Source organism: Megalobrama amblycephala, linkage group LG7 (assembly GCF_018812025.1).
Source record: "Megalobrama amblycephala isolate DHTTF-2021 linkage group LG7, ASM1881202v1, whole genome shotgun sequence".
In the NCBI taxonomy this organism is placed as follows: Eukaryota; Metazoa; Chordata; class Actinopteri; order Cypriniformes; family Xenocyprididae; genus Megalobrama; species Megalobrama amblycephala.
The window spans coordinates 3,861,873-3,999,973 of NC_063050.1; the positions used below are offsets into that span (position 1 = coordinate 3,861,873).

The 138,101-nt window shown below is 36.7% G+C and overlaps 7 protein-coding genes and 1 long non-coding RNA gene across 13 annotated transcripts; 4 read left to right on the plus strand and 4 right to left on the minus strand.

Annotated features, from left to right (window-relative positions):
* The first annotated feature begins 1,051 nt into the window (after positions 1–1,051).
* Positions 1,052–7,755, plus strand: LOC125271144 (GTPase IMAP family member 9-like). Its single transcript, XM_048195132.1, has 2 exons — positions 1,052–1,143; positions 5,202–7,755. Exons 1-2 carry the CDS (start codon positions 1,125–1,127, stop codon positions 5,996–5,998), a joined length of 816 nt encoding a protein of 271 aa, XP_048051089.1. The 5' UTR covers positions 1,052–1,124; the 3' UTR covers positions 5,999–7,755.
* A 25,379-nt stretch (positions 7,756–33,134) lies between these two features.
* Positions 33,135–36,635, minus strand: LOC125271173 (GTPase IMAP family member 9-like). 3 transcript variants are annotated; one of them, XM_048195173.1, is made up of 3 exons: positions 36,501–36,635; positions 35,400–35,449; positions 33,135–34,926 (listed from the first exon to the last, which is right to left on the minus strand). In XM_048195173.1, exons 2-3 carry the CDS (start codon positions 35,416–35,418, stop codon positions 34,340–34,342), a joined length of 606 nt encoding a protein of 201 aa, XP_048051130.1. In that variant the 5' UTR covers positions 35,419–35,449; positions 36,501–36,635; the 3' UTR covers positions 33,135–34,339. The 3 variants fall into 3 exon arrangements, with proteins under 3 accessions (XP_048051130.1, XP_048051133.1, XP_048051132.1); XM_048195176.1 differs by having other exon boundaries at positions 36,469–36,622; XM_048195175.1 differs by lacking the exon at positions 36,501–36,635 and adding an exon at positions 35,624–35,709.
* A 6,499-nt stretch (positions 36,636–43,134) lies between these two features.
* LOC125271126 (GTPase IMAP family member 9-like) lies at positions 43,135–50,192 on the minus strand. Its single transcript, XM_048195108.1, has 2 exons — positions 50,080–50,192; positions 43,135–45,633 (listed from the first exon to the last, which is right to left on the minus strand). The coding sequence occupies exons 1-2, from the start codon at positions 50,102–50,104 to the stop codon at positions 44,090–44,092; spliced, it is 1,569 nt and encodes a 522-aa protein (XP_048051065.1). The 5' UTR covers positions 50,105–50,192; the 3' UTR covers positions 43,135–44,089.
* Positions 50,193–53,151: 2,959 nt separating this feature from the next.
* On the plus strand, positions 53,152–54,003 carry LOC125271528 (NACHT, LRR and PYD domains-containing protein 1 homolog). Its single transcript, XM_048195564.1, has one exon. It carries the CDS (start codon positions 53,152–53,154, stop codon positions 53,683–53,685), a length of 534 nt encoding a protein of 177 aa, XP_048051521.1. The 3' UTR covers positions 53,686–54,003.
* Positions 54,004–56,027: 2,024 nt separating this feature from the next.
* Positions 56,028–60,431, plus strand: LOC125271139 (stonustoxin subunit beta-like). Its single transcript, XM_048195128.1, has 6 exons — positions 56,028–56,114; positions 56,429–56,707; positions 56,796–56,939; positions 57,029–57,110; positions 58,415–58,455; positions 59,236–60,431. Exons 2-6 carry the CDS (start codon positions 56,452–56,454, stop codon positions 59,769–59,771), a joined length of 1,059 nt encoding a protein of 352 aa, XP_048051085.1. The 5' UTR covers positions 56,028–56,114; positions 56,429–56,451; the 3' UTR covers positions 59,772–60,431.
* Positions 60,432–63,391: 2,960 nt separating this feature from the next.
* Positions 63,392–85,938, plus strand: LOC125271089 (NLR family CARD domain-containing protein 3-like). Its single transcript, XM_048195033.1, has 7 exons — positions 63,392–63,671; positions 67,663–67,785; positions 73,835–75,709; positions 75,890–76,060; positions 80,981–81,154; positions 84,786–84,832; positions 85,086–85,938. Exons 1-7 carry the CDS (start codon positions 63,655–63,657, stop codon positions 85,607–85,609), a joined length of 2,931 nt encoding a protein of 976 aa, XP_048050990.1. The 5' UTR covers positions 63,392–63,654; the 3' UTR covers positions 85,610–85,938.
* Positions 85,939–89,589: 3,651 nt separating this feature from the next.
* On the minus strand, positions 89,590–118,017 carry LOC125271083 (NACHT, LRR and PYD domains-containing protein 12-like). Of its 4 annotated transcripts, none has more exons than XM_048195024.1 (9): positions 117,934–118,017; positions 113,027–113,143; positions 112,489–112,611; positions 110,823–110,945; positions 99,712–101,598; positions 99,407–99,580; positions 96,926–97,099; positions 91,977–92,023; positions 89,590–90,813 (listed from the first exon to the last, which is right to left on the minus strand). In XM_048195024.1, the coding sequence occupies exons 2-9, from the start codon at positions 113,095–113,097 to the stop codon at positions 90,254–90,256; spliced, it is 3,159 nt and encodes a 1,052-aa protein (XP_048050981.1). In that variant the 5' UTR covers positions 113,098–113,143; positions 117,934–118,017; the 3' UTR covers positions 89,590–90,253. The 4 variants fall into 4 exon arrangements, with proteins under 4 accessions (XP_048050981.1, XP_048050979.1, XP_048050982.1 ...); XM_048195022.1 differs by having other exon boundaries at positions 99,712–101,601; XM_048195025.1 differs by lacking the exon at positions 113,027–113,143 and having other exon boundaries at positions 99,712–101,601; positions 117,934–118,011.
* Positions 118,018–122,579: 4,562 nt separating this feature from the next.
* LOC125271193 lies at positions 122,580–123,468 on the minus strand. The gene is made up of 4 exons (XR_007185534.1): positions 123,422–123,468; positions 123,108–123,150; positions 122,810–122,890; positions 122,580–122,627 (listed from the first exon to the last, which is right to left on the minus strand). It is a non-coding gene; the product is annotated as an uncharacterized LOC125271193 (long non-coding RNA).
* Between the last annotated feature and the right edge of the window lie 14,633 nt (positions 123,469–138,101).

A 138,101-nucleotide genomic window follows, 5' to 3' on the forward strand; every position in this document is an offset into this window, starting at 1 on the left:
ACAAATGTCTACAACTTCATAAATAATAGAGTCTTTAAATGACATGCAAAAGTTTTGCTTGAGGCTATGAAAAGAAAAAAGATATTTTAACTTATCCCAATGAGATATAGGAAGCCAACCGGCTTCTTATGTTTTTGTGCTGAATTAGGGGCATATACAAATATAAAAGTGCATTGTTGTGTCTTGCTGTCTATGTCTCTATTTTTTTTTTCTTCTTCTTCTTCTCAAGTATGCTGGCCTGTCAAATTCATCATTTAGAGCCATGTAACTGTGCTTTTGGTTTTGATTAAAAAATGTTCTTGTAATCAGGTAAATAAGTCTGTAGGTGGAGCAATTGGACAACTCTCAGGGTTGCAATACAAATACAAAGATCCTATATCCTGAAAATATCACACACACACACACACACACGGACACACACACACACACACGTTCATTTTTGTGAATTGTGGGGTCATTCCATAGGCGTAATGGTTTTTATATTGTACAAACTGTATCTTCTCTCCCCCTACACTACCCCTACCCCTAAACCTAAACCTAACCATCACAGGAAACTGTGCACACTTTTACTTTCTCACAAAAACTCATTCTGTATGATTTATAAGCCTTTTGAGAAGTGGGGACATGGGGAATGTCCTCATAAGACACCTCTTTTTGTAATACCTGTGTCATAGCTATGTCATTATACATGTCATTATACACATTTGTGTCCTCATATGTCACAAAAACGCGCGCTCACACACACACACACACACACACACACACACACACACACACACAAACACTCAATGACTGCACGTTTAAAAACCAAAACCTAAACACTTACGATTAATCGCAAACTGCTACAATTGATGATGAACATAGTCTAGTTAATATTACCATTATCTGCTGCTGAAGTTTTGTCCCTTCCTTAATATTATTTTAGAACATAATATTAATCATCAGAATATCTCTGAAAAGCAAAAGCGAAACATATTTGCAACTGCAGTCATGTGATCATATATTTAAATAGGTAACCTGAGCACTCTGTCTGTCCTTTCCATTCATTTGTCATTCATACAGATCAAGAAAGAGAACAGAGACAAATGCGAGCATCTGAAACAGAATAGGGGATTTCTTGAGAAATGGCACCGCCAATTAAAGGTCAGTATAAAAACAAAACACCTCATTAATTAGAAAATTAATCTTATCCTGGACATTCTAACAAATTATAGTATAGGCTGTAGCCTATTTATTTCTAAACAAAGCTACTGGATTGTTAAAAATAAGGAAAACATGGTGAAATGGATTTCAAAATCATGAGAATAAAATAATTTGAGAAACAACACAATAATTTGTTAAAAACAAAAAAAATAAAAACACTTTTATTTTTTCCTGTTTTTATATGACTTTTTAATTATATTGAATTATATTGATAAAGCTGATCTTCTGCTGTAGAGTCACAGTTCTGCTGTAATCAATAATGTAAATCTAACTCAGAGATTGGGCTCTAAATGAGTTCAGTGATTCAGATCAAATAATGATTATGTGAAAACATAACCAACACCACCTGATCATCATTTCTCTTTGCTTGTCTGGATGTTATAACTCAGTTACAGCACCTTACATAAAGTCAAGAGTAAAGAGCTCAACTAAAGCAAACACTGATCAGATCACCTTCCTGACACATTTAATGTGTTAAAATCATTAACTCAATGAATGTGTCAGAATTAACACAAGTCATCCACTGATGAAGAAAGAGGCACAAACTTGTTTAACGGCTTGCGGAGTGACGTGGCAGCAATGTGATTGTCATGTTGTGTTGGACACAGTGTTGTTTCTCTTACACATGATCAACTTAAAATGACAGAAAATGTGTTAAAATAACCATAACACGAAAAAAGTTTTATTAATTAATACATCCTTTTTGAGAGTGTACAACCTCAGCTACACTGTTAAACTCTGCTGTAAAAAACAACCAAATTCTGACAGTAACAAACCATTTTCCATTAAAACAGTAATATACTGTAGAAAACAATGCATTCTGGGTAATATTTGTAATTTTCACAAAAATAGTCTACAGGAATATACTGTGAGTTAACATCGCTCAAAGTCGACACTCAGAGGCAAATCACACCCTATACCCTCATTCACTATTCCCTACATTAGTTCACTAATATAGTCCACTTGACAGAGTGAATGAAAAGAAGAGAGTGAATTCAGACACTGATGAACACCTGATAAGCAGAATCACTGAAGAACAGAGAAACAAGACCAGAAAAAAGAGAAGAGACGAGCAGAAACACAAGAACTACAACTGACTTCAGCCACACTGAGTGTCAAACCAGTTCACAAACCAGTTTGACATTATTTCTTTCACACATGTACTGAAGTTCAGTGAATCAAGAGACTATGTGATAGTTATATCTTCATCAAAACATAACTATCAGCACTCAATGATCAGTATATTCCTGTAGGATATTTTCTAGAATAGAGATGAAATAATAAATTGAAATAGAATGAAATAATATATTGTGTTAATATACTGTGTGAAATGATTTTCAATATATGAAAAGTGGCAATTGCTTATGCATTAATCAATATATTATAATATTTTAACACAATATATTATTTCATATATTTTTGCTAGATATTTAAACCATTTAACATATTGATCATAAATATAGATTAATATATTTTCTTTCTGTAAAGGAAACTTAGTATTTGAGGAAACTTGCTGTCACAGTACTAGGTTATTCTAGGTCGTTGTTTGCTGGTTTGAGTCAAAAGATTCTCTATATATGACTCAGGTCTGCACTGTAAATAATTTGGGTTAATCAGTTACACTTTTTTTTTAGTTATGATGTTCCCAATTTTAAGTAAGCAGAACTACCAAGTTTTGAGTTAGTACTCATGTGTGTTAATTGCTCCTAACTTAAAGTACTGAGTTAGCTAACTCATGCATTTTAATTGCAATTAACCTAAAAGATTTAGATAATTAACTTTTTTTTATTTTGAGTTATCGCAAAAGAAATTAGCTATTTACTTCACTGCAAACCCTAATAAGAAAATTAAGAAAATGCCAACTTACTACTTGTCTAACATGTTAACAAGAGCATGGTATAACACTTACTGAATGAGTACAGCAACTTAAAACACAAACTTACTTGCTCTCAAACCAAGCCGCATGCACCACTTGTCACCAAGATGGTAACCCTCCAAAACCACACATAAACACAAACTCTTCTAAATTAGCATAAAACATTAGCCTGGGTGCCAGCCCGAACCCCGCCCACAACATTTTTTGGACGGGAAGTTCGGTCTGGACTCGATCCATTGTGGAGTAATTATGCTCGGCTCCCAGAAGGCCGAGCCAATCAAATTGCCAGGGTGGGCTTTAATCGATGATGGACAGGCTATCTGTGGTTACGTAACCACCCGCGTCATCAAAGAGCGCTTGGGGAGTTTGATTGACAAGCGATCTAACCAATCAGAACGCCGCATCCGCCTTGTTGTCCGACAAAGCAGTCAGGACTGGAGTTAGAAGATTAACATCGGTGGAGTTAAACTTGGAAAAATTGTGCATATTGACGTCTTTCCGCGTTTGAAACAACATTCATTCTCATGTTCATTCATGTTTATTTGATGCTATAAATGGACAAGTAGGAAGAGATGATCGGTTAACGAGCCTCTTGAGCTGAGGCGCTACAGCAATCTGTCACAATCATGGTCACAACACATTAAAGAGCCACAAAACGGTTTTTATTGTTTGAATTTTTTTAATAACTACACAGTTTGAAAGCTCGGACTTTGTTTAATATCATAAGTAACCTGCTCTGTCTCGTCTGTCGATGTGTTGTCAGTTTCCTCTTTGCTCCGCAATGTATTTTCCACTCTGCACGCCACGGCTTGTCGGACAAAGCAACAGTAACTAAGGGGGGCGGGTCTTTGCGAAAGGTCAATTAGTTTACAACAACGATGGCTGTTGAAGAACTGAGGTGTGTAGATTCCGCCATCGCGTCCGTTATAGAAGATATCGACAGCGCATTAATTTTAAAAGAGGAACAGAGGACCGCGATCAAGGCATTTGTCGATGGGAAAGATGTCTTTGCCGTCCTTCCTACGGGATTCGGCAAAAGTTTGATTTATCAGCTGGCCCCGATGGTCGCTAAGAAGAGTTCTGTTGACAACTATGCGTCGCTCAACATACGTCACTTACTCTGTAGCTCTGATTGGTTGTAGGTCTATCCAATTGAGGTCTTTCCTGGATCGGTTGAAATACGCCCCCATAATCAAAGCCCAATGGAGCAGTATCAGACTCATATTCTGACTAGAATTGAGTATGACCACGTCAGGCTAATAAAACATTGATCACTAAAAAAAATCTCCCTTGCCATTAATCTCACAGACACACACACACACACACAAACAGCATTTACTTTCCCTTTCAAGTGCCATGGGCAAAGCATGCTGGGAAATAGAAATCCCAGCCCAGTTTCAGTTAAACTTAATTTAGTCTAAATTGAAAGAAATGGGTTCATACAACTCAAAACATTGAAACAGTTCAGTTTACTTGAAATATGTCAGTACTGTGAATTCAAAAGAAAAAGAAAGTTCTAAATACTCATAACAGTTAATTTAACTGATCTAATTGGTTCAATTTATGTTTGTCCTACTCAAACCAATTAAGTATTTTGAGCGTTAGGGTTTACAGTGTGCCCTTTATTTTATGGTAAAGTTTTTCCTTTGCGTTTTTCACATACAAGTGACAGCATTAGCAAAACGATTCCCGTTCACATGAATCTGTGACTAAAATCACTGTAATATGCTGCCACACAACAAACAGTTTACACAACAAATAGCGGAACTGTTTTCAGAAACTTTCAATTTTTCAGAAAGTTTCTGTTTTCAAAAGTTTGCATTTTCAGGCCCCCAAAATGCTGTCAAGTAATGGTCAAAGTGCATTAAAAAGTTTTATGTTTTTAGTTGAAAATTGTGTCAAGTAAACAGCCCCTAAGTCTATTGGACTTTTCACCAGATTTATCATCTTGCCAGGTGAAAATCACACAACTGAAAAAAGAAAAAAAAAGAAAAAGATGTATTGCTACATCGAATTCAACTTTTCATCTTGAAACTTCAAATGCCATAAAATTTCTAAGCTTATAACAAATTTGTATGATTAACCAATTGAAATCTAAAGCAATTTGTCTATCTAACTTTAGGAGATCTGAGAATTGTTTTGTTGGGAATGACTGGAGCTGGGAAAAGTGCATCAGGAAACACAATCCTTGGCAGAGATGAGTTTGAAGTGGATTTTAATCCAAGCTCGGTTACTGAACGATCTGAAAAAAAGACGACAAGAAAAGGTAACAGAAACATATCAATAATCGACACTCCAGGCCTCCAGGATTCAAAAGAAAGGGAAAATAAAGTGAAGGCAGAAATAAAGACTTGTATGGACATGTCTGCTCCTGGTCCTCACATGTTTCTGCTGGTCATCAGACTGGACGAAAAATACACAGAGGAAAAGAGGAACACAGTGAAATGGATTCAGGAGAACTTTGGAGAAGAAATTGCACGTCACACAATTATTCTGTTGACTCATGCTGATTCTCTGCGGAACAGGACACTGCAGGATCAAATAGAAGACAGTCCAGATCTACGGCAGTTAATCATCAGCTGCGGTGGCAGATATCATGCATTCAACAATGAAGACAAAAACAATCAAGCTCAAGTCAATGAGCTGCTGTTGAAGATTGATAAAATGGTGCTTAAAAATGAAGGGAAGCTCTACACTGATGTGATGTACCGTCAAGCCCAGGCAAGGCTTAGCTGGTGGAAAGCAGCAATAGCAGCAGTAGTAGTAGCTGTAGTAGCATTAGCAGTAGCAGGAAATGTAGTAGTTGTAGTACTAGCAGTTGTAGTAGTAGCAGTAGTAGGTTTTGAAAGAATATTGGTAGTACAAGCAGAAGCAGAAGCAACCATAAAGAATCTCTACACTCTCAGTACAAATGTGTAGAAAAATGACACATATTATGTGTAACACTCTAGTAACTCAATTGTTTTACACATATTATGTGTAGTTTTAAAATGAACATAACATGTGTATTTGTTCAGACCTTCCAAGACCAAAATAAGACCATTCAATCAACATAATTATTAATCATGTGACTATTGAACATTAATTATGAGTTCCTGCTGATAACTAGGGATGGGCGGATCGATCCTAAAGTATCGATACTTTCGATACTGGGGTGGTATCAAAAAGATCGATTCTCAAATGGAAGTATCGATCCTATCTGTTTTTTTTTCTTTTTTTTGTGATTTTGGGATATTTTAATAATAGTAGTACACCGTATATTATTTACAATTTACTTAAATAGAAACGGCAATGGGAACTACATCTTCTTCCGCTGTATCTCCGCTTGTCGAGACAGTGTTCGCTCACTCTGTCAAAGACAAGCAAGCACGCACAGCGCAGGATTTTAAAGGGAGTCGAGTGCGTGGCTGCGGTCATGACTGAAAGAAAAAGAAGCATAATCTGGAGTTATTGCACTCCAGTTAACAACGATGAAGCTTCGTGTGACGTTTGTCAAAAAAAAACAATACTCCACACTTTTTTCAAAAGCAAGAGATTTTGATCAGTCAAAGAAAAACAGGCTGAAGAGGAGAATGTCAACATTCACTTTGTTTCATCTCAAAAACCTATAAAGGGAAGAAATGTAGAAACGTGACAATTATTGAGAAAAAGTTTGTGAGACATGTTACATTTTTTTTTGTTATATTTGTTATATTTTGTTTTTAGCCTACAGTGATATCTTTATTCATTTAATTAATAATGTTCAGTATTTTTTAATAAATGTAAAAAAAAGAATCATGTCAATTGCAGTTTATTTAATATTAATAATGATGGCTATCAAAAAACAATATAAAATCACTCACATGAAAATATTTAATTGGAGTATCGGTATTGGTATCGTTGATACTTGTCTTGAAAGTACTTGGTATCGGATCGGAAAGAAAATGATTGGTATCGCACATCCCTACTGATAACAAGCAGAATCACCAAATCACAACATTTAACTCACCATCACAGGGATCAGGGATTCATTTTAATTGGGCTCTTGAAGCTGACTAAAGTTGTAGGCACACCCAGACATCAAGAATCATCCTGTGAATCTCAACAACGGTGACAAGCAACATATTCTGATCAACAGATCAACTCTGAACATTAAAAAACAAGCTACTAAAAAGTCCCATAAAAACCGCAAAAAATAAAATAGTGAGAAATTACTAAGACAATTCAGATCATAATATATTCATGTAGCAATGCATGATTGGAGCCTTGGATGAATTTTGATTGGTGTCTCCCAGAATGCACTACAGCATGCTTGTTGATGGTCACCACTGTTGAGACTCACAGGCTGATTCTTGATGTCTGTGTATGCCTTTTTTTTTTTTTTTTTTTTTTTTTTTTTTTTTTTTTAAATCAGAACAACTTTTGGGATGTCCTTCAGGTTATATTGATAAAGCTGATCTTCTGCTGTAGAATCACAGTGCTGCTGTAATCAATTATGTAAATCTAACTCAGAGATTGGGCTCTAAATGAGTTCAGTGATTCAGGTCAAATGAAGAGGCGGCACCAACTCCTGTGAGGACTTCAGAAGATGCAACATGCACATTCCCAAAATTCTATATATCCTAATTATTGTTAATATGTAATTCATTTTTCCAGGAGCTCATTGCTTCTACCTTCAAGTAAAATGCTAACAGTGTTTGTAAATTAATTGCCTAAAATATTACATTATTTGCTAACTGCATTCTTCTTTAAAATGTAATTTTGACATGTATCCTCTGTAAAGCTGCTTTGAAATGATATGTATTGTGAAAAGTGCTATACAAATAAATGTGAATTGAATTGAACTGAAATAATGATTATGTGAAAACATAACCAACACCACCTGATCATCTTTTCTCTTTGATTGTCTGGCTGTTACAACTCAGTTACAACAGCCCAAACATTTACATTTACATTTAGTCATTTAGTCATTTAGCAGACGCTTTTATCCAAAGCGACTTACAAATAAGAATAGTAGAATCAATCAAATCAACATGAGAACAACATTACATAAGTGCTGAGTGAAGTCACAGTTATGACAGTAAAGTGCTCGTAGCAAGGATTTTTTTTTTTTTTTAAATACACAAATAGATGCACAGCAAAATCCCCAGTGTTAAATGAACACCCAAAGTGAACATATGAGTCCATCTTGCCGGGTGTTAAAAAGTAACACTGAAGCAGTGTTAAAGTTAATGAGATGATTGATGATTGAGTGATGATTGACAATTAGTGGAGACACCTGATGTTAATAAGCAGAATCACTGAAGAAACAACAAGAGAAAAAGAGAGAGACACAACAACTACAACTGACTTCCAGCCATTAAACATTATTACACTTATTATTAACCAGTTTGATTTGATTTCTGTCATACGTCAACAAAAGTTCTTATTGAGAATTAACAGATGTTTAGATGTTAATGTTTTAATGAAAGTTTAGTTTGAAGTCACCATGATGGTGAAAAGCATTTCCTTTAGTTGGACTCTTGACTCAATTTATTAACATTAATTTATCTCTAACTGCTCCAACTTTGTGTTTATAGAGCACATTTGTTATGGCCAGAGAAACTCTGATCTGAGCTGTGTTTCCCAAAAGTGCTGTGAGCCAAAGTTGATCAATTTAGGTTTACAATGCTTTGGGAAGCACAGTCATAATGGTTGTGTTTTCTCATTGTGAAATGGCCAGATTCATTGGTGACATCCAGTATTAACTGGTGATATAGATGTTATATTATTTCTTTATAGTAAATCTCTGTTACCATTTGAGATCCAGCAGAGCTTTTATGATCTGAAGGTTTTTTTTTGAAACACACACAGACATCAGGAATCAGCATATGACCCTCAACAATGGTGACAATCAAACAAAGTGCTTCACGTTGCAGTGCATGATGGGAGCCACCAATCAAAACTCCTCCATGGCTCCCATCATGCATTGCTGCATGAATAAATTATGCAGCTGAATTGTCCTGTAATTTTCGTAGATTGTTCATGTTTGCTTTTATTTCTCTGTTGTTTTGTTGTGACAGTAGCTTGTTTTGTGATGTTCAGAGTTGATCTGTTTGTCAGTATTTTGTATTTATTTATTGTCACCGTTCTTGAGAATCAGATGCTGAATCTTGATGTCTGTGTGTTTAAACTCTGAAACTTCTGTGCATAATGTATTCTTAAAAAAAGGAAAAAATAAAGTCATACTATTGATGGATCTCAAGCTGTAAAATCACAGGACTACAATCATTAATACTAAAGCTACACATCAAGCACACAGTCAGATATTTAGACTCTAAACGACATCAGGCAATCACATGATCATTTCGTCCTGACTGTATCATATTTTCTCTGACCATAACAAATGTGCTTTACAAACACAAAGTTGAAGCAGCAAGAGAAAAATTAGTAATAAAAGGTAAAGAGTCAAGAGCCCAACTAAAGCAAACGCTGACCTCTTTCATGGTGACTTGAAATGAAACATTCCATAAAACATTAATTAACACCTTTTTTCTCTCTTTCCTTCAGTGATTCTGCTTATTAACATCAGGTGTCTCCACTAATTTTCAATCACCACTCAATCATCAATCAATCATCTAATTAACTTTAACACTGCTTCAGTGTTACTTTTTAACACCCGGCAAGATGGAGTCATATGTACACTTTGGGTGTTCATTTAACACTGGGGATTTTGGTGTGTAGAGACAGAAAATAAGACTGTTAAGTTAGCACTTTTAAACATCCGCTCACTTAAAAATAAATCACTTCTAGTCAATGACTTAATAACCACAAACAACCTAGATTTTATTCTTCTAAATGAAACATGGCTTGAAGACAGCTGCAGTGCAACAATCCTGAATGAAACAGTCCCTCCTAACTTTACATTTATGAGTGTCTGCAGAGCTGTTAGGAGAGGTGGAGGTGTTGCTGCTCTATTTAAAGATGTCTATCAATGCAAGCAAGTGTCATTTGGTGATTACTTGTCTTTCGAATACTTGGGTATTGTGTTAAAAGGTGCTCCTCGCATTCTACTTATAGTTATCTACAGGCCTCCAAAATACTCTCCAGCCTTTGTGGAGGACTTTACAGAACTGTTATCAGCAATTTCCTCTGAGTTTGACTGTTTTGCTATTACTGGGGACTTTAACATCCACATAGAAAATGCAGAATCCAATATGGCAAAAGAAATCATAACTGTTTTGAATACTTTTGATCTGACTCAACATGTACATGGACCTACACACAATCGTGGACACACTCTAGATTTAAGGGTCTAAACATTTCATCCATTGTCATTAAGGACGTAGCGCTATCTGATCATTTCTGTATTTTCTTTGATTTATTGATCTCTCCGACTGTTGAAGCTAGATCTATCTCGGTCAAAAAACGATGCTTAAATGAGAATATTAGTGCACTATTTATGAAGGCTATATCTTTATCACCAAGCATATCTGCAGACTCTGTTGATTTTCTCCTTGATTCTTTTAACTCAAAAGTACAGAATGTTATTGATAACATTGCTCCTGTTAAAGTCAGGAAGAAAAGTGGCAGACAAAAAGCACCATGGAGAAACTCAACAGCAGTGCAAAATATGAAAAGACAATTCAGAAAAGCTGAGCGCATGTGGCGAAAGACAAAACTTGAAATCCATTATAACATCTATAAAGATATTCTTCATGCTTTCAATGTGGAATTAGGCAAAGCTAGACAGACCTTCTCAAATATTATAAACAAAAACTTAAACAACACCCGTACTCTTTTTGCTACTGTAGAGAGACTAACAAACCCCCCAAGTCAGATTCCCAGTGAAATGCTCTCAGACAGCAAATGCTGTGAGTTTGCTTCCTTCTTCTCTGAGAAAATTAATAATATCAGAAAGGCGATCAGCACATCCTTGAGCTGCACTGGGGTAAAACAGATCAGATCACAACATCAGAAAGCAGCTATTATGTCTGTTTTCGAAGCAATTGATGGTAAAAGTTTGGAAGAAACAGTACAGCACCTTAAAACATCAACCTGCGCCCTTGACACACTTCCCACATCTTTTTTCAAAAGTGTGTTTAACTGTTTAGAAGCAGATCTCCTAGAAGTGGTAAATGCCTCACTTCTCTCTGGGACTTTTCCAAAATCCCTGAAAACTGCAGTTGTCAAGCCCCTCCTGAAAAAGAGAAATCTGGATAACACCATATTGAGCAACTACTGGCCAATCTCAAATCTTCCTTTCATAGGCAAGATCATTGAAAAAGTTGTTTTCAATCAGCTGAACAAGTTCTTAAGCTTGAATGGATACTTTGACAACTTTCAATCTGGTTTCCGGCCACATCACAGCACAGAGACAGCACTCATAAAGATAATAAATGGTATTCGCCTTAACACAGATTCAGGTAAATGATCAGTGCTGGTTCTACTCGATCTCAGTGCTGCGTTTGACACTGTTGATCACAACATTCTTCTTGACAGGCTGGAAAACTGGGTCGGGCTTTCTGGGATAGTCCTTAAATGGTTCAGGTCATACTTAGAAGGGAGAGGTTATTATGTGAGTATCGGTGACCATAAGTCTGAGTGGACATCCATGACATGCGGAGTCCCTCAAGGTTCAATTCTTGCACCCCTCCTGTTCAACCTATATATGCTGCCACTGAGCCAAATAATGAGAAAGAACCAAATTGCATATCACAGCTATGCAGATGACACCCAGATTTACCTAGCCCTATCACCTAATGACTACAGCACCATTGACTCCCTGTGTTACGTCCCTATGGACGTAGGGATTCATTTTGTTTTGTGAGTTGTGACTTGTGTATCTTTTTGTTTTTCTCCATATGTTCTGTTTTTTTGTTTTTCTCTATGCTGCTCTTGCTCCTCCTACTGTTTGCTTGACAGGCTCATGAGTGCCACCTGAATCCTGTTGTAGCTCGTTAAGTGGAGTATAAATGAAGCTGAAGACTTCCAGTCTAGGAGAGAGACTTTCCTTTGAGAGATACTACCATCTTCCGGTCCCAGTGTTGTTGGTTTTCTTTTATTTATATTGTTTTGCCTGTGGTGTTCAGGTAAAGAGCTGTATGTGAAGTGTTTCAGCTAATGGGTGTATACTTAAAACTTTACAACAATTAAGTGGGCTTCAGTTGACTGGTTTACCTGAGCTGTCTAGTGTTTCAGCTAATTTTCCCAATCCTGAGACTTGTGTAAGCTGAGCAGCATTGAGCTTTTCGGTTGATTTAAGAGTTATCTGTGAACATCAGTTATCTTATTTTGTTATCTTAATTCTTTTGATATTCTAAGTCTTTTCTTTTAGTTTTGTAGGGAGGTGGATGTCTTTATTTTTATTATTTTCTCCTGTTTATGTAGAAAAGGGAGTTAGGGAATTGTGTTTGTATTCTTATTTTCTTTTCTTTTGGTAGGTAAGTTATCCCTTAACTTTAAGAATCCTTTTGTTTGTTATTTTTGGCCTCTCCCCTCCTGAAGTTTGTTAATTCTCACCATTGGTTTAATAAATTGTTATCTTTGAATCTTGTTACTGAGCATTATTGTACCTGCCCTGGGACCTGGAGACGGCAGTTCTCTCATTCTCTCCACATTTTCTTTTGTTACATGCCTCTTCTTACCCCTAGACTAGAGAGGCTCGTAACACAATGCATTGATGAAATTAAAAATTGGATGTGTCTAAACTTCTTTCAGTTAAACAAAGACAAAACTGAAATCATTGCATTTGGAAACAAAGATGAAGTTCTCAAAGTGAACATGTACCTTCACTCTAGGGGTCAAACAACTAAAAATCAAGTCAGGAATCTTGGTGTGATTTTGGAGTCAGACCTGAGTTTCAGTAGCCATGTAAAGACAATAACTAAATCAGCATATTATCATCTCAAAAATATTGCAAGAATTAGATGCTTTGTCTCCAGTCAAGACTTAGAGAAACTTGTTCATGCTTTCATCACCAGCCGGGTGGATTATTGTAATGGGCTCCTCACTGGTCTTCTCAAAAAGACCATAAGACAGCTGCAGCTCGTACAGAACGCTGCTGCCAGGATTCTGAGCAGAACCCGAAAATATGAACACATCACACCAGTCCTCAGGTCCTTGCACTGGCTTCCAGTTGCATTTAGAATTGATTTACTGTTACTTGTTTATAAATCACTCAATGGCCTAGGACCTCAATACATTGCAGATATGCTCATAGAATATAAACCTAACAGATCACTCAGATCATCAGGATCAAGTCATTTAGAAATACCAAGGGTTCACTCAAAGCAAGGAGAGTCTGCTTTTAGCTGTTATGCCACCCGCAGCTGGAACCAGCTTCCAGAAGAGATCAGGTGTGCTCCAACAGTAGCCACATTCAAATCCAGACTCAAAACACATCTTTTTATCTATGCATTTGCTGATTGAGCACTGTGCTATGTCCGAACTGTTTGCACTTTATTTTATACGTATTATCTTTTTATTCTTTTAATTACTTTTCCTGTTTTTATTTCATTTTTAATGTATTTTATATCTTTTATGTATCATCTTGTTATTCGGACTTTTAATGCATTTTAAATATTGCTGTCTGGTTGAAAGAGCTGGGAGAATTAGGAAGAAAGTGATTAGGTTAAAATTTGGTAAATTTGGACAAGGGGACAAACCATGGGGAAATTTAAGCTGTAGTGCATGGTTAAGATATCTCTGGATTACAGTCGGGACACTTTCCAAAGGGGGAAATTTCCAAAGGGGAAATCTGAACTGCGTTGCATAGATAAGATATCTCCGGAAGGGGGATTAGGGCTGTGTGGTGCAGTTTGAGGTGTCTTGGCAAAAGGGGAGATTGAAACTGTGTTTATCAGTTTGAAGTGCCTTAACAGGTAGCAGTCCTGTCGTGTGAGGAAGATCCATTCTGATCTGCTCTGATGGATAGATCCATTTAGATCCACTCTGATGGACAACAACAACAACAACAACAACAACAACAACAAACTCCCTGAGACTTCCTAGCTCTTCCATCCAGATAGCAAAATTCTCTGTTTTTACTGTTATTTCTATTCCTTATGTTCTATTTTTATTATTCTTTTTTATGTAAAGCACTTTGAATTACCATTGTGTATGAAATGTGCTATACAAATAAAATTGCCTTGCCTTGCCTATAATTCAAATCATGTAAATTGTAAAGCTGCATAAATTAGGTAAGCCGGAACCGGGAACACTTCCCATAACACCTGATGTACTAGCTACATCATAAGAAGAATGGCGTCTACGCTACTATTAGTCTCTCTCGGTTTATCCCGAGGTTTGCCGCAGCCTGCCAGACCCAGGCCGTATCCAGATGAGATGAAGGACCTGCATCTAGACATGATGATAACACAGCCCTGGCATTTCAACTAATCTATCCCCTGTGAAGGCCCATTTCCCTTTCCTGTCTATGTATAGATTAAACTTTATCAAACTTATTCCAGTTCGCATAGATCCACGGACACAACTGATTTTTCTGTATAATGCGGACCAGACAAGTAATTTGGCAAATATCACTTTTTTAAAAAAGACCAAGCTTCTGCGCACATACACACTCAAACATGCAAACCTATACACTAAACATGTAAATGAACGGCATTAAAGGTATTCGGTTTTCAGTAGGAAAGGTGTCATTTAAAGGGATACTCCACCGTTTTTTCATATTAAACTATGTTATTCCCTTAACTAAGACGAGTTGATACATACCTCTCTCGTCTCAGTGCGTGCACTAAATCGCTCTGTCTTGCGGCGAAACTTTGTTAGCACTTAGCTTAGCCCAGTTCATTCAATAGGGGCCAAGCAGAGAAGCTACCAAACACCTCCACGTTTTCCCTATTTAAATACAGTCACTCGAGTAGTGTAACTCGACCTAGGACGGTGACACAAAACAAAACGTTGCACTTTTCTAAGCGTGTAAAATGGATAACTATATTTTATGGCGGAATACCATAGCAAGTGCTCAGGAGCACTTTGACTTGGCGCAGTAATATCTTCACTCGTGAAAAGTCCTCTCACCGGCCGCCGCTCCCTCTCCTCCTCCCTCATTTCCGTCAATAGAACCAACGTGACCTGCACCAGTAGTAATAGTTTGAGCAGAGTTGACGAAGTATCAGGTTGTAGGAAGATAGTTTGTGGACAATCATGGTTATAACGTGCATCGTAAAGGGTTGTGATAACAAGGAGAAGGTATATAGTGCCGTCATGTTTCACAGAATTCCAACTCCCCACATACAGCGGAGAGCTTGGTTAGCTGCTTTGAACAAGAATCCAAAAACACCGTTGCTGTTCGCAACAGTCACACTTGCACCACCAATTGCTGTTTGCCCGTGTTCTTTCGCCGGCTCCGGTCTGTTCTGGTTCGTATCTTTTTTCCCTCTCACGGTCCATAAGAGCTAATTCCTCCTCCGTGTACTCGGGTTCAAACAGATATGGCTCTGGGTCTGCTACAAATAAGTCATAATCATCTACAAAGTCCCCCATTGCAAATGATCTCTTGCAGTTTGCTAATAGCACAGGTGGTAAAAGTCACGTTGATTCTACTGACGGAAATGAGGGAGGAGGAGAGGGAGCGGCGGCCGGTGAGAGGACTTTTCACGAGTGAAGATATTACTGCGCCAAGTCAAAGTGCTCCCGAGCACTTGCTATGGTATTCCGCCATACAATATAGTTATCCATTTTACACGCTTAGAAAAGCGCAACGTTTTGTTTTGTGTCACCGTCCTAGGTCGAGTTACACTACTCGAGTAACTGTATTTAAATAGGGAAAACGTGGAGGTGTTTGGTAGCTTCTCTGCTTGGCCCCTATTGAATGAACTGGGCTAAGCTAAGTGCTAACAAAGTTTCGCCGCAAGACAGAGCGATTTAGTGCACGCACTGAGACGAGAGAGGTATGTATCAACTCATCTTAGTTAAGGGAATAACACAGTTTAATATGAAATAACGGTGGAGTATCCCTTTAAGCGGCCCCTAAAGTAATAATCAACTATTTTTACAACAGAAGTGATTCAATCAGAAACCAACTTTAGCTCAATAAGAATTTTCCTATTGTTCCTGTGAAGCTGCTTTGAAACCATATGTATTGTGAAAAAGCACTATATAAATGAAGATGACTATGGTCATACAAATCATTCAAGACCTCAAAACAAGGCAATACACAGCAATTAGTTGAGTTTAAATATCTGCAGCAAGCCAAGCTACCACTCAGATGATACTCTAACCCAGGGGTGTCAAAACTCGGTCCTGGAGGGCTGCTGTCCTGCAGAATTTAACTCCAACCAGCTCCAAAACACCTGCCTGGAAGTTTATGCCTAGTTTGATCTTGATTAGCTTAGGTTCACCCTAGTGAAAAAAAAGTATACTAAGTATACTTGCATCAAGACTAATTATTAGTATATTTCAAGTGTGTTAATGATTAGTTCATTTAAAGTGTGCTATTTTGAAAAAACTAATTTTGTACTAAGTATATTTAAGTTGAAATTAAGTAGTATTAAAATACAACTTTAAGTATATTTAGTATACTTATGTGTGCTAAATTGGAACAACTTCAAGTATACTTAGTACACTTTAAGTATATGTCTGTGTAGGGACTAATTACATGCTTGATTAGTGATATTAAAGAGTACTTAATTTGTGTTATAAGTATACTTTATTTGTGTTAAAGGCATATTTTTGTTATAATATATGTTGTATTTTAAGTATACTTTATTTCTGTTATAAGTATACTTTATTTCTGTTATGAGTACACTTTGTGTTATAAGTACACTTTATTTGTGATTTAAGTACATTACAAAATAATTACGAGTGTCTCCAGAAAACACAAGCAATATACACTGAATATATTATTTTACAGGTAATAGTATATACTGTATGCTCAGTACCTTTGACTTATTCCAAATATTAAACATTACACACTTTGCAGTCAATAACAATACACTTTGTATATTATATTTGAATTTGTTTTCAAGGCCATTAAAATAAATAAAATGTAGCAACATCACTAATGAAGAGACATATTTCATTGACAAATCCAATAGTTTTTATTTAAACTTAGATTCAGCAAAACTTACCATGTTTTTCATTAAAGAAAAAAAAATATTGGACCATGGTGACCCTCTATACACAAATACAAATTACACATTATATTCCATTTTCTGATGAGCTTCTCATTGTGTCTGATGGCACAATGATGACCGCAGAGACTCGTGAAGAACAGCATCTGTTGACAGAATATACCAAAGATATAAGACAGCATGTTCAACTCTTTATTCACGTTTACAATAGTCTGTCTAAATCCTACATTGAACCAATACTATTTTGAACAGTAAATGAGGATTAGCAGCAGGAAACTGTATCAGAATGGCATGTCGATATTGTTTTCGATACAGTCAAGCATAAAACACTTTATGAATTAATATCGTACAGAATACGGGCCGATTTGACCAATCATATGAATGTTTTGGTGCTGCATACAAACATGTGCCATAAACCACCACACACAAACTCAAAAAGGAGATATCAAGCCGAAATATCGCTCTCCGTTTGTTAAAGAAAATAAAATAAAGTTTGTTAACTGGTAGACTACAACTCACCTCCCAATAGCAGCACTTTTCTCCGGTTCTTTCAGGATCGCGTAGGCCATTAGATTAGCCGGTTGTCGTCGCCATCACGGTCAGTCTGCGATGTCACTTGATTGAACTGGTCAGAATCCCCAAGATTGAGCGATATATTGCGCTTTCAGTGTTTTATTAAATAAATTATACATTGCGACATTATACTTCACCTGAGTGACTGAGCGAGGGGATTCAGACGACCGTGACGTCAGCAGCTCTGATTGGCTGAAGGCAGTGAGCAACAAAATCTGATTGGTCACAGACCAAGTTGAAGAGACATTTGAATTCCGATAAGTTTAACCACTCAACATATTTTTTCGCATTACTTGTGCTGCTGGTGTGTTGTTTAATATAGATTTGTGTGTACGATTGTAAAATGATTCTGCCAGTGTAAACTTAATAAACATTTACACATATTTGGAAATTGTATAGACAACACTGCATATATTAAATGGGCTTGTAATGCATTCATACTGAAATAAATAGCACAAGTAATATAATGAATTCCAAGGATGAAGAAGTAAACTTAAAAAATATACTCAAATTTAACATTAGATACACTACAACTTCAGGATTGTCAAGATGGCTGCCAAGGGCAGGAGTGGTTTGTTGGGCTCCACTCATGGCCTTTGTATTTTACAATTTTTATTACTGTTATTGTTTGCTTGGACTTATAATTTCTTCCCATACAACAAGGATAAATTGGTTAATACATTTGATCGTGAACAAATGAAGCTTTATATGTTTGGACAAGGACACCTCACTCTGCATTCCATCTGGGTATCTAACGGCTTGCGTCAGAGCGATAGAAAGAATGCAAACAGATTACCATCACGGCAAGGCAGAGCGTCTGCTTCGAAAGTTATGTTGGTGCTTATATTATTGGCTGGGGATATTCATCTGAACCCTGGTCCGGCCATGTTTGAACACCATACTAGCCCTGTGGAGGTGATATCTGGCTCAGGGGATACGGCGCAGATGACACTGCAGATGACTTCGCCCCTCGCTATACCGGTGCCTCACGTGGCCAAGTTGGAGGGAATGTTGGCTCTAAATCAGGAGCTATCAGAACTGTGCTACGCCGGGAAGCGGAGTGCATTGGAGCCACGTGTGAGGAATACGGGACGCGGCTACGCTGGTGAGTCATCTTGCCTGGCAGATCCCCATTCAAGGACTGTGCTGGCTAGTAACCGTGAGGCCTCAACGACAGTTGTGGGTAGCGGCGTGGGCTTTCGCTCTCGATCGGGAGACGGAGCGGTGGTTAACGTGGGGCAAGCTAATCCTTATGGGGAAATCGACAATGTGTCACAAATGCGCTGGGTTGGCTCGGACAGTTGTGCCGCACAGAAACAGAAGCAGCATTTATTTTTTCAGACTGTGAATCATGCCCGTGTGCTTTGGGACGTTAAGTGTAAACCAAAGGGAATACTTGGCGGACATTTAAATATACGCAGCCTCATTCCCAAATGGGATCAGGTTTCTGCACTTCTTTTGGACTCGAATTTAGATTATCTTTGTTTGACAGAATCCTGGCTTCACTGTACTATACCAACTACCATGTTAGATATTGCTGGGTATCAGTGTTTTAGAAAGGATAGGAACATTGGCAAGGGAGGAGGAGTATTAATATACATCAAAGAGAAATTTAAGTGTAATGAAATTGTATTGAATACCCCTTTAGAATGTCTAGCCTTGAATGTAGTTTTATCACCTACTATGTATTTTAATATTGTTGTTCTCTACAATCCACCCTCTCATAATAGTATTTTTTATGATGAATTGAGCCATGTATTGAAACAATTAGACTCTTATAGAGAGACAATATGGTATGGTGATTTTAATATTAATTGGTCTGATAAAAGCTGTAAACAAAAATTAAAAGCATCCTTTACAAAACTTAATTATCAACAAATGATTGTAGGACCTACAAGGATAACTCGACAGACTAGGACCCTTATTGATCTTACATTTACTAATAAGCCTGAACGTATAACACGGACTTATAATCTTATTACAGGACTTTCGGACCATAACATGATCCTAACTGTTAGGAAATTAACTAGAAAACGTTTGCAGTATTTTGGTAAACCTGATAGTGAAAAAATAAAAAACATTATCCCAAAATCTAAAATTGTACAATTTGAAAGGGAATTTTATAACATAAACTGGGAACAGATTACAGCTCTAGAGGATGTTGAGGAGTGCTGTAATGCCATGACAACAGCTATTACAAGATTAACACAAAAATTTACAAAGCAAATAAAATCTAGACAAACAAAATTTACTGTACCTTGGATTAATAATGAAATACATAAACTTATGAAAAAGCGAGATTTGGCCTTAAAAATATCATTACGTTCAAAACTTAATATTGATCTTTTGAATTATAAAAGTCTAAGAAATAAAGTTGTACTTGAGCTGCGTAAAGCAAAAGCTACATACTATACACAACTAATTGATAATGCTAAAGGAAACAGTAATTTACTTTGGAAGCATTTAAATAATATGACTAACAAATCTAATAAACATAAAAGGATTACAGAACTTAGCATCAATGGTGATATCATAACTAATAGTGCTGTTATGGCAAATGAGTTTAACTCATACTTTTTACAATCAGTTGAAGAATTGACACATAGTTTTCAACCTGTAGATAGTCAAATCTCTTCTGCGAGAGTTGTTTCAACAGATTGTTTTCATATTAAAGAGATTCAAGAAATAAAAGTTATTGATATAATTAATAAACTTTCGAATTCTAAATCTAATGATATTTATAATATGAATAGTTGTTTTCTTAAAAAATATAGAGATGTTCTTGTCAAACCATTGACACATCTTGTTAATCTATCTATAAGAACCTGTACATTCCCTAGTGCTTGGAAAAAAGCGGTAATCATCCCAGTATTCAAAACAGGAAGTCAGGACTCTATGTGTAATTATCGTCCTATATCAATTTTACCAATTTTATCTAAAGTTATCGAAAAAGTTGTAGCAGCACAATTGATTGACTATCTAGAATCCAGACAGCTCCTCCACCCACAGCAGTTTGGATTCAGACCAGGGTATTCAACTGAAATGGCAAACTGTTGTTTAATTGAAAATGTTAAAAAGTCCTTGGATAAGGGCATGGTGGTGGGTGCTGTCTTTATTGACCTCAAAAAGGCCTTTGATACGGTCAATCATAGCTTACTTTTATCTAAAATGTTAGGTTTTAATTTTTCTGCTGAGGCAGTGACGTGGTTTACTTCTTATCTTCAGTCTAGAGCACAGGGTGTTAAAATAAATCATGATATATCTGCCTTTTCAAATATTAAAATGGGTATTCCACAAGGCTCTATACTAGGACCTTTGCTGTTCAGTCTCTTTATAAATGATTTACCTCTGCACTGCTCAGGGGCCAGTTGTCAGCTTTATGCGGATGATGCAGTTCTTTACATCTCTGCTAAGTTGCCTGAACAGGCTGCAGAGGCATTGTCTGTAAGTATGTCTTATATTCAACAGTGGCTTAGTCAAAATCAGCTAGTCTTAAATTTGTCAAAAACAGTTTCTATGTGTTTTTCTATTAGGAAACATGATTTAAAAGGAAATTTTAATATTAATTTACAAAATGGAAAAATTCACTGTGTTACAGAATTTAAATATCTTGGATTGGTTTTAGATTCTCAACTTAAATTTGATAAACACATAAAGAAAATTTCAAAAACAATACAAAATAACCTTAATTGTTTTAAATTAATTAGAAATGACATTCCAAACCAGGCAGCCCTGTTGTACATGCATGCTATGGTATTTTCTCATATTTCATATTGCGTGACAGCATGGGCACAGGCTGCTCCTACTGTAATTAAAACTATTGGTTCATTGTACAATCGTGCAATAAAAATTATGGACAAAAAACCAATTCGATATCATCATTGTACTATTCTTAAGAAATATAATTTAATGAGTTTTGATGGATTTATTAATTTTAGTTTTTGTAAATTATTGTATAAATGTATCAATTATTTATCGCCTGAGCCGTTAAGTAAATTTGTGGAGAGACAGAACAGCAGTAGAGTTACGAGAAGTAATACAAACCATGATTGTAAAATTCCATACTGCAGGACTAGTTTTGGTCAGACAGCTTTTTCTGTTAGAAGCGTTAAGCTCTGGAATTTATTGCCATCCGACATTAAAACTATTCCTGATTTTAAAATGTTTTCTTCCAGGCTTAAGACTTGGTTAAAGATAAATCAGATTTGTACTCACCTTTAATATTGTGAATATATTGTGTATGTTTGGAAGTTATAGAGTATTTTTATTTGAGTTTTATTAATGTATGAACTGGTTTTTAGATATTATGTTGTATTTATTGTTTCTGATTGTTAAAGGCCCTTCTAGGGACAAGTGTTGCAAATTAGCCTTTGGCTATACACACTGTGATACAGACATCAGATTGTTTTGTTATAATGATCTATGTTGGTGGTATCTGTCCCTATCAAATAAACTATTAAAAAAAAAAAAAAAAGGATATTAAATAATGTATTTTTTAAATATACTTTCAGTGTATTGTTACAATGATCATTTTCAGCACACTGTTAAAATATACCTCAAATATATTTTTATAAAGTGCAAATAAATACACTTTTAAAAAATAAACAACTTACACTTCAAGTATATTTTTCTAAAATATATTTTTTAGAAAATATACTAAAGTACAATTACTTTAAAGTGTGTTAAAAGTTGCATTGTGAAAATATGATACTAATATACTTTTTATATATTTAATGTTAGTACATTTTTTGTAAGTATATTTGCAGTGTACTATAGAAAAAGGGAATATATTTAAAATACAATAAAGTATACCTTTTTTTCACTAGGGCAGGTGTGTTTAATTGGGGTTGGAGCTAAACTCTGCAGGACAGCGGCCCTCCAGGACCGAGTTTGGACACCCCTGCTCTAAACCCTGTGGCCTGCTGCACAAGTAAGTTCAGAGAACAAACTCTACCCAGGTAGTTTGAGTAAACTCAAACTAGTTTTTCATGCTAATGAAGATGGGTTGGTTTTTAGCAGGTTTCATTGCTATGGTAAATTATGCTACACAGATAACCTGCTCTAGAGCAGGTTTGATTCTGGGTTAGAGATCACAAACCCAAACTCGACCAATCAACTGTGAGTAAAGTGACATGTAGCTACACTGTTAAACCCTGCTGTAAAAATATGACCAAATTCTGACAGTAACAAACCATTTTTCATTAAAACAGTAATATACTGTAGAAAACAATGCATTCTGGGTAATATTTGACATCTTTGAGAAAATAGCCTACAGGAATATACTGTGAGTTAACATCGCTCAAAATCGACACTCAGAGACTGTGTTCTAAATCACACCCTATACCCTCATTCAGTATTCCCTACATTAGTTCACTAATATAGTCCACTTGACAGAGTGAATGAAAAGAAGAGAGTGAGTTCAGACACTGATGAACACCTGATAACAGAATCACTGAAGGACAGAGAAACAAGAGAAGAGAAGAGACGAGCAGAAACACAAGAACTACAACTGACTTCAGCCACACTGAGTGCAAAACCAGTTCACAAACCAGTTTGACATTATTTCTTTCATACATGTACAGAGGTTTTTGTTGAGAATTAATAGATTTGGATGACAAAAAACAAAAAACATTTATTGTTCAAAAATTTAAGTTTGCATTCTGTGATTCAACAGCATAAGAGCCAACAATGCATCAATATCTAAATGCATTACTCGTTTGTTCCTGTGTAGTTATTCATTAATGAAGGATCAGTATTCTAAAGTGTTACCATCTAAACTTCTGTTAATTCTCTGTTAATTCTGTTAATATTCTGTAGAAATAAATTTAATCTGGTAGGTAATAAGTGCAATAATGTGTTATGGCTGGAAGACAGTTGTAGTTCTTGTGTTTCTGCTCTTGATTCATTGAACTGTTGTAAGTGATTTACTGTTGATTGTACAGTTATTTTCTGTAAAATACAGTATGTTACTGTAAAGATACCATGAACTAACAGTGTTGCCAGTATTATACTGTAAAAAAGGCCTGGCAAGGTCTAAAAGTGTAGGTTTGTGGTTCTAAACGTTTTGGTCGTCGTTCCCCACAGTTTACTCTGGCTTTATAAATGTTACTGTGGCGAGCACGGCAGACGAGAGCCGTGAGGGAACTGTGCGAGGCCGGTAACGCGGGAGATAATGAGCTTCACATGCAAGTGCACCGGCCTTGAGTCTTTCACGGAGGAGCTCCGGAAGCATAAAAGGAGGAGTGACGACAGTGAAGGATGAGAGAGGACCAGGCCTGGACTTTATTTTATGTTTTATTATGTGTGTGTGGTCAGCAGACGTCCACGAGGGTCTGCCAGCATCACTTTTGTTTGTTCTTTGTTTAGTTTGGTATTAAAGTTATGTTGATTGTCTGCCGGTTCCTGCCTCCTTCTTCCCGTATATACAAACTACATTACATTGGTGCCGAAACCCGGGAGGAAGGAGGGACATGCTGTCAGAGAGCCCTCGCTGCTGAGGGGGATTGCGGTGCTGCGGAGTTCGGGCAGCGCGGGAGTGTAAAGACCACGGGAGGCTGCCTGAGGCAGTGGTGCTGGAGCCTAGTGACAGGAGGGACGGAGAGCTCGTTGCTGTGCTCCTGGGACAAGGTGGGGTGGCTGCCATCCAGGAGGGAGCAGAGGAGTCGCCGCCGTCCGCCGTAGGCCGGAGTCGGCTACCGTCCGCCATGAAGGGGAGGAGCAGGGGACGGTGGACTTGCTGCCGAGAGAGGACCAGGCCTGGACTTTATTTTATGTTTTATTATGTTTGTGTCGCCGGCAGACGTCCGCAAGGGTCTGCCGGCATTACTTTTGTTTTTTCTTTGTGTAGTTTGGTAACTCAGTTTTTAGAACAGGTTATCTGTTTAATTATCTGTGAACTTACCTGGGTATGTCGCACAACCTGCTTTCTGAAAAAAACCCAGATCACCTTTGAGCATTACAAAACAAGCTAAACCATCACAACACTAAACTGTCAACAACTAAAATGATAACAGCAAAGATAAAAGCAGGAAATAGTAAGAAAATCCAGCTGTATAATCTGTGGCTCCCAGCATTCATTGCAGAACTAATAGCCCTTATGGAAAGAAAATATATTCCCATACATTTGTGATCAATATATTAAATATATTAAAAAATTTCAAAACATATGAAATAATAAATTGCTTTAATATATTAAAATATATTGGATAATACATAATGAATAGCCACTTTTCATATATTGAAAAATATTTGACTATATATTTTCTATGTTATACACTGTAAAATATAAATAGTTGAGTATACGTAGAAAACTCAATAAAATAGATTGTCTTAAATTTCTCAAGCATGTTTTACTCAAAGTAGGTTTTTTTTTTTTAATACAAAAAGAGTGATGGCACACCATTAGACCCTGCATTTATTTGTATTTATTAAACTACAAATACTTTGTGTATGTCTTTCTCCTAACTGAATTAATAGAATTAACAGATGTTTACCACCTTTCAGACGTTCGCAACCACAGCCTTCGAAGGGTAAGATGGATCTGAGGGCCGTCCTTATCGCCAAGAAGGCTGCGGGAAAAAAGTCCTGACGCTACCAGTGTCAGGACCCTGAGGGCAGCCCCCTCCGAAAGGGAAGTGGTTTACATCTCACCATACGGTGGCCAGTTCTCTTCCGTGCCCTCAGGGGGCCATTCTGCCAACCCTGCCTCCTCGTGTGCTTCAGGGTGCAGCGATCCCCAGCGAGCAAACACCCAAGTATCCTCCCGGAAACTTAGCGGTACTGGGATGCTCGCCCCCTCTGAGGAGGGTCTCAGAACAATCAGTTCGGTCGTCCCCTGCCGGTGCACTGCTTCAGGGTGTCGGATTGGTTGTTCAAAAAACACCAGAGGCAAGTCTCGAGACACTGGTTCCCTTAGTAGAATAACTGACAGCGTGGAAACTACTGCCAAATATTTCTCAATGGGTCCTGTGTACAATCGAAAAGAGTTATGCCATTCAGTTTGGGTCTCGCCCACCCAGGTTTATGGGGGTCCTGCCCACCGAGGTGAGCCCCGAGCAGGCTCTGGTTATGGAACAAGAGGTAAAGACTCTATTGGAGAAGGTAGCCATAGATTATGTACTTCCGTCCGACAGAGAGAACGGTTTCTACAGGCGGTACTTTATCGTTCCAAAGAAGGATGGGAGGCTGCGTCCCATTTTGGATCTTCATCAGCTGAACCAGTCATTAATGAAGCTCAAGTTCAAAATGTTGACCTTGAGACAAATCGTGTCACAGATCAGGTCTGAGGACTGGTTTGTCACAATCAATCTCAAGGACGCATATTCCCATATCTCCATCCTGCCACATCCCAGGAAGTTCCTGAGGTTTGCTTTCAGGGGCAGAGCTTACCAATATCGAGTTCTTCTGTTTGACCTAGCGTTATCACCCCACACATTCACCAAATGCATGAATGCAGCTTTGGCACCACTTCGTCTCCAAGGCATTCGCATTCTCAACTACATCGACGATTGACTGATTTTAGCCTAATCGCAACATTTAGTGGCTAGGCATCGAGATGATGGCTGTTTTTCTGGTGCTCAGGAATTTTCTCCCAGACCTCAGGGGTCACCATGTTCTTGTCCGGTCAGACAACACATCGGTGGTCACCTACATAAATCACCAGGGGGGTTTGCGTTCGCGTCCACTTTGCAAACTGGCACAAATCTCCTGTGGTCTCAGGGGAAATTGTTGTCCTGTCGAGGCAGGGGCTAAGGCCCGAGGAATGGAGGCTCTACACCGAGGTGGTGGGGCAAATATGGTGCTCCATATTTGGCTGGGCTCAAGTGGATCTGTTTGCGTCTCGAGAGACGTCTCACTGTCCACTCTGGTTCTCCCTCATGCATCCAGCTCCTCTCGGACTGGACGCTATGGTACAGACGTGGCCGAGGCTTCAGCTGTACACATTTCCCCTGATCGCTCTGCTCCTGGCAGTTTTAGAGAGAGTTCGCCAGGACCAGGTCCGGCTCACCTTGATAGCACCGCGTTGGCCGGGCAGAGTGTGGTTTTCGGACCTAGTATCTCACCTAGACGGCTCTCCCTGGGAGATTCCGATCAGGAAGGACCTCCTGTCCCAGGCGGGGGGCACAATCTTTCACCCTCGCCCAGAACTATGGAACCTGTGGGCTTGGCCTCTGAGGGGACCCAGCTCATAGACTCTGGTCTCTCAGCCGAGGTTGTGGGTACCATCCTCAACTCTAGAGCTCCCTCCACAAGGAAGTTATATTCTTTGAAGTGGAAGCTTTTCACTTCTTGATGCAGTGGTCGTCAGTTAGACCCAGTTATTTGTCCTATTTGTGCAGTACTAGAATTTCTGCAGGAACGATTCACTGCAGGGTTATCTCCTTCTACCTTAAAGGTTTATGTGACGGCCATTGCGGCTTACCACACACCTTTGGCTGGTATTTCTCTTGGGAGAGATCCTCTTATAACTCGCTTCCTCCGTGGCACCCTGAGGCTGAGGCCTGCGGTAAGCACGAGGGTTCTGGCTTGGGATTTGGCCGTGGTGCTCCAGGGCCTTTCCCTTGCTCCTTTTGAGCCTATTGAGGAGGTTCCAGTCAAGTTTTTGACACTTATGACGTGGTTCCTCCTCGCTATATCTTCTTTAAAGAGAATAGGAGATTTGCAAGCTCTCTCGGTTGCCCCTTTGTGCTTGGAATTTGCACCTGGCCTAGTGAAAGCCTTCCTTCATCCCAGACCTGGTTATATTCCTAAGGTCCCCACCAATGTAGTCAGGCCTATTGTACTGCAAGCTTTCTGTCCTCTTCCCTTCGGGGATTCAGACCAGGAACGCCTTAATCTGCTTTGCCCGGTTCATGTGTTGGATGCTTACGTCCACAGAGCTGCCTTGTGGTGTAAGTCAGAACAACTGTTCATTTGTTTTGGGTCCCCAAGCAAAGGGGCCCCAGCATCTAAGCAGAGAATGAGTAAGTGGATTGTTAAGGCTCACTGGCTTATGAGTCGGCCGGACTACCTTCCCTTTTGGCAGTTAGAGCCCACTCTACTAGGAGTATGGCGGCCTCTAAAGCTCTTCTCTGGAGTATCTTTGCAAGATCTTTGTGATGCAGCAGGCTGGTCCTCACCGCACACATTTGTGAGGTTCTATGACCTTGATCTAAGCTCCACCCCTGGGGCCCGGGTTCTTTCTAGTGTTGACAAGTCACACTAGGCAGGCATTGGTCATTGGGTATTAATGTTCCCACAGCGTCAATTTCTCAATGCAACGTGAGTTACCTTGAAAGGGAACGTCTCGGTTACGACTGTAACCTTAGTTCCCTGAAGAGTTCACTGAAGCTAAGCAGGGCTGAGCCTGGTTAGTACCTGGATGGGAGACCTCCTGGGAAAAACTAGGTTGCTGCTGGAAGAGGTGTTAGTGAGGCCAGCAGGGGGTGCTCACCCTGTGGTCTGTGTGGGTCCTAATGCCCCAGTATAGTGATGGGGACACTATACTGTCAAAAAGCACCGTCCTTCGGATGAGACGTTAAACCAAGGTCCTGACTCTCTGTGGTCATTAAAAATCCCAGGATGTCCTTCGAAAAGAGTAGGGGTGTAACCCCGACATCCTGGCCAAAACTTGCCCATTGGCCTCTGTCCATCATGGCCTCCTAATCATCCCTATACACTGATTGGCTTCATCACTCTGTCTCCTCTCCACCAATAAGCTGGTGTGTGGTGGGCGTTCTGGCGCAATATGGCTGCCGTCGCATCATCCAGGTGGATGCTGCACATTGGAGGTGGTTGAGGAGATTCCCCCTTCAATATGTAAAGCGCTTTGAGTGCCCAGAAAAGCGCTATATAAATGTAAGGATGATTATTATTATTATTATTATTAAGATGTTGCGTCGCCCTGCCATACTTCCGGCATGCCTGTCAGCGACTACTTCAGACAATTTTGAAGCTAGCGCTGCACTGTTTGAGCATGCTTTATAGTTTCCTGGTCATGAGGTCACCCGCCTCTGACGTCTCGCCACACCATTGGACAGATTTCACATGTGCTTCATGACGACATCACGCGTTGTGTTCCCACACCGTCAATTTCTTGACGCAACGTTTCGTTCCCTCTTCAGGGAACTAAGGTTACAGTTGTAACCTAGACGTTTTTGATCTGTTAATGTATCTCACATATTGTATGCAATCTCACAGCTTTAAGTGCCTAAATGAACGGTTGCTGTCATCAATTAAGCAATGCCTCTTCTTATAGCACAAGGACACACAGTTTTGTGAATAATTATGAGACACCAATGAGTCATCACCATACTATAGTACAAGAAAAATTGACATCCTGTGATGTTGACACAAAAAAGAATGTTTTAACTAGTTTTCTCCAACGTTCAAAACTAACAGATGGTAACATTTGACTACAATGATGTTCAACACACATAACTTCAAATCTAAAAATATTTTTTAGGGTTTCATGACCCTTTAAGTCAAGTCACAGTTTTGTTGTTGTTTTCCTGGCTGTTGTAACTGTATTTGTAAGACACATCTGTTATGGTTAAACTCTGCAGGGCGTTGGCTCTCCAGGAGCAGGATTGATCTGTTCTAAGCAATGTTTGTCACTTTGATAAGTTCTGCCAGATGTCTTTCATGCTTTAATTACCCTGTCCTTCAAAGTAAAGACGTGTTAGCAAACCTGAGAAACCTGAATGTAAAAAAAAAATATATATATATATATATATATATATATCTGTGAACTTACCTGGGTATGTCACACAACCTGCTTTCTGAAAAAACCCCAGACCACCTTTGAGCATTACAAAACAAGCTACTAAACCATCACAACACTAAACTGTCAACAACTAAAATGACAACAGCAAAGATAAAAGCAGGAAATAGTAAGAAAGTCCAGCTGTATAATCTGTGGCTCCCAACATTCATTGCAGAACTAATAGCCCTTATGGAAAGAAAATATATTTCCATACATTTATGATCAATATATTAAATGGTTTAGTTGAGTACATTTAGAAAACTCAAGAAAATAGATTGCCTTAAAATTCTCAAGCATGTTTTACTCAAAGTAGGAAGTTTTTTTTTTAATACAAAAAGAGTGATGGCACACCATTAGACCCTGCATTTATTTGTATTTATTAAACTACAAATACTTTGTGTATGTCTTTCTATGTGTTGGGATTTATCTGACTTCTGTAACTTGAGGCAGCTAGCACACGGTCGGTTTAGCCAGTCTGTCTGCTGCTTTTTCCTGTCCTGGGCCCTAGTTTGTCATGTTTCAGCTCTAAGACTATGTGCCATATTACTATAGAGAAGAGCAGCACCATCCCGGGATGGATGAATACCATCTCTTTTCAACAGGTCCGGTCAGGTCTGCCCCAAAAACTTTTCCAATTGTCTATGAAACCTATATTATTTTGCGGACACCACTTAGACAGCCAGCCATTGAGTGATGATAATCTGCTAACTATCTCATCATTGTATCTACACTCAAAAAATATTTCAGGCTAAACATAAGTTTTATGTAATTGAATTACATACAAAATTTCCATCCATTTGGAATACATAGTTTTTACATAAACAAACTAATAAACCTAATGTGATTCATATTTGTAAGTCATATGTAAATGAAATAGGAAAGATTTATCTAATAGTATGTTTGTATTAGAGACAGATATTGACGAGAAATTGTGCGACGCAGAAACTCTTACAAAGCAAAAACAAACACTTGTTTTTGATCTGTTAATGCATCTCACATATTGCATGCAATCTCACAGCTTGAAGCGCCTAAATGAATGGTTGCTGGTGGATCCAAAATGGTCAATATTCATATTCATGCATTTATTCATATTTTATGTTAATCATTTATACAGTGGCATGAAAAAGTATGTGAAGCCCTTGCAGAATCTGTGAAAATTATAATTTTTTTAATAAAATAAGAGGGATAATAAAAAATGCATATTATTTTGTGTTTAGTACTGTCCTGAGTAAGATATTTTACATAAAAGATGTTTGAATTTAGTTCACAAGACAAAACAATAGCTGAATTTATTAAAATAACCCCATTCATAAGTATGTGAACCACTGATTCTCAATACTGTGTGCGGTTACCTGATGATCCACGTTTATGTTTTGTGATGGTTCTTCGTGAGTCTCTTGTTTGTTCTGAGCAGTTAAACTGAGCTCTGTTCTTCAGAAAAATCCTCCAGCTCCTGCAGATTCTTCAGTTTTCAAGCATTTTTGCATATTTGAACCCTTTCCAGCAGTGACTGTAGGATTTTGAGATCTGTGTTTTCGGGGTGTGAAAACTTTTGAACAGGATGAAGATGTCACAATTTTTCTTATTTTGTTTAAATATCATTGTTTTTCATTTAGTACTGTCCTTCAGAACCAACAGAAGATACTTGCATGTTTCCCGAAAGAAAAATTAAGTACAATTTAACTCCTCACAACACCGTGCCACCCAAAAGCAGAGCGTTACCACCTTTCAGACATTCGCAACCACAGCCTTCGAGGGGTAAGACGGATCTGAGGGCCGTCCTTATCGCCAAGAAGCTGTGGGGAAAAAGTCCTGACGCTACCAGTGTCAGGACCCTGAGGGCAGCCCCCTCCGAAAGGGAAGTGGTTTACATCTCACCATACGGTGCCCAGTTCTCTTCGGTGCCCTCAGGGGGCCATTCTGCCAACTCTGCCTCCTCGTGTGCTTCAGGGCGCAGCGATCCCCAGCGAGCAAACACCCAAGTATCCGCCCGGAAACGTAGCGGTACTGGGATGCCCGCCCCCTCTGAGGAGGGTCTCAGAACAATCAGTTCGGTCGTCCCCTGCCGGTGCACTGCTTCAGGGCGTAGGTTTGGTTGTTCAAAAAACACCAGAGGCAAGACTCGAGACACTGGTTCCCTTAGTAGAATATCTGACAGCGTGGAAACTACTGCCAAATATTTCTCAATGGGTCCTGCGTACAATCGAAAAGAGTTATGCCATTCAGTTTGGGTCTCGCCCACCCAGGTTTATGGGGGTCCTGCCCACCGAGGTGAGCCCCGAGCAGGCTCTGGTTATGGAACAAGAGGTAAAGACTCTATTGGAGAAGGGAGCCATAGATTATGTACTTCCGTCTGACAGAGAGAACGGTTTCTACAGCCGGTACTTTATCGTTCCAAAGAAAGATGGGAGGCTGCGTCCCATTTTGGATCTTCGTCAGCTGAACCAGTCATTAACGAAGCTCAAGTTCAAAATGTTAACCTTGAGACAAATCGTGTCACAGATCAGGTCTGAGGACTGGTTTGTCACAATCGATCTCAAGGATGCATATTCCCATATCTCCATCCTTCCACATCACAGGAAGTTCCTGAGGTTTGCTTTCAGGGGCAGAGCTTACCAATATCGTGTTCTTCTGTTCGACCTAGCGTTATCACCCCGCACATTCACCAAATGCATGAATGCAGCTTTGGCACCACTTCGTCTCCAAGGCATTCGCATTCTCAACTACATCGACGATTGGTTGATTTTAGCCTAATCGCAACATTTAGTGGCTAGGCATCGAGATGATGGCTGTTTTTCTGGTGCTCAAGAATTTTCTCCCAGACCTCAAGGGCCACCTTGTTCTTGTCCGGTCAGACAACACATCGGTGGTCACCTACATAAATCACCAGGCTTTCTAAGGTTACAGTCGTAACCGAGACGTTTTTGATCTGTTAATGTATCTCACATATTGTATGCAATCTCACAGCTTTAAGTGCCTAAATGAATGGTTGCTGTCATCAATTAAGCAATGCCTCTTCTTATAGCACAAGGACACACAGTTTCGTGAATAATTATGAGACACCAATGAGTCATCACCATACTATAGTACAAGAAAAATTGACATCCTGTGATGTTGACACAAAAAAGAATGTTTTAACTAGTTTTCTCCAACGTTCAAAACTAACAGATGGTAACATTTGACTACTATGATGTTCAACACACATAACTTCAAATCTAAAAATATATTTTTTAGGGTTTCATGACCCTTTAAGTCAAGTCACAGTTTTGTTGTTGTTTTCCTGGCTGTTGTAACTGTATTTGTAAGACACATCTGTTATGGTTAAACTCTGCAGGGCGTTGGCTCTCCAGGAGCAGGATTGATCTGTTCTAAGCAATGTTTGTCACTTTGATAAGTTCTGCCAGATGTCTTTCATGCTTTAATTACCCTGTCCTTCAAAGTAAAGACATGTTAGCAAACCTGAGAAACCTGAATGTAAAAAAAAAAAAAAAAAAAATGCTGACAGAAAAACAATGGGCCATGTTTTGTTTTTTTTCTTCCTCTTTTTTGACAGCTTGATATCTGTCAGGCAGTAGCAACAGTTTATGAATGGTATTAAAAAATAAATAAAAATCACTTGATTACCTTTTTCCTATATAGATTGTCCAATTAATTGTTATTTCAGAGGCCATGTGACTGTTTGCATTAATGCATCCAAAGCAACTTTTAATTTCAACATTTAATTCAAATGATACATTTGATTTGTTCATACATTCCCTGGGACTGTTAATGCACTCAAAAAATAAAAGTAAAAAAATGGATGAACTCATTTTGATTAAGGGCAGGATTTCCACTTGATCTTGATTTCAACTGGATCATATGAAACATATTCAGCAATCAAATGGATGCATTAATAAAGTGTAATTGATTTTCTCTTTCAACTCAAAGTAATTCATTCAACTAATGCAAAAAAATTATAAGAAATCTTACTAATCTTGCCCATGAGAAAAGTAACACAGATGAAAACATTTATTGACATGCGGTGTTATTTACAGCTGCACACAGAACTTTTATTTATGCAGTATGAGAAAGGTGATCACACAATGATTTAAGAGTGCAGCATTTAATGACACATTAGACATCTGTTTTTACTTAAACAAAGATGCCAAAATTATACAACCAGTTAAAATGTTCAAACACTATCATAATATATACAATATATCTAAATGAAGTAGTTAGTTTAATAATTATTTGAATTTGGATATTTGAATATATGGACACATGACATGCAGACCAAAATATATATCGTGACCACAAATTAAGAATTCTTTCACTTGTTTTAGTAAATCGTAGCCACAATTTGTTAATTTGTTCCTTTGTACAATATTATAATTTATTCCCTTAATTTAGTAAATTGTGGCCACATTGTACTATTTTGTTCCCTCATTTTGATTTAACTAAAACAATGTGGCCACAATTTAGTGAAACAAGGGAACTAATTATTAGCCTATATCTTGCGCACAATTTACTTAAAACAAGGGAACAAATTGGTAAAAGTATTGATGTATTAGTGATTCATGAGAACAAATTGTTAATTAGTGGCCACTATATACATATTTTTTCATCTCCTGATTGGCTGACAGAAAATAATTCACTTGCAATTTCATTCCTTTACAGTTGTCTATAACAGTGTTTCTCAACTTTGTTCCTAAAGGCGAACCAACACTACACATTTTCAAACTCTTCATTATCAAAAACACCTGATTGAATGGGTCATTTTTGGGAAACGCACAAAATAGTGTTGCGGTGTTTGTGCATCTCTAAAAACACGGTTGGGAAATAATGATTAGATCAGCTGCAAATCTTCTCTGCATCTGTGATCTCTAAGCATCTGATTCCTATTGGGTTTATTTATTCATTTTTCTTTATGTAGTGCTTGCCTCCATTAAAATTGATCATTTTTTCTATAATTTTCAGCAGTTCTGTGACCTGATCTTGATTTTCTCTGTTCTCGTTGTTGAATGCGTGATATCTGCCATAGCACGTTTTAATTAGCTGCTGTAGATCGTTGCTTTTGCTGATGTATTGCTCCACAGGTTTACCCTTCAGTGCGTCAGCATGAGTGAACAGAACGATGGTGTACTTTAGAACATCTTCTCCAAAGTTCTTCTCAATCCATTTTACTGCATTTTTCTCCTCCTGTGTGAAATTCACCCCTAATCTCAAAACCAGCAGGAACGCATGAGGACCAGGAGCAGACAGGCGGATACACTCATGTATTAAAGTATGTATGTTTGTATGACTGGCTGAAGTGTCAAACAGGCCGGGACAGTCAGTCACTGACAGATTTTGTCCACCAACAATAGCTTGTTGTGTCTCACATCTCTGTGTAACTGACACCAGAGAGTTTTCCGCAGTAAATGCTTCTCTGCCCAGGATTGTGTTTCCTGATGTGCTCTTTCCAGCTCCAGTTTTACCCAGAAGAATGATCCTCAGATCTGGTACAATTAGGGAATTTAGTTATAATCAATACAGTTTATTTTGCATGTGTAAATAGTTGACTTTTATGTCCCAAATTATTCATACACAAAACATATACTTTTACATGTATGTATGTCTTTGATACAGTTAAATTAAATTTCAATTAATTTCTGATTCTAGAAGCCATTATTAGTAAAGAAACATTTAATTGTGCAACATTTTCCAAAACAGCTGTACCTACAACACCAGCAGTTTACAGGTTTTTTTTTTTTCTTTCAAATTTATAATTGTCTCCACTAGTCTAAGTCTGGTCAGTTTGTACACCAGTAACTGCTGTTAGTTATACAGTTTAAAAGACACAAAAATAGTCACCTCAAGCATATTTTACACTCTTTTGAATGATATTGTTGATACTTACTATTGTTTATTTTGGTTTGGCTACAGATACAGAAGCACAGTAATATAATAAAGGTTGAAGGTTTTAGCTCACCTTGACGTTTACCTGCCATTTCTCAATTTGTCCTGTGTTTCAGTCTCCACCTGCAAAATATATCAATGAACGGTTGCTGGAAGGTCTGTAGTTTCCACTTTTCATCTTACAGCAAATGTTTGGCATTTACAAAGTCAATATTACATGTTCTTACATGTTATATATATAAATATATATATAATATTTGTTTTTATTATTTTTTTAATTTTTATTTTTTTGGTTACCTTGTATGTTCGTTGAATGTTGTAGTAAGAATTTTTTAACTAAAACAACACAGCAAAGAAATTTCCCTAATGAAGCAAAGTGAAACTATTTTCACAATTTGGACAGCCTCATTCCAACTGTCAGCTGACTATGTGAAAAAGGTTTGTGATTGGACAAGATGTCACAGCAAATAATCTGAGTTTAGAACTAAATAATATAGCCAATATATTTTGTTTGTATTCAAACACAAATTTGCTCATATATATATAATTTATGGTGTGCAATATATATATATATATATATATATATATATATATGAGTCTGTGTTTACGTAATATGTGTTTGTGTATAATTATTATGTATATATAAATAAACATACATTCATGTATATATTTAAGAAAAACATCTTATATTTCTATAGAGATATTTACATTTATATATTATATAAATATATAAAAATTATAAATATATGCATATATTTATACATACATGCATATTTTTCTTAAATATATACATGTATGTGTGTGTATTTATTTATACATAATAATTATACACAGAACAAACACACATATATTTTACGTAAACACAGACTCTTATTTAGTACACGATAATCACAATCATCTTTGAACAGCCCTAAATAAATAAATATATAAATACACACACACACACACACAGTGCACACCATAACTGAGTACATAATAAATACAAAAAAATTATTTTCTTATTGACCATTAATACAATTCATATGGCAAATTTTAAATGTATTATAAACATATACTTAATAAAAACAGATAAAAGTATATCATTAATATTCGTAAATTTCGTTTAAATGAAGGATTGCAGAAATGAGTATTCTCCTATTAACCATGGCAAGGAGTGTACAAGTTCATGACAAACCGTCACATCTGTCCTGTTTAACTCCTGGATGATGAGCTCCTTAAACGCCCTGATCACTTATGTAGCTCAACTCGTCTCTACAGAATCCCCCACAAGTGCTCAAGAGTGTTAAGATTAGGTGAAATACATATCCACAGAAGGTTTTTCAGTTTAGGAGAATGCATATCCTCATTGTCATGTTGAAAAAATGCCGGGAATGAGGAAAGGGTAACAAAAAAAAAAAAAATCAGCTGCATAATTTATTCATGTCGCAATGCATGCTGGGAATCATGAATGTGTTTTGTATACTGCATGAAGCATGTCACCATTGTTGTGTTTCATATGCCGAATGTTGATGTCTGTGAGTGTAGAAATGACATAAGACAATGTTTTAAACAGAAAATTAACAATGACAGTGTCTCAAATTATATATTTTCACATTGATTGAGTTTGATATAGCATTTCAATTTCTTACGTTAACAATAACAAGAAGAAAGCAGTTATTTGTCTGTTATTATAATAGACATGTTGAGCTGATTTATCAATGCAGAAAGGGGCAATTTGAAATTTTCATTTGTTGCACTACTTCATTAAGGAATGATAGTGAGACCGGTTCAAACTGTTCAAACACCACAGAATGTGCTGCAGCGACAGCTAAATCAGGTCCAGAGCTCTTAAGCCTCGTTTACGCTGGACGCGTGTGCGTTGCATTACGGCTTCGGCAAGGTTTTGTTCCGTCTTCTGAGCGGTGTCAACTCACACCAGAAGCATTTCGGAAGCGAAGCGGCTGGATTCCCGAGACCACGAGATTTGCATGTCTGACGTTTTTTTCATTGATTTTTTTCGTGTTTTTAATGGCTAAATTGTTATATTTTGTCCGGTTTTATTGTGTTTATTGCTATGCCATACTTTATTTTGCTGTAGCCATACAGATGAAGTTAATACACTTGAAATTCCAGTTATGGACAACAAAAACAAAGAAATTTCAAGTTTTTCAACTTCGAATCTCTTGTTGTCAGTTTCTGGCATCGTAGTGATGCGAAATATGACCAGGAGTTTACTCAGGGTGATTATTTTGACTTTATTTTGTATTTGAGCTGCGCGACTTTGACGCGGCGTCCGTCAAAAATAGGCGAGGCGCCTATCTTTAGCGAAGTGGTGCGGCGAGCCGCTTCTGGGACGCTTCTGAAATGCACCGCAGCGCGGCTGGTGTAAACACGAGCATTGACTAGAGTGGCCGTGTATCAGCTCCGGTGGCTGCGTCGCAGCCGTAACGAGCCGCACACGCGTGCAGTGTAAACGAGGCTTTAGTCATGAGTTGTCTGACAGACTCCACTTTATTAATAAAAAAGTGAAGGAAATACTCACAAGTGGAGACTAAGGCATCAGTCAGAGGACAGGTATTTGGGTTCACAACAGAATTAATTGTGTTAAAGATCACCCTGGGACAATGCCCACTGTTGGTGATAATATTTGACAAATATTTCGACTTTGCCTCTTTTACAGCTCTCTGATTATCAGAAAGACAGCCCCTAATATTTCCAAAGACACATTTAATTTATCCTTCTTCCATCTCCGCTCTGCCTGTCTACAGCGCTGCCTAGTCAAGTCAAGTCACCTTTATTTATATAGCGCTTTTTACAATGCAGATTGTGTCAAAGCAGCTTTACAATGATAACTGGTACATAATTTTTGCTGCACAGCAGCTCTTCAAGAATAGTGTCAATGCAGTCAGATCAAAGCACTGTTGAATATCAAATGTCAAGTCAAATGTCAAGCGTCCCCAACTAAGCAAGCTAAAGGTGACAGCGGCAAGGAACCCAAACTCCAACAGGTGACATCAGGTGGCAAACAAGTGGCAAATAGGTGTTAAAATGGAGAAAAAAACCAGGAGAAACCAGGCTTAGTCGGGGGGGCCAGTTCTCTTCTGGCGAACAGTGCTTTGTTACGGTTCAGGTTGCTATCATAAGTCTGATAGGATCACAACATTCAAAGTATTTATTTCAGTTCCATCCAATTGAGGATCGTATTCATCACGCCGGTATGGACGGTCTGTTGAGGAACTGTGGCACTGGCTGTCGTGTCGTTGAGGCCTTCACAATGGATGATCCAGTTGACTCGATCTCTGCTGATACTTCAGGGCTGCGTTGTGGTCGTGTCATGGCACCGGTCCTTGGTCTCAGCTGGATACGGCCTGGATCCGGTTGATTACGGTAAACCTCGGGACAGAGGTGGAAAGTCCAGGGGTCAGAAAGTAAAAGTCCTGCCATATTTTTTTTCCCACCCACTGAAGCGGTGTTAAAGTTAATGAGATAATTAAGTGATTAATTGAGTGATGATTGAGCATTATTGAAGACACCTGATGATAACAAGCAGAATCACCAAAGGAGAAAATCACAATTTTTAAGACACCATCGTGGAGATGAGGGTTTGCTTTAGTTGAGCTCTTGACCCTTGACTTTTTAATATTAGAATTTACTTGGGCAGTTTTAACTGCATTAAAACCAACCAGACAAGCAAAGTTAAAACATGATCAGGTGGTGTTGGTTATGTTTTCACATAATCATTATTTGATCTGAATCACTGAACTCATCTAGAGCCCAATCTCTGAGTTAGATTTACATTATTGATTACAGCAGAACTGTGATTCTACAGCACAAGATCTGCTTTATCAATATAATAAGAATTTTTTAAAAAGTTGTTCCGATCAAAAAAAGAAAACTCTGTCTTTTAAGCACACACAGACATCAAGAATCAGCCTGTGAATCTCAATGACGGTGACAAGCAACATATTCTGATCAACAGATCAACTCTGAATATTAGAAAACAAGCTACTAAAAAGTCACAGAAAAACAGCAAAATTTAAATAGAGAGAAAAGAAAATTACTAAGACAATTCAACTCATAATTTATTCATGCAGCAATGCATGATGGGAGCCATGGATGAATTTTGATTGGTGGCACCCAGAATGCACTGCAACATGCTTTATTATTCTCACCACTGTTGAGATTCACAGGCTGATTCTTGATCTCTGTGTGTCTAAATGAGAGCCTTTTTACTAAGAACAACTTTTGATGAAACCTTTGAATTATTTTGAAGAAAACTGGATCTTCTGCTGTAGAATCACAGTTCTGCTGTAATCAATAATGTAAATCTAACTCAGAGATTGGGCTCTAAATGAGTTCAGTGATTCAGATCAAATAATGATTATGTGAAAACATAACCAACGTTACCTGACCATCTTTTTTTCTTTGCTTGTCTGGATGTTATAACTCAGTTAAAACAGCCCAAACAAAATCTAATATTAAAAAGTCAAGGGTCAAGAGCTCCACTAAAGCAAACCCTCATCTCCACGATGGTGTCTTAAAAATTGTGATTTTCTCCTTTGGTGATTCTGCTTGTTATCATCAGGTGTCTTCAATAATGCTCAATCATCACTCAATTAATCACTTATTTATCTCATTAACTTTAACAGCGCTTCAGCGGGTGGGGAAAAAAATATGGCAGGACTTTTACTTTCTGACCCCTGGACTTTCCACCTCTGCCTCGGGATAAACAGAAAGACTAATATTAGCGTAGATGCCATTCTTTTTCTGATGTAACGAGTACATCTGGTGTTATAGGAAGTGTTCCCGGTTCCTGCTGACCTAATTTATGCAGCCTAATAATCCTTTAACGGATTTGAAAATATAAATTGATAATGTGTTATGTGTATGCCAGGTTAAAGAGATGCGTTTTTAGTCTAGATTTAAACTGACAGAGTGTGTCTGCTTTCTGAACAATGCTAGGAAGATTGTTCCAGAGTTTAGGTGCCAAATAGGAGAAGGATCTACGCCTGTGGTTGATTTTGATATTCTAGGTATTATCAGCTGGCCTGAATTCTGAGATCGCAATAAACGTGAAGGACTATAATGCATTAAGAGCTCGCTCAGGTACTGGGGAGCTAAACCATTTAGTGCTTTGTAAGTAATTAGCAAGATTTTAAAATCTATACGATGTTTAACAGGAAGCCAATGCAGTGATGACAGAACTGGGCTAATATGGTCATACTTCCTAGTTCTAGTAAGAACTCTAGCTGCTGCATTTTGTACGAGCTGTAGTTTATTTATCAAGCGGGAGGAACAACCACCCAGTAGAGCGTTACAGTAATTTAACCTCGAGGTCATGAACGCATGAACTAACTGTTCTGCATTTTTCATTGAGAGCATATGTCGTAGTTTAGATATATTTTTAAGATGGAAGAATGCGGTTTTGCAGATGCTACACAGCAAAAACTGCAGTGTTAAATGAACTCTCCTGGGAGTATATGTGAGACCATACTCAAGAGTGTTAAAATGTTAAAATAAGAGTGTTAAATGAACACTGAAGCGGTGTTAAAGTTAATGAGTTAATTAAGTGATTAACAGTGATGATTGACCATTATTGAAGATACCTGATGATAACAAGCAGAATCACCAAAGGAGAAAATCACAATGTTTAAGCCACCATCATGGAGATCAGTGTTTGCTTTAGTTGAGCTCTTGACCCTTGACTTTTTAAAATAAAATTTTGTTTGGGCTGTTTTAACTGAGTTATAACATCCAGACAAACAAATGGAAAAGATAATCAGGTGGTGCTGGTTATGTTTTCACATAATCATTATTTGACTTGAATCACTGAACTCATTTAGCTCAATCTCTGAGTTAGATTTACATTATTGATTACAGCAGCACTGTGATTCTACAGCAGAAGATCAGCTTTATCGATATAATCCGAAGGATTTCTTAAAAGTTCTTCTGATTTAACACCACCTGATCATGTTTTTTCTTTGTTTGATTAGCTGATACAACAGCCCAAACAAAATCTAATATTAAAATGTCAAGGGTCAAGAGCCCAACTAAAGCAAACACTGATCTCCACGATGGTAACTTAAAAATTGTGATTTTCTCCTTTGATTCTGCTTGTTAACATCAGATCACCTTCCTGACACATTTACTGTGTTAAAATCATTGACTCAATGAATGTGTCAGAATTAACACAACAAGTGTTGTCCCTAAACTCACACACTGATGTGTAAGAATTCAACACATTTTGAGTCAGTTTTAATTCATCCTTTCTAAGAGTGTGTATTGCATTCATTTTAACTGGTCAAAAATAGCACATCTATGACACAAACTGTGTGATTTATGACACATTAGTGTGTTAAATATTTTAACACTGCCTGTGTTAAGAAGAATAACACACTGGTTGAGTTAAAAAAAGTAACACAACATGTGTTGTCCTTAACTAGACATACGGATGTGTTAAGATATAACACAGGTTGTGTTGTTTTTAACACAATCTGTGTTATATCTGAACACACCCGTGTTTAGTCATCCACCAATGAAGCAAGAGGCACAAACTTGCTTAACGGCTTGTGGAGTGACGTAGCAGCAATGTGATTGGATGATAGTTAACACATGTTGTGTTGGACACAGTGTTGTTTCTCTCTCTCTCACTCACATTACTGTCTTAAATATTTTATGCCTGTATTAAGAAAAAATAACACACTGGTTCAGTTAAAAGTAACACAAAATGTGTTGTCCTTAACTAGACACACAGGTGTGTTAAAATATAACACAGGTTGTGTTGTTTTTAACACATCTGTTTTAAGAGTGTAGTAACTCTAATGAGAGCAGTCTCAGTACTATGGTATGGTCTAAATCCTGACTGGAAATCCTCACAGATACTATTTCTTTCTAAAAAGAGAACATAGTTGTGATAAAACTGCCTTTTCTAGTATTTTTGACAGAAAAGTGAGATTTGAAATCGGCCTGTAATTGACTAAATCTCTAGGATCAAGTTGTGTTTTTTTAATAAGAGGTTTAATAACAGCCAGCTTAAAAGTTTTTGGTATGTATCCTAGTGATAAAGATGAATTAACAATATTAAGAAGAGGATGTATGACCTCTGGAAGCATCTCTTTCATAATAGATTGCTGCTGATAGGCATCGCTACCTGTTTGAAGAGTATCCTGGGTAAGACACAGAGTAGCTTCTGGTAAGCAACATGTTAAGAAAAGTGACATAAGTAAGGGGATGTTTATGAGAAAACCACCAATACAAAACCCTTTATGATAGTCTATTATTGCTGCATCATGAAATAAATCAGGGATCTGGTTTTGAGTAAAATAAGCATGAATAAAAATATTTATTAAGCATTTATGACACGAGTTAAATATTCCCAGCCAACATAGCATGGTGGGGCCCAGATGGGAGTCACCTGGGCAACCTAACTGGGGCCCAGACATTTTTGTCCACGGATTCCATGGAGGCCCCACATGGGTTAGCCCAGATGAAATGAACACTGCTCAGTGTGCACACTACAGGCTGTTAAATGAAACACAGAAACATACTGGAGTTAATGAGATAATTAGGTGATAATGAGCAGAATCACTGAAGGACAGAGGAACAACAAGAACTACGACTTCAGCCACAGCCTTCGATGAAATCAACTGAAGATAAAAGACATTAGACATTATTACTAAGCAGACTGACTTTATTTCTGACATACATCTACAGAAGGTGTTATTGAGAATTACCAGAGGTTTAGAAGTTGATGATTTGTTGAAAATAAGTTTGGTTTGATGTCATTGTGATCGAGGTCAGCGCTTACTTTAGTTAGGCAGTTTGACTCTTGACTGTTTTAGTAATAATGTTTCTTTGGCTGCTTTTGCTGTTTGTTATGGCAAGAAAAGCAAAAGACAATCTGTTTAACTGTTGTCAGCTGTTCAATGATATGAATCTAATTGTCATCATGTTATGGCTTTGTTCACTGATCTAATGACTGAGCTTTATATGAAAAAAAATTATTAATTTTGAGCTGGATCTCTTCCAGAATAACAAAAACAATTACAAAAATAAGATCAAAATAAAAAATCTGAAAAATACAATGTACATTAAATGCTTTAAAACACCTGCAAAAATCTCGACAATGGTGACATTCTTCATGCCGCAATGCATTCTGGGTGCCTCATACAAAACTCATCCATGGCTCCCAGAATGCATTGCAGCATGAAGCATGTCACCATTGTTGAGATTCATACACTGATTCTTGATGTCTGTGTAAGTGAATCTTGCAGCAGGTTTGAAGTGTTTAGTGAACAATGTGTTTTTCAAACTTTCTGATTAAAACATTATTGTTGTAATTCTAGAAGAGATAGCACAAAGTTAAACACATTTTGCTGATAAAAAGCTCAGTCATTAGATCAATGAATTAAGCCACTAAATGATGATTATATTTTTATCATCTAGTAGCTGACCACATTGTCTCTTGTTTTTCTTGCCAAAGCAAACAGCAAGAGCAGCCATAAAAACACTAAAACAGTCAAGAGTCAAACTGCCTAACTGAAGCAAGCGCTGACCTCGATCACTATTTGGCAGGTATTGCGTTAAAGTTTACATTTTTGGCAGTGACTTCTCCTGCAGCTGCTTTGCACTTTCTAGAGCTCCTGTTGCTTTCATACTAAAACCAAGATTTGCTAGATTTGCTGCAAGTGCAATCATTCTCCTGCAGCTGTGATATCATCTTCTCCAGCTGTGATGTCATCTTCTCCCGCAGCTGTGATGTCATCTTCTCCTGCAGCTGTGTTGTCATCTTCTCCAGCTTGTGATGCCATATTCTCCAGCAGCTGTGATGTCATCTTCTCCTGCAGCTGTGTTGTCATCTTCTCCAGCTTGTGATGCCATATTCTCCTGCAGCTGTGATGTCATCTTCTCCAGCTGTGACGTCATCTTCTCCAGCTGTGATGTCATCTTCTCCTGCTGTAATTTCATTTTCTCCAGCTGTGATGTCATATTCTCCTGCAGCTGTGATGTCATCTTCTCCAGCAGCTGTGATGTCATCTTCTCCAGCAGCTGTGATGTCATCTTCTCCAGCAGCTGTGATGTCATCTTCTCCAGCAGCTGTGATGTCATATTCTCCTGCAGCTGTGATGTCATCTTCTCCAGCAGCTGTGATGTCATATTCTCCTGCTGCTGTGACGTCATCTTCTCCAGCTGTGATGTCATCTTCTCCTGCTGTGAAGTCATTTTCTCCAGCTGTGATGACATCTTCTCCTGCTGTGAAGTCATCTTCTCCTGCTGTGATGTCATCTTCTCCTGCTGTGATGTCATTTTCTCCAGCTGTGATGACATCTTCTCCTGCTGTGAAGTCATCTTCTCCAGCTGTGATGTCATCTTCTCCTGCAGCAGTGACGTCATCTTCTCCAGCTGTGATGTCATCTTCTCCTGCAGCAGTGACGTCATCTTCTCCAGCTGTGATGGCATATTTTCCTGCAGCTGTGATGTCATATTCTCCTGCAGCTGTGATGTCATATTCTCCAGCTGTGATGTCATGTTCTCCTGCAGCTGTGATGTCATGTTCTCCTGCAGCTGTGATGTCATATTCTCCAGCTGTGATGTCATGTTCTCCTGCAGCTGTGATGTCATGTTCTCCTGCAGCTGTGATGGCAGAGTACAATAATACCAAATACCAAACCCAATTAGCACTACACCTACAAGTGCAATTATTGTGCTCATTACCTTTGTCTTCTTCCTTGGCATTTCTGTTTTTTTAAACATCTCAGGAGTGTAATGGCTCTTTTTATTTTTCTGCATTATTGTGTCGATCTTTTTCAGCAGTTCTGTGACCTGATCTCGATTATTTCTGTCCTCATTGTTGAATGAGTGAAATCTGCCACCACAGCTGTTAACTAATTCCTGCAAATGATCACTTTTCCTGATGTACTCATCCAAAGGCTTTCCCTTCAGCTGATCAGCGTGAGTGAACATAATGATGGTACGACACAAAGCTTCATCTCCAAAGTTCTCCTGAATCCATTTCACCGTGTCTCTCTCCTCTTTTGTGAATCTCATACCCAGCTTTAGTACCAGCAGAAACACATGAGGACCAGGAGCAGACATCTCTACACACTTTTCCATTTCAGCCTTCAGTTGTTGTTTTGTCACAGCTGTATTAAACAGTCCTGGAGTGTCAGTTATTGAGATGGTCTTTCCCTCCACCACTCCTTCCTGTTTCCCACACAATTTATTGGCCGATTTTATACAACCAACAACTTCGAATTTATCTCTGCCCAGGATTGTGTTTCCTGTTGCACTTTTTCCTGATCCAGTTTTACCCAGAAGAACAATCCGCACTAAAAAGAAAAAAGTTTTTTTTTAAATGTACATCCAAACATACATTCATATCCAGTCAATGATAATGTAACTTGATCAATGAATTATGTGATTCAGTTAACTTCTAATTCAGTTAGATTGATTAATGAGATTTTGCGATAGTCAGTCATGTCAATTATGCTGATATAAATAGTGTTGGGGAGTAGTTAACTACATGTAGCGGCGCTACTAGTTTAACTACATTTTTCAGTAGCTTGTATGTAGTACAGCTACTTTTAAAACAGTGTAGCTTTTCCAGTAGTTACTATATTTTCCAGCAAGTATCGGTGTAGCGTGACCAAAAGCTACAAGCTACATTCCGTTTTGTGTTCTGCGATGCATTGAAGCAGCACAGCGTCTTCAGATCACGAACTAAAACCGTGCATTACTGCCATCTATTGTTATATAACGCATCTTGCGGCTTTATCAGTTTATCAGCAGTTCATCAAGAAGAGTTCTTCTGATTATGTAAAGGACAGGAGTGGGTTCACACTGCATGAATCGATTAGTAAAGGTTACGCTTAATTTATAAACAAATGATTTAAACTCTGTCAGTGTTGAAGACTTCAAGCACGTACAGGTGAATAATAGCCTTTTAAATTGATTGTCCTGCTTTATTGCAGTCTATATCAAATGTGAACTATTTTACTACAGTGGTGATCCGCCTTAGTCTAATCTGACCCACCAGTTTTATAATGAACATAAGACCACTTACGCAGTGTTTTGCGTCATTGCATAGGCAAAGCATCCGTCAGTTGAACAGAAAACAAAATCGCGATATAGTTTAGTACGCTTGTCACACGGCAAAGGCTGAAGGTTCACGTGAGAAGCGCATGATTCGCGTCTCAAAGCTTCATCACTGCATGTGCTATGAGTTTAACCTGCATTTTTCTGTGTATCCAATTTAAGTTCCGGTTCAGTTTAAACCCAGCTAACAGAAATTTGTTATAAGAACGTTCTCTAAATATTCAGTGTTGGTTCTGGGAACATTAAAATCGTCCAGTTTTCTTGACGTTACAGGAACGTTTTTATAAGATATAATGTTCCTCAAACATTCTTTCAACATAATTTTGATCTAAAATTCAACATTATAGGAACGTTGATTTGTAACATTCCAAGAACATGAAAATGTCCAGTTTCCTTAATGTTAGTAGAATGTTATTTAAAGGTTAGTGTGATGTTCCTGAAACATTCTTTCAATCATTCAAACACCTGCTGTGAACAAACACTGAAAGAAAGAGAAATAAGAACACAAACTACAACTTTCTTCAGCCACAGCCTTAGATGAACTGAAGATAAAATACATTAAATCTCTGAAGATCTGATTCAACAACTCCACAAACAGCATTACCAGCTTCACTTATTACTAACCAGACTGACTTTATTTCTGTCACACGTCTACAGAAGCTCTTATTGAGAATTAACAGAGGTTTAGATGTTTCGTTTGAGGTCACCATCATGGAGGTCAGTGTTTGCTTTAGTTGAGCTCTTGATCCCTGACTGTTATAGAGTTGATTCTTTATCAGTAATCATGTTTTTTTTTTTTTTTTTTTTTTCAGAAAATATGTCTGCAATGATAAAGCAGCTCAACATGTCTGTTTTAATAACAGACAAACAACTGCACTAAAGTGGTTTAATAAACTGTTTTATTGTCATTTTCTTTACTTTTGGTATTGAAGTGTTATGTGAAAAGGAAATAAACTCAAAAATTATAGAAATTGTTTTTAACACTGAACTGATTTATGTTGGATTATCCAAAACTATTTGGAAGTTAAAATCGACGCACTTAGACATCAGCACTCATACAAACCTCAACAATGGTGACAAAAAAAAAAAAATTATTATCTGCATAATTTATTCATGTCGCAATGCATGCTGGGAACCATGAATGTGTTTTGTATGCTGGCATGAATCATGTCACCATTGTTGTGTTTCATATGCCGAATGTTGATGTCTGTGAGTGTATAAGTGACACAAAACAATGTTTTAAACAGAACATTAACAATGACAGTGAAATTTTTCACATTGGTTGAGTTTGATATACAGCATTTCAATTTCTTAAGTTAACAATTACAGAAAATGAGCAGTTGCTTAAACCACTTTAGTGCAGTTGTTAGTTGGTTATTAAAACAGATATGTTGGTCTGCTTTATCATTGCAGAAATATTTTCTAAAAACATCTGCAACTGCTGATAAAGAAGAAACTCAACTAAAGCAAACATCTAAACGTCTAGGTTACTAGTGTAACCCCCGTTCCCAGAAGGAGGGAACGGAGACGTTACGTCGATACTGACGTAATGGGGTCTCGCTAGGGAGCCCAATCACCTCCAAGGATACAAAACAAGCCAATGGGAATTGGCCTGTGAGATTTACATGCCGGGCCCCTCCGAAGCAAAAGTATGAATGAAGGTGAGTATGCCGGCCCTATTTATACCCGGATGCCGGGGGAGGGGCCCGGCATGTAAATCTCACAGGCCAATTCCCATTGGCTTGTTTTGTATCCTTGGAGGTGATTGGGCTCCCTAGTGAGACCCCATTACGTCAGTATCGACGTAACGTCGAACGTGACTGACTGAATGGGAACCTCTGTTAATTCTCAGTAAGAGCTTCTGTAGACGTGTGACAGAAATAAAGTCAGTCTGGTTAGTAATAAGTGAAGCTGGTAATGCTGTTTGTGGAGATGTTGAATCATATCTTCAGAGATTTAATGTCTTTTATCTTCAGTTCATCTAAGGCTGTGGCTGAAGAAAGTTGTAGTTTGTGTTCTTATTTCTCTTTCTTTCAGTGTTTGTTCACAGCAGGTGTTTGAATGACTGAAAGAATGTTTCAGGAACATCACACTAACCTTTAAATAACATTCTACTAACATTAAGGAAACTGGACATTTTCATGTTCTTGGAATGTTACAAATCAGCGTTCCTATAATGTTGAATTTTAGATCAAAATTAAGTTGAAAGAACATTTGAGGAACATTATACCTTATAAAAACGTTCCTGTAAAGTCAAGAAATCTGGACGTTTTTAATGTTCCCAGAACCAACACTGAATATTTAGAGAACGTTCTTATAACAACATTCTGTTAGCTGGGATGCTGGTCCGGTTCCAGAATCAAATCATTGAGGGTGCTTGAGGGTGATATAGTAAAGTGCAGATGTAATGTGTAAATATATGGCTTCACCATAATAAGAATAGCAATGTATAGTGAGACATTTAAGATTTTAAGTCATTTTACAAATAATTGGAATACAATTTCAAAAATATTGATTCAAAAATTGTAATATTTTTCTAGTCTGTTATTCTAGTCTATTATTATTCTTATTATTGCATATTTTTGTCCCGTGTTATGGTTATGGTAACAATTTTGAGCATGAATCCTGCATTTATATGTAGATATCTCTTCTGAAACTGCAGAGTGCAATTGGTGCTCGGTCCTCTCATAGCATGAAAAACAAAACTTATTTTAAAATTCTGAATGTATTATATATAAAGCATGCAAAGAGAGTCAGTGCGAGATATAGGCTACAATTGAGTATTGTATCTTTTGATATAGTTTACAAAATAAAACTTTGAAATCATAATTGTAGTGCATTGCTTTGTTTTAAACCCCAGACATTTTACTTAAACATTCTTCAGTTATAGTTATTTGTAATAAGCCATGTCATTTAAAAAAAAAATAATAATAATTAAAAGTAGTTTAAGAGTAGTTTAACTACTTTAATTTATGAGTAGCTTGTCAAACTATAGTTTTAGAGTAACTTCCCCAACACTGGATATAACCCTTCCTTGAAACTTAACTTCATAATGGATATTTATGGATTGTTTATTTATGGACAGTTGTTTGTTTGTTTGTTTGTTTGTTTGTTTGTTTTTGTTTTTGTACTCACTAGATTTCAAATAATATTCTATTCAAAATCCAATATTATTGGAGAATGAGTGGCTCTTTAAGCCATTTCTTCTTGTAGAGGACTTTGTCATTTATTTTGCATGACTCTCTCTCTCTCTCTCTCTCTCTCTCTCCTTTTTCATATCTGATGTCAGATCAGGTTTAGCAATGCGTATGCAACTTTATCAATGATATATAAGCATTTACTGAAAACATAAAGCATTATATACACTAATTACAATTGATGAAACTGATGTGTAAAAAATACTGCTAAACATTTTTTGTACTCTAGTAATATTCAAAGATTATTGTTGAAGTGGTGAGACAATTAAAATCCAATCATGCTTTAAAATCAAAGGTTCATCCTGAATGCTGACTGAAATACTAAGAGCACTTTAATACATGTTTTTCTATTCTATTTATTATTATATTTTGTTTATCAAGAGAATAATGTTTTCTTTTCTTTTAAACAGTCCTGTCATGTTACAGTTGTGTTGTAATGTAACACTAAACAGAAATTAACAGTATTCATGAGTTTATACAGACCTTGCTTTGTTGAAGTCATTGTCATTGCGCTGTCTTCTCTCTGAACTGTTTTCTGCTCAGAGTGAAAGTGCAGCAGCTCCTCTTATGGCAGTCAAACCCTTGTTCAATGATGTGACTATTTCCTCCTGAGACCTTTTAGTTTCTCTATTGATTATATGCTCACATTTATTATGCTTTAAGTTCTCAAACACACAAAATACACTATGGCCTATAAAAACTACATACTTGTTTCTCTGATGTTGTTACACAAGTGTGGCAGGTTAGTTCGTATTTCCAATTGGGAAAAACTAAGCTTTTTTTCCCCTCACACACTTTGAATACACACAGCTGAAAATGCCACTTGAGGGCGCTATAAATTTAAATTTACTCACCCTCAAGCCGTCCTAGGTGTATATGACTATATTCTTTCTGATGAACACAATCTGAGACATATTTTAAAATATCCTGATGCATCCAAGCTTTATAATGGCAGTGAGCAGCACCAGCAAGTATGTGAACTGGGTTCTAAAGCTAGATATTTTCTTCATAACTTATGGATATTTTTCTTACACAAACGCAGCGCTTCACTTCAGAAGGCCTTTATTAACCCCCCGGAGCCGTGTGGAGTATGTTTATGATGGATGGATGTGAATGAAGACACTTTCTTCAGCTCATACTCATGAACCCTCTTCACTGCCATTATAAAGCTCGGATGCATCAGGATGTTTATTAATAATAATCTCCGATTGTGTTCATCAGAAAGAAAAAAAGTAATATACACCTAGGATGGCTTGAGTAAAGCTTGGGCTAATTTTTATTTGAAAGTGAACTGATCCTTTAATGCAAGCTCATACTACATGACCTTTGGCTGGATTTTGCTGTCGCAGACAGATTTTCCAATGACAAAACAATGCTCGCTGTGGTCGCTGATGCTTGTGAAGTATGAGCAGGTTAGCGCTGTGGTATCATAATGATATGAATTAGCTCCAAATCTTTTTTGAATACCTTGCTGCCTGCATCTTCAAAGCATTTTTTTCCTGGTATATTCATGTCTTCTTTTATGTTTCTGGAAAAAAAATGCACAAAAAAAACAAAACAAAAAAAACACTTGAACAGTGAGCTGATCATTACCCTCCTGAAAGCATTTGGAGATGGTCATTTTCTTAATGATCCTGTTATGGCTATCCAAATAGTAAAGTTTTACAGTTTTTGATAATTATTAACCTAAAAAATCTAGAGAATTGTACTGCAATGGTTTTGAGGTTGAGTGAAATACCTAGGACCTTAAAGCAAAGTTATAGAGAATGAGGAGATTCAACATATGCTATGAATATTGATTATGTGTGATATGTAGGGCCACCCTGTGGCTGATTTCTTTCATACTTCACACAGACAGCGAGAGTCAAGAGTCAAATAGGTTCACCAAGTTTCGTTTTGATCGGCCTCCGTTAGCCTGGTCAAATAGGTTTTCAAACTTCTTAGGCCATTGGCAGCCATGTTTTTTTCCATTTAAACATTCATAGCTCCTTCGACCAAGACACTGCATGCCAACTTATGATTGCGCAGTTATAGCCTTTTTCATGTTTTTTTGGGGGTTTTTTTCCTGTTATAACGCCACCAAGTGGACAATCTCTTTACCATTATAGCAGCTTGGACAAGGACAGTGCATGCCAATTTTCAAGTCAAGCAGACTAACTGTTGTGTAGATGTAGTGGTTTTCATGTTTTTTTTTTTCTATTACAGTGCCATCAAGTGGTCAAACGCTACAATTTTTTACTGTGACCTTGGACTGAGCTTGTACACACATGTACCATGTTTGGTGAAAATATCTCATTGCAATCAAGAGATATAACCATTTTAGTAAAAGGTAACTGCTACTTCAAACATTTTGGCGCTATGTTGCGAACTTGAATCACCAATCCAAAATTCTTTTAATAACTTTTTGCCATGAGTGTTTCTAGATGATGCATGTCAAGTTTTGAACAAATTGCACAAATGGCCTATGAGGAGTTTGAAAAAGTATATTTTTCAAATAATCGCAAATGTTTAACAAACAATTTGATTAACAACAGTGGATCTTCAGGCAAAGTTGTTCAGAATGAGGAGATTCAACATATGATATGAATATTGTACAATAGTATATTATACAATAGTATATTATATTATATTATATTATATTATATTATATTATATTATATTATATTATGTTATATTATGTATTGTACAAATATAGTAAGCATCATGGTGAATTGCCAAAAAATATAATAATAGACATCTTTTTTTCACAATTCATAGACAAAACAGTCTAATTTATCTTTGCTAAGAAAAGTTTTGATTAAATTATTATTTCATGCATTGCAAAATGAAAATTTTCTTGCACTAAATACAGCATGTTTCAAAATGTGTTGCTTTGTATTTTGTAAGTGTGTGATGTTAAAATGTGAATTTTAATGCTTTGAGTTCACATACTGTTGACAGTCGTGACCTTATGACAGCTTAGAGGTTTAATAACATTGTACGATTTGTGGTTTGAAAGGTTTACATGAAGATTCCTTTCTAACAGTGTATTTAATATGAAGTGTGAATGAAAGTATTTTGAGAATTATGTTGTAACTCTTTCACAACACAAAGCAGCTTTATGGAAATAGCATCAGACAACATTCGAGTGTAATTTCTTGACCAGCAATACTATGCATCTGCATGATTTGTTTAGTGTAGTTTCTCAAAATGCAAACACTTGTTGACAGTAAAACAGCACTATATAGGCAAGAATCATAGAAACAGCCAAATCAAAAGTGCTTTGTCCTCTTAAATCCAGTTCTAGGTCCAAACTGATGGCGAACACCTCGCTTTAGATTACAGAACCTTTGGTTTTTATTGAAAAAAAAAAAAAAACACATTAAAACAACAAGAACCACTCTTAGAAATCAACCAATGATGTTTAAAAATATATCAAACAAACAAAACACTCAAAAAAGATGATTTCAAACAAGAAAAATACAACAACAGATATTTAGTGCAGCATATACTTGTCTTTGTGGCTGTTTTAAGTATATTTATTCTTCTCCAGCACAGAAACACCAGCAATAGAAGATGAAGACTGTTGGGGAGCTGCTTCTGAAAGCTCTGGAGGATCTGGATTCAAAAAAACTAAAGAAGTTTAAGTGGTTCTTAAAGAAGAATGGCTCTATTTCACCTTCTGTTCTGGAGAAAGCAGATACCGCCACTGTCACAGTGGATGTAATGGTGGAGCAATTTGAACCAGACGGAGCTGTGAAGATCACACTGGATATCCAGAGGAAGATGAACGAGAACCCCCTGGCTAAACTGCTGGAGAACTGGACTGTGACAACTGAGAAAAATGAACTGATAAATCCAGAGAGAGATGAGCCGCATCTGAATAGTGAGGCTCATAAAGCACAGTTGTTTAATAATCACTGGCCAGATCTCATTCAGAGAGTTAAAAATGTTAAGATCATTGCAGATAAACTGCTTGTGCAGCAAATAATTCACGAGGTACAATATTCAGAAATCATGCATGACCATTTAACCAGTGCAGACAGCTTGAGAAAGATCTGTGACATTATATGTAAGCGCAGTGACACTGTGAAAGCCAAATTCATCTGAATTCTTCAGGAAGTGGACCGATACCTTCTAGAAGATCTGTCTTGATTTGACACCTTGAGCTCAAGGTACATCCAAAATTTCACAAATATACTCTACCAGCAATTACTTAAAAATATGCATTAATTATAACATTACAAAGAAATCTCTTAAGTGTTTTCCTATGTCAAAGTAATGGGGAATTTTTTTTAGAATAATTTAAAGAATAATGATTTGTATTATTATAGTTGATCTCTGTCTACTCAGAACTCAAGTCCAATAAAAGTCTGATTTTGTAAACTTTTTGTTGTTCAAGAATCTCACATTTATTTCATACTCATCTTAAACAATCATAACCCGTCACTAAGCCAAAAAAAAAAGAAAAAAAAAAGATATTGTCTAATCAGATAGGGGTGAAACATGTTTACATACTTCTGTTAGATTTCATATATTTAAAGGAACACTCCACTTTATTGAAAATAGGCTCATTTTCCAGCTCCCCTAGAGTTAAACAGTTGAGTTTTACTGTTTTCAAATCCATTCAGCCGATTTCCAGGTCTGGCGGTACCACTTTTAACATAGCTTAGCAGAGAGTATAGAGAGAGTATAGTTCCTAGCCATATCGGCCTAGAAAATCGCAACTTTTCATTTTCCATCGGTCTTAGTACACGATGTAACTAAGAGTCAAGTTTTAAATAGTAAAAAATATATCGAAACTCTTTGGTCTTCGGTCTTCAGAGATTTAATGTCTTTTATCTTCAGTTCATCTAAGGCTGTGGCTGAAGAAAGTTGTAGTTTGTGTTCTTATTTCTCTTTCTTTCAGTGTTTGTTCACAGCAGGTGTTTGAATGATTGAAAGAATGTTTCAGGAACATCACACTAACCTTTAAATAACATTCTACTAACATTAAGGAAACTGAACGTTTTCATGTTCTTGGAATGTTACAAATCAACGTTCCTACAATGTTGAATTTTAGATCAAAATTAAGTTGAAAGAATGTTTGAGGAACATTATACCTTATAAAAACGTTCCTGTAACGTCAAGAAAACTGGATGTTTTTAATGTTCCCAGAACCAACACTGAATATTTAAAGAATGTTTGTGGCGAGGGGGGCGTGGTTCAGCGAAGTCTGCAGCGGGAGAGAGAGTCGGGAGATGCATGGTGAGTGAGTGAGTTAAATGTAAATCACGAACACCTGTTTCTCATTCCAGTAATTGGCGCAGAGACAGGATAAAACACCAGAAGAAGCAGGAGTGTGAGAGAGAGAGGGACTGCTGACTGAGAACGCTGGACTGCCGAGACACCTGTTACTGGAGTGAAGCCATTACTGTGGAGATTATTTTATTGTTGTGCATTTGCACAGACTTTTTGTTGGAGATTTAATATCTGAAATAAAGCTCAGTCAGCAGTCAAAGCCGACCCTGTCCTCTATCTTCCCTAAGAACTTTGAACTTTGCTACAACGTTCTTATAACAAAATTCTGTTAGCTTGGACTGTCTTCATATCTATGCTGCATTTGCAATCCTGCAGCTGTTTTCATATCAGTCATTCATATTAGTAATATGTATTAGTATTAGTATTAGTAGTCATTACTACTAGGAGGTTCAGGTTGAATAATTATTTCTTCCAATGTTTCATCATAGGATGCTCAGATTGATATGGTAAAATCGACACCATCATTACTGTTTTTACAGTGTGTACAATCGCTGAGCTCCGGAAGCCTCTGGAGCTGAATCGGTTATGGTAATGGGCGTTAGTTTCTGCACGCGATGTAAGCGGCAGACCAATCAGAACAGACTGGGCTGTCTGGCCAATCAAAGCAGAGTAGGCTCGCAGAAAAGAGGGATCTAGAAGCATCAGATCAGTCGTTTGAGAGTCATTGAAATATGTGGTGATGTGCAATGTATATGAGAAAGTGAAAGTGTTTTTTGACCTTTGATGCATGTAAACCTGTTATAAGAGACATCCTAAACAAAATTAAGAACCTTTAAAATAGCGTAATAGGTGCACTTTAAATGAAATATTTTCTTTGTAATCGTGATAAAATATGTCTGTAGAAGTAGATATTTGTGGAGCTATTTGACATCCAAACTATGACCCCTGTGTATATATATACCTATATATATTTCCACTATTTGTGTGGATGACACATATGAATTTTAATCCTTTTATTCATTTAAAAAATAGATAATTCTGAAACAGCATCAAAACCTCAAAATAAAAATACAAACACAATGCACTAATAATAATCCACTGATACAAAATGTTAAGATGAGCTGTTTTCTTACAACAAAAGCAGTATAACAAGACAAACAGGTTTTCAACACAAATCAGCCCAGACTGCATTTTTACTGCCACTGAAAACAAGACTGAGTCACGTCTACTGTAAGTCCAAAAGTAGTTTCCAGTAAATCTTCATCTAGTTTCTGAGGATTGTCACTGCAATAAGCGAGGTATGAATTTAATTTAATGACACATAAACAACTTAATTTCTATTGGATGATAATTTCTATTTAGAACCTGAATTTACTAATTGAGCAATATTTTTTACAAATGTATCAGTGGCAAAGTTGCAGCAAAGTTTTGGTACAAACCTACAGGCTAAAATACATTTGTTAAGATCTTTTTTTGTGTGTGTGAATAAAAGTTACTTGGTTTAAGTATTTTTTCGCATTAAGACAAGCTTGTCGCACAACATCAGATTTTTATTGAATATTTAATGAATTCAGGTATATCAGCTGTTTTAATTATATTTATTCTTCTCCAGCAGAGAAAGAGCAGTGATAGAAGATGTCATCTGTTCTAGAGCTTCTTCTGAAGACTCTGGATGATCTGAGCACACAAAAACTACAGAGGTTGAAATGGTACTTAAAGAATTATGAATCCATTTCCACGGCTGATATTGAAAAAGCAAAAGCCACTGATATAGTGGACATAATGGTGGCACGATTCACTCCAGAGGGAGCTGTTAAGATCACGCTGGACATCCTGAGGAAGATGAATGAGAATCATCTGGCTGAACAGTTAGAGAACAAACACAAGGATGGTAAAGAAGGAGTATTAGAAATTCTACAGCTGTAATGTCGGAAATGCCCTGTAAGATATGTGAATCCTTCTCTCTGTCTCTGTTCCAGTACAAAATGCAGTGCAGATCAGCAGAGACGCTCACAATGTTGATCCTAATCCTAAATCAGGTGTAACTGTGCATGCTCCTGTATTCACTAGAAACATCTCAAACCCAGTGACCTTCAACCCCAGCTCGAGCTCCAGTGCTGTTGGTATGATTAACACTGTCAAAATCAAACCACTGTCAATATTCTACAGTATTAGGGTTAAATATATAAGACTCTGTTTATTTTTAAACAAGGTCTAGTGCAATATTACAACAAAACTATGAAGAAAGTGGATCCAGTTGTGAAGTTTCCCTCTGCTGGATTGATAAGTCTGAGGTAGGATCATACATTCAGATTTCTTGCTTTACTTGTTTTGTGTACCTGAGCTAATACAGCAAAATCCCCGGTGTTAAATCAACGAGTACATATGGTCCCTCTCTACAGAGTGTTAAAGTAACACTGACACAGAGTTAAAGTTAATGAGATAATTAAGTGATGATTGAGCATTAATGATGAACACCTGCTGTTAACAAGCAGAATCACTAAAGGATAAACACAAGAGTAGTATTAGTAATAAAGTTAATGAGATAATTAAATGATGATTGAGCATTAATGATGAACACCTGCTGTTAACAAGCAGAATCACTAAAGGATAAACACAAGAGTAGTATTAGTAATAAAGTTAATGAGATAATTAAATGATGATTGAGCATTAATGATGAACACCTGCTGTTAACAAGCAGAATCACTAAAGGATAAACACAAGAGTAGTATTAGTAATAAAGTTAATGAGATAATTAAATTATGATTGAGCATTAATGATGAACACCTGCTGTTAACAAGCAGAATCACTAAAGGATAAACACAAGAGTAGTATTAGTAATAAAGTTAATGAGATAATTAAATGATGATTGAGCATTAATGATGAACACCTGCTGTTAACAAGCAGAATCACTAAAGGATAAACACAAGAGTAGTATTAGTAATAAAGTTAATGAGATAATTAAATGATGATTGAGCATTAATGATGAACACCTGCTGTTAACAAGCAGAATCACTAAAGGGTAAACACAAGAGTAGTATTGGTAATAGTAAAAAAAAAAAAAAGAAAAAAAAAGCTATTTATTGAGCAATTTGCTTATAGAAATAAATTTAATAAAACAATCAACAACCTTGAGTGGCATATATCTGTCCAAAAACTTTTCACAACCAGAACAGAATTATCACAAGAAAGGGATAATCCATGGCAAGGTGCGCATTAAATGATTGTAATGCACAACATGGAGACAAAGAACCAACAGTAAGAACCAAGCTATTTTAGTAGTAAAAGTCACAGGCATGTGTACACAAGTGCTTCAAGGAAGGCCTAAAGCAATGAAGTGAATGATGTAATAGCTTTATGTAACTGGGCCCTAATCTGCCCGGACCCATATGAGCATGCATTTCTTGCATACTCAATTTTTTTTTCACCAATAAAACATTATTTTATTGCATTATGTTTAAGGATTTTGCTGTCAACTTGAGATAACAGTGAATGTGTTTTTAACATTAATAAAGATTAGTTAATACTGTATCAAGTATATTGCTCATTGTTTATGTTAACGATCTGGTACATTAATGTGTGCTTTGTTCTTCCACAGTGAAAATGCTGGAGATACCGGGATCACCTTAAGACAACAGTGTAAGTCTGAATACCAGTGATGGATGCATTTGAATCACTGCTTCATGAAGCCTCAAAACATTTATGAATCTTCAGTTTCAAATCAGGGGTCCAGAGCTCACCAAGTCACATGTTTTCTGTGAATGAAGCTTTGTTACATCATAATATTTTTGTTTTGAAACATTTCAAAATTCTGAGGGGTCAAACACCGATGAACAACAGTCTAATTTATAAATAATTTTGGGTTAGTATTAAATGGAAGCTTGTTTTCGGCAAGGAATATTAAAAAAAAGTAAAACGGCAATTGCAACTTTTTATCTTGCGACTTTTATCTTGAAAGAAAGAGAAATAAGAACACAAATTACAACTTTCTTCAGCCACAGCCTTAGATGAACTGAAGATAAAAGACATTAAATCTCTGAAGATCTGATTAAACAACTATGATTAAACTAACCAGACTTTATTTCTGACACACGTCTACAGAAGCTCTTATTGAGTATTAATTGAGGTTTAGATGTTGAATTTTTGTTGAAAATGTCTAGTTTGATGTTTAGTCACCATTATGGTGATCAGCTTTAGTTGAGCTCTTGACCCTTGACTTTTGTTAAGTTGCTTTTGTTTTTTCAGAAAACATTTCTGCACTGATAAAGCAGATCAACAAGTGACTGCATTAAATTGTACACACACTTCCTTCAATCAGAGCTTTGAAAATATTCATTTCTCCCATCACTACTACACAAACACATTTACATTATTTAGTCAAAGACGTTTGTTGTAAATTTTCTTTACTCTTGTGTTCAGATGCCTGTGTTCTCACACTGGATCCCAACACAGCACATCCTAACCTCTTTCTGTCTGAGAGGAACCGGAAGGCGACACATGTGAGAGAGAAGCAGCCGTATCCGGATCATGCGCAGAGATTCGATTGGGAGCCGCAGGTTCTGAGTCAGGAGAGTCTGACTGGACGCTGTTACTGGGAGGTTGAATGGAGCGGGCGGATGGGTGTTGGTATAGTGGTGACATATAAAGGAACGAGGAGTAAAGGAGCTGATAATGACTATTCGTTTGGTCGTAATACACGGTCTTGGCAACTGAAGTGTTCTGGCTTTGGCTACATCGCCTGGCACAATGGTTGTCCGACTAATATACCTTTTCCTTCATCTTCTACTAAAGTAGGAGTGTATGTGGACGTGTCGGCCGGCACTCTGTCCTTCTACAGCGTCTCTGACACACACACACTCACACACTTACACACATTCAACACCACATTCACTGAACCCCTCTATGCTGCGTTCTTGATCCCCACAAACTGCTCCGTGTGTCTGTGTGAAATTTAACACCCATTGGATGGACTTCACAAAGAATACATGATCATTTGTTATACTTTAACAATCATTTGGTTATTAATGTTAAATGATAATTACTGCAAGTTAAGACATGGAATCACTGTGTTTGTCTGTTGTTTCTGTACAACTGAGGGTAAAAAACACTCATACTGTATGCTTAACTCATATGCTTAAGTTAAATGTATTAAAATTGTTGAGAAAATGAATTCAAATGAATATAAAAAGCCAAAACATGGCTATATAAAAAGACAGTCTAACTTTCTAATGGTTATTGATTATGCACATGTCACATCAAAGCATGCACTTTATTTTACTGAGAAGTTGCAATCATATTTACCACTTTGCTGCGAAAAATTTGTGGGTAAATTTTATTAGGAGTCTATAAGATTGTAAGTTTTACGCGAGTGAAATTCAAAGATTTTGCTTATATTCCAGTTGGTCGCATGAATTCAACAGAAATCTGCAGAAATCAGTGACTTCTGTGTGAGATCATACATCACTACACTTGACAACAGTTTTGTTTCCAATAATAACTAATGTCTTTGTTCTCATTTCACAATGTCTCTTCAGAATGTTTCACGCAGACTCATATTACAAGTTTTGTTTTCTTTACAGTATCTTAAATTGTTCCACTTAATAAAATTCATAACACCAAAGGCATATTTTTGTAGAATTAATAAGATTTATGAATACTGAAAATTAATAAAACAATAAAAAAAAACTAAGTGAACACAATAACAAATGTCTTTGTTCTCGTTTCACAATCTGTAAATACATTATTTAGATTATTTACATTGTCCCATCTTCTAATGTTCAGGCAACTTACAATACCAAAGTTACAATTCACAGTTTCAATTTCTTTTCCTTAACCATATAAAATGTTTTAAGTCATGAACTACATTACCCAAAATGCACTGCCAATTACTGGTGTGCATTTCACTCTGTACAGCAATGAATTAACCACGATCACAATGGAATGGCATAAAACTCAGTAACTTAACATTACCAAACCTCTTCATTGTTATGAAAATAAACATAGGACATATACTGATACTTCAGATGTTGTACTATAAATATGTTGTACAAAATCGCATGTTCAAAGCGAAACTGTTTATGCAAAATGTTAAACATGTACAACTTTTGATTTTACACACAACAGGGTCAACAACAGTATTACCAAAATGTTTTGTTTTGAGTTCATTGTAACTTCTATTTAGTATGCTCTAGGAACATGTTTGCATGACTTGGAAAATTGGAATCTCTTCAGGATTGGGGCAAAGCCAAAATAACAGGCTAAACAAAAGATACGACTGACTAAATCCACAATGATTTTATATATGTATATATATATATATATATATATATATATATATATATATATATATATATATATATATTGGGAACTATATGTAGATTTTATCTTGATAAAAATGTATTTTTTTAAGAGAAGGCAGACTAGGGAATGTTGCGACGGGAAGGACTCATTTACGGCATTTGCAGCAGCAAATGTGCTGCATTACTGTTTAACAGATAGAACAATAGATGTTGTGTAAAAGCCACTGGAAGGCAAGCCTGCAACCTTTAGCCAAAAAAGCGCTAATGCTAAGGCTGTGGCGGTACGCAGGGAAGGAGTTTTGAATGGCAGGCATGGGGAATGGGGACTTCCTCTAAGTCCGCACTTTCGTGACGTAATGCTGCTTTGACTACCGTTGTTGTGTAATATTCAGTTCCTGTGAAAAACTGTTTCAGTAGGTGGAGTATACGTGAATATTCATGATATTTCCCCTGTTGTGGGCGTGGCCTTGAGACAGTAGTATTAGTAGTAGTTATTTCTCTAAACAGTATTCTACTCTTAACTAAATACAACCTGTTTTTGTTAATGAAATCAGGATGTGCTCATTTGAGGGTCCATGTTAAAGGGATAGTTCATTAAAAATAAAAATTCTGATGCCCTCATCTTATTTCAAAGTTATATGACTAATTTTTTTCATGGGACATATTTTGAAAAACGTATCAGTGTATTTTTCAATTTACAATGGAAGTCAATGGGCACTAACATTAGTTCTACTGGTTCCCAAAATTCTTCAGGATATCTTCTTCTTTATAGAAGAAAAGAAAACATACTGGTTTCGAACGGATGAGTAAATGATGACAAAATTTTCATTTTTGGATGGACTATACCTTTAAACTATTATAATCAATTAGTACTTGGCAGAGCTGGCCCAAGGCATAAGCGAACTAAGTGGCTGCATAGGGCCCCCATGGCCACCAGGGGGCCCCCAAGAGCACATGACAGCTTGATTTTTACAGTGCACATTCTGTCAGTTTCATTTCTGTGCCTCCGTCCAATACTGTACAGAAAAGTTCATTATTTGCATGTGCTTTAAAGCCTTGCCGGTTAAATATTTAATTCTACTGTTCTGACTTGCGCTTTTTCTGAGCGCGTACATCGCACACTAAAAAGCAGTGTCTGATTACTGGACTTTATCTTTCGTGTCTGATTGTGCTAATATTGTCAAATACACAGAAGGTTTACATAAACACAGTTTGTTATGTCTAAAGTGAAAGTAATCAGTTGAGAGAAAATCAGATGTGTGTCTGTATTTTAGATGCATGCAGGTCTTAATGTAACAGAAGCCAAATAGTAAACATGCTGCCCCTTGTCCTTAAAGGGATAGTCCACCCAAAAATGAAATTTCTGCCATTATTTACTCACTTTCATATTGTTCCAAACCTGTATTAATTTCTTTTCATTTTTGGGTGAACTATTCCTTTAATGTTAATAAATGTATTATTGTTATTTTGTTACAGGTCCATCTGATCTGTTCATTTTATGTCATTATTTAAGTATTTAATTTAATATTGTCCGTTTTGTATATTTACATTTATATATATATATATATATATATATATATATATATATATATATATATATATATATATATATAAAGAGACTGTTTATCTTAAGTTATTTTATCTAAGGGGCCCGCAAATAAAATTCTGCTTAGGGCCCCATAAAAGCTTGGGCCGGCCCTGGTACTTGGAGACTAGTGATTCGCAAATAGGTGTGGAAAGATTTTGATGTTGCTTTGTTAAAGCTTAAAAAAAAAAAAAAAAAAAAAGTGACAGACGTAAATATGTGCAATTGTGTTACTTTAATTACAATTTTACATAATATCCAGTATAATATGAGAAAACAGGAAAAATGTGCAGTTTGTTGTTGATAAAGGAAGTTTGAGCCTTACTGACATGGCTGTGGAGGATGGGAAACACTGGCTATAAATAAATTAAGAGTTACACAAATACTCACAGCAGGCTAGCTTATATACATGTTATTAGGACACAGATACATAGAAGTTTATTTCAGACATTGTTGTGAACACTCTGCTGTACTGTTGTCACCGAATGGCAAAAATGTATACAAGCTACCAACCAACAAATGAAATAAAATAAAATAAAAGGATACAAACATCAAATAGTAATAAACTGTACTAGCCTAGACGAGCATGGGTTATTCGCTGATTGTGAATTTGTTAATTTTAGGTCTCAGAAGGGTGCTCGCGAGCGCCCCCTATGCGCCCTAGATGTGCACTTTTGCTGAGCCCACAGTGGTGCGAGCTCCGCGTGTCTCCGATGCTCTGATGTCTAGTTTCTGCGTTGAGTTTAGTTTTTATTCTTACTTTGTTTGTTTAGTCACCTAAAGCAGTTTAAAGCACAACTTCTCTGAGACTCACCTGAGAATGTGATGACGCTTTGTGTCACTAGAGGGAGTACAAAGACTCACTTTAACCAGGTGTCTAGAATCGAAAGTAAAAGAGGCGGTAGTAGGAAGAGACGCCAATTCGAGTCTTTAAAATAAACACTGGTTGTTTAAATGGAGCATAATTTCTGGTAAGTTTTCTTTATGAAACCATGTAGGTATATAAAATAAGCTGCTGTTTCTGCTCTCCTTTTAATTGAATTTCAAAGTCGGATCATTTCATTTCAACAGTTTAATGTGACAATGTCTGACCAAAGCGGCAGAAAACGTCGACGATTTTAGTTCTGAAGCTTGTTCATACGTTGAAAGTGGATGGGGTTTTTAAGTTAAAAAAAATAATAACATATATTCACCATGAAAGCATTATAAAAGTAGTCCATACGAGTCGTGCAAATAGATATGTAAATAAAGTGAAGTTTACGACATTATTCTCGCCTTTAAAATCTATCTTGACAGCCATTGCCTTTATTCATTTCCTAGGTAAGACAGTTTTGACTATTCTGCTACAGAGGAAAATCATTATAAGGCTTTGAAAGAAAGTAAATTATGGGCGACCTATTCCTTTCAGACACAGACTTTGAGTTTGAACAATGTTGTTGTTGTTGTTGTTTTTAATATAATAATAACTTAATTGTAGATGAATGACCATGTGAATTGTGAACAATTATAATCAATCTGTCTTTATTGTCAGTCTAAAACTATATACTATGATTGCTGAGAGAGCTCAACGCGCTGCATATGAAGAAAACACAAGCAAATAGAAAAAAAACACCAGCAAATAAAGAAAACGTTTTCATCAGTTTGACAACACATGTGCTGCAAAAGTTCACAACACACCCAAATACAGAAACATGCTCCAAATAGGCCTGCTCACAATGCACATACGATCAGGATGTTTAAATAAACAAAAAAACTCACTTTTCAGGTGCACACCACTAGGAGTAAACATTGAACAATAAGTGGTCCCGCCTAGGTTCTTCATTTGTAGGTGTTCCCTTAAAACAATTTCGCCAGAACCGGAGCCAGGACAAACATTTTGGGGGGCTTGCGTGAAAAAAAATATTATTAAAATATTAAAATGAAAATATTAATTTAATTCTAAAAGTAGCCAAATAATCATAATCATCATCATCATCATCATTCAGAGGGCTTGAGATCGCCGGGGCTGGTATGTGCTATTTGCAGCACGTTTCTGTATTTGGTTGTGTTGTGAACTTTTGCAGCACGTGTTGTCAAATTGATGAAGACGTTATCTTTATTTGCTGGTGTTTTTTCTATTTGCATGTGTTTTCTTCATTTGCAGCGCGTTGAGCTCTCTCAGCCACCGTAATATTCAAATGTCAAAACAATGTAAATTTATCCACTGCTAATTTTAGCTGAAAAATTCAGGTTAGGTTTCAACATATTGATTTCAGTTTAACATTGGATGTGCCCTATAGTCTTACATAGTCAGAACTTTGAGAAAATACTGATTTGTGAGAGGTTTCTTTACAAAGTTTTTGCCTCAAAGTTGCTAAAATAAATTTTTCATTGTCTCTTTATTTTGATGGTCCCCTTTAGGCATTCTGTTGAATATAAGTAACATTGCACCAACATGTCAACTAACTCTCACTAGAGTATTAGATTATAAGTAGACTGACTGTCTGCTTAATATCTGCTAACTATTTATTTTGATGATCCCCAACTGACATTATGCTGAGTATAAGTAACTTTGTAAGAGCATGCCAACTTGTTCTATTAATCCTTACCCCATATTCTACTAACCCTACCCCGGCTCCTAACAGTCTACCAATACTCAACTAATACTCTATTGAGAGTCTCCTGTTTTGCCCTCTAATGCTGCGTTCGAGACGAGGTTGGACGTTGGAATATCCCAAATTAAATGTCCCACTTCATCCCTCAGTGTGTTCCAGTCACTCACACGTCACGTTCACATGTTGACTATGTGATGTTGCCACAACACAACGAGTGCATATCGTGGTTTTGTGTCAGTTATGGCAAAAACAGAATAAAAGCAACATAATTGCTTCCAAAACAACTGATGAAAAGCTGAAATGTAGATATCATTACATAAACTTCATGTCTAATGTTAAAGGAACACTCCACTCCACTCCCCTAGTTGAGTTTTACCGTTTTCGAATCCATTCAGCCGATCTCCAGGTCTGGCGGTACCACTTTTAGCATAGCTTAGCATAGTTCATTGAATCTGATTAGACCGTTAGCATCTCGCTCAAAAATGACCAAAGAGTTTTGAAATTTTTCCTATTTAAAACTTGACTCTTCTGTAGTTACATCGTGTACTAAGACTGACGGAAAATGAAAAGTTGTGATTTTCTAGGCCGATATGGCTAGGAACTATACTCTCATTCTGGCGTAATAATCAAGGAACTTTGCTGGCGTACCATGAGTGCAGCAGGCGCAATGATATTATGCAGCGCCTGTGACCCCCTGCTTGCACAGGTAGTGTGCCTTGCAACCATGGAGACATTTGTGAGAGACACTGTGTAATATCATTGCTCCTCTGTGCACATTTAGTCCACAAATGACACATAGTGAAGGACAGGCATATCATGTGACATTCCAGGAACTAACAGAGGCTTCCAGAGATCACTAAAACCATGGATATAACATGCAGATCAACACATTTGAAAGTAATAGATAAACCACATATCGTCACAATCGTGTATTTGTGTTCTTCACGCCATGTCGGGTATTCATAAAAATAGATTATATTTATAATGCAATGCTAATCGAGATACATTTTCTCATTGTGCAGAATAGCATAAAATAATATATTTTCTGTCTGATTTTTGATCTGAAGCCAAATCACATCACAGAAGGTTATTTAAAACACTCAACTTGATAACATGCTAACGAGCCCAGAGATGCACCTGTTCTGAGCAAATGTAATGCAAATAAATCATTTTGTAAAGCTCACTGATTTTTTTTTTCTTTTTTTCAAGAAGGACATTGGATATAGAGAAGTTTGGTGAAAGAAATGAAGGATTAAATCTTTTTGAATAGAAAATCATCAGTAATTATAATAGAGACAAAAGAAAAGAATAATTAAAGCCATAAGCAGGCTGGAGAGGTGTGAATGTGTGTTCAGGGGAGACTGAAACTGAATGGGGCAGTTAGCACCATATAACAATCAAGACAATACACTTGAATAGATGCTTAGATGATGACAATAAACATCAGTTAGAATTTCAGAGTCTTTTCAAAATAAAATCACATGACATGGTGTTGAAAAACATTTAATAAAACTCTGCTTTCAAATGAGACCTTACTTATGCTTTTAGTGCAAAGGGTTCATGAACTGTATCTGTTTTAGTTTGAGTATGTAATTTCTTGGGATTTTCCAAAAGCGGGTTTGCTGGCTAACAGGTTAATGTATTTAAGCCCTTTGTTTGATTCACCCCTTGCCAGTTCTTGTTTTGATTCTGTCCATGGTTAGCTTGACATGTTAAACTGTTATGATGTAGTTTAGTACCCTTGATTCTTTGTTTTTCTAGTTAGCTATATTAGGTCTATTTTATTTTATTATTTTTTATTTTATTTTTGGTTTGGTCTTAATTAAACTTCTGCTATTTATTCAAAGTTGAATTAATGTCAGATAATTATAGTTTATTTGCATGGACATGGAAAGCCGTTCATTTTTATTTTTTATCATATTTACATTACACTTTGTAATTGACCTACACTTCATGCATGCGGTTTGGTCAGTAAGTATGCTTTCTCCACAATGTAATTTCTCAGCAAATTGCTGTAAATAACTTAAAATAAATAATTTTGCTCAAGAGCATGATCTACATGCTGCATTCCATTTGTCCTCGGAAGTGGGAAATTCCTAGATCCCAGTTGGAACTATTACCTGGAACATTCCCTCAAGTCAAAGTTGCGACTGGGAAACTCGGGGGAAGTGCAACAAACTTGACCTTCACTTTCTAAATCACAGGACAGGGCAGTTTGTAGGCATAGGCAAAATCACTTTCCAGAACCTATCACTAATATTTGTAAACTGCCTTGGATGAAAGCATCTGTTAAATGAATAATTGTAAATGTAAAACTGTAGTGAATTCAAGCTATACAGTAAATATGTGTAAAATTGTCTTTTGTCAGCATCAGCAAAAGGAAGAGACAGAGACCAGAGTCTCCAGAGCTCAGTGGCGTGTCTGTGAAGAGTGACGGATCTATGATGCAACACCCTGAATTCAGTGATGGACCCACGACCTCTGACCCTGAGTTTGTATAAACATTAACTTGCTAATTTATTGTAGTGCATCTCAGAGGAATAATTTAAGAAAATGCATAAAATAACACTAAATGTACTACAAAATATGAAACATGCTTTGGAAAGGGGTGCAGCTTGAGCTAAAATCATCCCAGCTAACAAATTTTTGTTCTAAGTACATTTTCCAAACATTCTTTTTTGGTTATGGAAACGTTAAAACGTCCAGGTTTCTTAATATTAGAGGAATGTTTTTTTAAAAGGTTAGTATGATGTTCTTGAAACATTCTTTCAATTTCATTTTTATTAAAAACTCAACATTCTAGGAACGTCATTTAATGGTTAGTATGATGTTTCTGAAACATTGTGTCAAACAGTCAAACATATATAAAATATATACAGACTTCCGCGTACGCACGTGAAACTTTCGCATAATTTACAAATCGTGCAGTTTCACAATGTCAACAAAAGGGGGCAGTACTAGATTTTAGGCCAGAGAATCGTGCCAAAAGCAGAACGAAACAGTGCTACTTGTGCGCACTGCTCGACTCACAAGCCCACAAATGTGTTTACTTGCTGAGTGTCTCGATCACATGAACAGTAAAAAGCCAGTGAGAAGTGTTCGAGTTCGGCGTAGAGGTCTCAGGTACAAGCTGCAGATCTCTCTGTGATTTAATTCAATTTAAAGCCAGTTGAAACAGCGCTGACTTAATCAACAACACTAACGAAATCAGGAAAAACATTTAGCCGATCCAGTTAGAAAATTTAAAAAAACCAACAATTCAACAACATTTATCATGGATTTACAGTGGTAACACTAACTTATACCGTGGTATTTTGTCAGAAATGTAAGATAATATCTCATTTTTCATTTTTAATGTAAACGTATTAAACGAGTAATAAAGACCAAATTACAGACTATTTTTTGTCATAAACTTTTTTGTTCATACATATTTATATTAAATGTGTTATAGACTAAGTACCATAACTCCATTATATATATATATATATATATATATATATATATATATATATATATATATATATATATATATATATTTTTTATTTTATTTTTTTTACTTTTTATATATATATAATTGAGAAGGAACTGGCCCCCAGATGTGTCCACGAAATCGAATCTGGCCCCCTTTTTAAAAAAGTTTGGACCCCCCTGGCTTATTTTCTTCATTCAGTTTCAACAGCACTAATTGCAAGCAGAGCCCTAGACATAAAGCACTTTAGATATAAAGGGAGGCACATTAAAAAAAAAAATAGCTGGATTCATCTTAGACAACTGGTCTAAGAAAGCCAAATTTTGAGCAAATACAGCTTTATTAATTCATGCGCATACATACTCTCGCTTTCTTCATAGAACTTACAAATAAAATAGGTTATAGTATAAACAAATCATAAATTGTAATGCGTGTGCACGTGATACATTTCATGTGTGCATGCAAAACTTTGTTGTGTACGCGCGATATGTTTCTCGTGCGCACGCGAAAGTTTCATGTGCTCAGGCGATAAGTTTCTTGTGCGCATGCATAAGTGTATATCTTGCAAAGGTCCCTTTAGAGGCTCCGTAAAAGGGATAGTTCACCCAAAAATGAAAATTATTCCATGATTTACTCACCATCAAGCCATCCTAGGTGTATATGAGATATATATCTTCTTTCAGATTAACACAATCTGAGATATATTTAAAAAATATCCTTAGTCATCCAAGGTTTAAAATGGTTGTGAATGGCTACCCATATTTTGAAGACAAAAAATAAATAAATGAATAAATGATATCCATAAATAAATGAATAAATGAAGACAACTATCCTTATTTAAAACTGTATAAAGTAAAATAACGGGCTTCTGGCATGACAGCCATGCGCATTCGACATACGTCCAATGACATGACATGCGTATGGCTGTCGCACCAGAAGCTTATTATTTTATTTTATAACTTTATAACTCTATCACTGTATAGCTTTTTATTTATACTTTAAAAAAGGATATTTGTCTTTGACAAACGCATTGATTCGCTTCAGAATGCCTTTATTAACCCCCTGGAATTATATGGATGCTTTTTTTTTTTTTTTTTTTTTTTTTGCCTTCAAAATGTGGGCAGCCATTCACAACCATTATAAACCTTGGAGGACTAAGTATATTTTTTAAATATACCCCTGATTGTGTTCATCTGAAAGAAGATATATTCACACACACTTAGGATGGCTTGAGGGTGAGTAAATTATGTGATAATTTTCATTTGTGGGTGAACAATCTCTTTAAATTTCTCAAGATCTGATTAAAGAAATCCATAAACAGCATTACCAGCTTCACTTACTACTAACCAGACTGACCTTATTTTCTCTCACATGTCTCTACAGAAGTTCTTATTAAGAATTAACAGAGGTTTAGATGTTGATGTTTGGTTGAAAATGTTTTGTTTGAGGTCACCATCAGGAAGATCAGTGTTCACTTTAATTGGGGTCTTAGTGTAATTGGGGTTTATTTCTCTTTCAGCAGTTTTAGGTGTTTTTATATTGCATATTTGCATTGATAAAGGGAAAGATTGAAGAAAAGGCAGATCAACATGTTTTTTTAATGGCACTCAAATGACTGCATTAAAGTAGTTTAAACAATGTTTTTTTTTTTGTAGATTCATGTCTGACTTAAATGATTATGGAAATTTAAGCATTAATGAAAAAAGTAATAAACTAATTCAGCGGTTGACACAGCCTGTTTTGTAATAGTTGAGACACACAGACATCAACACTCACCATACAAATCTCAACAATGGTGATAATAGTAAAATAATTCAGCTGCATAATTTTTTCATGCCACAATTCATACTGGGAGCCAAGAAGGAGTTTTGTATGCTGGCATTAAGCATGTCACCATTGTTGTTTCATGCTGATTGTTTGTTTATTTATTTTTTTTATTTCAGGGCTCGAAATTAACTTTTTTACTTGGTAGCCCTGGTGTTCCTAATTTCAAAAAGTTATAAGCACCAGTAAAAATTCAGGAGCACCACAACTATATTTACTATTGTAAATATAATTAATTTTGAAGCAGTATTCTCACTGGTGTTCTATCAGCTTTGACATTTAAATCTGCATTTTTGTGATATTTACCCCCAGGGCACTGATTTTTTTTTTATTTTTTTTTTTATCTTTTATAAAGGGCATTTTTTCTCTAATCTCATTAAATGTGTGGTTCATCTTTCATTTAAAATTATTACATTTGTATTTGTTGTATATATGTTCTAATTTGTTTAATATAATTAATGTTGGAAAAAAAAATGATACTTTTAATGATATTTTTAAACATGAAACTAAACCACCAGTACATGGCGGCAAGCGACTGTCTGACCTCTGACCGTCTTAATGAGTGAGTAATTGAGTCATTCATTCAAACGATTTGTTCAAAAGTATGAATCATTCAAGAATGAGGCAATTGATTATGGATGGGTCATTGAATCTTTGACTTAACTGATTAGTTCAAAATGCTGAATCATTCAGTAATGAAAACATGATTGTCTTCTCATAAAATGCACTATGGTTCTGCTGTGATCTTTGTTTGGAACTATTTTCGCTGCTGATACAGAACAAAAACAGATAATATTGCATCTAAAATGTAAGTGGTGTAATTTTAACTACTTTTTACAGTTTATTGAACTGTTGTATGATTAATTTAAATACACTCTTCCCATAAATTTTGCGTCTGAAAGGGAAACTCCTACAAATGCATATGCAATAAGGTCAGCCACAAAAACAACCCAGTCCACTCCTTTTCAGCACTAATTTTGAACTGTGTGTCTTTAGTAAATCCTGACAGTTCTTTTTTAACACCAAAACAGGGTTTGCGCTTTCGCAAGCTGTTAGTAAATGTGGCCCTTGGTCATGTAATGTTACTTAACTGTATCATACTTTATAAATATAAAAACTCAAGTGTTATTGTCGAGCCCTGTGTAACAGTGTTCTTTCATCTTCTATCTTTTCTTTCTTATTATTCTTTGTAATTCTAAATATTTTGGATGCTTTATTGCAACGTTTATACATGAAAGCAGTTCTTATGTTTAGTAAAACACTATAACTATAACTAGATAACTTGTTTGAATAGTTTTTTTTTTTGGATAAAAGGCCACCATGGTTCCAAATGCCATAACTTTTGATTGTTTTGAGACATCAACACAAAATTTTCGGTTCAGATGCAGTTGACATGGTTGTGCACAAGTTAAAAATTGAAAGTATGACCTTCTATATATGCATTCTTATAGTCATCATGTCAAGCATGAATAATAAACAAATGAATAAATTGCATCACTGTTTCTGGGGTTTTCTCAACAGTGATGTAACATAAGAATATCCAAGATCAATAGCTTGAGCTTCTGTTTACCACAACTGCTGTGTAAGTTTGTGACGGCCCAAGTGGTGGCCACACAAGAAGGGTAATGTGAACATATCGACACGCACACACACACACACGTACACATGTTTACATGGATATTCATTTAAGGTTAATCTTTATTTAAACTTATTTTGTCATTCACATTCATTTTGGTTTCAATATGTTTGCTTTAATAATTACACAAGACGAACAATATTCATTAATTCTTTATTTGGTTTGCATATATTATATTTATTACACATCTTTTATATACGTTGTTAATTATTTGGGGTTGACACAAATTAGTTACATTGTATCTGTTTCTTATATTTGTTTCTATTTTTTGAGTTTAAGTTTACCGTTGACGGGTGGCAATCTCGTCAGGGTCTGCTACAGCCGCATCCTGGTGTCACAAAAATTGGTGTCTGGCCAGAACAGGGCATTTAAACACTATTGGTTCCACCCAGACTTTCCATTTGCTGAAGTTGCCCGGGGGAGAAGGAAATGTTGTTGTCTTTTGTTAGTTGATTTATGTAGTTGTACATTTGTGGTATTTGATTGCATTTTTCTTTATTTTGATTTGATATATTTCTTTGTATGATTCTATTTTGATTTATTTGGTGTTATATGTTAAATGTTAAGTCTCATTTGTTTCCCTCTTAATTTGTAATGGGCCCATCCTTTCCTTTATAAGTTGTTGCTTTGTTCATTAGATGAAGTCAGCTTTAGTTTGTTACGTTCATTGTCTGAATAGTTTGACTTTATTTTCTTTTTGTTTTGTTGTTTTCTTTATTATTATTTTGTTGTATGAGTTGTAAAGTTGATTTTTTTCCCCTTGGGTTCCAATAAAAACCCATGTTTATAGTAAGTAGACGGTGTTCCTTGTCTTTGGCTCCTCGGTGCCTCACAAAGTTAATGAATGTTTATATGTGAATATAACCCTGAATTCAATCTGTTCATCATATAAAGTGATTGTGTCTCTTCAGAAAATTTGGACTTAACTGCTCGATAAATATGGGTTAGTTTTTCAATCTCTTTATAAACTTTTAAGCATCAATGTGTCAGTTGCATAGTTGTCTGTGGAGGGACAGAAAGCTCTCAGATTTTATCAAAAAGGTCTTCATTTGTGTTCCAAAGATGAATGAAAGTATTATGGGTTTGAAAGAACATGAGGGTGAGTAATTAAAAATAAAAAAATGTAAATGTTTAGTTCTAACTCTTGCAAAAAAATTACACAAATTTAAGACAACACTTAGGATCAATACATATGGGAAAAGCTACAAAACTTTCCCACGTTCAAAGGATGTTCCTTTAAGAAAGCAAACTCATCCTTATATCATTTGAAGTTAGCTGTCATTCTGATGTTTGAAGGATGTTCCAAGAATGTTGTTCTACATTTTTTTTCCCCACCATTGAGGAAATTTAAAAAACCTTCTTCAAACTATGTATAAATAAAACATTTTACTAACATTTTTGAGACCAGATAACATTAAAATAAACTTGCTATTAACATTACTGGATGAACATTTATTCAAAACTTTAAAAAAAAACTTGCCAGAACATTAGACAAAGTTATAAGAATGTTTCCTGTTAGCTGGGATATCCTGTAATTAATATGTTTTTGATGGTCTCCAACAGTCATTATCATTTTACTATTTTTAATTTTTATTTATTTTTTTTTGGCAGGGGGAAGAAACATGAGCTGATCAGATCTGTGCCGTTCTCTACATCTCACTATCAGAATCACATAAGGCCGGACCAAACTGAAGCAGTCCTGCAGACACACTCACTAGAGATTGGAAACCTGCAGAGAGTCAAAGACAAGCACAAAAGAAGCATGAAGAAGAAATATGAGGGATTATTTGAGGGAAACAAACTTCAAGAGAATCAAACCCCCCTGAATATGATCTACACACAGCTCTACATCATAGAGGGAGAGAGAGAAGGAGTGAATGAAGAACATGAGGTTTTACAGATGGAGAAAACAGCCAGAACACAACACTCACAAGGCACTATAATCTACTGCAATGACATCTTTAAAGCCTCACCTGAACCAGAATGTGAGGAGAAAGACCAAATCAAGACTGTTCTCACTAAAGGCATCGCTGGCATTGGAAAAACTGTCTCTGTGCAGAAATTCATTCTGGACTGGGCCGAGGGAAAAGCCAATCAGGATGTAGATTTCATGTTTGTGCTTCCATTTCGAGAGCTGAACTTGATCCGAGATTATCTGTACAGTCTTCACAGTCTTCTGCTGGACTTTCATCCTGAACTGCAAGATCTGGACTCAAATATTTATGAGGAATGTAAAATTTTGTTCATCTTTGATGGTCTGGATGAAAGCAGAATGACACTGGTGTTTTCAGACACTCAGAAAGTTTCTGATGTGACTGAGACTTCATCAGTGGGTATGCTGATGTCAAACCTCATTAAAGGAGAGCTGCTTCCCTCTGCTCACATCTGGATCACCTCCAGACCAGCAGCAGCCAATCAGATTCCTTCCAAATACATCAACCATCTGACAGAAATTCAGGGATTCAATGAGCCTCAGAAGGAGGAATATTTCAGGAAGAGAATCAGTGATGAGCATCAAGCCAGCAGAATCATCTCACACATCAGAAGAGCAAGAAGCCTCCACATCATGTGCCAAATACCTGTCTTTTGCTGGATCTCATCCACTGTGCTTCAAAAGCTCCTAAAAGAAGATCTTAGTGGAGAAATCCCTCAAACTCTGACTGAAATTTACATCCACTTCCTTTTGATTCAGATCAACATGAGGAATCAGAAGTATAAAGAGAGAGATTCAGAGAAACTCCTGCAGTCCAACAGAGACATGATTGTGAAACTTGCTGAAGTGGCTTTCAAACAGCTGATGAAGGGCAATGTGATGTTCTATGAGGAGGACCTGAGAGAGAGCGGCATAGACGTCACTGATGACTCACTGTATTTTGGGACGTATACTGAGATCTTGAAGGAGGAATCTGTTATTCATCAGAGGAAAGTTTACAGCTTTGTTCATCTGAGCATTCAGGAGTTTCTCGCTGCCTTCTACCTGTTTTACCTCGATGTAATAAAAAATGTTGACACTCTTAAGTTTTTTGATGTCATTTATAGCGTTCTAAAAAATGCAGTAGACAAAGCTTTAGAGAGTAAGAATGGGCATCTGGATCTGTTCCTGCGATTCCTGCTGGGTGTCTCACTGGAGTCCAATCAGAGACTCTTACGGGATCTACTGACACACACAGAGAACAGCTCAGAGAGCATCAGGAGAACCACACAATACATTAAAGAGAGGATCAAAGATGGACATGGACTCTCCACTGAAAGATCCATCAATCTGTTCCTCTGTCTGCTGGAAATGAAAGACCAGACCCTGTCCAGAGAGATTCAGGAGTTTGTGAAATCAGAGAAGAAACTCTCTCCTGCTCACTGTTCAATAATCGCCTACATGCTTCAGATGTCAGAGGAGGGGGTGGATGAGCTGGACCTCAAGAAATACAACACATCAGATGAGGGAAGAAGAAGACTGATACCAGCTGTTATCGACTACACAAAAGCTTTGTGAGTGTAACAATGAAGAAAATGTTTCAGCAGAGCAGGATTATCCTCTCTCTGAGGTTAATTAAAATTTATGATGTTCACAAGAATTAAAGTCATATTGAATTTTGAAATGTATTTATTTGAAAAAAAAAAAGAAAAGTTCAGTTCATAAGGTTCAGAATTTATTTACTTTTTTTCCAGTCTTTCTGGCTGTAATCTCACTGCTCATTGTTGTGAGAGTTTGTCATCAGCTCTACAATCATCAAACTGTGTCCTGAGAGAGCTGGACCTGAGTAACAATGACCTGCAGGATTCAGGAGTGAAGCTGCTCTCTGATGGACTGAAGGGAAACTGTCAGCTGGAGATACTGAGGTTTGTGATCAGTGGCACATTCTCTCTGTAGTGTGGATTATATAAACACTCAGTAGTGTTCATCAATTCATCTGGTGTAACTCATGTGGAGCCTCGCTGGGCTGAAAACTGGCTGTAACCCAGATGGGCCCCACATGGCTGTGCTGGCTGGGTGGAAAGTGCCTCAAAGTTCATATACAAACTTTTTGGCCATGACCAACGTGTGTTTACAGAGACAAGAGTGATAATTTAGAAAGTCTATTTCCAATTACATTTTTCAGGTAATAGGGACATTATCTGTGTGCCATATCACTTATAATATTTTTATCCAGAGCAAAAATGTGGCTTAGAGTTGACAGTGCATGAGGAAGTAGCATGAAACCTATTTTCTGTTGTCTGTAAACATAAATAGCAGGTTCAATCTGTGTTAAAGATCTCAGAACGGTTTAGTAAAATTATTTCCCTTTCAGTTGGTCACATTTGACATATGTCAGAAGTGAACTGACGAATCGGGTTATCGTATGAGAGCCTTATGACCTTCGAGTGTCTACTAAATGAGCCAATGAACATTGGTATGGGAGATTTGCTTGTCGCACTCTGCCCCTCAGCGCGGGTATAAATACAGAAGCGCATGCAAGAGCACTCTTTTTTTCGCTTTGGAGCCGAGCAGTTTGTTCGTTCTAATGCTACAAGATCTCCTGTTTGTGCCTACTAAAACAGATTCTTTTAGAGAGCAAGAACTCTTCTGTTTTGGTGTGACAGCATGCTGCCGCGGCGAGCTCATGAGCTCTTATCTCCTGTTTTCACAGCAAATCCGTCCAGGATGGTTAAGAGTGCACATGCAGTTGCGCTGCTGCTGTTTCGTGTGTGCTTCAGCACAATAAAAGAGTATTTCCATTCCTCTTAAAGAGCAGCGGACGTGACACTACCTCAATTTCTGGTGTCCCTGACTCCAGCTGATGGTCACAATTGCAGCATCTCATGTTTGAACCTTCAACACGCTAAAGCAGCTCTTGTGGATAGTTCATGTTCTCATTGTGGAATCTTGTCTATCGTGATGTTGAGGTCTAGACTTGCTTACCTTGGTCCTCTCCTCCTTCTCTGGTGGCCATCAGTGAAGTGCTACTTCATCAAATAGACCAGGTTATGGTCAGGGCTTCCCCGCTGAGATAATCTCTGTTGGCCCCTCATTCCTCTAATACAGCGCAGCCAGTGGTGCTTCCAGAGCATAATACTGGTCCCTCACTTGAGCTACCAGCCATTTATTTTGGAGCTCTCGCTGATGATCAGATGTCGATCGTGGCATCGGAAGGTGAGCTCCAGTTGTCTGGAGATGAAGACTCGACTACTTTGCCTTTATCTGGGAGAGTGGCATTGCTCGAGCCTGTTCCCAGAATTGATGGCTATGCTTTCCCGGGCTGCTGAGAGGGTCAGACTCGAGTGGGAGTTAATTTTTAGTCCATCTGTTATGCTGAAATGTCTGTCTTGCAGATATGGAATAAAAATGAACTCCCACACCTTACTGCCAGATTCTGGAAGATAAATTCTTCAGTGGGACAAGAGGATGTGGTGCTGGTCCTTCAAGAGTCACTCTCAATCTCTCTGTCTATAAAGCCTATAAAAACCCTGTCTTCATGTATTTTACAACACTACAGCTTGTGTTTCTTATTAAGAGTGGGTAATTTTATTGGTTTCTTTAGCTAACCTAAGTCTATGATATCCTGACACCTTGCACTTCTGGAGACTCCAGGTAGGTTGCAGTTCTGGGAAATGGTGGTGCTGGAGATAAAGGGTTCCCGATGGAACCCTTAAACCCTCACACCTAATTCTTCACCTTAATTCTTAATTATTTTGCAGTTAACATGTGTCTTTTCTTTTCCACCTGTTTTTGTATGACCCCACTGCCCCAATGAGCGTTTTGCTGTCCATTGGTCATGTTTTAACTTTGCAATTTCTTGTAATGCATTAGTATTACATTTTAGTATTATCTTTCTCATGAGCATTTCATTTTTTTGACTTTTCAGTTTTGGTTCATTTTGCCTGTAAAAGAAAACCTGCCTAATAATTATACACACCTGAATATGAGACGTTTTTCATTTCCAGCCTTCATGAACAATTATATATCAGAGTTCAGGTAGTGAACCTGCAAGCACCCTGTAGAGTTCCTCTGCCACCCCTTGTGGCCTCAGACATTGCTGAGTGTCTGTCACTAGGCCAAGCACTTGTGTACTTGTCACCTGTGCTAGGCTGGGTGCCACATGTTGCAACCACTACAGTGGTCCCACATGTGAATTCCATGGTAAGTCTCCATATGGTGAGCGTGTGTCTTTCCCTTGGCAGAGTCCGTCCTGTCATCCCTGCCAGATGTTGTCTCCCTCCTGTCATGGTTGGAGACATCCCAGGGCTATTCCATGTGTTGCAATGCCCCTTGGCCAGTTAATATGTGTATTTCCCACATGATATCTCCCTTCGGGTAGGATTTGGCCTCCGCAGTGCTCCCCAAGTCTTACTGAATGGGTCATGCGGAACAGCAGTAGACTTTCTCGGTGTAACGCTGTGCGCTGAAAGGGTCAGCAACTGTGGCGTTTTCAGGGATCTCAACTTGTCGGTTCACTTCTGACGTACGTAGAATGTGACCGACTGAAAGGGAACGTCTTGGTTATATACAGTGGGTACGGAAAGTATTTAGACCCCCTTAAATATTTCACTCTTTGTTATATTGCAGCCATTTGCTAAAATCATTTAAGTTCATTTTTTCCTCATTAATGTACACACAGCACCCCATATTGACAGAAAAACACAGAATTGTTGACATTTTTGCAGATTTATTAAAAAAGAAAAACTGAAATATCACATGGTCCTAAGTATTCAGACCCTTTTCTCAATATTTAGTAGAAGCACCCTTTTGATCTAATACAGTCATGAGTCTTTTGGGGAAAGATGCAACAGGTTTTACACACCTGGATTTGGGGATCCTCTGCCATTCCTTCTTGCAGATCCTCTCCAGTTCTGTCAGGTTGGATGGTAAATTTTGGTGGACAGCCATTTTTAAGTCTCTCCAGAGATGCTCAATTGGGTTTAAGTCAGGGCTCTGGCTGGGCCATTCAAGAACAGTCACGGAGTTGTTGTGAAGCCACTCCTTCATTATTTTAGCTGTGTGCTTAGGGTCATTGTCTTGTTGGAAGGTAAACCTTCGGCCCAGTCTGAGGTCCTGAGCACTCTGGAGAAGGTTTTCGTCCAGGATATCCCTGTACTTGGCCGCATTCATCTTTCCCTCGATTGCAACCAGTCGTCCTGTCCCTGCAGCTGAAAAACACCCCCACAGCATGATGCTGCCACCACCATGCTTCACTGTTGGGACTGTAATGGACAGGTGATGAGCAGTGCCTGGTTTTCTCCACACATACCGCTTAGAATTAAGGCCAAAAAGTTCTATCTTGGTCTCATCAGACCAGAGAATCTTATTTCTCACTATCTTGGCAAACTCCATGCGGGCTTTCATGTGTCTTGCACTGAGGAGAGGCTTCCGTCGGACCACTCTGCCATAAAGCCCCGACTGGTGGAGGGCTGCAGTGATGGTTGACTTTCTACAACTTTCTCCATCTCCCGACTGCATCTCTGGAGCTCAGCCACAGTGATCTTTGGGTTCTTCTTTACCTCTCTCACCAAGGCTCTTCTCCCCGATAGCTCATTTTGGCCGAACAGCCAGCTCTAGGAAGGATTCTGGTCGTCCCAAACGTCTTCCATTTAAGGATTATGGAGGCCATTGTGCTCTTAGGAACCTTAAGTGCAGCAGAAATTTTTTTGTAACCATGGCCAGATCTGTGCTTTGCCACAATTCTGTCTCTGAGCTCAGGCAGTTCCTTTGGCCTCATGATTCTCATTTGCTCTGACATGCACTGTGAGCAGTAAGGTCTTATATAGACAGGTGTGTGGCTTTCCTAATCAAGTCCAATCAGTATAATCAAACACAGCTGGACTCAAATGAAGGTGTAGAACCATCTCAAGGATGATCAGAAGAAATTGACAGCACCTGAGTTAAATATATGAGTGTCACAGCAAAGGGTCTGAATATTTAGGACCATGTGATATTTCAGTTTTTCTTTTTTAATAAATCTGAAAAATGTCAACAATTCTGTGTTTTTCTGTCAATATGGGGTGCTGTGTATACATTAATGAGGAAAAAAAATGAACTTTTAGCACATGGCTGCAATATAACAAAGAGTGAAAAATTTAAGGGGGTCTGAATACTTTCCGTACCCACTGTATGTATCCCTTGTTCCCTGAAGGAGGGAATGGAGACATACATCCCATTGCCACAGTTCCTGTGCCGCCGCTGAGCGCATGCCACATGCTCGTGAGTGCATGCACGCACTTGTCTAAGTCTAAAACAGAGTGCACTTGCATGCGCTTCCTTATTTATACCCGCACTGCAGGGTGGAGTGCGACATGCAAATCTCACACACCGATGTTCATTGGCTCATTTAGTATACACTCAAAGGTGATAGGGCTCTCATGCCAATTCGTCGGTTCGGTTCTGACGTATGTCTCCATTCCCTCCTTCAGGGAACAAGGGGTACATATGTAACTGAGACATTTTATTACAGTTTTGAAAATGTCTCTTCAGTTCAGCTATGTAGTTTATTGGTGTTATGTAGTTTAACAGTGTTGTTTTGGTGACCACCCATTGCTGAGCAGAAAAAAACTTCTAGATAGTCTTGAACTATTTGTAAATCAAAACTTGTATAGCGTGCACTTTGTGTTTCATTAATGATGAACGGACTGTACATTTCATATTCCACTACTTCGTAGGTAAAATTCACAAAAAATAATGGTAATTAGACCATTAGAAGTATTTTTGTCTATACATAATACACAAAATAAATCTATTTTCTCTCTACTTTCCTAAAGAAAATGTAATGCTCTCTTACACATCTGTAGGTTGTCAGGTTGTATGGTGACAGAGGAAGGCTGTGATTATGTATCTTCAGCTCTGAGTTCAAACCCCTCACACCTGAGAGAGCTGGATCTGAGCTACAATCACCCAGGAGATTCTGGAGTCCAGCTGCTCAACAACAAACTGAAGGATCCAAACTGCTCACTGCATATACTCAAGTATGTCATACAAAATTTAACACTCTTCAACCCACTTCAAATAGAAGCTCAAATATGAACATGCAACATTTTTTTATATATACATTGAGGAAAAAATCATTAAGACAGATTTCAAAGACCCAAATTACAGTGGAAATTAAACTAGATGTTTTACCATGATCTGGTTCAATTTTGAGGATGATACACCCCAGACTGTTTTTTGTTAGCTTTTGTCAAAGTAAAAATTAAGGTGTCATTCCAAGAACACTTGGACACACCAAAATGATACATGATTACCAAATTATATGATTCCATAATTTAAAACATTTTCATTTTCATAATTGCAATAGCAATGTGTGTAAATAGTGCAACAGCAAAAACTGTGACATAATATTTTTTTGTATACAACATTTTTAAACAAATAATTCAAGGTGTGATACCTAACAGGACCACTCTGAGATGCCAAGAGACAATTTAGGGCTTAGCTGCATCCCCAAGGGGTGGGAGCTCCATAAGGGGGCAGGATTTACAAACAATTTTTCCTGTCTGAAAGTCTGTTTTGAGGGCTATGGGTTTTTTTCTATGGCCTCTGCCTTTCCATGTGGCTACATAGTTCAGGGCAATAAACTAAGCCTTATCAGATGGTGTCCATGGTAACTGAAGCCCTTGCCCAAGCTGGTCCATTGGGGGAGGGTTCCACAGACCACAGTTTTAACACCTGCCGGTGAAAAAAAAAATTATAATCAAATTACTAAGCAACCACTGATAGGAATAACACAAAACTGATATCATTTTAAAGCTTAGAAACTCAGCTTTTTAATCATTTTGTTCAGCTCTTAACGAGTGCTGAGTTATCACTCTAAAACGGAGTGTACCCACCGAGGGGGCCACCTAGCCATTAAAAAATATATATTTTCCAAACTCCTGCTTATATAACAAAATAAGTGTCATTTGAAAGCTTAGAGTCTGAACTTTACAATGAATGTAGTCAATTTGATTAACTCCTAAGTACTGCTGAGTTATTTGCTGGAAAACAATTTAAAAAAATCATAATTTATGAATTTTTTTATACTATGTACTCAAATGTGTCAAAAGCATCATACAGCTCAGATAATCATGTGTTATATGTCATTTGTAAGGTCTCAAGGAGTAGAATACAACAAGTATAATTGTTTAGGGCTTTGACTAAACTTGAACAAGTTTTTTTTTTTTACGTGAAGAACAATTGGACATCATTATTTACAGCAGATTCTCATGATTAAAATGAGTCCAACATGAGCATAATCTAATTAGCCAATTACGAAATATTGCTCACACAATTATGACACATAAATCCCCACAGGTGCACAGATGCTAACTAAAATTAAAATGTAGTTGTTACTTGGCATTTATGCTTATATCTTCATGAAACATGCATAGATAGTACAAAACGGCACAACATTACTTACAGTGGGTTCTTCCAATTGAAATGAGTCCAAGATCAACATATTCCAATAAGCCGATCACGAGTTACTCAATGTGAAAGAACGATTTTAAAAATGCCCATCAGGGGGAGCAGGTGGATAAACAAAAAGGCTACCTTGGTTCAAATGCTGTAACTTTTGATTTCTTTATGGGATCACCACAAAATTCAATCTAGATACAGCTGACCAATTGAGGAACATCACCAAAAAAGAATTGTCATCCTACCTTATTTCCTCTCTGAGTTATTGCATGTCAAATCTGGGGCCGTATTCACAAAACATCTTAAGGCTAAAAGTAGCTCCTAAATTGCCGATTTAAGAGAAACTCTTAAAAATAATAGGTGTGTCAGTCCTAATTTAAGGAGTCCTAAATTTTTGCTCCAAGAGTATTTCACAAAGCATTTTAGTGCTAAAACTAGCTCCTAAATCTGTGAAACGCTAGGAGTAGTCAAGAGGACTCCTAAGTCACTATGACAAAATCACAAACAGTCCTAATCCACCCAAAGACACTGTCCACCATCAACACAATAGCGATAGAGCCTTAGGTGCTGAACCTTTTCCTCATAAATGTAATACATTTTGATTTACAGATTTGAATCTACGATGAGATGCCAAAAATAAATCTTTAACAAATAAATAAATATTGTCTGATTACATGTGGCAGTGGTTTTCACGAGTTCATATTTACAAATGATTGAATAGAGTAAAAAAAAAAAAAAACAGAAAGAATGTGCTAAGCGTATAGGCTATAGTAAGCTAAGCATATTTGGTGTGCTGTCCAAGGGGATCGAGCGCTCCGAGCTTGGAATTTAGCCCAAACCCAAAGTTCTCCCCATATCCCCAGCCAAGAGTGAGGAGCAAGGTGGCGGAGGGATACAGAAAACTGATGAAGTAACTATAGGCGAGTCGGCTCTTTGTCACTTGCATTTTGCATTCTCTTGAAATGCAGACATCCAAGAGGCAGGCAATTTTTATTAAAAAAAAAAAAAAAAAACTTTATTTGAATAGGGCAACATTTGTGTTTTAAAACCTTTATTTTATAACCTTTATATATGATACCTCATTCTACAATGTTTCTATGATTAAATCGCTGACTCTTCCCCTATCAGCCAATCACTGTGTGTATACTCCATAGCAACGAGCTCAACCCCGCCCTTACTCTTAGCTTAAGACTTCTCTCTATTCCTTAGTAAAAGTTTGTCTCAGCAGCTTTGTGAATAGGTTTTAAGAGAAAACTCTTAGCTAAGAACTTTTACTGCTATTTAGGAGAACTCTTAGTGGTAAGATAAAATGTTTTGTGAATACGGCCCCTGAAATGTATATCAAACTTTTATTTTTTTTGTCTTTATCAGCAGTTTCTCAGCATGAGAATGTCCAAATTTAATTTATTTTATTTTTTTATTTATTTAAAAATGTAAAAAGTTTTCTCTTCTAAACGATAACCTTTCCTTGCTAGAGATTTCAAGTTGAGTCATTATTTTTGTGCATGACATTTAGAAAACAAAAACATAAAAAATACCTACCTGTTCCAAATGCTGTATCTTTTGATTTCTTCATGCAATCACCACATAATTTGAGCCAGATACAGCTCACATATAGAGGAACATCACCGAAAAATAAGGATCCCACTACCTTATTGTCTTCATGAGATACTCTGAAAATACTCTCAGGGCTTAAGGGGTTAAAGATTATTTATTAAATATGACAAATAACTGTGTCTTTGTCTCAGTCGTTACATCATTTACATTTTAAAGATCACCAGTCATTTTCCAAATCCTTTAATTTAGAGTGGCGAGCTGCAAAAATAGCTTATATTTCCAAAAACCTGCAGTAGTCCGACAAGGAAAAGTGCACACTCTAAGATGAAATCTGTGTGATGAAAATGTTTACCAGCTTAAACATAAAACATAACATAATATAATGTTTCTTGTGCAAAAACATAGCTTCTTAGTGCTTTTTAAAGTATTGTTTGATAAGTTGTCTTCAGAGGTCGAATCATAAGGTTTTCAGCTTTCAAATGGTTTATAGTTAATGAAGATGAACTGAATAATTGAGATAAAATAAAGCAATGAACTGCTGGATGTAAATTGTCTGTGATGTTTTATACCTAGGCATGAATACAACATCATTTCATTGTGTTATCCCTTCATACTTACCAGTTTGATGTGTGTGTGTTTGGGTTTCTATAGGCTGGGTCATGGAGGAGAGAGCAGAATTAAACCAGGACTGAAAAAATGTAAGTTTTAATAAACCCATCCACACATACAGTCAGTGTATAAAACACCAGATTACTTAACATGATATACATTTATATGTAAATAAAACCACGCAGAAAGAAAGAAAGAAAGAAAGAAAGAAAGAAAGAAAGAAAGAAAGGAGAGTAAATGACATGATCAATAGGATTTATCCGGGGTAGCTGCACTTTAAAAAAAAATATTCTCACTTATTTCACCATGTTATGAATAATCTTTTTTTTTTCTCAACTACAGACAACTGTGATCTCACACTGGATAAAAATACAGCAGACTGTCGTCTCGCTCTGTCCGAGAAGAATCAAAAAGTGACCCGAGTGAAAGAGCGTCAGCCGTATCCCGATCATCCAGAGAGATTTGATTACTATGGTAACGTTTTATGTAAAGAGAGCCTGACTGGGCGCTGTTACTGGGAGGCTGAATGGAGTGGAGTGGCTGACATAGCAGTGGTATATAAAGGAATAAAGCGAAAAGGAAATAGTAATGAGTGTTTTCTTGGTTACAATGAAAAGTCCTGGACTGTTTACTGCACAAGTAGCAATTTCTCTGCACTACACAATAAAAAAAGTACTGACATACCAGCCCCTTCATCATCCAAAAGAGTGGGAGTGTATGTGGACGTGTCGGCCGGCACTCTGTCCTTCTACAGTGTCTCTGACACACACACACTAACACACTTACACACATTCAACACCACATTCACTGAACCCCTCTATGCTGGATTTGGGTTATATCCAGGCTCCTCTGTGTTTTTGCGTTAGATACACAGCTAAATAAAGAATTGAACTGATTTAGAAGTAGTTGCACAGATAAGTTTCAAAGGTAGTTAACAGCATAATACTAAAAGATTACATTGAAACTATGCCTCTGTAACCAACTGGTATACAATTAGAAATAAAGGGTCATAGTAAATTCCTGTATTGTATTGTACTGTTATCCTGGACTGTATCTATATTTTTTAGCCCTTTTGTACTCAAGTATAAAGCTCTGTCCCATACACAGAACTTTAGGTTAAGATTCTTTAAACACCAACATGCTACCATTGCTACTGTACAAATGTACTACAAGACTACCTTCAATAAATTCTTATCCCTACAAGAACTTTGGTCAAGCTTACTTTTTTTAATGTATTAGACTAAATCTAATACATTGGCAAGCCACCCAAACAGCTTCTCAGCCAAAAACAAGAACATCAAGTGCTATGAGATATTGATTTGTTAGCAGGATGATCCTTGGTATACTCAATATGCTATCATGTATAAAACTTTGTGTAGACTTTATCTTGTATGCATTTTATATATCTTTATCATATCTTTTTTATGTTACACTTAAAGGGATAGTTCATCCAAAAATGAAAATGACCCCATGATTTACTCACCCTCAAGCCATCCTAGGTGTATATGACCAGTGTTGGGGAAAGTTACTTTTAAAAGTAACACATTACAATATTGCGTTACTCCCTAAAAAAGTAACTAATTGCGTTACTTCGTTACTTTTTATGAAAAGTAATGCGTTACATTACTTTTGCGTTACTTTTTCTCACTGGGGCTGGGCTTGTTTGTTTTTTAATAACAACAAAAAAGTCATATTTTTGGCAAAAAGGCCCTTTCACACCAAAAGTGAAATGAATAAGCCTCAAGCTGAAGGAAAAGCATATTTACACCTGTACAGTAGAGGGCGCAGCTCAAACAAACCTTTCTAATGTAAAGTATTTTTTGCTTATTAGTATGGTTGAATTAGGTATATTGAAGATCAGCAGCAAAGACATTGGTTAATAATTGAGATTAAATACATAAAGTATATTTGTGTAATTTAATATAGTTAATTATTACAAGTTTGCAAAAATTCTGAGATTGCATTTCACTGTTTTTATTCATTTTGAGGAATACTGAATGTTTTCGTGCAAGTGAGATAAGTAAATGCATGTTCACATTTAGTCTAAAACTACAATAACCCCCATGTTCACACAGCGCACACAACACCCTCTGCACTTTATTTCTCTCAGCATGGGGACAGGAGATCTGTCAGTCAATAAATGTGAAAAAGTAACTTGCGTTACTTATTTGAAAAAGTAATTTAGATATTTTGTTGTAAATTGAAAAAGTAATGCGTTACTTTACTAGTTACTTGAAAAAGTAATCTGATTACGTAACTCAAGTTACTTGTAATGCATTACCCCCAACACTGTATATGACATTCTTCTTTCAGACGAATACATTCAGAGTTATATTAAATAATGTCCAGGGTAATCCATGCTTTATAATGGGAGTGGATGGTGGCCCAAAATTTGAAGTCCAAAAAATTGTACACATCCATTATAAAAGAAGTCCACATGGGTCCAGGGGGTTAATAAAGGCCTTCTGAAGCAAAGCAATGCATTTGTAATCAAACCTATACCAACAGAGGTTGAGAGTGTTTGCTGCCACAAATGGGCATTTGGAATGCCACCTTTAAAAGTTTTTGATGCTGCCGGTAAGAGGACTGAGTGCTGCTGTGTAACACAATATGAAGGCTTTCTGCCTTTGTTGAGCCAAAGTGTACTTGAAGTAGTATTCTCCTTACCTTGTATAAACTGTAGGCATCGACAAAGGCCTGAAGTATGGAAGCTTATGTGTAGCAATATATTTAATTTGAAATGTAATATGCAAAATGGCAATGCATTTCAGTATTCAAATGTACATTTTCCATACCATATATGCAATGTTTGGAGCAAAATTATAATTCAAATTCAATAATATAATTTACATTTGCCATTTCCTACACTAATTTTAACATATAATTTAAACATATATTTTAATGCTTTATAAGTTGCAAAATTAAAATGAAAATGTTTTACAGAAATGATTACATGTTCAAGCAAATATTGTAGCAAAATTATCATTTAAATGTTATTATTCTTAATTGCATTTTAATTAAATGCGGGACATTTAATGAAAATGCAATCGCACTGTGAGTGCAAATGCAATTAAGAAAAATAACATTTAAATGATAATTTTGCTACAATTTTTGCTTGAAAGTGTTAAACATGTATAATCATTTCTGTAATACATTTTCATTTTAATTTTGCAACTGAAAAAGCATTAAAATATATGTTTAAAATATATGTTAAAAGTAGTGTAGGAAATGGCAAATGTAAATTATATTATTGAATTTGAATTATCATTTTGCTCCAAACATTGCATATATGGTATGGAAAATGGAAATTTAAATACAGAAATGCTTTGTTATTTTACATATTGCAATTCCATTTTGCATATTACATTTCAAATTGAATATTGCTACACATAAGCTTCCATAATGGAGAGCACTAGAGCGGCTGTAGCATTGATATCGATAGTGGTTGAACAATCATTTAAAACCAGACATGTTTAGACCTTACAAACCTTACTATGTAAACATGGTGGACAGCTGCTGTGCGGCAGGATGCCAGAACAGAAGGGGGAAGGCAAAAAGTAAATCATTTTATTGTATTCCTAAGGATCCCGTATAGATGACTGAAATGGTTCACTACAATAAAACGTGCTAACCAACACAACAAAACAAAACAACAGATGGCTATATATATATATATATATATATATATATATATATATATATATATACTGTATATATATACTGTATATATATAGTCTTTTATCTCAGTATTTCTATAAGTGTTGTATAAGTTGTTTTTATATATATATATATATATATATATATATATATATATATATATATATATATATATATATATAGTAACCATAAATGACATGAAAGAGATTAAAATGTGTTAAACAACTGGGCTAGTTATATAAGAATTTCAGTAACATTCCACCGGTCACAATTGTGGCAGACCATAAAACACAATTTTTTACACACATTTTCATTTAAAAAAATGCTTGTTTCCAATGCTATAGTGTCATTGCCGCTACTATAAACACATGATGCAGTAAGTTTATTCGGGTACATGCTATCTTAAGCTGCTGTTTTAGACTTTATGCTTTATGTTATCCAAGCATATTGCATACTATTTTATGTATTAGGCAACAGGTGTATGCTTCCCTGACCAGATTGCCACTAGTTTAAACTAGTCTGTGATTTTCAACATGCTTGTTGTATCAGATTTGGTGCCACTAGGCGTGTAAGCTTCTCCATTAGAGAAGAAAAGCCCATCCAAATTAGTTTTGCAACATGCTTGTTGCAATAAAGGCTCATCGGGCTCAGTAACATGCTTGTTACTATTGCTGATTCGTGTTTTGACAGCATGCTTGTTACAAAGGTGCATGATACTCAATTGGCAACACGATTGTTGCTATGCGCTTAGCAACATGCTTGTTGCAAATATCATACCACTTCCAGCTGGATCATTTAGGATGCTATGTGCAATTCAAGGTCGTCTGTAATCATGCTCGCTTAAGGCTGCTCATTTACCTTTATCATTTATTATGGTTGGGGGTGGTTTGTTTTGGGGGAAATGTATCGCTGCACTCCCTGCTCTCTCCAGGCATGGCTGCTTGAAAGCCCACATCAGCTGACATTCATTTAACCCTGGGGATTTTGCTGTGTACGTGAATGGGTAACAATCCTAGCTGTTGAATTCTGAATGATCTGTAATCGATGGAGTTGTTTTTCAGGAAGGGCAAAATAATCAGTCCGTGATGTAACCAAAGTATGAATAATGACTTCAATGCTATGCTGAGAAAGAGATGAACGGAGTCTTGCAATGTTGCATAAATAAAAAAAAGCAGTACATGAAATATTGTATTTGTATTTATTTTATTTATTTTCAGTCTTGTTTTGTGTTATGTTGGTGTTTTACACCTTAAGTATGACGAAAAAGGAATTTCTATCCTCTGTATGTCCAGTACATAGAGTAGAATTGACAATAAAGTTGCCAATTGACAATTGAATTAACATTAAGGCATATTAAGACAAAACAATCAGTGAATAAAACAATGGACAAACTAATCAGTGACTGTGGAAACAAATACTAGTTATACTAGTAACACAGGAAATAGGGAATAAACAAAGAAAACTAGAACTCAAATATAACACGAACAGCAAAAAACTTCTGATGGGCATTAGCACGGTCAAATATGCTGTTTCATGTGATTACAGAACAATACCTTACTGGATCTAAACTAAAATAAAAATAGAAAATATTTATATAAACATAATAAATCATATACTTTAGCAGTTCATCATTTACAAATGAAAATTTTAAATATATGATATTTCATTTTTGTTATTCAAGCATTCTAAATTCTAATTAACGTCATAAAATCTTATAAATATGTTTCAGGGAGTACAGCAGAGAGCAAGAAAATTAGTTCAAAATGAACAAAAACAAAAATGGATGACATCATATTAAACAAGAGTCTCCCTTCAAAACTAGGATCATGTTTTGAGCATACATAGCTGTGTGTTTATAACGACAGGTATGTCTTTGTAGTCTGTCTTCTCTGCTGCAAAAACACAGGGGAGTCTGGATAAACCTTAAATCCAGCATAGAGGGGTTCAGTGAATGTGGTGTTGAATGTGTGTAAGTGTGTGAGTGTGTGTGTGTCAGAGACACTGTAGAAGGACAGCGTGCCGGCCGACACATCCACATACACTCCTACTCTATTAGACATTGAAGGAGCAGGTATATCTGTTTGCTTTAGATTGTAACAAGCAGAATAACTTCTGCTAGAGCAGTACAGATTCCAGGACATTTCACTATATCCAAACCAACAGTCTTCACTCAGCCCTTTCCTCCTGATTCCCTTATAAGCTACTGAAATATCAGCTTTTCCACTCCATTCAACCTCCCAGTAACAGCGTCCAGTCAGACTCTCTCGACACAGAACCTGCTCAAAGCCATCAAATCTCTCTGGATGATCAAGATAAGACTGTGGCTCTTCCACCCGTGTCACCTTCTTGTTCCCCTCAGACAGAATGAGTTTAGCATGTGCTGTGTTTGGATCCAGTGTGAGATCACAGGCATCTGAACACAAGAAGATAGATTTAAAGAAAGAACTTTTACAACACATATATCTTGTCACTGGATATGTTGGCCTTATGTGTCAGGATAACATGGCAGAGATAGGGATACAGTTATACTCATAATCCTGGAATAACTACTGGAATATCTACCCTGTCAGTAAGCAGGTTTGAGAAGCTGGTCATGTGTCGTACACAATGCGTGGTTTAGTTTTAACAGACCAAATCACACACAAAAAAAAAGAATAAATTTGCCATGCTCCTGAATCGTGAGCAAAATGAGCAACTGTTGCAAAGAAAAATTGTTAGGTAGTGGAGGGTAAAATCCTGAGAGGAACCAGACTCATCTGACAATAATAAGTGTGCAAAAAAAAAAAAAAAAGCAAAACAATAAGTAATTCATAATATGTATAATTTGAAAAGAATGTTTGTCCCTTTATTTCATGCCATTGATGTTTTCAATGTTAAACAGTAGTATTTTGAAAAAAGAAAAACAACAGATTGCTCAAACATGCACAATGATTTCCTAAGCAAGTTATTAATTTAGCTTTAAATTTCATTTACATTTCATGTACACATACAATTTGTGTTGCATTATTTAATGTTTGTGTGAAAGGTTTGTATTGAAAGAAATGATATAATGATTTTGGCCTGATTAGTGTTTTGAGACACTATTAGAATGTATATATACATATACATATATACATATACATATACATATATACATATATATATCACAATAATTGGCCTGTACATGCATCATGAGGGAAGCATTGCTTACACAGTGGTTTGCTGGAGCTTAAGTTTTAGATTAAAACATATCAGTAATTTAAAGGCAGGCTGAATTTTTAACAAGCTACCTTACTTTTATAAAGTAAATCCAATAAAACTTTATAAGTTCAAACAACTCAAAAATCTGTCAAGATAAAAAAAAAAAATATTCTACGTAAATACAACTTAACTGTTTCAGTGCAAAAAGTTAACTCAAAAAGTTAAAGGGTTAGTTCACCCAAAATTCTGTCATTGATTTCTCACCCTCATGTTCATATATATATGAACTGATTTCAAAACAGATTTTATTAAGTTAGAAATAATAATAAAAAAATTGTAGAATGACAACATCAATACACAGTTGACATGTGAGGATGTGTTTGTTTTACAACATACATTTTTGTAGTCCTGGTGAAATCCTGGTCTCTCCTCCATGGTCCATACTACAGTAACACAAACATACCAAATTACAGTGACACATCAACTATTTAACCAACCTATATATATATATGTGTGTGTGTGTGTGTGTGTGTGTGTACATGGGAACTTTGCATCATGTTTTCGACATTCCTTCATAAAAAAGATTTAAAATGAAAATACTGAAATGTTTATAAAATGATGAGGAACAATGTGTATTTTTTAATATCAATTATTAACTTATCAAAATCTCAACATGCAGTACTGAGCGAAATATTGGGCATACCTACTGAATTTTAGACAAGAACAATCTTGAAAAGAATTAACTAAAAAATAAATATCACTTTACACTCAATCATTTCCTGTCCTGCAGTGTGATGTACAGTTAATTATTTTCAAGATTGTTCTTTTTTAACTCAATGGGTTAGTTCACCCAAAAATGAAAATTCTGTCATTAATAACTAATTTTAACATCTTTAAGACCTTTCTGGACCTCGAAAGATTGCTGTTGATGGAGGAGTCAGATACCTCTTGGATTTCATCAAAAATATCTTAATTTGTGTTCCGAATGAAACAGTTAAGTTGTATTTACGTAGAATTTTTATTTTTTTTTTATCTTGACAGATTTTATGTTGTTTGAACTTATAAAGTTTTATTGGATTTACTTTATAAAAGTAAGGTAGCTTGTTAAAAATTCAGCCTGCCTTTAAATTACTGATATGTTTTAATCTAAAACTTAAGCTCCAGCAAACCACTGTGTAAGCAATGCTTCCCTCATGATGCATGTACAGGCCAATTATTGTGATTATCTAAATTATCACACAGAAAATGTTAACGGTAGTTCGATTTACTACCTCAGTGTGAAAATGTTAATTTTAGACAGGATCAGTGGTGTAGTCTACGTGATACGCAGGTATACGCCGTATACCCACTAGGAAATGTCAAGGATTTCCGTATACCCACTTAAAAAAGCGAGAGGATACGTAACCATCCAGTTAATCACAATAAGATTTGTGGTTTGTTGCTTTTGATATGAAACATAGTCTCATTTCAAATTCTGGCCATTTTACTACGAAATGAAAAAAAAAAAAACATACCGTTTTGGCGCTCTTTAATGTGTTGTGACCGCTGTAGCGCCTCATCAGTTCAAGAGAAGCGGCTGCGTGACCCGCCCGTGAACTGATCCTCTCCTCCGTTTAATACCAGTTACAGCGCGAAATAAACATGAATGAACTTCCGAAGGTATGTTAAAAGTCAACTCAACTAAATCCGTGTTATGTCTCGTGTATTTGCGTAATCAGTGTTTTAACCGCGGAATAACAGCTTGTAAACAATGTCACGTAACGTCACGTTTACCTCAGAAAAACATATTCAATGACCATAAACTCGTTAGTCAGCTATATTGTGACATACTGATAAGCCTCATCTTTCCATTATTGTTACACTCTAAAATGCTGGGTTAAAAACAACCCAAGTTGGGTTGAACATGGTTTGGGTTGTTTTAACCCAGCAGTTGGGTTTAAATGTTTGCCCAACCTGCTGGCTAGTTTTATTTAACTCAACTATTGTTTAAAAATTACTATATGACTGGCATAAAATGAACCCAAAATAGATTGGAAATTAAAAATCTGATACATAATTACTAGAGGCAACAATAATAATCAAAAGGTGATCATTTATTAATAAACAATTTAAATGTTTATTGTTTTATTATATTTAATATTAATAAATGTTAATTTCCAAACTATTTGGGGTTCATTTTAAGCAAGCAATACAGCAATTTTTACACAATAGTTGGGTTAAAACTACCCAATTGCTGGGTTTGTCCATTTTCAACCCAACTTGGGTTGTTTTTAACCCAGCATTTTGTAATAATAGTTGCAACTTGCACTCTTAAATGTGCATTGAAACTTGCCAGCTGAAACTTAAGATCCAGGGACCATATTCATATAATTTCTAAGGTTATCTTAACTGGCTGAGTTAGATGGCGATTGACACTAAACAGTAGAAAATCATCCAGTCTCTTCAGCTGTAAATGCCATTGGCTGTTAAAGTCTTGTTTTGCCCAGATTTAAGTCTTTCAGAATGCTCTCAATAACATGTAGCCTAGATCAGATGCATACTATATGCATTAGTGAGTTTGGCGGTGCTTATGGGGTGTCGCTCTGGGACGGGTGAGTATGAGGTTGGGAGGGAAAAATCACAGTATACTCACTACAAACAACTAGACTACACCACTGGACAGGATACATTAAAAGCTACAGTGTCATTTAAGTACATGTCAGCCTATCAATTTGAATGTTCATTGAGCTGTCGCAGCAATGAGAGAGAAAATTCCTGTTCCAAATTTCAGAAGCATGCATGTCCTCTCTTTGCGGATTTCTATTGTTTTTGAACTTCGTTTCAGCAATATCATCAAAGGGCCCATCATCAAGAACACGGCTGTAATTTTCACCATTCTCGCGTCATCACTACATCAGCAATTTCATCTCAGTGATAAGTATTTTCATTGTTTTATGGACTTTGGTTGTGTTGTTTGGTTTGTCATTTGGGTGTAGAATCATACTCTTTTGCTCTCTCTTATCACATAGGTTATAATAAGCAGAGCTGTATAGTGCAGTCACACACATTTGTTTGAGTCGAATTGCTTATTCACATTGTAACATGTAGCACGTCGTTAATGATCCACATGACACAGGTACCGTTCATTTTAGAAAATCACAAAACAAAGAATGGTGTACCATATTCGGCTTTATCGTTGCAAGGCTCAGGGAAACCCCAAACATGGTTTAAATTTTAAAGCAACATATACACCCAGATCATTACATCGTAATTGGAGGCTGCATGATTAACAGAGGGGAATAGAGAAGTAGCTCAGTGAATTCACTACATACTACTTAAATATGCTATGTATTGCAGCAGGCTTGCGAAGAATAGCCCTGGCATCAGTGCATCAATCTGCTCCTATTAATTGCTGCTCGATTCATCTCGGCAAGCGCTGCAAGTTATTACTTAAAGCATACAAATTAAGTAACATGACCTTGACATCTTTTTAAGCTTTGAGTGTTTGGACCTGCTGTCCAGCAGCAGAAAGCTATTTAACGACACATTTTTGTAGGCTAAATTATGGTGCATCCAGTGTCGAAGTAACTTCCTTTTGCAGTACTTGGATTTGTATCGTTAGAGGCAGAAACAATATTAGTGTTATTCGGTGTGTTGATAAAGGCTATGTCATTTACATGCTGCATTATAAACATGTTTTATTCTTGTTAAAATACCTGTATGTGTTTATATTTCTTCAGTTAATGTCTCTGTCTACGTTCTATTCTGCTACAGCGTCCTGAGGCCAACTCATCCTTCCATTCTGTCTTCTCCTCACTATGGCCTATCGTGGCCTCTTCCACGGCCTACATAGTCCTCATGTGACTGTATGGTACGGCAACTACTCCTCTTCCGACCACAAAGCTCTTCAGAGAGTGGTGAGAATGGCAGAGCTCATCACTGGACATAAATGTCCTGTAAGGCCAGGAGTCTATCAGACAAGCTGCTTGAGAAAGGCACACAGCATCATCAAGGATCGTACTCATCCTGCTCACCACCTGTTTGCTACACTGCCGTCTGGTAGACGCCTATGATCCATCTGATCACGCACAACAAGACTGAAGAACAGCTTTTATCTTAAAACCCATCAGACTGCTTAACAGCCGTCCTTCATCTAGACCTGCAATCACTGCTAATCGTATATACTTTACTTCTTCCACTTTGGACACTGAGACTTCTTACTCAGGAATACTTAATGCTCTTAAGATTTACTATTTATTGTATTGAAATGACACTTTTAATATTCTTTCATGTAGCTCTGTGACACTTTACACTGGACACAGATCTACCCCAGTATTCTTATCTCAGTACCTCAGGACTATTTAATACTCTTAATACTGTCTACTCTTATTGTATCTATTACTATCTATTACTATTATTGTATCTATTATTATTTATAGCCTTGTCACAAGCATTTCAATGCAGTTTTTACCCAGTGTTAACTATGAAACTGATAAATAAATGCCTCTTGACTCTTGACAGATCTAACATACACATGAGATTTCTGTCTCTTTACATTCACAGACATAACCGACTGTGTATCTGAACTTTGTGTATTTTTCACATAGACTTGTGTAACAGTTTAAACACAAGACATGAAAGAGAAGTTAGTTTAATACTCTTGCAACGTGTCATCTAACAGACAGCTTTCTGTTTGTGTACTTCAGATGTGTGCACTCAGAAAATTATAAATTAGAAGTTTGAACTGATATAGCTTTAAAACGCATGGAAATAATAAACGTATATGATGAAGAATTGCACTGTCCATGAGCGGGATCACGATATAGAAGATAATCAAAACCAAGCAGATGTCCTGTTAGTATTTGGCACAGTATCTGATGCAGGCAGGAGCTGTGATCGTGGGAAGGGTGTGGGGAGAAGCAGCTCATTTGCATTTATAGGCACATGCATGAAAACTGCATGTTTTTGCTTGCACACAGAAATGGGTCTTTAAAACATGGCATAATAATTAATCTGCGAGGTACTTTAAGCTGGACTTTCATAGACACATTCTGGGGACACCTGGAACTTCTTTAAAGGGCATAATAGGTCCCCTTTAAATGCTTTCTCTGGTCACAGTTTCTTCATTTTTTTCAGTTTTTTACCTATCACAGCTTCATTCAAAGTCCTGCTGTGTGCAAATGATTGCAAATATTCCATTTAGTTTCTTAATTACTATGTGACAGAATAACGTGGATAATAAATAAAAATATAATTTTAAGCAGCAATTACGGGCCTAACAAACCAATGGCAAGGTGCTATGCCATTCATACAAACAGAGATTAAAGAAAGTTGAAAAAACACTAGATTGCTTATGTTTGACATACTTGAGTATCTGCAGCGAGCAGTTTTTATCCTTCAGTTTGTCAGAGAGCAGCTTGACTCCTGAATCTCCTGGATGATTGTAGCTAACATCAAGCTCTCTCAGGTGCAAGGGATTTGAACTCAAAGCTGAAGACAGATAACCACAGCCTTCCTCTGTAACCATACAGCCTGACAACCTACAGATGGACAAAGATTAGTGTTGGGATGTTTGTAACGCCTTTTCCAGAATACTCATATGTAGACATGCATGCATACAGATTCAATTTCTCTTTATGCTCATTTATTATTTGGAAGTATTATTTAATTTCATTACTTTATTCATTTTAGTACTGGATGACCTCTGCAAAGTTTGTATGGGAGGTTCTATAAAATCAACAGTTTAAGGCAGTAACTTGTAAACACAGCACAAGATACTTGAATGTACAATCAAGCAAGACTTTGTTAACTACTCTAATACACAAACTAATCATACAAAACACACACAATTATTTATACAATGACAGGGGAATGGTGATATTGGTGATATTAACAGAGGGTAAATGGAGTCCCAAATGTCTAGAGTTAGACATTATTTCTTAGATCAAAACCTGAGAGAATCAACATACTAACAATCCAACCTTAGTTTGTTTGCTTGATAAGATTTGCACTAGTTCAGCAAGAATGAGGAGTTTGTTATGTTTGCGTTTGGATGCTCCTGTGAGAGTGTGTGTTCCTTTCGTGACAGAGTAGCTGGAGGGAATCTTGGCAGCGCTGATTGGCTGGCATTGTTGAGTTCTGAGGGACAACGCTCTGGCGGTGAATGGATAGTTAGCTTTGCTGGGTGGAGCTACGCGTGCTGGTTGCCAGGTTATGCATTGTGTCTCAATGAGCTGCAGGAAGCAAGGACTTTGAGAGGTTTTTCTTCAGTGAGGTTTAACGAAGGCTCAGACGGAATTGTTGATGAGACTTGGAATGAGTTCTTGGTGGTCGAAGAGCAGGTAAATGTGAAAGAATGGAGACGCACACACAAACCAAAGCAAAACCCTACTCGTGATTAATTCAGATTTGCTTAATTCAAGTTTCTGCTGGTTTAAGAGAAAATATTTCTCTGGAATGTGCAGCTGGGTAGAGGGGGTGTCCTGTAGGATATCACTGTTTAAATCTCTGTAGATGTGGGCCTTGGAGGGTCTCCACAGGTCTCCATTTTCTGATACGACCATAGATTTATGCATTTGGTCACAAAGGTGTTTCTTGGACCTTTAGTCTTAAAGTTTGTGGAACAAAAGAGGGTCTTCTTTATTGATTAGCTCAGTCAATACACACCCTTGATTGAGATTAGGCAGACATGGAAGAGACTGTCTCCTTTAGCAATTTAGGTACCACAGATTAATTTGTATGACTCACTAATGGCTTGGTGGGGGGATTTCTCTGAACTGTGGATTGTGGTGTTTTGTTCATTGGATGGTCTTGTTTGTGAATAATCCTACATCTTTCCAGTGCATATTTCATGATTTATACACTTCTAAAATTTAAAACATTCCAAAAAGGTGATGCCATAGAACAGAGATCTTAGATCCTCTTCTTAATATCATTAATTCATCTTTATCATTAGGATACGTACCGAAACATTTTAGCTGGCTATTATTAAACCTCTTATTTAAAAAACACAAATTTATCCTAGAAAAATAGTCAATTACAGGCCGATCTTGAATCTACCTTTTCTCTCAAAAATACTAGAAAAGGCAGTATCATCACAACTACATTCCTTCTTGGAAAGAAATGGTATCTGACAGGATTTACAGTCAGGATCTAGACCGTACCATAGTACTGAGACTGCTCTCATTAGAGTTACAAATGATTTGCTCTTATCATCGGATCGTGGTTGTAACTCTCTATTAGTGTTACTAGATCTCAGTACTGCTTTTGACACTATCAACCACAATATTCTTTTGAATAGACTTGAAAATTATGTTGGCATTAGTGGAATTGCATTGGCATGGTTCAAATCTTACTTAACTGAACGTTATCAGTTTGTAGTAGTAAACGAAGAGATGTCATATCAATCACAACTGAACTGAACTGAGCTGGATAATGACATCACTGTTTACTCCAATGCTGATATAGTTAAATTAACTAAATTAATAACTATTGATTCTTACAACGGAACGAATCAACATTGCATTTACTTGACAATGACACCATTTTCTTTAAGAGCTGCTGTGCAGCCAAAAATTATATACCAGTTATCACTGTAAAGCTGCTTCGACACAATCTGCATTGTAAAAAGTGCTATATAAATAACGGTGACTTGACTTTATATTATATAGTTTATTACCCTACTTTGTGCCATTTTTGACTTATGACTGAAAGAGTCATAATTATGCACCATACACATTTTGGGCTGGAACCAAACCAAAACCAAGACCATCACAGCAAACACAATTAAATACTATTTTATTTTTTTAGAAGTTTTACAACTGTTGTAAACCTTTTTCCCCCCTTACCTTAGTATCTGTAGCTGACAGTTTGGACTCTTCAGTCCATCAGAGAGCAGCTTCACTCCTGAATCCTGCAGGTCATTGTTACTCAGGTCCAGCTCTCTCAAGACAGAGTTTGAAGATTGTAGACCTGATGACACTATTTCACAATGCTGAACAGTCACATTACAGTCAGCAAGACTGAAGGAAGAAAAACACATGAAAATTAATCAATGAATTCTTAACCTCATTCTTAAACTGTATTTCAATGATATCTGCTTCATTCTTGAAAAAGACATTTAAATGAAATTAAGACATGATTAATCACTCACAGAGCTTTAGTGCAATTGATCACAGCTGGTATCAGTCTTCTTCTACCCTCATCTGATGTGTTGTATTTCTTGAGGTCCAGCTCATCCAGCACCTCCTCTGACATCTGAAGCATGTAGGCGATTGTTGAGCAGTGAGCAGGAGAGAGTTTCTTCTCCAAGTGTTTGCCTGATTTCACAAACTCCTGAATTTCTCCAGACAAAGTCTGATCTTTCACTTCCAGGAGACAGAGGAACAGATTGATGGATCTTTCAGTGGAGAGTCCATGTTCATCTTTGATCTTCTTTTTAATGTACTGTGTGGTTCTCCTGATGCTCTCTGAGCTATTCTCTGTGTGTGTCAGTAGATCCTGTAAGAGTCTCTGATTGGACTCCAGTGAGACACCCAGCAGGAATCGCAAGAACAGATCCAGCTGTCCTTTCTCACTCTCAAGGGCTTTATCTATTGCACCTTCCAGTAAACTATAAATTATATCAAAAAAATGGGATGTGACAGATTTCTGTCTATTGTAATAGTAAAACACATAGAAAGCAGCAAGAAACTCCTGGATGCTCAGATGAATGAAGCTGTAGACTTTCCTCTGATGAATCATAGATTCCTCTTTAAAGATCTCAGTGCAAATCCCAGAATACACTGAGGCGTCAGTGACATCTATGCCGCTCTCTCTCAGGTCCTCCTCATAGAACATCACATTGCCCTTCATCAGCTGTTTGAAAGCCACTTCAGCAAGTTTCACAATCACTTCTCTGTTGGACTGCAGGAGTTTTTCTGGATCTCTATCTTCATACTTCTGATTCCTCATGTTGATCTGAATCAGCAGGAAGTGGATGTACATTTCAGTCAGAGTTTGAGGGATTTCTGCCCTCAGATCTTCTTTCAGGAGCTTTTGGAGCACAGTGGATGAGATCCAGCAGAAGACAGGTATGTGGCACATGATGTGGAGGCTTCTTGCTCTTCTGATGTGTGAAATGATTCTGCTGGCTCGAGGCTCGTCTCTGATTCTCTTCCTGAAATATTCCTCCTTCTGAGGCTCATTGAATCCCTGAATTTCTGTCAGACGGTTGATGTATTTGGAGGGGATCTGACTGGCTGCTGTTGGTCTGGAGGTAATCCAGATGAGAGCAGGGGGAAGCAGCTCTCCTTGCATGAGCTTTGACATCAATATTCCCACTGATGAAGTCTCAGTCACATTAGAAACTTTCTGGGTGTCTGAAAACATCAGTGTGATTCTGCTTTCATCCAGGCCATCAAAGATGAACAAAACTTTACACTCCTCATAAATCTTTGAGTCCAGATCCTGAAGTTCAGGATGAAAGTCCAACAGAAGTCTCTGAAGACTATACTGATGATCCCGGATCAAGTTCAGCTCTCGGAATGGAAGCACAAACATGAAATCTATATCCTGATTGGCTTTTCCCTCGGCCCAGTCCAGAATGAACTTCTGCACAGAGACAGTTTTTCCGATTCCAGCGATGCCTTTAGTAAGAACCATCTTGATTTGGTCTTTCTCCTCATATCCTGGTTCAGGTAAGGCTTTAAATATGTCATTGCAGTAGATTGGAGTGTCTTGAGAGTGTTGTGTTCTAGCTGTTTTCTCCATATGTAAAACCTCATGTTCTACATTCACTCCTTCACTCTCTCCCTCTATGATGTAGAGCTGTGTGTAGATCCTATTCAGGAGGGTTTGATTCTCTTGGAGCTTGTTTCCCTCAAATAATCTCTCATACTTTTTCTTCATGCTGGTTTTGTGCTGGTCTTTGACTCTCTGTAGATCTCCAGTCTCCAGTGTGTGTGTCTGCAGGACTGCCTCAGTTTTGTCTTGCCTTTTGTCAGTCTGATAGTGGGATGAAGAGGGGGGCACAGATCTGATCAGCTTATGTATTCCCCCCCTGCTGAAATTAAAAAGAAAAGAGCAACCAAAAAGACAATTACAGACATTACAATGACCCTTGGAAACCATTCAAAAAATAATGGCTGCCAGATATAATTTTTGGTACAGAGTTCAGCTCCAACCCAAATAAAAACTCACCTGCCTGAAGCTTAACACTTCAGACCTTGATTAGCTTGATCAGGTGTGTTTGATTCAGGTTGAAGCAAACATCTGCAGGACTGTGGCTCTCCAGGGCTACATTCCACTCCAAATTTTTATGCCCTTCACTCGCTAACTTCCCTCTGTCTCTTGGATTCGGGTGAGCACCATTGCTTACAATGCAAGTGCCTACTACTGGTGGTGCATATGGTTTAAATGAAACACACTAAGCCCTTTATCACTTGGAATACACTATGGAGATGATTTATTATTTAAACCCATTTTTTACCCATATTTTTTTGTGCACCATTCTATATGCATATAAGTTGTTGGAGAAAATATATAAAAACAAAACAAAAATTTTTTACAGTGAACATTAGGTAGCTACAAGTATCAAATCTCAACATAATTAATATATTATACACTATTATGTGATTAATATAGCATAACCTTCAGTTAAGCGTGATCTGCTGTGATTTCACAATTAACCCTCTGGAGTCTGAGGCTGATTTGGGGCCTGGAGAAGTTTTGACATGCCCTGACATTTGTGCTTTTTTCAGTTGTTCATAAACATATTAAGGACAAAAGTGTCATTACACTGTATTCAGCACAAACTAGGCTACCGTAATATGTGAGGAACATATATGCACATGTTTGTGTTTTTGAAGGAATAACGTTTATGCGTGGTTATTGAAAAAACAAAAAAATTAAGTCACTGAAATAAGGCCAAAAATATATATTAAATCTGTGTTTACAAGACTTCTGGGTATTGGAGGTTGTAGGCTAGAGTTTTTGCTTCAAAATTATGTAAAAATTATAATGCCTACTTGTTCATATAAAACAATATATTGATTTAGTTTTTGCAAGACACTTTTTGTCAAGAAACACAGTATGCATGGAGGCGTGAATCATCATGAATAATGGCTCATTTACACCTGAGAAGACAAAAGAATTGCATAATAATGACCTGAAATGACTTGCATATTAATGAGGCCTTTCAGTCAGGTAGGCTGTGAAAAAAACTTCTGTAATCATGTCTCAGCTCAATTTAAAATAATGGTATTCTATTATATTCTTTAAAATATAATGTATTTCTGTGATGCAAAGAGTCTGAATATAGGCTTTTAGATTAAAAGCATGCACATTTGGAGAAATATTGATGGATTCTCATATGTTTATGTCAATTTTCTATACAGAGGAGTTATATTTATTCTATATTCATTGTCATAACTATGAGCACTGGTGTTTTCAGGTGATACTTGCAGCCGGAGGGCGATCTGTACACCTTTAGTCCACAAATTATTCTAAAGAAGAAGAGGACATTTCAGGAATGGTGTTTTCAATTCATACTTGTAGCCGGAGGGCGCTCTCTGTGCACATTTAGTCCACAAATTATTCTACAGAAGAAGAGGACATATCAGGAACTAACGGCATGTCTTCCAAAGGTCATTAACCATGGCTTTTACATACAGATAAACACTTTTCAAGACAATAAATACATGATTGAGACGATGAATGCCTGTATTGACTCATAATTTGCCTCTGAATAGCGCTCGCTCCGTGGGCGTGGCCGCATTAGCAGATAATGAGCTGAATCACGGACTTCTGACATGTGTGTCTTTTCATACAGATTACATAAACACAGAATTTTTGCTTTCGATATGACTTACACGATTTAAAACCTGACATTTCAACATGTCTTTAGACATAAGTGTAATTTTTTTGTGATTAGTATTCACTAAGTTATAGTTTATTTTCTGAGAACTATCAGATTAGACTTTGTTCAGAGGGAGAGGACAGATCATGCATCATTTTAGTTTTCTTTATTTTACAAAAAGCACAACATTTTGTTTTTACTTTGGGTGTATACAAATAAAAGAAGATATTCTATAGTTTCAATTGATATATTACTTATGTCTCTATGACAAAAAATGACAGAGTATTTTAGGTCTGTTTTGCTGCAATGTGAAAAAAAACTGCAAAACGCGCCGGCGCGTTTTCAGACCTCAGGGAGTTAAGTTCAATCAAGTTCAATATCCCCATATGTACACTATATTGCCAAAACTATTGGGACACCCCTCCAAATCATTGAATTCAGGTGTTCCAATCACTTCCATGGACACAGGTATATAAAATCAAGCACCTAGGCATACAGACTGCTTCTACAAACATTTGTGAAAGAATGGGTCACTCTCAGAAGCTCAGTGAATTCAAGCATGGTACCATGATAGGTTACCACCAGTGCAATAAGTCTATTCATGAAATTTCCTCACAACTAAATATTCCACAGTCAACTGTTAGTGGTATCATAACAAAGTGGAAGCAATTGGGAACAACAGAAACTCAGCCACAAAGTGGTAGGCCACGTAAAATCACAGAACGGGGTCAGCACATGCTGAGGTGCACAGAGCACAGAAGTTGGCAACTTTCTACAGAGTCAATAGTTACAGACCTCCAAACTTCGTGTGGCCTTTAGATTAGCTCAAGAACAGGGCATAGAGAGCTTCATGGAATGGGTTTCCATGGCCGCGCAGCTGCTTATCTGTCTGGCAATCCGATGGATAAGTCTGAGTTTGGCAGTTGCCAAGAGAACAGTATTTGTCTGACTGCATTGTTCCAAGTGTAAAGTTTGGTGGAGTGGGAATTATGGTGTGGGGTTGTTTTTCAGGGGTTGGGCTTGGCCTCTTAGTTCCAATGAAAGGAACTCTTAATGCTTCAGCATACCAAGACATTTTGGACAATTTCATGCTCCCAACTTTGTCCCTTTCCTGTTCCAACATGACTGCGCACCAGTGCACAAAGCAAGGTCCATAAAGACATGGATAAGCGAGTTTGGAGTGGAGGAACTTGACTGGCCTGCACAGAGTCCTGACCTTAACCCGATACAACACTTTTGGGATGAATTAGAGTGGAGACTGAGAGCCAGGCCTCGCCAACATTACTGCCTGATCTCACAAATGCGGTTCTAGAAGAATGGTCACAAATTCCCACAAACACAATCCTAAACCTTGTGGAAAGCCTTTCCAGAAGAATTGAAGCTGTTATAGCTGCAAAGGGTGGGCCAACTTCATATTAAACCCTACAGATTAAGAAGTCATTAGATGTCATTAAAATTCATGTTTATGTATAGGCAGGCGTCCCAAAACTTTTAGCAATATAGTGTAGCTGCTTGAAGTGTACATCAGAGTACACTCGCTTCCTCTGTCAAAATCAAGGGTATGAGGGTCTGTCCATATAAACTTCCCTCGTCTACTTTATGAAATGGAACACACTTCAAAATGGCGGCAGGGATTCCCCTGAGGGTATTTGCTTAGAGAAGTTGTCGAGTGCTTCTCAAAAAGTGGAGTGAAACGTAGCCCAGGACCAATGTTCGCCACCCCTTGTTTAGTGTTATTTTGAAAACTTTAGGATATTCATCTGAGATGCACCATACTTTAAAACGTACACATTTTTACTAACAGAGGGTCAGAGGTCATGGGTTCATGGGTTATTTTTTTAAATGTGCTTTTAATTTTTCTATTCACGCTTATTATATTTTGATCTATGACCACATTCTTTGCCATTCTGATAATTTTGCATTGTTTCAGTTTGTGCAATATATTTTTACATATTTTAAAATTTTTGATTCATGCTAATTATTTTTTGATCCATGACCACAATACTTTAGGCAGGAATCTGACCCCATATGGTAATGCTGTTTGTGGAGTTGTTTAATCAGATCTTGAGAGATTTAATGTCTTTTATCTTCAGTTGACTTCATATAAGGCTGTGGCTGAAGTCAGTTGTAGTTCTTGTGTTTCTCTTTCCTTCAGTGATTGTGCTCATTATCATCAGGTGTCTTCAATAATGCTCAATCATCACTCAATTAATCACTTAATTACCTAATTAACCTCAGCACGGCTTCAGTAGCCGCTTTTCCACTGTCGGGCCAGTGCGAGCCAGGGCTTTCAGCGGGCCAGGCTAGGCTAATAGCCCCGGACTTGTAGCACCGAGCCCAAAATCACGCTGTATTTCCACCGTCGGGCCAGAAGCTCCGCAGCGCTTCACTAAAACCCGCCCGTAACACGTCTCTCTTGAACAACGTCACACAAACACGTCATTTCACAAACAAATGGAAGTTTATCAGAAAAATAATCAACATAAAGAAATTAAAACATAAAGAAATTACTGGAAACTAACGAGATCGCAAAGTGAACATGATAAAAGCAGGCGTTTGTTGGCATTTTGTTGTTTACTTAATTTAAAAACCCAAACATCAATGTTTTACCAAACAAATTAATAATAATGAATTAATTTGTGTCAAGATTAAACATTAGTCACAGAAATAAAGTGGTATTTACTGTTATTTCACAAAAGAAAGAGGACACACATAGCCTACTTATTCAGTCGCGTCTGTTTCTGTTTATTTGTAGGCATAGGACAGTATTACATCACATTTACAAAGAATAATAATTTCAACAAATTTTCCACCAAAAATACGACATGAGGAGCGTTAGCACTCTCTCCAGTAACAGAGAAACAATCCCGAAAACAAGGAGTTGCTTTATTTTATGAAATGTGCAGAGCTAAATATGGATATCAGTCCGTTGAGAGATGAGACATGCTGACAGATAAAATAAATACATGATTGTAAAGCCTACGTATATTTGTCTGATTTCTTCAAGCCGTATTTACCATGCTTACTATGGTAGTAGCGCGCATTGCCCTGGTGATCAGAATCCACATCGGATCACAAACAGAAGTTATTTCAATCACTTGCTGCTGTCTGAGTTTTGAGCTATAATGATTTTAAAAGTGTTTAATGCTGATGTTAGCTGGTAACATACATGTAATCATCGGCGCTTCCGTCTCCACACACAAATAAACTCTGCCTTTGTTCGTAACCACTCCCTCAAGCCCGAGCTGGCTCGCTTTGGACCATGGTATTCGGCGGGCCAAAAAACCAGGGCCGTTGGCCCCGAGGAAGCCCTGACGAGGCACGATCAAGCCCCGGAAGTGACAGTGGAAACGCGACTGGCCCTGGCACGCACTAGCACGCTTTAGGCCCGACAGTGGAAACACGGCTAGTGTTACTTATAACACTCTGAGTTGGACTCATATAAACACTGGGCAGTGTTAATTTAACACTGGGAAGTTTGATGTGGTTTCATTGACTTAACTTTTTGAGTTATCTTTTTAAATTGACTTAAGTTGTATGAAAGTAAGGTGAACTAAGTTTACAATGCCAAAGTTCATGTTCATTTAACTTAACCCTTTGAGTTTCGTGTTTACATAGAATATTAAATACTTCAACTTACGATACGAAAGTAAAGTGAACTTACTAAATTTTCTATAATTCTGTTCATGTTCATTTAACCTAATTTGACTTATTTTCTTAGCTAAACCAAATAATTATTTTACTTAAATTGTTCTTATGTCAATTGTAAATAATTTTACTTAAAATATTTCAGCCATCTTTTGGTTGAGAACCTTTTCATTGGCATTAATTTCTGCTGCAAATAATAATTGATCTGATGTCAGCCACTGAAACATCAACTGCAAACAATTAAATTAAATCTTTCAAGATCTTAGCAGAGGATGATTAAACAACTCCAAAAACCAACTGAATGACTGACTGAATCCGCGTATGAATCTCAACAATGGTAACAATCAACAAAAAGCTTCATGCTTCAGTGAATTCTGCACCAATCAAAACTCATCTATGGCTCCCAGCATGCATTGTGGCATGAATTTTAGCAGTTTGTTTTGTCACCATTGTTGAAGTTTGTATGATAAGTGTTGATGTCAAAGTGTGTCTAAATGCCCAGTTTGAAATTGTTGCACAAAATATGTTTTCAGATAGTCTTAGTTTCTGTTAATGCTCTAGCACTCTTTCTCTCAGCTAAATTATTTTAATTATTCAGCATCAACCTTACTAATGTACCTGAAACTGTAATTTAAACCATAATCTCAATGCATAACACACATTTTCATGTCACAAAAGCAGACTACTTCAGCTGACCTACTTTATCAAAACACAAGTGTTCTTAATAAAACATTGTTGCATTTGGTGTAAAAAAAAAAATAAAAATAAGAAAAGCCAAGGGTCAAGTGCTCAACTAAAGCAAATGCTTTTCACTATAATGGTGACTTCAAACAAACAAAAAAATTCAATTAAAAAAATCAACATTAACTCTCAGAAACAACTTATGAAAGAAATAAAGGCAAACTGATATGTAATAACTGAATCTGGTAAAGCTGTTTTGGAGTTGTTTAATCATCCTCTGCTGAGATCTTAAGAAATATAATTGATTTGATTTGCAGTTGATGATTCAGTGGCTGAAATCAGATAAATTATTATTTGCAGTATAAATTAATTTAAAAGGGAAATGAGTTCTCCACTGAAACATGGCTGAAAAATTTGAAATAAAATAATTATTTACAATTGACATAAAAGAACAATTTAAATAAAAAAAATATTTATTTGGTGGAATTAATAAAAAGAAGTCAAATTAGGTTACATGAACATTGTATTGAAAACTATTGAACTGTAAGTTCAAATAACTAAATTTGTGAAGTTGAAAATACTTAATATTCTAAGTAAATACAGCTTATAAGATAACTTAAAAAGTTATGTTGAGTGAATTAACTTTTTTTACAGTGTAACAAAAGACAAACAAAATATCATTTTTAAACTTGTCTACCATTTGTCAATCTCCTGCTTCAAGCAAGTCTATAGCTTGAATGCACCAAAATCATATGAACTGTTGCAGAGAAAAACACAAACATAGCCCAAGACCAATGTTAACCACCACTGATTTGGTGTTATTTCACTGAAAGCTTTAGGCTATTTATCTGAGATGTACGGTGGCAGAGAGAGCTCAACGCACTGCAAAGAAAGAAAACATCTTCATCAGTTTGGCAAACCGTGCGCTGCAAAAGTTTACAACACATGCAAATAGAGAAACGCGCTGCAAATAGCACATACCAGGCCTAGCGATCTCAAGCCCCTTCTGCGATGATCTGAATGATGATGATGATGATGATGATGATAAGGCTACTTTTAGAATTAAATTAATATTCTAATTTTAATTCTAATACTAATACTTTATAGCGCATCACACACAACTTGTGTAACACCTATATCTCTTCTCATTTTTTTCAATACATATGGGCCACAAGAGAAATATTAAGAAATAAATTAAAGGTCCCATTCTTCGTGATCCCATGTTTCCAACTTTAGTTAGTGTGTAATGTTGTTGTTAGAGTATAAATAAAATCTGTAAAATTTTAAAGCTCAAAGTTCAATGCCAAGCGAGATATTTTATTTAACAGAAATAGCCTACAACGAACGGCCTGTTTGGACTACATCCCTCTACTTCCTTCTTTAATGACGTCACTAAAACTGTGTTTTGACTAACGTCCGCCCACAGGAATACACAAAAAAGGGGGCGTGGTCTTGTTGCGCTCCCACGGAGAAGAGCAAGAGTTGCGTTTGTAAAGTGTGTTTGTCGCCATGTCGTCGAAACGCTGTTATTTTCATCCCGCAGTCCAATCACCTTTGTTTGGCCTTCCCAGGGACGCTGTACTTAGAAATCAGTGGTTACAATTTATGTTTAACTCGGTTCCCGAAAATTATAATCCACATGTTAAACTATGTGCAGCACATTTTACTGAGGACAGCTTCCTCAATCTCAGTCAGTTTAATGCTGGATTCGCACAAAGATTATTTTTGAAAGATGGAGCAGTTCCCTCTTTGTCTGGAGAAGGCGTTGTTTGTGGACCACAACCGGTAAGTGTATTTTATTATTTACGTTGGTGCGTTTAACAGTTTCTGTAACTTATCACACAAAGGGCAACGCTGTTTAGCTTTGTTAACTAGATGGCAATTGAAACTTATCCGACCAAAACTTTTAAAAAGTGTAGTAATTCAACCGGACACCATCGATTGTTTGTGTTTGTTATGATCAGTTTAAATTATTTGTTGATTATATCTGTTGTTTACTGTTTAACCACATGCTGGTTTAGCTGCAGCCACGCGAATCATTGTTCTATGTTTAGGCCTATGTAACGTTACCTACTGTAAATAAACAGCTTACCATTGTGAAACATCCTGCAAAAGACGTGTTTGCACAGGTTCTACTCGATCCTCTTCATCTATGTTCTCCGGGTCTGATTCCGGCTCAAATTGATAGGGTAAAATTAAAGACATGTTTACAATAACACTGAGCGCGTGCATCTCCACGTTATGGTAAGAGGCGTGACTTTTCCGGGCACGGTGCGCTCAGAGCTGTCGAATCACAACACAGGAACCGCTGGCACAATCAGAACTCGTTACGTATTTCTGAAGGAGGGACTTCATAGAACAAGGAAGTCATCAGCCCGTTTTTATGACAGTGGAAACAGCGGTATACAGATAAGTAAATTATGTGAAAAATACTGTGTTTTTTTACACGCGAAACACATGTTATATTGCACACTATAAACACAATCAAAGCTTCAAAAAAACACGAAGAACGGGACCTTTAAGGTTAAATAGTGTTATTAGAACATGTTGAAGTAGAGCTCTCATGAGTTTTTAGTTTCACTTTCTGCAGTGAATAATTGACTGGGATTTCAGACATAAAATCAAGTAAATTATTAAAAAATATATATTATTTATTATGAATAATTAATTAATTATATTTTTTAATACAAAATAATACCCCACAAATCATTTGTCCTGGTGCTGGGACTGGCACAGACCTCAAAGAAAATGTTATAAGGGAACACAAACAAGTGACGAACCTGTCTGGGACCGCTGGCTGGGATTGTTCAATGTTTACTCTTAGTGGTGTGCACCAAAGGCGAGTTTTTTTGTTTATTTTAACATTCTGATCGTATGTGCATTATGAGCAGGCCTATTTACAGCGCGTTTCTCTATTTGCATGTGTTGTGAACTTTTGCAGCGCATGTGTTGTCAAACTGATGAAGATGCTTTCTTTATTTGCTGGTGTTTTTTTTTTCTATTTGCATGTGTTTTCTTCATTTGCAGCACGTTGAGCTCTCTGGGCCACCGTAGAGATGTACACTACTTTAAATTAGAAGGTTAATGTTTATACTAACGGAGGGTCAGAGGTCATGGGTCCATCACTGAATTCAGGGGGTTGCCTCATAGATCCGTCACTCTTCACAGACACAACACTGGGCACTGGAGACTCTGATCTCTGTCTCTTCTTTCTGATGATACTGACAAAAGACAAATAAAACAGCATTTTAAACCTGACAGCTTTTGTCAAGCTATATTGAATGCAGCCTTGATTTATACATTTAAATTGACGCATTTACAAATAAAGTAATAATTATCAATTTTTACAATGGAAGTGATTAAATCAAAAACAAACTTTATCTCGATAATAATTTTCCTATTGTCACTGTGAAGCTCCTTTGAAACAATATACAAAACAATATGCCATTCACTCACCAACCACCACATGCTTCTGGAATTCACTGCAAGTCATTTTGCATGAAATTGCCAATTGTTTTTATCATGCTGATAATTTTATTTAGTTGAACATTATCATCTAACATTGAAAAGAAATAAAAAATTTTAACAAGTTTCAACTCGACTGTGACTTTTACAAAACCAGTTGGAAGTTTGTACTGTAAATGAAAACATGAATGCAAATAACTTAGCATTCTTTATTGTCTTAACAGCATATCCAGCATGAAAATAAAAGTCTTGTAAACAATTATGTGGTGACAGTAAAGACCAGAATCCACAAAATACTAACTGCATAGTATACAAGTACTGCACAGTATTCTCATAATACATATATATTACTAAACAAACTGAACAAGTACATATACAAAAAATGTATAAAATACATATATATTTTAAATGAAACTATCCTTTGAACAGATCCTGTTAGAGTACAAAGTAACAAAGTAATTGGGTACACTGTAATGGAGTGAAGTATCAGTCTTTAAAGGGATAGTCCAAAAATGAAAATTCTCATTATTTACTCACCTTCGTGCCATCCCAAATGAACATGACATTCCTCACACAACACAAAGATTTTATTTTTATTTTCTGTGAGTCTATATGTGTATGACAGTTGGTCAGAAGGGATAGTTAATAGTTATCTATTGTTTCACTTCACTGGGGTTGTATGGATAACTGTCACAGTCACTGTGTGTGGTTTTTAAAACGTAAACGTTTTCAGTGCATGATGGGAGTTTTGTACTCTGGTGATACCCAGCCTGCATAGCAGCGTGAAGCGTTTTGTTGATTATCACCATTGTTGAGATTCATATGCTTATTCTTGATGTCTGTGTGTGTCTGAATAATACAGTAGTTCAAAATCTTTTATGCACTACATGGTTTTAAAATCATTCATGATAACCGTTTGCTACAACATTTTGTTCTCGTGCTGTAGTTTCACAGAGTTAGTAACATAAATCCTAAACATATGTTTACTTACTGTACCTTAGATGAGATCAGGCCAGCTCAGGATGACAACATCATAATTTAAAAACAGCTAATACCTGCTCACTGTAAAGCACTGATCTGACTGCTTTACAAAATCATATGCACTGTTGCAGAGGGAAAAAAAACTAACATAAGAAGCCAAGGGTCGAGAGTTTGCAAATGCGTGTCTAAAAGTGCAGTGGAACGTAGCCCAGGACCAATGTTCGCCAACACTGATTTGGTGTTATTTCACTGAAAGCTTTAGGCAATTCATCTGAGATGTATCCTATTTTAAATTAGAAAGTTAATGTTTATACTAACAGAGGATCAGAGGTCATGGGTCCATCACTGAATTCAGGGGGTTGCCTCATAGATCCGTCACTCTTCACAGACACAACACTGGGCACTGGAGACTCTGATCTCTGTCTCTTATTTCTGCAGATACTGACAAAAGACAAATAAAACAGCATTTTAAACCTGACAGCTGTTTGTCAATCTCCTACCTCAAGCAAGCTATATTGAATGCACCCTTTATTTACATTTATAAATAAAGTAATAATTAACAATTTTTACAACGGAAGTGATTCAATCAAAAACCAACTTTATCTCGATAATAACTTTCCTATTATCACTGTGAAGCTGCTTTTAAATTATATGCATTGTGAAAAATGCTATATAAATGAAGATGACTTGACTTTACTATAAGAGGAACAGTAACAGTGGAGGTTCTGGAAAGTGATTTTGTGCCTATCTGTGACAAGACGCCATTCACTCACCAACCACCACAGGCTTCTGGAATTCACTGTAAGTCACTTTGCATGAAAGCATCTGCCAAATGCTAAAATGTCTAGTGTTGTACCTGGGGTCAGAGGTCACTGTTGCATCACTGAAGGCAGAGGGCAAATTGCAGCTTGATCCAGGAGAACTCATTTTAGAGGCAGTGTCCTCCTCCTTTCTTAAAAAGGTGTTGAGAGACCTTTTTTTGTGGAAACAATAAATTAAATATAAAATATAAATTAAATAAATTAAAACTGCAGTTCGTAAGTTTTGCCTCTTAGTCGCCATCTGTGTTTGAAACCTGCAATTGCAGTTATTTGTGGAATTATCATCTTTACATTGGTTGTGCATCGGCAAGGCTCAGCGCGGATGAATCTAATGTTTGCCGTCAGTCACCACATCAGTGTGGATACTGTACTTCTGAATCACAGATTCTAGTCTTGGAAGTATGACCAAAATAAACATTTTCACCAGAGAATATCTGTGGCAAATTTGAAGTGACATGTCATCCACTTTTGTTCTGACTAACTGAGAAAAAAAAGCATTACAGTAAATCGTGCTGCCAACGGTGATTAAATCTAAAGATCGCTAAGCTCATTTCAAACTCTGCAAATTATTATTATTGTTATACTTTGTTCTCAAATTGTTAATGTTATCAACATCAGCATTGCGTTACTATGTTTATTTAGTGTGTATTAGCGTTACCTCTAGATTTAAATTTCTGTACAGTCTAATCTCTAAAGTTAATTTGCCATACCAAACAATCCGCCATCAAAATGAGAAGTTTAATTATTTCAGCTGCTGTGAGAAAAGGCTATAAATGATCCGCTTCCTGCAGCATCCTCACATGATATGCCAGGTGAAAAAAAGTACATTTCTATAATATACTTAAAATGCTCTATTTTTGTGCACTAATTTTGTACTTAATATACTAAAAATTCTTCTTTAGTACTTCTTAAGATCATCTTAAGAACATCTAAGTGTACTCAACTGTGCTATTTTGAGACACCATGAAAAATGAACTAAAATATGCTTTTTAAATATACTATCTCTGTATTTAAAAAAATATATTTAGATACCACTTAAAGTACATTTGAACCCACAGTGTACTTACTACAAGTGGTAGCTAAATATATTCTTTAAATACAGAGATAGTATATTAAAAGCACATTTTAGTTCATATTTCATGCTGTCTCAAAATAGCACAGTTGAGTACACTTAGATGTTCTTAAAATGATCTTAAGAAGTGGTAAAGAAGAATTTTTACTATATTAAGTACAAAATTAGTCCACAAAAATATTGCACTTTAAGTACATAGTAGAAGTGTACTTTTTTCCACCTGGGATAGCCTTCTAGCTGGGACTCCTTCTTATGTAAACAGACGTGACATAATGACACAAAGAGTAATTACTATTAATCAACAGCAAAATGATACTTACATCACAGTAATTTACTGCTCTTGTTTTACAACTTCATAATTCACATTATAAAGTTGTCTTTAACCATGCCACTGAAAGAAATTATATTGTTTACCACTTTAATTTTGTTTAAGTTAATTGTTTTGGTGATCAGTGTTCCATTTGCTCGGGATCTTGGAACTTGTTTTCAAGTAAGTAGTGTGAAAAATGCAAACATTTGCTAAAACATTGACAAGCCAGAATTTTAAAAAGTTAGTTGGCTGATTTTGAGTTAGTCAAACTATGTTATTATTAGCATTATTTCAGCATAATGATTTACCAACAGTGTTGGGCAGTAACGCATTACTATTAGTTACTGACAGTAACTAATACTGTAATGCATTACTTTTTAAATAAATGAACTCCGTTACCGTTACCATATGGTGCGTTGTGCATTACTTTTTTAAATTAATTAATTTTGGCTGAAGTGTAGCCTACAGCCTAACCTGTTTACAGCAGCGACGCATTGTAGGATTGGTGGATGCCAACCACTGTAAACACGAAGACACACTGTGGGCGTGTTTCCGTTTATTCAAGTATGAGCGGCAGTCATGGCGAGTCAAGGCGAGAACAAGACTAGTTTGTCAAAGTGGAAATATGCTCATTATTTCACCTTAGTTGAGCATAAAGAAAAAAACCTCTTAGTTAAATGTAAACTGTGTCTTTCTGGTGCGAAGGTCCTATCAACTGCGATAAATAGCAACTCCAATCTGTCGAAGCACCTCCAGAAACGACATGCCTCGACAAAGCTAGAAGCTAACCCGGTGTCGGTGGACACACTCGAAGTGAGTGAAGCCCCTCCAGCCAAACAACAGCGACTAGATTTTAACCAATCTGTTAGCCAGGGACAGATCAACAAAGCTATTGCACGGTATGTTGTTGAAAACATGCAGCCTGTCTCCACTGTGGAGTCGCCGGCTTTCAGGCAGCTCGTTAGCATGATATCATGTTCAGGCGGCACACAGCAAATGGGACGAAAAACTTTTTCCAACTACTTGGATAAAGAATATTCAAAAATGGAAAGTGAGCTGAAGACAACATTTGAGGGGCTAGACTACATCGCGACCACTGCAGACATTTGGTCTGTCCACAACAAAAGCTTCCTAGGCATGACAGCCCACTGGATAAACACCGCTACTCTTCAACGCCAGAAAGCTGCATTGGCCTGTAAAAGGATCAAAGGTAGACACACGTATGATGCCATTGCTGCTGAGATCGATCACATTCATTATATGGACTGTCAACGAAAGTTACAGCTACGGTTACTGATAACGGCTCTAACTTTGTTAAAGCCTTCCAAATGTATAAGCCAGAATCGCTGGAATATCTGTGTCACTGTGGGTTTTTTTTTTTTTTTTACAGGCAATCAAAACACGATTTGCATCCGTCTTGGAAAGCAGCGATGCAATACTGGCAGCTGTCACACTTCCTATGTTCAAACTGCGATGGTTGAGAGACCAGAGGAAGAAAGAGATGGTCAAAGGAATGCTGGCAGCAGAGTGTCACAAGCTCATCCCTCGCCCTGGCCCTGTTCAGCAAGCAGCCAAGATGCCTCTGTCTCCGACAACACCAGACTCAAGCTCCTATAATGTGCAGGACTTTTTCTGTTTTGAGGAGGCTGATGATACCTTCAGCACTGTGGAAACCGAAGTAATGACCTACTTGAGAACAGCCGAAACAGGGATGGAGATTCTTAAACAATTTCCCACAATAAAGGAAATTTCTCTGAAGAAAAATGCAGCTACTCCATCCAGTGCACCTGTTGAGAGACTTTTCAGCCTGGGAAGTCTTGTACTGTCTCCAAAGAGGAACAAGCTGTCTGACCAAAGGTTTGAGAGACTTCTTCTCATGCGGTACAACCACTAGTTTGAAGGGTAAAACTCAACTTAAACGTTCATTCAGGTCCTAGCTAGTATGCACCTTTTGTTGTTTCAAATAAATAAATAAGCACACATTTGTTATTAAAAATATTTGTTTGTTAAAAATAATGGTTAGTTTAGTAGCCACAGTGACATTTCTGTTATATGTCAACAACATACCGTTATAAGCATTACGTTGTATTGCTAGGAAAAATGCTGTTTTTTTTTGTTTGTTTGTTTTTACATTTTTATGGACATATACAACAGCAGATTTTGCACTTTGAATACACACAGCTTACTTTACATAAGTTGGTGACATGCAACTCTTAATTTGTGGAAAATCTTTGAAAATTGCTCATAGATTTCATTTTTAAACAGCATTTATATTTTTTTATGTTTTTTTTTTAATGCGTATCATTTATGGTTGTCTATAATAGCAGTTTTTTGGTGCTGAGAATCTCGAAATTGATTCTGAATAATTCAGAGTGCTTTCATTTATTTATTTCAAAATGTTTTGTGTTATGTTGTACATTGTTGATAGTTTTCATACTTAAGCTGTGAAAGGAACATTTTTAAAGGCTCAAAATAACAGCTTTTATGATGCAGAAGCCACTTTATAGTTTTTGATTCTGAATATATTATTCAGCTTGTTTTGTTATTTCAGAAATCCTTGTGATATATTCAGTTCGTGCTGGTCTGACTTTAATAAAAGTGTTTAAAAATTAGATTTTGTTTAAGTCAGTTTTGTGTTTGTATAGACCATAACGCATAAAAGGGTATTAATGGGAACATTAAAGAACGTTCTTTAAAAAAGTAACTAAAAAGTTACTTTTAACAGTAATGCATTACTTTTTGGTGTAAGTAATCAACAAAGTAATTGAGTTACTTTTTGAATGAAGTAACTAGTAACTGTAGCTAGTTACTATTTCTTAGTAACTAGCACAACACTGTTTACCAATATCTTATTTCAAATTCACAAATGTTTATAGATTGATGTTTTACAGTAGTGAAGCAACCGCTGAGATTTTTCTTTGAAAAGTGTGATATCACCTTGCAACACAAGACTTTTTACCTTATAAGCGTGACCTATGAACATTCTTTGTTCTTCATTTTCTAGACAAACATCAATACCCAAGTATGCTGAACTGCTAATAATAGCCTACTGCTAAAGTTCGGTGAAAGACAAGTTAAACTCAATACAGATAAGTAAGCGCAGTTGCAGTTACAGCAATTTTTCAAACCTAACTGAACAGCAGTTCCTAGTAGCTATAATTCACTTTTTTAATGCGTTTTCTCTAATAGCCTATTTGTCAGTTAATATTTAGCATAGGCCTACTTTTAGAACATTTTAAACACGATGTTCAGTTATTGTTATATTCAGGTACATACATCTTACTTTTTATTTAGCTTTGAATGTTCGTTACAGCAAGAACTGGAAGTCTGGACACAATAAATAATTTATAAATAATGTAGTTATCCCGTTTCAGTAGCTTCTGTGAATGCAATAGACGAGCAGTATTCATCAGTGCTTTTGTGCGGTGATGCTGAATGCGGAAGTATTTTTTATAACGATAACCATCGCGCGTCGAAATATAATGATCCAGGTTGAAATTAAGGAAGGTCAAAAAAGCAGTTCTTTTTATGACTACATGAAGAAAAAGTTCTGAACTTACCCCAAAATATGCGGCCGTTTGCACACCCAGTGTTACCCAGGTTAACATCCTCGAAATGGCAAATTTCCCATTCTTTCACTTTCGTTTTTACCACTGCTCATTTGAAAGACAGTCGTGCTCCCTCTAGTGGCGCAGAGTGTCACATTCTCAGGTGAATCTCATCGAAGTTGTGACTGAAACACACAATATGAATTAAAATTAAACTAAAGATGGGAACTAGATATCACAACCATTGATATGGTTTAAGTAAGAAAAATAACAGCTTAATGCTGATATTCAACACTCTATTACATGATAGCCTAGTAGTAGCCTAATATTTGCTGAATAAAACTTAAATTTTTTCAAAAACTGAACAAAACTGTTCTCATTTCCAGAACCTCCATTTCAGAAAAACCTCTCCTTCAACTTCCCCTTCACACAGCTAAAAGAATCTGTGACAGTCAGATGTATTGTTTTATTTAATATTTTATGTATTTACATCTTAAACTAACGAAAACATTGTTCAAACAGAAGTACTTCATTCTCTTTAGCAAATACTTTCAAATATTGGATATTGATACTGGTCTCATTTACGTTTGTTTGTTTTTTTTTAATTGTTGGGAGAATACAGTAAGATGACAATGTTTGTTCTGTACACCTTATAAAAAAATCCTGTACCGGAGGTACGTTTCAGATCTGCAACTATTATAAATAAATATTTATGCTACTCTCATAGTTCTAACTCAATATTTTATCTCTCGCTCCAATTTAAAGCAGTTTATAGTGAAAACATTTTAGAGACAAAATTGCTCATCTTTTGCTTCTAAGTATGTATTATATTTTTATTATATGAATTATAATTATGTATAATTATACAGAGTTAATCTGTTACGTTATAATAAATGATTAATGTGTAAATAATTGTGCAGAGATGGTGTACTTTTCCTATTGACTAACATGCACATTCAACAACTGAATCCAAAAGGCACTTTAATATCAGGAAATTGTAAATACATACCAAATACACAAGTGGTTGAACAAATACTGTCCCATAGTAAAATATTTCTTTGTGTAAATACAACTTTCCAGTTTACAATAAAGACTTAATTATTTTAAAAAAATATTACTTTAAAAAAAGCTCATGTTACTGCAATTTCACAATACAGTTACACTAAAATGATACAGTTCTTAAAGGGATAGTTCACCCAAAAATGAAAATTTGATGTTTATCTGCCCCCAGCGCATCCAACATGTAGGTGACTTTGTTTCTTCGAAACAAAAATTATGATTTTTAATTCCAACCATTGCCGTCTGTCAGTCAAATAATGCATGTCAATGGGAATTTCTACTATAAGAGTAAACAAAACTTGCATAGACAAATCCAAATTAAACCCTGCGGCTCGTGACGACACATTGATGTCCTAAGACACGATCAGTTTGTGCGAGAATCCAAACAGTATTTATATCATTTTTTACCTCTAAAACACCACCATGTCCACTATGCCCTCCACATCCGATTAGTGAGGTCTGATCACGCTCTGACAACAAAAGTGATCTCTTGCTCTCATTGAAGCAAAGCGTGAGACATCACTTCCATCATCAGAACGCGTTTTTTGACCTCACTAACCGGATGCTGAACGCAGTTGGACATAGTGGTGTATTAGAGGTAAAAAATTATATAAATACTGTTCGGTTTCTCGCACAAACCAATTGTTTCATGTCTTAGGACATCAATGTGTCGTCACAAGCCGCAGGATTTAATTTGGAATTCTGCACCAAGGCTGAATTTTGGGAAAGAGAATTCAGATACAGTACTAGGGACCACTTGTCACAGATCCTCCCTGTCCTGGACTACAATTCCCATCATCCTCCCTGTCTCACACCTGCACGTACTTCCCTATTAACTCACCATCAGCACGGATTCCCCTAAGCTGGAGCACCTCGTTATCTCACCCTTATAATGGACTCTCACTCTGCACTCCCTTCTCGGTTATATTGTTTGCTATGTGTTGTGTTGTGATGTTCCTTTGGTGATTAAACTCCTTAGTATGTTGAAATACATGCCTGTGCCTCTCTATACCACACAACTGTAACAGAATAACCTGAGGTGACTAGAGAGTACATCAGCTTCAGTTTGGATCCAGACTCTTAAGAAGACCTCAGATGACCAACACCTATGAAGAGACGGCGCCAACTCCTGCGAGGACTTCAGAAGACGCAATCATCTGGATCAACATGCACATTGCCTATATATCCTAATTATTGACAATATGTAATTCATTTTTACAGAAGATCTTTGCTTTTATTTTCAGTTAAACTGCTAACTCTGATTGTAAATTAATTACCTAAATTATATTATTTGCTAACTGCATTCTTTAAATTGTAATGTTGACATCCATTCTCTGTAAAGCTGCTTTGAAATTATATGTATCGTGAAAAGCGCTATACAAATAAATTTGAATTGAATTAAATTGAATAACCGACCAAAACATGTGAGGACTTCAACTGAAGAGAAGATGGGTATCTCCCTAGTACCGGTGCCCTCGAAGAAACACCAGCCCAAGCTTTCCACGGAGGATTGTCTCTGAACTATTCGGCAGGACGACATACGTGGAGGAATTTGCTGAGCTGTCTTTTAAGGTAAGCTGGCCAGATGCAATTTTAAATTCCTGTTTTCTGAGGGGTCTGGATGAGGATACAATCCGCTTCTGTGAACCTGAATGCCTCTATTCCCTTGTCGAATCTATTAATCTGGTTCTGTTCCTCAATGGTTCCGAATTTGAGATTGAAGTACCCGTGGGTGGGGAACTCCTGGGCGGGCTTTCAGGGTCGCCAGAGCCTCTGACCCACCATGGCCACCCAAGGCTCCGGATCCGCCCTGGAGACCTTTGCATCTGCCTGCATTCCCCTCACTCAAGGTTAGGTCTCCAGGGCGTCTGTTCTTCTGACAATAAAGAAGCTGAAGTCTTGGTTGTGGTGGCACTGCAGCTGGATGCTCTGCTTCCTGCTCTCCGTTGTTTGAAAATTTCCTAACGGCTGCTCCGACTTTGGCCAGTCAAGTCTTGTGTTGCTATGCGTAATAGTTAACCATTAATTATTAATAGTTACAGTGGGCAGTGTTGATCAAACGTCATATTGTATATGACTTTGCGATAATTTAAAGGTGCCCTCGAATGAAAAATTGAATTTATCTCGGCATAGTTGAATAACAAGAGTTCAGTACATGGAAAAGACATACAGTGAGTCTCAAACACCATTGTTTCCTCCTTCTTATATAAATCTCATTTGTTTAAAAGAGCTCAGAAGAACAGGCGAATCTCAACATAACACCAACGTAACAGTCGGGGTGTACGACCCCAATATTTGCATATGCCAGCCCATGTTCCCAATATTATGAAAGGCATTAGACAAGGGCAGCCAGTATAAAGGTCTGGATCTGTGCACAGCTGAATCATCAGACTAGGTAAGCAAGCAAGAACAATAGCGAAAAATGGCAGATGGAGCAATAATAACTGACATGATCCATGATATCATGATATTTTTAGTGATATTTGTAAATTGTCTTTCTAAATGTTTCGTTAGCATGTTGCTAATGTACTGTTAAATGTGGTTAAAGTTACCATCGTTTCTTACTGTATTCACAGAGACAAGAGAGCCGTCGCTATTTTCATTTTTAAACACTTGCAGTCTGTATAATTCATAAACACAACTTCATTCTTTACAAATCTCTCCAACAGTGTGTAATGTTAGCTTTAGCCACGGAGCACCATCAAACTCATTTTGAATCAGATATATATAACAATATAACAGTATACAATACTCACATAATCCGACGCATGCATGCCGCATGCATGACGAACACTTTGTAAAGATCCATTTGAGGGTTATATTAGCTGTGTAAACTTTGTTTAGGCACTGTTTAAGGCAAGCGCGAGCTTTCCAGTACCATTAAAGGTACAGTTATTGAAAAGTACAGTTATTACAAAACTATTCTTCAAAGAACATTATTTGTACCATCGTGTATCTTTATTTCTGAGAGTATGTAGTATGACAGAAAACTGTAAACTTGCAATATCAGATCTTTATTTCCTTTATTTCCAACAATACTTCTTAAAACATCTAAGCTAAGTAAACAAACTATATGTAACAATTTCTAAAGGAAAAACACACACACTTTTATCAATTTGCGTTGCTTTTCAGGGCTGCACACACAAGAAATACAGTGGATATAAAAAGTCTCCACACTCCTGTTAAAACAGCTGGTTTAAAGGCGGTGTAAAACATGAAACAGACAAATCATATCAGAGCTTTTGCAGATTTAAAAAAAAAAAGACTTTTACCTTTCAGCAAGACGATGTTTCAAATCATACATCTAAATCAACAGAAGAATGGCTTGAGACTCCCATCCAAATTAAATGCTGTAAGAACATCAAAGGGTGCTTCAACTTTACAAAAGTTTAGGGGGGTGAACACTTATGCAGATATTTATTCCAAGTTTCTTTTAGCTTTATTTTTTCCTCTGAAATGTCACTGGTTTTTAGTGGAATTGCTTGTAATTTTGACACTGAACATGCAACATTTCTGATATGATTTCTCTTTTGTTTAAATTTTTACATCAAAAAAAACAGCTGTTTTAACAGGGATGTGAAGACTTTCTTTTCCACTGCAAAATGTTTTGCTCTGTGTCCCAAACATTATGACAGATTCAAGGTAATCTGAAACAAAGAAACAAAGAACAAATAAATAATGAGAGTAAGTGAATGAATATATAAGTAATACGCTTCTTTTTTTCATCTTTCTTTTTTTCATCTTAAACAGTAAATTTTATTCTTTGTATCATACGCTTGATCTATAAACATTTGATAACCAGTGTGAAAAGTTCAGTTAAAACACTTACCATCTCATACTCATGTTGACTCAACTCATCATCACAAGCTTTGCGTCTGTTTTCATTATGTTTGGACTGATTCATCTTTACCTTTTAAAAAAAGATTAGAGGAAAAACTGCATAAATTATGTATTTCAATTCCCACTAGATAAAAGTCATGACTACATTAAGGATTTCAGTCTGTGAATGACCAATTAATTTACCTGATTAGTAAACTATATATATATATATATTGCATACATTATACATTATATTATACATTATATATTACATACATTATACATTATACATTATACATTTTTCTTACCTGAGATTTAAGTGTGTCATTTCTCTTTTTCATCCTGCTTCCCCTTAAAAACAATTAATGTGATGTTATCAGATTTATATTCAAAAACCTGTTTAGTTTGTCTAAAGTATGGGATAATATTTAGTGTATATTTAATCAAAATATATTAGCATCACATTTTTTTTTCTAAGCTGACCCCCAAAAAATCCAATTAACCCAACTTCAAATGAAATCAATATCACCCAATTTAGCATGAAAACTGAATCTTTACTTAATACTGGTTGTTTGTGAAAAAGAGGTTAAGACAGTACAGATGAATATTGCAAACATCTTACCAAATCAGCACCATCGTGGTGATAACGACAGCACCACAAACCACTCCAATGGATATGTATAATATCACCAAACATCCTACAGCTGAGACAAAAAGTGTAACGTCAGAAAAGATTAATTTACTTCACTCTAGAATGAGTAATTTAAAGGGATTATTCACCCAAAATCCTGTCATCATTTACTCACCCTTAAAGGTGCTCTAAGCGAAGTCACGCGTTTTTAGGCCAAAACACTTTTTGTCACATACAGCAAACATCTCATTATGCGCTAGCTGCCTGTCCCCTGAACACACTGTAAAAAAACACGGTCTCTGTAGTCGCCACAAGCTCCGAAACGGCAACAAAAACAAACTGGTGCAGCCTGGACCAGAAACATAATAAACATGCTCCAGCCAATAACCGAAAAAAATGATTTTAAATGCACGTTCATGACTGTTTCAGGAAGCACGGAGGGGAGGGGGAGGAGGAGGGAGGGTCTAGCTAGATTCTGTTTTGTTTGACAACACTTCGAACGTCAACAGGAAGTTACTCCACCCAGGATCACTTAGAGCACCTTTAAGTTGTGCCGAACCCCTAAGAATGTTTTTGTTATGCTGAACACAAAAGAAGATATTTGGAAGAAGGAGGGTAATAACAAGTTGATGATAGCCACTGACATCCAGAGAAGAAAAAAAAAAAAAAGGTAATGTTTGGTTACCCACCTTCTTTTAAAATATCTTCTTCTGTGTTCAGCAGAAAAAAAAGAAAAGAAAAAAAAATCATACGCAAGTAAATGATGACCGAATTTTCATTCATGAGTGAACTATTCCTTTTTTTAAGGATATGAGCTGTGCTAACATTAACAGTCACAATTACACCATCTGATCTCTGAGATCCATATTTATTGTGAACCTGACAGTAGAAGCGTCCACTCTGTAGTGCACTGAATCCCCAAATCCAACTGGGGTCAGTGCTTGAAGGTTTCATCCTCTTTAAACCAACTAATTTCTGCAGGTGGAATCACTGCTGCAGCTCAGAGTCACTGAATCTCCCACCCAAATCTGACCGGGGGTTCGTTTCCCATACAACGGCGTAATTCAGTGCTTAACTACCATAGTACGATACATCGTTGAAGAATCAACTAGCTAGTCACGACTGTTTCCTGAAATCATATTGTCGCAAATTTGTTGTTCAATCACATTGGTGAATAATGTCATGCAGGTGGTGGAGTAATAACTTCTTTTACTGAATCAGTTTGAGATCGGATTAATGCTAGATATTTTTGCTATAAATACGGACATGGCATCTGAGGACTAATTCTCATTTTTCTACTTTATTTTGCTTTATATCCAGATTAAATCATAGGCTCGTTCTTACGTACTAGAACACATACACACACTGTAAAATCTAATTAATTAGACTTACTTAAAAAGGCATGCAATTAATGCTTAATTAGTATAGTTCACTTACACTAGAGTTCTAATAACTAAAAAAGAACTGTAGAGAGTACTTGATAATTTACTGTAGATTTACTCTTCACAAGTTTCACAAGGTGCTTATGATATAAGTTATAGCAATAAAACTGTAAAAGACCATTATTCAACATGAAAAATAGATTAATAGTTAATGAATTAGTCACCTTTTAAAAGCAAACTATGTATTTCCATGCTTTGAGACCAAATAACTGTGATTTCTTGTTGTATCACTGCATTATAGGAAGACAATTACAATAATATAAATGAAGTTCAAGTGCTCAACCAAAGGGAAACACTGATCACCATAATGGTGAGATAATAATAAAAAAAATAAAATAAATAAATAAAAAACATTTTAAAACATTTTAGGGAAATCAATATCAATATATATATTTATGATGCTCTCTCAATGTTTTTAGCTTAATTGACACTTCAACATTCAATATGACTTTGGGAAATTAGTGAATACAACTAGAGAAAAATAACACAGACTCATTGAACTATGCTGATAATGATGGAACTTGCGATTTGGCTAACAGTGTTTTTGGGAAACGCACCCCGGACTGACCAATGGACACTGAGACATTCATGGGAGGGTCTAAAAATTATTACCAAACTTATTGTGGCAAAGATCATGAGCATTTTTGTGCTTCTAATACTTACTGAAATCATAATAGACATACTGGAATGTTCTACAGTGTATAATGTGTTTTATAATAAACTCACATGTGATTTTTAAAGTGACAGCATCAGAGTATTTCTCTCCATGTTCATTGATGGATCTGCACTTGTATTCTCCACTGTTATCAGAGCTGATCTTTGAAATGTTGAAGTTTCTTCCAGATCCTACAAACGTTCCTCCTTTAAACCAGCTGATTTCTGCAGGAGGGTTTGAATCACTGCTGCAGATCAGAGTCACTGAATCTCCCGCCACTATCTCACAACATGGGCTCACCCCTGCAAATGTGTACTGTGGAGGATCTAGAAGAAAATGTATGTTATGATAGGCTTTGCTTTGCTAATTATAATGACAGCTGTATTCCCTCAGGTTTGATAAGCTGTACATTTAATTTGAATCAATGCATCAGCACTTGTGTGAAGATCGACATGTCGCACAAGTCTAACCATGGTAGTACATTTTCCTCATTCAGCTTCCTTTTCTTCCCTCTCTTCCACATCCAACCCTGTAATTTTGAGCCCTAACTCTACCTCTTAAAATGCCCCTCTTTGTTTTTCTGTGGCCCTCTGGAATTGCCAGTCAACTGTCAACAAATCTGACTTCTTTTCAACATATCTTTTTGCATTGACTAAGTTGTATTCATGTAGAATATTAAGTATGTGCGACTCAACAAATTTAATTTTGTTTGAACTTATCAAGTTTAGTTTGGTTAATTTTATGAAAGTAAGGTGAACTTATATCAGTTGACATTGTACTTGGTGTAAAGTTTTCAAAAAACAGCTGAAAACGCATCTCTTCTGTGAGCACTGAACTGTATCTAGCTACAAAAAAAAAAAAAAAAAAACTCTATGCTTTCACTATGCCTTCATCTATGCTCTCATTATACTTTAATCTCTCCCTGTAGTATATTGAATAATTAATGAAACAATTACTGGCACTTCTCGTATTTTTTTGCCTTCTTAAGATGAATCACTTGTATTCCACATCTGCAAGTCACTTTGGATAAAAAAGTCTGCGAAATGAATAAATGTAAATGTAACAGCAGAACTTTTTTTCTTTCCAATAAGTGTAAATGGTGTTAAATGATATATACTTATAAAAATATTGGGACAGTCATGCAAAAAGCTATTTTAAATAGCCAGGCTCTGTGATTGTGGCAGATATATATACATATATATGTTTGAAGTAAGTACAAGCCACTGCCCTATATATATATATATATATATATATATACACACACACACACACACACACACACACACACACACACACACACACACACAACCCGAATTCCGGAAATGTTGGGACATTTTTTTATATTTGAATAAAAATCAAAACTAAAAGAATCACATGAGCCAATATTTTATTCACAGTATAACATAGATAACATAGCAAATGTTTGAACTGAGATATTTTACAATTTTTTGCACAAAATGAGCTCATTTCAAATTAGTTCAATTTGTCTCAAAAAAGTTGGCACAGGAGAAATGGCTGAAAAAGCAAGACATTTTGAAAAGATTCAGCTGGGAGAACATCTAGCAACTAATTAAGTTAATTGATATCAGGTCTGTAACATGATTAGCTATAAAAGGGATGTCATAGAGAGGCAGAGTCTCTCAGAAGTAAAGATGGGCAGAGGCTTTCCAACCTGTGAAAGAGTGTGTAAAAAGATTGTGGTAAACAATGTTACTCAATGTCAAAATGAGCCTTGGCCCACCGGACACAACGGTGCTTCTGGAAAATGTTCACATATGGCTTCCTTTTTGGATGAAAGAGCTTTAGTTGGCATCTGCAGATGGCACGGTGGATTCTGTTTACCGACAGTGGTTTCTGGAAGTATTGCTGGGCCCGTTTAGTAATGTCATAGACACAAGCGGGCTCATGGAGAACTGTAGCGGGCTCTGGTCCTGAGGCTGGAGCGGGCTCTTGGGCGGGAGCGGGCTCTTCAGCTGGAGCGGGCTCTCGGAGTGGAGCTGTCGCTGGAAAAGTGGCGAACTTCAGCGCTGATCTTACTGACGTTGACATAGGGTCCACCACCTTGGCTCCCAGCGCTGTTGGAGACCCACTCCCTATCCAGGGGAAACAATGGCAGCCAGGAATGGACAGGACAGTTGAAGCGGTATGTGAAGGGATCCGGGGTGAGGTGAGATGGCGAGGCTTTGCAAATCTCTACAGTGCATAACATCATCAAAAGATTCAGAGAAACTGGAGAAATCTCTGTGCGTAAGGGACAAGGCCAAAGACCTTTATTGGATGCCGTGGTCTTCGGGCCCTCAGACGACACTGCATCACTCGACGCCATGATTGTGTCAATGACATTACTAAATGGGCCCAGGAATACTTCCAGAAACCACTGCCGTTAAACACAATCCGCCGTGCCATCTGCAGATGCCAACTAAAGTTCTTTCATCCAAAAAGAAAACCATATGTGAACATTTTCCAGAAGCGCCGTTGTGTCCTGGTCGCCGAGGCTCATTTAAAATGGACTGTTTCAAAGTGGAAAAGTGTTCTATGGTCAGACAAGTCCAAATTTGACATTCTTGTTGGAAATCAGACACCATGTCCTCCGTGCTAAAGAGGAGGGAGATCTTCCAGCGTTTTATCAGCGTTCAGTTCAAAAGCCAGCATCTCTGATGGTATGGGGGTGCATAAGTACATACGGCATGGGCAGCTTGTTTTGGAAGGCACTATGAATGCTGAAAGGGATAAAAAAATTGAGCAACATATGCTCCCCTCCAGATGAAACAACGCCAAAACTCCAGAAACTCATAACCTTGATGCCCAGACGTCTTCAAACTGTTTTGAAAAGGAGAGGAGATGCTACACAATGGTAAATATGCCCCCGTCCCAACGATTTCGAGACCTGTAGCAGGCATCAAATTTGAAATGAGCTCATTTTGTGCATAAAATTGTAAAAATTTCTTTGTTTAAACATTTGTTACGTTATCTATGTTCTATTGTGAATAAAATATTGGCTCATGTGATTTGAAAATCTTTTAGTTTTCATTTTATTCAAATTTTTAAAAAAAATGTCCCAACTTTTCCAGAATTTAGGTTGTATATACTATTGTCAGGGTTAGTTGAAATCATGGAGAGGATGCAGGATCAAATACAGCAGCAAAGGTTTATTATCAAAGACTTAAACACGGGAATAGAACAAAAAATGTCACATAGACGAGGACAGACAAATACGTGGAGGAGGAGTGAGTCTTTAAAGGGGAGTGCTGATGAGGAAGTGCAGGTGCAGGGAATCTGTGATGATGAACTAACTGGGTGCAGGTGTGGAATCAGAGGGATGCTGGGAAATGGAGTCCGGGGACGGTAAGACAAACGGTGACAGTGACAACTATATACTGTATATGTAATTAAAATATGACTGAATTCACACTCACACGTGACATTGAGATAAACAGCGGGAGAGATGTAATTGTCTTCAGGTACAGCACAGCTATATCTGCCTGCATCCTCTCTTCTGACTGACTGCAGCAGGAGTTCATTGTTTCTGTCTCTTCTCTCAGTTAATGGCTGTGAGTTTCTGTACCAGATGAATGTTGCTCTGTCAGTCAGAGTGCAGCTGCTTTTACATGTCAAACGGACTGAATCTCCCTCTGTCACTCTCTCAGGAGACTCCACCTGAAGATCTGAACACAACACACACATTATATCTAGTGCTGCTGTCATACACTGATTATTATTCAACATAATGCCCACAAGAAGAGAGAAACCTCATGAAAGTCACCTGTGACAGTAAGAGTCACTCCTGGTTTACCAATCCAATTGTCTTTATTAGTGATGAATCTGAAATAGTACTCGTGTGAATCCTTCAGTGTCACATGACTCAGTCTCATGGTGCAGTTCTTCTGTTTATCTCCCAGATACTGAAGCCTCTGACTGTATTCAGGGTCCTCAGACAGATCTGGAGGCTCTTCACCCTTTATAAATGTTTTTGTCCAGAACACTTTCCTGATCTGATATCCAGTAGGGTATGTATAAGTGCAGCTCATTATCACTGATGAGTTCTTTAGTGCACAGATGTGTGAAGGACTGTAACTCACACCCCAATCAGCACTAGAAACCCCTGAAACACAGAATTCATACGGAACACATTAGCTTCAGCTTGTGCATAAATGATCATGAAAAATCTGTATGCAAAACAGGCACATGCAGAGGGGAGGGCTTTGGGGACTTGAGCCGTTGCCCTTTTTAAAAATGAATCAAAAGTACCCCTCTCAAAGAAATAATAATGATAATATTGCGGTCAAATTATGGGCAGACGAATGTGGTTTGTCTCACTTTACAAATCAAATTGCTACTGAAAAAATAATGTTAACTGGCTACAAAATACTACGCAATAACAAGCAGCACCAAAAGTCCCATTAATGGTAAGTAGTGTTCAACTGACCTGTATTTCATACACTATTTACCATTTGATGAAACTATCATACAGTAGTTGGTTAAATGAAGCCCAAGTGCCATCTACAGGCCTACTGTGTGAAGTGTAGGCTGACAAGAACATGTAAAATGGTGATGTGAAAGGACTTTATTACATTACCAATTTAGATAATTATGCAGCAACATTTTTACATTTGAGCCCCTGCCCCTGAGGAACTCTCTGCACATCCCTGATGGAAAATCGTTTGAGAGTTTCTGAAGTGTTCAAGCTACTCACCGTGAATCATGAGCAGAAAGATCAGAGGAAGAGGAGGAGCCATTCTGACTGACATCACCATAGCAACACCTACAACAAATGTACAGTGGCTGATTTTTATTGCATTGAAGTTGTATTAATCTCGTATTGTTCTTTCCATAAGACAATACCTAGTAAACATAAACATGCTTGCTTGTTTCTCCTGTAATTCTTGCCATCAAATTACAACCATCAGGTTTTACTTTCCATCATACTGTGCAGCTGTCAGTCAGCTGACTTCATTTCTGCCTCCACCATTCAGTCAAGCCTAATGTTTTGGCTTTGACTGAACCATGGATCTCAGCAGACAACACTGCAAGTCCTTCAGCCGTCTCTACCAACTTCACTTTCTCCCAAACCCCTTTGTGTCCAACTGAGCAGGACAGGTCTACTCATTTCCTAGTCCTGGAAAGACACTCCTCTCTTTTCTCATCTTTTCTAATTACATTTCTTTTAAACACCATACTCTTATTGTTACTAATCCTGATAATATTAATCTTCCCATCATCTACCATCTACCAAGCCTTTACTGGGTAACTTCTTAGAAAACCTTGACATGTCATTCTCCCTTCATGCTCACCACTGACTCCTATGGTTTGCCGTAACCTCCACTCTATCTCCCTTACATGATAACAAAGTTGAAAAACGTAATAGTTGACAACATGTTAAGTTGGACTAATTTAAATACTGGCTGCATCATGACATGCTTATAATATATCACTGTAACGTGTTAATTTTGCATGACAGCACAGTTAGTTATTAGTTTTTCCATTAGCTTTCGCCACTTAAACTATGCTTTGGACAAAATGAGTGAACTCACTCAGTTAACTACTCTTTATGGCAGATATTGATGTTTGTGATTCTGAAATAACATTATTAGAACCTCTTTACTTTACGTTATTTAAAATCTCGCCTAGGGCACCAACAGAGCCTGCTTTTAGGGCTGTCACTGGAAGTGCCGCTTTCATTAATAAATCACAATGAGGCTCAAAATCACCAAAACCAATGAAACCATCACTTTCAAGAATCAAATGAAGACACACCTCTTCCACAATCACTTCCACAAACCACCAACACCCTAAAACCAATCCCCTTGAGCACCCATCACCCATACAAAAATCCTCTATTTTTCTTCTTCTCTTTTTCTCCTCTTAATAAACATGGCATTTTACACAATAAATATTGTTGGCTATGTGATTAATTGCTTTCTTGTCTGTTTTAGACACTGGTGTTTACTGAGGTTTAGCTGGACTCATTGCAGCTGGTTGGTTAAACTACTTTGTAGCACACATGCTGTTAACTTCCTCTTTGGCTAGTAAAAATCAAGCACCATCTACAACAGACTGTGTGAAGGATTTAACCTATTAGCCTACTTCAAAAATAACCATAAAACGAAGAGAATAAATAAAAATTAAATGCATTTTATCATGCTTGGCTTTCCTAAATTCCAATTTTAATTTTAAATGATGGTTTATGCTAGTATCCAGGGGTGGAAAAGTTGGATGACCAGCATCCCAGCTAACAGAATTTTGTTATAAGAACATTCTCTAAATATTCAGTGTTTGTTCTGGGAACATTAAAAACGTCCAGTTTTCTTGACGTTACAGGAACGTTTTTATAAGGTATAATGTTCCTCAAACGTTCTTTCAACTTAATTTTGATCTAAAATTCAACATTGTAGGAACGTTGATTTGTAACATTCCAAGAACATGAAAATGTCCAGTTTCCTCAATGTTAGTAGAATGTTATTTAAAGGTTAGTATGATGTTCCTGAAACATTCTTTCAATCATTCAAACAACCATGGTTCACCAACGATGCTTTTGGGAAACGCCCCCCTGGTTAGTAATAAGTGAAGCTGGTATTGCTGTTTGTGGATTAAAAGTTTAATGTTTTAGAGATTTAATGTCTTTTATCTTCAGTTCATCTAAGGCTGTGACTGAAGAAAGTTGTAGTTTGTGTTCTTATTTCTCTTTCTTTCAGTGTTTGTTCACAGCAGGTGTTTGAATGATTGAAAGAATGTTTCAGGAACATCACACTAACCTTTAAATAACGTTCTACTAACATTAAGGAAACTGAACATTTTCATGTTCTTGGAACATTACAAATCAACGTTCCTACAATGTTGAATTTTAGGTCAAAATTAAGTTGAAAGAACGTTTGAGGAACATTATACCTTTGTAGGAACCGTGGACGAACCAGACAAATGAATCATTCAGATGATTCTTTCAAAACATAATTCTAATTCAGAATTGGAATTCCAGCTCCAGCCACCTACAGGAAAATCCTTGCTCAATTACTTTTATAACCCCATGTTTCCTGGGAGAAGTGACGAAATCAGCCATTTGTAACACCAAATGGTTACCAGGAAGATAAAGAGTCTTTGATCACCAGATCAAAAGGACAGAGAGACAATGCAGACCCTTTTGTTTCCTAACTTCACAGAGAAACCAACGAAGACCATTCTAAACTGCATCAAAATTGTTCCAAACAATTTTAAATGGACTTATCAAACATATTTTATCTGCATACATCTTAAATTGTGTCCACAAGTACTACCTGTAACCAGTTTTGCTTTAGAAGACCCACAATCCATGTAAATGTGTTAGCTCTTGAATGACTGACTGAAAGTATGCCTTATTTGGACTTGATTTATTTCTTTTCCTCTTTCCTAAATCCTGGCTTGAATTAAATCTGTTTAAAATGTATCATATTCCATTTAATAGAAATTATGTTAAAATGGCACTCTGCTAAAGCAGAGATGGGAAGTAACACCTATGTTTTATTGGGGGCAGAGAAAAGCCTTTTTGAAACAGGATGATATCTGATTGGCCAAAACTCCTCTGAGGTGTGACAAACAACTAAGTTTAAATAGTCATATTGCAAGAAAAGAACCAAGACAAAGACAAGAGTACCATGAACCATGGAGTAACAAGAAGAACAGACAAGCAGCTCATTCAAGCCATCCAACTTTCACTCACTTTTCTTTTCTTTTACTAAATTTCTATTTTCGCGTTTCTAAATTTTCCCGCAAAGTTCAACCAACGACTTCTGCCGCTTCAGCTTTAACTCCAGCCATGACAAAGAGACTTCCTTCCATTTTTCAGCAAGCTCAAACGTGATTGGTTTCGACCTAACCTGGACCTGAAGAGACAAATCACACGACACAGTTGCTCAGTCGTAAACTTACAACTCTTTATAATTCCCTATAAATGATTTCATTTGAGCTAATTTTACTTCCTAGGGTGTGTTTTCCCTACACGTTATAAAAACGTTCCTATAACGTCAAGAAAACTGGACGTTTTTAATGTTCCCAGAACCAACACTGAATATTTAGAGAACGTTCTTATAACAGAATTCTGTTAGCTGGGTATGCCCAGCAGTAGTCTTGACTGATAAACCAACTTCAGTGCGTAGCAATAGGGCAGGCAAGGCAAGCAATTGCCTGGGGCCCCGCATTTTGAGGGGACCCCCCAGGGCTGATCATTTAAACAGTCAGAAATGTTAATATCAATATAACACGCAGTGACACAGCGACATCTCTGCATCCCCCTTAGGGGACCCCTCCCTCGTTACGTTGTTTACGCTTTTGCCGCCACTTTCAAACTGGTGCAGCACTTACATTAAAATGCCTAATTTCATTTATTAAACATGAAGAAGACATATACGTCTGGCAGGCAGAAGCGAAAAAGAAAGCAAGGAGATGAGAAAAAGAGGAAACAGGACAGCAGTAAGTGATTGAGATAATGATAAATGACTTAAGGATATTAATAACTAACAGATCTTTTACAAAATCGTTTCACAATATTTTTCTTTTCTTTTCAAAGCAACTTTACAGAAAAAGCACGTCTAAATTACAATTTAGCGATTATTTGTTATTAACAACACAAATCAGTGTTTCATGAACAATTCTGCAGCTTTGAACGAATCAGTCATTCATTCAATGATTCATTCATAAATTCAGCTAGTTGCTTCGTACTGAATGAATGAATGACTCGCTCATTAAGACTGTGATTCCCCAGCACCTACTGACGGTTTTAATTGAATATTTAAAGGTATGCCATCAGTAACCCATTTCAGCCCACCAGCAACTATAGTTGCCGCAGTGTATCGTTGTCATTTTCCTTTTGTAAGTATTTTTCTAGATGTTTTCCATGTTTTATGTCTCAATGACATGCAAGAAAACATCCAAATAAAGGATTTCAAAAACAAAAAAAGAGCTATTCACTGTCAACTTCCAACAACTACTTCCAGGAAGCATAGTGAAGGCAAACCCTCCCAAAGAAAAGTAATTTTCATGTTAATATTAAGAATTTTTTGTTGACATATATATATATATATATATATATATATATATATATATATATATATATATATATATATATATATATATATCATGAGGATCTCTAGAATCATCCAAACAAAATAAATCTTACAAGAGATCTATAGTTTTTTGTATACTTAGTCAAAAGTCCAAGCAGCAACTATAGCTGCCGGTGGGCAAATGACTTGTAAGTACATATATCATGGGGAAATGGGGTATACTGTGTTTAATTTTTTAGTGCTTTTTGCTTTCATAAGATTTTATATTGTTATATATTATATATTATATATTGTTATTTGTTTATTTTTTAATTTATTTATTTTTTGTTTGTTTGTTATATGTGACCCTGGACTACAAAACCAGTCATAAGGGTCAATTTTTATTATATATATTTTATTATATATATATAAGCTTTATATATATATATATATATATATATATATATATATATATATATATATATATATATATATATATATAAGCTTTCCATTGATTTATGGTTTGTTAGGATAGGACATTTGGCCGAGATACAACTATTTGAAAATCTGGAATCTGAAGGTGCAAAAAAGTTTAAATATTGAAAAAAATCACCTTAAATTTGACCAAATGAAGTCCTTAATAATGTATATCTGCTCACAATAACAATTTGTTATATATTTATGGTAGACAATTTACAAAATGTCCTCATGGAACATGATCTTTACTTAATATCCTAATGATTTTTGACATTAAAGAAAAAAATCAATAATTTTGACCCATACAATATATTGTTGGCAATATCTACAAAAATACCCGTGTGACTTCTGACTAGGTTTGTGGTCCAGGATCACATATAGGAGTCATTTTTTCTAATGAACAATGTAATTTAACTTTTTAATACAAAGCTCTGTTGGAGCAACTTAATGGCTGCACTTTTTTTCTGCACTATGTTCCACCACTAAGACAAACGGATTTGTTGTTTGTTGTGTTTTCATATTCAAGAGATTATAAGATATATGCAGCTTTTTTGTGTTCACATCGAATGTTCTTCAACTTTGATTGATCTGTTGATCTGTTTAAAGCAGTTATTTTGAGTTAGATGCATAAATGTTCTCCTCCTATTCAAATTTTACATTGAGGGGTGCATACAAAATATTTGCCCACCAGCAACTATAGTTACCGCACATTCAAATACGTTTCTTAAGAAAAAAAACTAAAACCTGGGGAAAATAAATGCAGAACATGTTCAGATAGTACACTATTAACAGAACTATATGCATGAAAACATTCAGAAAAATTTGGGCAGAAATGGGTTAAGTTTTTTTTTCTATTGATTTTTTTTTTTTTCTTTTTTTTCCTTTTTTTTTTGGAAACATCTATTTTATAGTTATTCATAAAGTTTAAAAAAATGCACTGGAAAATCAATTTAGGGGGCAAGCCTCTTACACATCAATATAAATAAATATCAACAAGTTGACATTATTAAATTAGTACCTAGTTTATCCAGCTCACAATAATATAAATAAATATCAATACATTTATTTAGTTGACATTATTTAATTAGTAAGATTTGACAAATTTTGTAAATTAAAAAATAAGCACTTTAATTTTGTAAACAATATACAATTTGTTCTGTTATGTGTTTTGACTATGTTATATGTTGTATAATTATACAACTAGGTAACAAAGATATCTTAACAAAAATATCTTTTAGAAGGGCTTTATTGATTCATTTTGTCTGGGGCCCCCACTTAGCGTCATTTTGCCTCTCAAATATATATTCACTGCACACATGAACAGAGAAAAACAATCTAGGCTACTCACCCAAAAGTAGAGTCCATTTTACCATGCTTTTCATGTCTTGAAAAATGTTATGCTTTTTGAAGGTTTGTGATGTATGAAATCCACTGCTCCTGACTGTTACTTATTATCCTGAAAGTCTTAAGATCTTTCAATGGTTATGTTTAATTAAACTGTTATTTGTTCCAAGGAAGAGGAAAATAACCCAGCTAACAATGACCTGGCGGTCCACCAACAATTTTTTGGACAGCACAAAGTCAGCGGCTTGACACAGTTGGACCTCCGCTGACACTTTCAATGGATTTAAATGGTTTTGATGTTACTGTTGTGTGTCGCATTATGTTCCCACATTAAGTCTAGGGATGGAAAACGGTGTTCTGTGTGTCAATGGTAAGAATCAAAACTCAACCCTAATTTGACAAAAGATGAGCGACAATAATAATAATGTGCTTACCTTTGTGTTGCGATTTAACTTCAAGCAGAACTACATACATATTTCCTGAAGCACACTGAAGAACATAACAGAAATTAGATGAAGTACATGCACACTTGGGTTATGTTTGTTAACCAATTAGCCAATAAAATTGAGATGTTTGAAATCAAATCAATTTTGACCCGCACAGTTAAATTCAAAACCGCCCAACTGTGCAGAAATCTACTCGCTCAGGTAACAGAGCGAGTAACAATTGTCATGAAAGATGTATGAACAGTGTTTTTGTGCTGATGTTGTGATAACGTTATTCTGTTAATGTTACTGGAAGAACATTTGTTCATAACAAGAACATTGCCAGAAAGTTATGAGTAGCTGAAAAGTCGATAAGATCAGGATCATATACCCAGGGTCCAAGTCCCTGTTTTTTTCTGTGGAATTGGGCTACTTTTAAACTGTTGTAGTGAGCTGATTGTATTCCCCTGCGGGTTGAAGGTTTGACATAATGCATAAATTATTTGACTGAAATGCTTGTATTGAAATATTTTATATTCTACACTGTAATGTGTTCTCAACAATTCCCTACTGTATGGCAAGCCGTTTTAGCTTAAATTGTTCCCGCCAGGAGTTTGATTGACAAGCGATCTAACCAATCGTAATGCAGAATCCGCAATTTTGTCTGAGAAAGCAGTCAGGAGTCAGAAGATTAACCTCTGTGGACTTGAACTTGAAAAAATGATGTGTACTGACGTCTTTCCGCGTTTGAAACAACATTCCTTCTGATGTCCATTCATGTTTATTTGATGCTATAAATGAACTAGTAAGAAAGATGATCGGTTCACAAGCTGCTTGAGCTGAGGCGCTACAGCAATCTGTCACGACACAAAACAGTTTTTATTGTTTGAATTTCTTAACAAATTACACAGTTTGAAAGCTAGGACTTTGTTTAATATCATAAGTAACCTGCTCTGTCTTGTCTGTCGTGTTGATGTGTTGTCAGTGTCCTCTTTGATCCGCAATGTATTTTTCACTCTGTGTGGCGTGACCGCGCCATGGCTTGTCGCACAAAGCAACAGTAACTAAGGGGGGTGGGTCTTTGCGAAGGGTCAATTGCATTAGAGAGCTCTCTATATCAGTTCTTACTAGTAAGAATTACAATTACAGAGCTCTTTAATGCAATTCTTACTAGTAGCAATTCCTGTTACAGAGCTCTACAATCATATTCTTACTAGTAAAAACTTGTATTTATTAGATGCAAAACAGATTTGCCATTACACCCATTTCCCTGTTTTTATTAATTGGTAAATGAATCATTGACTCAAATGATTTGTT

Coding starts and splice junctions, on each gene's coding strand:
- LOC125271126 (XM_048195108.1), bottom strand. CDS start 50,104: ATGACAATGACTTCAACAAAGCAAG. Junction 45,634..50,079: donor AATGACTTCAACAAAGCAAG/GTCTGTATAAAC, acceptor TTTTCTTTTTAG/TGCGGATTGTTCTTCTGGGT.
- LOC125271528 (XM_048195564.1), top strand. CDS start 53,152: ATGAAGACTGTTGGGGAGCTGCTTCTGAAAGCTCTGGAGGATCTGGAT.
- LOC125271139 (XM_048195128.1), top strand. CDS start 56,452: ATGTCATCTGTTCTAGAGCTTCTTCTGAAGACTCTGGATGATCTGAGC. Junction 56,940..57,028: donor CTCGAGCTCCAGTGCTGTTG/GTATGATTAACA, acceptor TTTTTAAACAAG/GTCTAGTGCAATATTACAAC. Junction 57,111..58,414: donor GCTGGATTGATAAGTCTGAG/GTAGGATCATAC, acceptor GTTCTTCCACAG/TGAAAATGCTGGAGATACCG.
- LOC125271089 (XM_048195033.1), top strand. Junction 76,061..80,980: donor TGTCAGCTGGAGATACTGAG/GTTTGTGATCAG, acceptor ACACATCTGTAG/GTTGTCAGGTTGTATGGTGA. Junction 84,833..85,085: donor TAAACCAGGACTGAAAAAAT/GTAAGTTTTAAT, acceptor TCTCAACTACAG/ACAACTGTGATCTCACACTG.
- LOC125271083 (XM_048195022.1), bottom strand. CDS start 113,097: ATGAGTTCTCCTGGATCAAGCTGCAATTTGCCCTCTGCCTTCAGTGAT. Junction 101,602..110,822: donor CCCATGACCTCTGACCCTCC/GTTAGTATAAAC, acceptor TTTTAATTTCAG/CAGGGGGGGAATACATAAGC. Junction 90,814..91,976: donor TTCACCAGGACTACAAAAAT/GTATGTTGTAAA, acceptor TCTTGTGTTCAG/ATGCCTGTGATCTCACACTG.